Source organism: Thamnophis sirtalis, unplaced genomic scaffold (genome assembly GCF_051295495.1).
Source record: "Thamnophis sirtalis isolate CommonGarterSnake01/CBP01778 unplaced genomic scaffold, rThaSir2_p1.2 scaffold_9, whole genome shotgun sequence".
NCBI classification, from domain to species: domain Eukaryota; kingdom Metazoa; phylum Chordata; class Lepidosauria; order Squamata; family Natricidae; genus Thamnophis; species Thamnophis sirtalis.
Window position 1 is genome coordinate 55,347,104 of NW_028261389.1, and position 144,179 is coordinate 55,491,282.

At 39.0% G+C, this 144,179-nt stretch overlaps 1 protein-coding gene across 2 annotated transcripts; it reads left to right on the top strand.

The window, feature by feature from the left end:
• The first annotated feature begins 31,011 nt into the window (after positions 1–31,011).
• On the top strand, positions 31,012–113,079 carry MDFIC (MyoD family inhibitor domain containing). 2 transcript variants are annotated; one of them, XM_087723632.1, is made up of 5 exons: positions 31,012–31,106; positions 31,368–31,521; positions 59,956–60,087; positions 95,553–95,819; positions 112,263–113,079. In XM_087723632.1, the coding sequence occupies exons 2-5, from the start codon at positions 31,428–31,430 to the stop codon at positions 112,502–112,504; spliced, it is 735 nt and encodes a 244-aa protein (XP_087579758.1). In that variant the 5' UTR covers positions 31,012–31,106; positions 31,368–31,427; the 3' UTR covers positions 112,505–113,079. The 2 variants fall into 2 exon arrangements, 1 of the variants encoding a protein (XP_087579758.1); XR_015697777.1 differs by lacking the exon at positions 31,012–31,106 and adding an exon at positions 98,205–98,340 and having other exon boundaries at positions 31,121–31,521; positions 112,263–112,343.
• Positions 113,080–144,179: the final 31,100 nt, after the last annotated feature.

Here is a 144,179-nt window from a genome sequence, read left to right on the forward strand (position 1 = left end):
TTTAGTAATTGCGTCAAAAATCTATAATTCAGAAGCATCAATCTTTAATCTTTTGATTTGCCTTTCATAGCAGTTTTCATAGCAGAACAATATCGCTGGGGAAAAAATTCCCTTGGTCATACTAATTTTGTTATTTTAAAATATTTTAATTTTTATTACTCTAAATTTGTCAATAAGTTCTTTCATGGGGTTAATTTCTTTATATCTTTAGCATGCTGCCTATTTTTATTTCTTCTTCCATCAAAAGCAACAAAATTATCTACTGCCAGGTTGTCAAATTCACGTTGTCACGTCATCATCACATGATGTATCGTGACTTTTTCCCCTTTGCTAAACCAGACGTGGGTGTGTGTAGCGTGTGACACATCCAGCCCAAGGGCTATGAATTTGATGTCCCTGATCTACTGCCTTCATTTCTTCGTTGTCAACTACATCTTCAATAGGTTTGGTAACTGATATTTTTTAAAGAATTTTTATTGTTTTTATTAAAGAAAAACACACAAAAATATCATCTTTCATTACATCTTGTAGAAAGCAAATCCATTGGTTACAGGTACATTTCGTGCGTTTCTTCCACAATCAAATATATTTTTCAGTTTAAATTGTACATTTTAGAATTTATATATTTTACTATCACTATACCACCATTTTCATTTAATTAGGGTTTTAAGGACACAGCCACCTACTGGCATTTTTTTTCCAGTCTCAATGAATCTGTCATGACTTTACATCTTTATAACATATTCTAAAAGAAAGTTGGTTAAAAGAATATCTAACATTCCCTCTCCCTTCCCCCCCCCCCCAACTCACAAATTGATTGATTGATTGATTGCTTTTATTTATAGGCCGCCCTTTTCCCTGAGGGGACTCAGGGCGGCTTACAACCTATAGGGAGGGGATACACGTAATGACATATACAGACAATACACAATTAAAAATAGAAGCAACATTCATTCATCATTCGGGTGGGGACGGATCCCAATCTTTAACCCCAGGCCTGGCGGGATAGCCAGATCTTAAGGGCTGTGCGGAAGGTCTGGAGGGTGGTGAGGGTACGAATCTCCACGGGGAGGTCGTTCCAAAGGGTTGGAGCTACTACTGAAAAGGCTCTCCTCCGCGTAGTTGCCAGTCGGCACTGGCTGGCAGATGGAACTCGGAGGAGGCCTAATCTGTGTGATCTAATCGGTCGCGAGGAGGTAATTGGCAGGAGGCGGTCTCTCAAGTACCCAGATCCACTACCATGAAGGGCTTTATGGGTGGTAAGTAGCACCTTGAAGCGCACCCGGAGATCAACAGGTAGCCAGCGCAGCTCGCGGAGGATAGGTGTTATGTGGGCGAACCGAGGAGCACCCACAATCACTCGCGCGGCCGCATTATGGACTAGCTGAAGTCACCGGATGCTCTTCAAGGGCAGCCCCATGTAGAGCACGTTGCAGTATTCCAGCCTAGAGGTCACAAGGGCACGAGTGACTGTTGTGAGAGCCTCCCGGTTCAGGTAGGGTCGCAACTGGCGCACCAGGCGAACCTGGGCAAATGCCCCCCTGGTCACAGCTGACAGATGGTGATCGAAGGTCAGCTGTGGGTCCAGGAGGACTCCCAAGTTGCGAACCCTGTCTGAGGGGTATAATATTTGGCCCCCCAGCCTGAGTGATGGAACACTAGCCAAATTATTGGGAGGGAAACACAACAGCCACTCGGTCTTCTCCGGGTTGAGTACAAGCTTGTTAGTCCTCATCCAGTCCCTAACGGCTTCAAGACCCCAGTTCATCACGTCCACCGCTTCACTGAGTTGGCACAGGGTGGACAAATACAACTGCGTATCATCCGCGTATTGGTGGTATCTTATCCCGTGCCTCCGAATGATCTCGCCCAACGGTTTCATGTAGATGTTAAATAGTAGGGGGGACAGGACCGACCCCTGCAGCACCCCATATGTTAGGGGCCTAGGGGTCGATCTCTGCCCCCCAATCAACACCGACTGCGACCTGTCCGAGAGGTAGGAGGAGAACCACTGCAAAACAATGCCTCCCACCCCCACCTCCCGCAGTCGTCACAGAAGGATACCATGGTCGATGGTATCGAAAGTCGCTGAGAGGTCAAGGAGAACCAAGATGGAGGCATGGCCTCTATCCCTGGCTCTTCAGAGATCATCGGTCAATGCGACCAAAGCGGTTTCTGTGCTGTAACCAGGCCTGAAGCCGGACTGGAATGGGTCAAGGTAACTTGCTTCCTCCAAGGACCGCTGAAGCTGGGAGGCCACCACCTTCTCAACAACCTTCCCAACAAAGGGGAGGTTGGAGACTGGATGATAATTGTTAAGAACGGCTGGATCCAAAGATGGTTTCTTCAGGAGGGGTCTCACCACTGCCGCTTTAAGTGCGGAGGGGAAGAGCCCCTCCCGAAGGGAGGCGGTGACAACCGCCCGGATCCAGCCCCGTGTCACCTCTCCGCTGTTGGCAACCAGCCAGGAGGGACACGGGTCCAGTACACAGGTGGAGGCACTCACAGCTCTCATGGCCTTGTCCACGTCCCCGGGGTGGGACGCTTCCGTCCGTTTTACTTTTACTAGTACAACCCACCTGCTTGTATCATTAAATATTATACATTAACTTTTCTTTGTTATTATTGTGGTTAGCTAAAAAATTTTTATTTTTCTCACCTCTCCTCTCCACAGGCCCAAAGGAGATTTACCTTTATAACCATCTCTAAACAGAAATTTATTAATAAGTGTTAACAAAATAACCATTTAAAATCTAAGACAATCTAAAAGATGTTGACATTTCTAGTTAATAATAACCAAAAGTATGCATTAACATTTCCTTCTTGTTATTATAGTTAAAAGAAGCAAAAAAAACCCAATTGTTTGCTATTTATATCGCGTCTCCACTCTTCTGATCCAAATTATTTATACCTTCATAACAAGATCTAAACAAAAATTTATAAGGTTTATAAGTCTTTTCGCCAGATCTCAATTTAGAATTTGTGGCCCAGTTATTTATCCTAATTAAGGTTGTCATTTCATTATTAATATCATAGTAAATTATATGTTAATGAATAAACATTCAATGATGATCTAAAACAGTCTATAAAATACTAAAATCCCTACTCATTAATCATCAAAAGTTAGCTAATTTTTATCATCGACTAGCATTATCAACCAGTGTCTTTCCAGTAGCAAAATGGTCCTTTCTCTCTCGCCAGCAGTTGTGTCAATTCTCTTTTTAACACCTTTTCAGAGTTTAGAACTTATCTCCGCACTTTGTAGCTTGAAAGATCTCTCATGTAGTTTCGTTGCCCTTGAATTGTTATTAACGTAAGCTTAACTTTGGTTATCAAACTTATTTCTGGATGGATTTGTCTTCTTAATTCCATCCTTTTAGCTCTTTTTTTTCTCCTGCATCTTGGAATTTGGGAAAAAGCTCCAAGTTGTCAAAGTCATTTTTCCAGCTTCCCTTCTTTTCGCTTTCACTCACATTTACTCCATTAATGGGTTCATCTAGCATCTTGTCTTTGTTTTCTGTATTTTCATTCTCTTCTTTAATCTCTGGGACTCCAACTCCCTCCTCTTTTACTGTGGTACCCCATAGTCTGTCCCATTTCTTGTCAAATCTCTCAAGTCCTTCTGAAATGTTTTGGAGTCCAGCCAGGATGTTTTGGATTACTAAATTTTCTTCAGTTGAATATTGATCCATTTTTCAAAATGTAAAGGAATATAAAGAAAAAAAAGGAATCTGCCACTCTAGCCTATCAAAATTTTTTGGGGGGGATATATGTATATTTGTTCTAAATCTTAAGCACAAGTTTTTTTGTGGTTTTCAAAGTAGAAGGGTTCTTGTCTCTTTCTTTCCTTTTCCTTCTCTTGCCAAAATATTTTCCAAGAGCACCTGCAAAGCACTGTTCATGCCCTTGAGTCTTTATCAGGTTTTATAAACAAGTTCCAAACCCTTCCATTGCAAAGTCAGTGAAGCCAAATAGCAAAAAACAAAGGATACATTGTTTCAAGAAAGAAAAAAAAACTTCAGGCTTAGGCTTCTAAATGGCAGATTCAATTATTATCTTTTTATGCTTTTTCCTTAAGTATCTTTAGTATGTTTTTATAACAAATAGGAGAAATTTGTTAAAGTAAGAAAACATTTTAGTTTAAGCCAAAGAAAAAGTTAAGGTAGTAGGAAAAAAATAGAGGAAAAAAGATCAGTCCATAGACTTCAAGCGGAGAAACAGGAAACGTTGCAATCACTTCAATCCACAAAACATCATTACAAGCAAGAGAGAAAACTTTCTAAGGCAGTCCAATAAGGATTAAATTCACGGCTTTGTTCTTACTTAGAGGACTGATTATTATTATTTTTTTAAAAAAAGGTTTCTTAGGACAATTTTCTGAAAATAAAAAAAACCCTCACCAGATGGAACACTTTCACTTCTTCTTTTCCTTCGGGAGCCATCTCCGACTATGTCAGCCTGGGGGCTGCCTGTTTGTCGCCGGTTGGAAGCACTACTCTTGGGTTGATCAGGGACTTTGCGGTGTCCCTGTGACCAGCAAAGTTTTGTCTTCTCAGTTACCATCTCTTCGGGATGGTTTAGGTCCTGCCAGACCGACAAGGGCAAAAGTGTCATCGGCGGACTTGGACTGTTGAGTCTGCACAATGTACTGTCGAAATGTTGGCTCCTCCTTCCGGTAACTGATATTTTTAACATTAATGATTTTTTAACTTTATTTAACTTCTAGACAAACTGTTTACATATTATTGATATATTTATTTTATATTATTAATATCTTCTTCTCTTTTACCACTTCAGGTGTTGACAAGCATACAAAGCTCTGGTTCTTGCTCTTCTGGCAGCCTAAACTACTGTTAATTGATTTATAGGGATTGGAATGTACAGTGATCTTGCCAATTAGTAATTTATTATCATTATTTGTTACATTTATTTGCTAGCTATCTTGCCATGGGACTACCCTAGGTGGCTGTGTGGTTATGATTGTGATGTGATTTGATTGGATGGTCAATGAGTGCAGTAAATTAAATTACATTAAGTTTATATTACATAGACTATCTATTGTCAGCTACAAAAGGGATGTCATATAAATATATTAATATTTCAGCCAACAACTTTGATTCGACCTATAATTTCTTCCAATTCTAAGGTTTCTTCCAACTCTGTTATTCTGTTATGTGGACATTATATACCTGGTGTCACTATTTTTCCTATTTTGAATTACTGTTTCCCCAAATGTTTTTTACAGTAGCTTTTTGTTCATTGTAAAAGTTCTCTGAAGAACAATAAGGGTTTCTGGCAAGCTTGTTAACCTTAATATAGTCCATACAGTCTGGCATGATCTACACAAAGGTCTTACTATACTCAGTAAAACAAAGGCCTAATATCCTTCTGAAATTATCTGGCTGTCTTTCCATTGTTTGCTTTATGTTAGTTATCTGATCTCTTATCCTTTTGCCTTTTCTGAAATTTGCCTTTTGATGTAACATTTCTCTTTCCATGTATGGCTTTATTCTTTCCTTAAGCCAAACTTTGCTTGAGTAATGCAAATGGTGTGTAATTTGTACAATCCCTAGCATCTCCCTTCTTTGCTACAGATATACTCCCTGTTCTGTCCCAATCCCTAGGACATACAGTCTTGATCCATATTTATTGACATAGGACTCTTAGCAGTGAATCTCTTCTTTATACACTTTAAACAGTTTAGTATTTTATCTGCAAATGGTGCTTTTTTTGGTCAGTTGGACTATTGTACCTTATGTTCTACATATGCTTTAAGGAATATTTATGTTATTCTATAATCCGATTTAATTATAGACAATATAAATAATAATATAAATATAAACAATATATTGATGTTTATTGTAATATTTCTATTCTCTTCTAACCTTATTTCCCTCTAATTATCTCCTCCAAGATTAGCTTTGTCCTACTTTAGCTATAATTTCCCCCCCAATTTTCCTGTCTTAAAATTATTTCTTATTTTCCTTTTCTTGTTTCCAAATTGTTGACACAGTTGACATAGTGAGCCATCTTTCATTGTTCTTTTTGCTTGAGGTTGAAAGTTGTTGTACACCCTTCTTGTTGCCCAAGGTTTTCATTCTCTAGCTTTCTCTAGGTATCATATTGTATTAACTTTTTTTTCCTCACAAATTTTTTATTTTCATTTTCATACACTCACATGTATACTGTACATAGCCAACACCATACAGCATTAAACAATAATTGCATCAATTCCTCTTGTCAACAAGGCCCCAGAAAATAGAAACCCAATATAACTCTTCCGCTCTCCATACACCTCTTTCTTCCACCACCCACCAACTTTCTATCTTCCCTCCATCATCCCCCTCTACCCTACTTCCCCTCCCCTCTACCACTCCTCTCTCCACATCCACTCCCCCCCCTTCCTTCTCACCTTTCCCTCCCACCCTCTCTCCCATCCCTCTCTGCCCATCTTTCTTCTTTCTTAAAAAGTATTAACTTTTTACGGTCACAAAATCTAACATGGTAACAGCCCAGATTCAGTGGAACCGGTAGAGGAAATGGCAATTGGATCTCCAAACTTATAGGGATGGCATGCTCACCACACCTCCGAACCGGTTCCCCAGCTGCCACAACATCTTTTTTTGACCTTTTTAAATGGTCTATGCCAGGGGTGTCCAACCTTGGCAACTTTAAGACTTATGGACTTCAACACTACAACTCTGGGAGTTGTAGTCCACAAGTCTTAAAGTTGCCAAGGTTGGAGACCCCTGGTCTATGCATTTGCAGACCTATTTATAGGCCAGCAAAGTGAGCTTGCACAAAATTACACACACACCAAACCGGCAGTAATGCTGGCAGAAACTCATCCCTGTAACAGCCAGTAAAACAAAATGCAGTTTATTTTGTTGTAGTTTAGTTTGTATGTATAGTTTATGGCATATATTTAACACCAATAATTCACATACATAAGTCACAACCTATACTTGTAACTTTGCCCTGGTTACCTGGCTTGGTTGGTCTTCTCCATTTTTTGTTTTCTATCATGTATTATTAAATAGCGGTTACAACTTGCCATAGAATAGTCCCAGTACATTCAATACTGGCATTATCAGAGATTACATGTCTGTTGTGGCCCAGCAGGAGCCATTGGAGCTGCCACCAGACTCCAACAGCGAGGGGCCCTATGAGTCAGCTCTGGAGGATGTGGAGGGCCCTGGACAGGGTACCGACTCCGAGCAGGGTGCAGAGAGGCTGGTTGGCCACCAGGAGGCACCTGAGCCTTGGACCAGTGGGGAGGAGACAAGGGAGAGTGATCTGAATGCCAGCAGTGATTTGTTCCTGGATGCCCGGCACTGAAGAGCTAATAGGTGTCAGGAACAGTTGCGCAGTTACAGGAGGTAATTGCACTCAGCTGGTGGTCTTTAGGCTCCTCTCCAGACTATAAAAGGACTGCTTGTCACACGCCCCTCTTGCAAAAGTCAATGCAGGAACTAATGTCGGAGAACATTATTGTGAGCTTGGCAGGCTGGATTGCTGCCACGGTTTATCTGTGCTGGATTGCTGCCCAAGCTTGTCTGTGCCGGTTTCCTTCCAAGGACCTGTCTGTCTGTTAATTAAATGCCGTAACTTATCTTTGGCTCGGAGTGTGTTGGTGTGGGACAAGGGGGGTCAGAACAGATGTCCTTGTATTTTAGCCCCTGGTATTGAACACATTTGTCTTGCCAAATTGTGAAAGTTCAACATTCTTCCTATAATAACAATAGCACTGTATTCTGACCTGGGATTTCATTATGAGATTTTGGGGATGGTATTTTAATTGTTTTTGCAAAAGTTATTATATACAGAGAAAATGTCTCTTTTAGAAGCAATTCCATCAATTTAATAGAGGCATGGGGTTTTTCATTGCATGCATATTCTTCTATATAAATTTAAGGACCTTCACACTTGGCAAAGTTAAATTATTTTCACTGTAGAAATGAATTTATTGTATCTACTATATGTGTGAAGGATTGTGTTTGACTCATATAAGGGAAGGGATGCAAGATGCTGCTACAGATTTCTGAGTCATGGAAAATAGGAAGCATAAAAAGGGAATTCAACACAACTCTACCTTGATTGTTTTAGATATAATTGAAATGAAGAGAGTCTATGAGAGACTTTCAAGTTTGTTTGCAACTTTTATCTAGGCTAGAAAAGAAACAAAGTCACTCAGAGTCTAGGAATGTACTTTAATGTGATTAAGATATTTAACCAAATCTTGAAAGGACACAGGATAAAATGGTCTTAAGTGCTAATTTTGTAGTGTGCCCAAAGGGCAAAACTGATATTGCATGCATTATTCATAATGCCTAATTCAGCTCATCTTCCATTATATCTTTTTTTAATTTGTGAAATGTCCAGTAGTAACTGAACCTACTTTATCCAGGTTCTCTTCAGGTTATTATCAAAAGAAATCAAGCAGTTTTCATTTCATGCCTAAGCTTGAATCCATATCAAAAGTGATTTAGATAATCTGATGGGGTCCTTCATAATTGCAATTACCATCTTCTCTGGAAAGGGAATTTTGGATGTGGGCATAAATTGTCCAAAACAGCTGGATTGAAAGATACCTTGAGGAGAGGACATAGCAATACCTCATTCAAAGTGACATCATCTCATTTTTCAGAGGCATTCTCAAAACCCAGAAGTTCATCCAATCCCAGAAGCTCATATGATCTAGTTCAGAGTTCATCCTACAAAGAATATATCCACTTGTTTGCAGTCTCAGTGGCTCAAATTAACATGATATAACTGTCCAATATGTCACTCTATCTTATAAAAATATTCTAGGATTGAAAAATTATAAACAGACTTAAAATAAATTCTGCATTTCCTCTCAGCGCTTATGATGGTTTACATATGATCTCCCTTAATTTTACCTGCTGAACAACAACTCAGTGAAGTAGGATGGATTAAAATTACCAATAAGCTCTGTAATCATGGAAGGATCCAAATGCAAATGAAATAAATGATTTTTTAAAGGTGAAATGAAGATGAGAACGCCTTCTTAATTATTAGATTATGTAAAATAAACGTTCGTCTAAATGTAACATGGATTAATTTTGCACATATAAATGCTCATTTTGCTATATTATTTTGCAGATTTGAGAGATGAAAATACAATGTTTTCAATTAGCCACCTGATTTACAACCTGAGGTGGAAGAACTGGTAGGCTAATTACTGTACAAAGGTATTGGAGAAAGCAGACCTAGTTCTAAAGAGCTTAGTTTTGAAATGGAAAAAGCAAACATTAAGTGGGAGAAAAGATTATTTTCCATATTATCATAAAAGAAATTATGTGCTTTGCCCTGATGATCTTAAGATACTTGGCAAATATTTTACAGGACCTGCATAATACAAAAACTCAAAACGGAACCTGACTGGTCTGAGCCACAGATAAGGGCTGTTACTATGATACAATTCTTCCCCCTTGATCTACCAGCTTGCCTTGACTAATGAGGACTGCATCATGGATGCATCTCTCCTTTCACAAACTGTCAAGGCTCTGCTACTTGAGAACCTTGGTCTCCCTAACAACAGCACTAACAATTTAGGATTTCTTTCCTCAAAGGTGCATGAATTATTTTTATAATTATATAATGTTCTCCGCTGTACACACAGAGAGCAAAAGAGAGAACAAGACAAGAAAGCACTAGCAAAGAGAAAGCTGAAATGTTTAAGGGGTTTTAAATGACATTTACACAGCATAGTCTGAACTATTTGCAATTCATCTGTAATCCTGTTAAAGGAGTAATAGCAGTAGACGCTGGCTGCAGATGCTACAGGTAATAGGAGCAAGGATCAGGCATTCGTAGTGTGCTGTTGTAGGTCTGTCTGGGATCCTTCAGAGTCTAAGCCAAATGTTAAACACACTTTTAAATGTGTGACACCCTCATAATAGTCAACTACTCTTCTGGCAGCCTTTGTTAATGGTAAAGAGCTTGAAGCTTTTATATTTCATCCAGATGTCTTCTTCTCAGCTTGAATGTGTTCCTTGGTGTATTTCTCTTTGCAGTTCTACAGCTGTATGCATCAGAAGGTGTGTGTATGTGTGTTAGCAGCCTGATCCTATCCTCAGTTACAATTGTTGTGGTAGACTAACAGAGAAGAGGCTCGGCAGCTTTTCCCAATCTGATTCTAAAAACAGAGCAGATGGTTTTGATTATAGCTCTGAACATGTATTAGCTTTTGAACAATGAACTGACAGTTTTGAGATTAGTGCCAATATATGGCTCCATATCCTATCTCTGAATCTCAGCACATATCATTTCTGTTCTGAAGATGTCTTTCATTTGCTAAGTAAGTATTTAGAGTGTTGGCCTAGTTCAGTGCAGTGACACACCTAATGTATTTTCAATCATGGCTCCTTCATCACCTAATAATAGCAAATTCAGCATTTTCTCCAGGTGATAGCAGCAGTATGAATACAAATGTGAATCACTGAAAAAGTTACTGATTATGAAGTTGTTCTCCTTCCTTCAAAGCAGAGTAGAGAATTTTCATTAAGGGCAAATCTATTTTTTTTAATGGCAAAGACAGTAAGCTGTGGTGGCTGTGGTTCAAACCAAACCAAACCCCACATTATGACTACCGGTAGTACGATTTGTTAAACTTAACAAAGTAATGTTTGGTTTTTGACTTATCAGGTTATATGAAACCAGCCATTGTGGTTTATTCAACTAGTGAGATTTTATTTGGTCTAATGTAATTTTGGGCAGTGTTTAGACACTACCTGAGATATAGGACAGAGCTGATTCTGATTTCCTTTAAGAATAGAGGATCATATCAGTGGTGGGTCCTGGACCCTGTTGCAACTGGTACGGTGCAATGGGGCCGGGCGTCCACCACATGCCCGTGTGCAGCATGCGCGCAGCACGCATGCCGCACATGCATGCACTCAGCACGCATGCAGCACACACATGCGTGCAGCACGCATGCAGCACACACATGCGTGCAGCACGCATGCAGCACACACATGCGTGCAGCACGCGTGCAGCGCACACATGTGCGCAGCACGCGTGCAGCGCACACATGCGTACTTACCACTGCGATGCTCCAGATGCTCAGCGGAGCATCCCGCAGACACCGTACACTCCGTGCGTGTGCGCAGAATCCCTGATCAGCTCAAATACAGGTAAGGAGGGCAGGCGGGTGGGTGGGCCCTCCAGAGCACTGTACCGGAACGGTACCTGGTGCTCCCAGCAGGCCCTGGTACTCCCATAATGGGGCATACCAGTTGTATCCCACCACTGGATCATATAGTCATTCATGATCTCCAAATGTATTGAAGTTCTTTTAGAATTCTCAATGAATAAAGCCATACTTCTTGGAGATTGGGTTGTCTGTACTATCAACATTGGAACTATTGAAAACATAGTTCCATAGAGAAAGTCTTTTTAGGTTTCAATAGGTGGTTGAGGAAACTACCTTCCAGACTCTATGGTATTAGCAACTTTTTGCCAAATCCCCAATGTTCCTTTTGTGGGGAATATTTTAGAGAAGGTGATTCATTTTCAATAGCTAATATCTTGCATAAAGCCAATTATTTGGATCCCATTCAGTCAGGATTCATACTCATGTGAGGGACAAAAATGGAATTGGCTATTGTTATGAATGACCTCTATTGGAACTTCAGTGATGGCCTACCTAGAAGTATAAATTGGGGATACTATTTTATAGGAACTCTGTTGCATTATGAATGGGTAACACCAGAGGGTCCTTAACATTTGACTGTAATGGACCCTGCACACTATGGTCTAAGTCATAATAGTCAAAAAGCAGGTCTTCATATGACTGGACCTGTTTTTACAACCTTTTTTGTAGCAGTCATAAAGCAACCACCATAGTTGTAAAGTGAACCCATTATTACCCATTGAACCCAATGGGTAAAGTGAACCGACTGGCAAAACTGAAGTAAATTCCAGGTGTTGGCAAAAACATAAAATGCAATCACTTGTCTACAGAATGCTGCAAATGGCTATAAATGCAGGCGGGAGGCCAAGCACTAACATACAATGATGTGACTGCTGGGAAGGCATCATAACTTTGAACTGTTGTTGAGATAACAATTACTGTAATAGAGAGAAATGAGCAGTGAAGTCTATGCTTCTTTCATATGGGGTGGAGCAAGGCTGAATCATTTCCCTCACATTCTTTAACATCTACATGAAATCAACTGGAGATGCCTTACATCAGTTTAGGATGAAGTAACATTGTTATTGTACTGATATCCAGGTATGTACAGAATCTCCTCATAGAACTGAAGAATAAAAATTATAGAGGTCTTTACATGATGTCTGAAGGCTCAAAGACAGGACAAAACAATTTGAGGTATAATTGTAGTGATATATTAATCTTGGAAATACACACACACACATACACACACATGCATGTATATATCAAGATCATCTAGGTCCACTAAGATGTGTTTTACACATATAACATGGCTCAAGATTGCAAGGACATGTCCTCAAGATTTCATCTGTTTGTGATGAAAGTAGCAAGCAGACTAAAATAAATGCTTATTAACTGGTGAATTTAGAACCCATTTCAATTCTAGTGACTAAATATAGTTAATACATGCAATTCTGCAATAGAAACTGCTTCCTCTGGGTGGGCCAATACAAGCAAAATTTACCTGTCTGAGGACTATTAACATCACAAAGGTAATGACTGGGTTTTAATTAATCTCTGCCATATATTCAAGCTGAATAAACTCCCTTCGTGTTTTCCACATCTATCTAATTCATACTGCCAGAAAGCCCCTGCAAATATATCAAAAGGAATAAATATACTTTAAGGCAATGACAAAAATACTATCTAATTTTTGGATTAAGTAATGAAGCATGACTACAAAACCATATTGGCTGATTTTAACTTCAAACATGACTTGTGTTCTCTATGTCCTGTATAATGATAAACATAATTATAAACAAAATACTTATTATTTGAAAGATAATAATCTGCTAAATAAGTTTTAATTGATAAATACTAATGAAGTGAAATAGTTTTTTTTACCAAACTGAACAATCTTTCATTAAAAAAGAAAAAATCATGAAAGACCCTGCAACATTACTCCTCTAAATATTACTGAGGTTATTGTTTTGCTATTTTTGTTTAATGTTTATCAAGCATTTACAATTTTGTAAGCATTGAACTGATGTCAAAAGTTTGACCTATTTCTCTCCTCCAAACAACAACTACTACTACTAGGGCCAAAGGAGACAGGAACTAGGAGTGAAGAAGAAACATTGAATTGCTCTTTCATTGGCAGAGGAAAAAGCCAAAGTAGTTTTTCACTTCAGTGTCATGTCTGAGCAAGTAATTACTTCCCACGATCCTAGATCTCCTGGTGGATGGCAGAAATTATAGCATGTCTCTTTTATTTCACAAATATTGCAGCTTCATTGGTTGCACATAAACACTTATAGAGGCACATTTTTTTGGACAGAGTTCCATTTTAAATCACTTGACACAAGTGATTTGAACTCTTCTAAGAATTAACAGGGTGGAATGACCAGTTGTCAGATTTTTCCTTTAGCCCCTCCTGGTCACGCAACTCTCTCTCTCACACACACTCTCTCTCTCATATGTGTGTGTGTGTGTGTGTGTGTGTATGTATATGTGTATGTATATGTATATGTACACACACACACACACACACACACACACACACACACACACACACGTTCTTCCCAACTTGTTTGATTAGATATGGATCAAGCACTCTGTATATACAACTTCCATGGTTGAACTATTTTAAAATATCCTGGGTTTGTATCTAGGTGCTTCCAAATACAAACTATCATGAACAAATGGGCATTTTCTTGTACTCTTCAATCTCTTTTCTTCAGATATGTCGGGATAAGACAGTAGCTTTCTAATTGAGTATCCTTCTTGGATCTTCTTAGGCTTTGGCATCAACAAGGTTCACCTCTTTAAACACACAGACTGGATACAAAATCGCTAGTAGAAGAAGCCTACAACCTTGTATTTATCTTTATTGCTTCAAAAGGTATTCGGAAGATTCAGCAGTATTGTTACATGTTTATATGGAACACATCAACATGAAACGAGTTGTCGTCCTCATGCATCAATAAAATAACACTTCTGTCTCTGAAATGAAAGAAAATGATTTGCTATAGGGACAGGTAACATCTGACTTCCAAATAACACGATGGCTGATCTAATATGCTTTTAGAGACAGCGAGCCATAACATGGCTCATTTCTGCACTGCATGTTTTGCCCATTTTGAGAAGGGAGCATTCAGAATTTATCATCAGTACATAGGGCAAGAAAATATTGATAGAATATAAACATAACTTGAAAGAATTCCTTGTGGATCTATGAAGGAGTGATTTTCCATCCCTTCAAATGAATGAAATTGATTCCAATTGTTGTTAATAGATAAAAACAGCAGATTGACCTTCCAGTTAATATTCCCTTAATTTGGATGTTGTTTATTCTTGCTAAATAATACATGACAGCATGTTAGTCAAATGGTTTTATCTTATGTCTAGATGCTAGATAAAGCTCATTTGCTTTTATGTATGAATATGTGAGCGAAAAAGGTAGGAAAATTCAGTAAATAGCTGCAGAACAATTTAGTTTTTCAAAGTATCTGAATAGTTTATAAAACTCCTACTTTGTTTGTTCAGAGACATTAATGTTCAGAGGGCTGGAATATTTGAGTACAGTATTAAACAGCTTTTACAATTATCAAATGCCTGAGCAGCATTTAATCACTTTCCAATGCCATAAATTGCCTCATATATTTTCCTCCACCATGAGCATTACCCTTTAATCAGACTAGATTAAAAGGTTTTAGAGATATTACATATTTATATATGAACTCTCCTAGATAGTAAAAGGAATGAACCAGATGCAATCGTAATGTAAATAATAACATGGGTTATTTATTTAAATAGCTGCCTCAACCAACCAGCTGACTTAAAAAAAAAAGAGTTTGCCAAATTTCATTAACATAGCTAGCCTGTTTCAAATCTCCTTTTTCTACAAGGTCTGGAAACATGATAAATTATACAATCTAAAGGATCCTGTTCAGGTATGATACTACAGCATCCAGAAGTGGTCATCCTCTTTAAACATAGCACTGTTTAACAGCAGTCCACCACTTATTAAGGCAATCAATTCCAATATACAACAGTTCTTCTTTAATGAACTTTCCTGGTTTCCAACTAAAAACTAATCTGCTTGTGATTTAAAGTTGTTGGGGTATTTTTTTCCTTTTTTCTGTAATAACTATGAACAATTCTTCTGCCCCATCCCCGTGTTATACGCACAGTCCTTCAAAAATTTGGAAATAGTTACTGCATCTCCTTGTTATTTTTTCTTCTCCAAGTTACTCTCCAAGTGTTTCTTACAAGTTTTTATTTCTGGTCCCTTTATCAGTTTGGTGACTTTTTCTGTTCATGTTCCATTTTGTTAATATCCTTGCTAAAATGTGAACATTGGATGCTATCTAACAAAATGAAATTCAATGGTGAAAAAAGCAAGGTTCTACATTTAGGCAAGAAAAACAAAATGAACAGATACAGTATATGTAGTACCTTGCTCAACAGTAGTAACAAGGGTGGGTTGCTTCCGGTTCGCACCGGTATACCAGAAGGAGTTCATCAAATTTACCGTACTTTTTAGAACCCCTTCATCTGGTAGGACAGTACCGGAACGCTTCCTCCCCCCTGTCCTCCCTCACTTGCTCTGCCCGCCCGCTGGTCGCTACTCACTCACTCACTGTGAGTCTTAAAAACATCTGTGAGTCTTAAAAACATCTGAGTGAATCCAGGAAGAGGCAAACAGCAGAGTGGCTGAAAGTGTGTGTGTGTGCACAGGCTGTGAGTCTTTTTCGTGTTAAAATGTTTTTATTTTCCATTTTTCATTTTCATACAGTCACTTATATACTGTGCATAACCGGGGCCATACATCATTAACCAATAATCACAACAGTTCCTCTTGTCAACAATACCCCCAGAAATATAAATAAAATAAAACTCAAACTCAAACTCAAATAGAAACCCAATATACCTCTTCCGCTCTCCATACACCTCTTTCTTCCGCCCCCCTCCAACTTACTATCTTCCCTCCATCATTCCCCTCTACCCTACTTCCCCTCCCCCTCTACCACTCCTCTCTCCCAGTCCACTCCCTCCCTTCCTTCTCACCCTCCCTCCCATCCTCTCTCCCGCCCTCTCTATCCCTCTTCCTTCTACCCCACTGTGAGGCTGTGAGTCTTAAAAACGTCTGAGTGAATCCAGGAAGAGGGAAAAAGCAGAGCGGCTAGAAGTGTGTGTGTGTGCACAGGCTGTGAGTCTTAAAAACATCTGAGTGAATCCAGAAAGAGGGAAGAGGCAGAGGGGCTGGAAATGTGTATGCTATACACAGGCTATGGGTTTCAAAAATGTCTTGTGTGCGCACAAGCTGTGAGTTATCAAAACATCTGAGTGAATCCAGGAAGACGGAAGAGGCAGAGGGGCTGGAAGTGTGTTTGTAAGGTGGTCAGTAATGTTAAAAACTGGCAAGGACAACCATATTTCCTCTGTAAGTAGCTGTTTTATTGTTTTGTGTACTTATTTTATTCTTATTTAAGTAGTAAATGCACAAACTAATACATTTCCTTTTTTATATCTTCTTTTTGTAGATCATTCTTTGGGGCAAAGAATTCAGTGACATTAACTTGGTCACTTCCACCTGGTCACATAACTACCAAGCCGCTCCCACTCAGTCACATGACCACCAAGCCACTCCCACAAAACAGGCCACACCTACAGAATAGATTCTAAAAAGATTTGAAACCCACCACTGAGTAGTAACTGTGAGAGGGATCTTGGAATCCTAGTGGACAATCATTTAAATATGAGCCAGCCATGTGCAGCAGCTTGCAAAATAGCCAACACAGTTCTAGGCTGCATAAACAGAGGGATAGGGTCAAGATCACGTTAAGTGTTAATACCACTTTATAAGGCCTTGGGAAGGCCACACTTGGAATACTGCATTCAGTTTTGATTACCACGATCTAAAAAAGATGCTGAGACTTTAGAAAGAGCAACAAAGATTATTAGGGCTCTGGAGGCTAAAACATATGAAGAACGGTTGCAGGAACTGGGTATGTATAGTTTAAAGAAAAGAAGGATTAGAGGAGACATGATAGCAGTGTCTCAGGAGTTGGGACAAAGAAGAAGGAGGCAAACTATTCTCCAAAGCATCTGAGGGTAGAACAAGAAACAATGGGTGGAAACTAATCAAGGAGAGAAGCAACTTACAACTGAGGAAAAATTTCCTGACAGTTACAACAATTAATCAGTGGAACAACCTGCCTCCAGATGTTGTGATTGCTTCAATACTGGAAGTTTTAAAGAAGATTTTGGATAACCATTGGTCTGAAGTGGTGTAGGGTTTCCTGCCTCACCAGGGGGTTGGGCTTGAAGACCTCTAAGGTCCCTTCCAACTCTTATTATGCTATTCTAAACATCAAGATCATTTCGTGACTGTTGTGGAAGGTGTTTGTCACCAATTACATAGACACATGACTCATTAAAGCTAAAACTGAATATAACTTTTGGTACAACAAACCTTATCTTTCTTTTTTAAATGCTATAAAAACCTTTAACACACTATTTAATGTATTTATATCCCATTTTATTATTTTTATAAACAAGTCAAGTCAACTAACATTTCTAATGCTCTTTCCTCCTTCTTTTTCCCCACAACAACATCCAGGAAAATGAGTTGGCCTGAGAAAGGAGAGAGAGTAAATGGCCCAAAGACCCTCAGCTGGTTATCAAGCCTAAGATGGAACTGGATCCCACAGTTTCCTGGTTTATCATACATAGCCTCAATCAAAACAGAACAAATCAACATCCTTTTTTTTCTTTCTGATCATTTTTTTACTATAATAACATAATAAATAATATATAATAATAATAAAATAAACAATTATAGAACAGCCATTTCATTACCATCAAATATTTTACTGAATAATTAAAGGGAAGAAGCCCTAAACTCCATTCAAATGTTTATCCTATCTTGAATTCAAAGTGAACGAAAGAATAGAATGGGACACAGTCTGGCCCTTAACCTGGCCTTTCAACAACCTCAATATGTTGAGGCAGGAAGTCTGGAGAAGAACATGCGTTGTGAGAAGCAGGGACGTGCAGTCAGGGGAGGCAGGGGAGGCAGGGCCTCATCACTGTCATCATGAAAAGAAAAAAATGTAAAAGGAAAAAGGCTGAGCTAGTTGCTGCCAGAGTCACAGTGGATGACTCTGCTTAGTGCTTAACTGTTTAAAAAAGCCTCTAAAAAAGTGCCCTATGTAGGAGGAAGCGAGAGAACCACGTGCCTCATTTAGTCTATCTTTATGATCACTTGAGCAGAGTTAAGCAAGGGTTAAAAGGCGAAAAATTCTTTATGTAGATGAGGCACGTTGTTCTCTCGCCTCCTCCTGCAGAGGGCACTTTTTTTAGAGGCTTTTTTTAAACAGTTAAGCAGAGTCATCCATTGGAGGCTCTGGCAGCAGCTAACCCAGCCTTACTTCAGCAGCTCTTGCCTTTTTCTTTTTACATTTTTTACATTTTCATCATGGCAGATAAGAGGATTGAAAGATACCTACTTTTCATTAGGAGGAGAGTTTGTTATAATCATAAAACAAGAGGTAAATTTATAATTATACCGTATTTTCACGACCATAAGCCGCACCGGGTTATAAGCCGCAGTATCAGTTAACGTTAATTTTTCAAACTTTTTTCATATATAAAGCGCACCGGGTTATAAGCTGCACGTGTTTTTTGGAACATTCACGCTAAAGTGTCGGCATGACTTTGAAGGGCTGGCTTGCCACGTTTCCCCAGAGCGCTCGGGCTCCTTCTCTGGGCAGAGTTGGAGCCTTTCCTCCTCCTCCTCCCAACGGAGGGGCGCCCTAAAAAAAAAAAGAAAGGAGCCAAGCTGTTCCAGAGATGTGAAGGGAAGCTCCGGGCGAGAAAGCGGCTTTCAAAACTCCGTCGAGCCCCGCGTGTGGATTTATTTATTATTTGCTCGGGGATCCAGATCCGGGCCACCTGTTACTCCGGGGGCAGCCCAAGCCTTTGAGCGGGGAGCGGAGCTTTCTCCCAAAACGGCGCTTCTGCTCCCCTTTGGCACTTAGCTCTGGGAGAAAAATGGAGCGTGACGGACTTTCCAGCGCGTATCAGAAGCTGATCCGGGAGAGCTGGCAGAAAGTGAGCAACAGCCCCCTGGAGCACAGCATCGTCCGCGCGGAAGGCAATCCAGTCTTTATAAAGGAGCTGATCTCTTCTCTTCTCTCTCTCTCTTTCTTTCTCTCCCCCCCATCCTCTCTCTCCGGCTCTCCTTTCGTTCTGCTCCCCCCCCACACCGTTTTGCTTACAAAGCAAGAACGATCAAGCGGCGGGGCGTAGAAGCTTGAGTGGGGGGAGAGAGAGAGAGAGAGACCACGGCCAATGTCGGCTGGCACAGCAACCGAATTTCTGGCTCCGAAGATGCTCTTACGGGCTGCCTCGTTCGCCGCTCCACCCTGAGAGCTTGGTAAAAAAATAATAAGGGGGGGGGCACCGTTCGTCCCTTCTGCAATACAGAGGCGGGGGGGGCACGGCAGGGGGGGGAATCCTGCCGCTCCTAATCAACTAAGGTCTGGTGGCTTCCAAGCTTGCGTCCCCCCCTTCTATCTCTTTTCAGGCAGGTACCACCGGATCCATCAGCCCCTCCCAGCCCTCCCCCCCCCCACCAGCAGACCCGGTCCGGGAAAGACGGCAGAGAGGAAAAGAGAGAAAGAGAAAGAGGGAGGGAGAAAGAGGAAGAATAGAGAAAGCAGGAGGCTTCCCGCATCCGCGCGATGCTTTGAACCCGAATTGGAGGGGGGCATCCCGAGAGACGCGTTCGCACGACGCCTCTAACCCGGATTGGGTGGGGTGCAGGGAGAAAACAGGGCGAGGGTCTGTCTGGTGGGTGGGCTCCGCTGGCAAATAAAACCCGGGGGGAAAATGGGTCGGTTGAACGACGCGTCAATGCAGGGGTGGAGGGAAAGCCTGGGCTGGGGCTAATGGGGCTTGTATTCCTCTATCCCAACTGGCCGGGGGCTGCTGCTGGGGCTGGTAGTCCGGCCAGCCAGCCAGCCAGCCAGCCAGCTGCAGGCTTGGCTTTCGATCTGGACTTCCTACCAAGCGGGGGGGGGGGGCTCGGAAACGGGCGCTCAGCCCAGCCGTCCTCGTGCTTCAAGTTTGAGCGTCAAATCGGGAGGGAGAGATTTTCTATCTTTTTCCATATATAAAGCGCACCGGGTTATAAGCCGCACTGCTGGTTTTTTATCAAATTTTAGGATTTTCAGTGCGGCTTATAGTCGTGAAAATATGGTACTTATAAATGCTATAAAGACAGATCAAAACAACTTTGCATTTTTTCCTTTCTTGTCTATGTTTCCTTTACTTTTTTCCTTTCTCACACCTATGCGCCCTAGAGAATATTTATTTTTCTTGTCCGTTCACAGGTAGTCCTCAATTTATGACCAGAATTGTGGCCAATGTTTCTGGTGCTAAGCGGGACATTGGTTAAGTGAGTCTTGCTCTGTTTTACGACTTTTCTTGCCACAGTTGGGAAGTCGATCGCTGACGTTCTTGAGTTAGTAACATGGTGGTCAAGTCCATCTGGCTTCCCCATCGATTTTGCTTGTCAGAAGGTTGCCGAGTGTCCTGAATTTGATCATATGACCACAAGGATGCTACAACGGTTATTGATTTCTTCCTTTTTCTTATTTTATATTAGTTACATCTATCATTTTGAAAATCTTTAATTACATGTATATTACAACTGCCGTGGCAAGACAAGACCATGCATAATAATCAAAGCAGCACAACAGCAGGCATTAAGCACCAGATCCATAGAGCAGGGCTCTACTACACTTAGACTGGACCCAAGGCATACACTATGCAGGGAGGTCTCAGAGACAATCCAACACATAGTAGCAGGGTGAACGTTGAAGGCAGGAACAGCATACACTGAATGGCACAGTCAAATAGCTAGCATTGTGTACAGGAACATCTGCAAGTATACTGTATGTGCTAGACCTTTCAAACCCAGATGGAAGGTTCCACTGAAAGATGTGGAGAATAACAGAGATAATAGATCCTGTGGGACTTCCAGTCCAAATGGATACACAGATATTGGCCAATCAACCAGACATCATGGTAGTAGATAAGGACCAAAGGCAACAGTGGTGATAGATATTTTGGTGCCAAGTGATAGCAACAGCAAGATGGAGTCAAAGAAGGTGGACAAGTACCAGGGCTTAAAGGAAGAATTAGAGAGGATAGCAATAGCAATAGCAGTTAGACTTATATACCGCTTCATAGGGCTTTCAGCCCTCTCTAAGTGGTTTACAGAGTCAGCATATTGCCCCCAACAACAATCCGGATTCCCATTTTATCCACCTCGGAAGGATGGAAGGCTGAGTCAACCCTGAGCCGGTGAGATTTGAACAGCCGAACTGCAGAACTGCAGTCAGCTGAAGTAGTCTGCAGTGCTGCATTTAACCACTGCGCCACCTTGGCTCTGTTTGGGATGTTTGGGATGTTAAAGGCCAAAGAGCTCCCAGTGGTAGGAGCTCTTGGGGTTGTGACTTCTAAGCTGGGAGAATGGCTCCAACAGATCCAAAAACAAAAAACCCCAAAACATCAGAATTCTCTGTCCAGAAGACTGCTAGGAACAGCTAAGATACTGTGAAGAATCCTCAAACTCCCATACCTCTGATTGAAGACCCAAGATTGAGGAAGACACATACCACCCATAGGCCTGAGAAGAGAATTTCTATCATTCTATCTATCTATCATCTATCTATCTATCGATCGATCTATCTATCTGTCTGTCTGTCTGTCTGTCTGTCTGTCTGTCTGTCTGTCTGTCTGTCTGTCTGTCTGCCTGCCTGCCTGCCTGCCTGCCTGCCTGCCTGCCTACCTACCTACCTATCTGTGGGAAGATACCATCCAGCCCTCTCCCAGAAAAATGAAATATCCTAGGAAATATTGAAAAGGCAGAATATTTCTCTGGATATCGAAAGAAAGAAACATGTTTTAAAAGACAGAATAGTTGCCTGTAGCTTCCTGCCCATCCCCACTATTAATGGGCCATTAAGAAGGCCAAGCTAGTCCCTTTTACATAATAAAGATTTCTCCACTGCAGCCCCAGGGGGGATGGGAGTAAAGGCATGATAATATTGGCCCTTTACTCAACTGACCACATGGTATCTGAGAACTCAACTAAACCTGGATTCAAAACACAGCCCAGAGAGTTGCCCCTGCATGGCCCTATGGGAGTCTGACAACCAATCAGAATACACTTCTTACACAGGAACAGGAAACCGAGAGGTGGGACTGAACAGGTTATAAAAAGCCTAGCAAGCCCCTTGCTCAGCCCTTCTCTTCTTCTTCACCAACATTGAAGCATGTGATCACCTTTTCTGTTCAGGGCTCAAGCCATGTGGCCCTGTCCAACAATAAACCTTCTTTCCAAGCAGCCTCCATGTCTCCAGTGTCTTTTTCCCCACTTGGAGCCGTACCCAGAAGGACATTTCTTTCATCATATCTATCCATCCATCCATCCATCCATCCATCCATCCATCCATCCATCCATCCATCCATCTATCATCTATCTATCTATCTATCTATCTATCTATCTATCTATCTATCTATCTATCTATCTATCTATCTATCTATCTATCTATCTATTCTATCTCCATCTCATTAGGTGTCTTCCTGAGTCTAGTTACTATATTACACACCATTAATTATTTAGACAGCAAAACATATTTACTTATAGGTTTATAAATGTTAGACTGTTGACTTTGGCACATTGCCATTAATAAGAGTTCATTTAAGAATTCAGTTAATTTTGATTTTATGAAGTGAATACTAAATGCTTTCAAATGCTGGTTTTAAGAAGTGACAGTTTCAATTTACTCCTTCACTAGTTTTAGAGTCTAGAAGATTTTGGTTCTTATGTAATTTTGAATCTGTAAATAACTGCATATAAGTTGTAAGCATTCATTCAGACCTATAGAAAGAAACAGTGTTTAAGTTGTTGTTTTGCAGAGGTACTGTCAGTCTGCTTAATCAAAGATTCATTAAAATGCTCTGTACAATTTCATCCAGTGTGTTCAAAGTTTTACTTTGACCCCTATTTATATTGAGCATGGTTTAATGCAAGACTTCTTTCACTACTGCTACTATAATAATTGTGCAGTTATGCAAGGTAGACAAGAAAGGGAGTCCAACCAGACTTTATTGTAAGGTTACATAAACAAAATTTGGCAAGTCTGAAAACAGATTTTTCCCATCGCATCTTCTTTAAAACCAAAAAATTAGGGAACGTCCCCTCTGAGCCACTTGTCCCACCCACACTGCATTTTGGAATAAGTTATCCTTTATTGACCTTTCCTTTGGCTACATCTATAGCAATAGCAATAGCAGTTAGACTTATATACCGCTTCATAGGGCTTTCAGCCCTCTCTAAGCGGTTTACAGAGTCAGCATATTGCCCCCACAGTCTGGGTCCTCATTTCACCCACCTTGGAAGGATGGAAGGCTGAGTCAACCTTGAGCCGGTGAGATTAGACCCGCTGAACTGCAGATAACAGTCAGCTGAAGTGGCCTGCAGTACTACACCCTAACCACTGCGCCACCTCGGCTCTTGTCTCTATCTCCCAAAGACATCCCCTCATCCCATTGTATCTACTCATGAAGGACTGGTATGCTAAAACCCGTCTATTACTCTCCGTTATTTGCTTGTATTAAAAAAAACAAAACATTCTTGGAACTTCTTCAGATTAAGCTCTGGTTCTAATAATTTTTGATACCAGAAACTATAATTCCAAGTCCTGTATTTTATGAAAATAAATGAATTAGAAGATGTTTTCGAGAGGAAATGTGGTTCTCTTAATTTTCTTAAAAATCTATAGCTGTTTTAGTCTTTTTTTATTTGCTTAGATGGTGTAAACTGAATTTCACTAGGTTGTAGAAGCATGCACTTCTGTGCATGGATAGGAAATTCTTTTTATACTGTTAAAGATTTAACTATGGGTTCAACATAGTGGACTTGTAATATGCAAACACATTCTCCTTTTAATTTGTATTCACAGCATGCACACTCAAACTTTTCATGAGCTGTTACAAGATATGCACTGAATATAGATTAAGAACAGTACATAATACGTAACTAAAAGCATGATGTATAATGAATCTATCATGTAGAAAATAATAATATGCTATATTAGTTCAGGATGAACTTTATTATAGATGACTGGATTAAGAGAATATAATCCACATATTGCCTGAATCTTTATGGGTTTCTTTTTCTGATAAGAATAATTTTTTTCCTCTCGAATAATTCATGGTCAGTCATTGTAGAATCTATGGCTTAATATGTATTTGGGAGGGAATAAATGGTCAATTGTTGAATCTGTTGTATGATGCTAAATGTACATGCAGAGATCATAGCTCAACTAATTTGTTTTGCATTTGCTTCTTTGTGTGTGGTATGTGTGTTTGTGTGTAATGTTTGTAAAGCTTGTCCTTGTACTTGAGCTAAATGATAAATTCTGGAGTGCTTAAAAATTTTGCAAAATATTTATTGATACTAATGAAAGTATTGAGGCAGCATATGAGATAGAAGTCATTTTAGCATACCATGTTATTTGCACAACAGAAATATTTACTATTTTAGAAAGCAGTAGAAAATAGGCTTTTATATTGAAATCATTTTTTGTGAAAACATGATGAAAAACCTCTGATAACTCCATCTGTCAACAGATTTATACTTTAATACTGTTGAGCAAATGCAGTGATTGCTTACAACCCTCTACAAATATATATAAAATATAGGTTTCAAATAATACTAGGCTGAAATGTCACTTGCTTACAAAGCGGAATGAAATACTGTAATCTAGAAAAATCTCATTTTTCTTCTCAGTTGTATATTTCCTATTATATGTACAAATAACTCCTGAAATTACAGTAATTGAAATACACTAATGTGATAAAATTGTTTCCATTTATTCAGTTTGTTTACTCTGTATATCTCATAACACGTTTTGTTCAGCTGATACTACTATTTGCTGATGGTGATTGGTACTTTCCTCATGTGATTCCTCTTCCACCAGCAATTTCATGCTGTTGCCATTCAATCTACTTTGCTGGAAATATACTTATAAATAAAGGTTGGTCAAAAGCTCTCTAAACCTATTTCTTTTTCATATATGTATGTGTATAATCTAAGACAGTATTTATATAGGTGAGCATTATAATTAGGATTTAGTCTATAATGGTCTTAATTGAAAAAAAATTAAGCTGATTTTTTAATACAATGTTGTAATACTTATTAGTAATTGCTAAAAGGTTATATATCAGACTCTTGAGTTACAATGTGATTTTCAGCAGAACTGACTCCTTTCATCCTTGATACTTAATTTGATCCTCGAATCTTTAGCTATTACTGTAATATTTGGAGATCGTGAGTATTATTTAGGTGGAATGTGAGTACAAGTTATTTTATATGCTGCTTTATATGCCATTTGGTCCAAATACTCTACTTCTACTTCTATGCCTAATTTTATACAGGTAGTACTTTTTGCAAAGTTTCTAAAATTGTGGTATTGTTTGTCTATGTCTTTTTTCCCCTATTTGTATCCCCTATCCCCCCCCCCCCGACTTGGGTTGTGAGCCGCCCTGAGTCCCTTCTGGGAAAAGTGCAGCATAGAAATATAATAAATTCAATTCAATTCAATTCAAAGTATTCCGGCTGTTAAATTAACTGGGACAAATATTGTCTGCTTCCCTTAGGCTCTAACATATAAACATAGTTATACAAAGAGTTGAATATTGTGATTTTCACTGAGCATATAACATACTTGGGATGTTATATTGTCCAAAGTTTTTACAAACACTTCAATAAATATATCGAAACTTTTAGAAAATTATGAATTGGATGCAAATAGATGAATTAAGATCCAACTATGTCCCTGGGATAAAATGTTAATATAATGAATATTATCCTCTGTTTGATTTTTGTCCTTCAAAGTATCCCAGTGTAAATATCAAATAAATATTTTCATCAAATTGATAGTTTATGTAGGGAATTTACTTGGGGTAGCCCACCAAGGTCTTCATATCAGGGCTATCTCTGATCAATCCCAAGGAAAGAAAACTCTTGACTTCCTAGATTCAGAGAAAAGGTACTTTTACTAGGAAATAACTCATTGTAGCAAAAGTCAGGCAAGATCTGAAACAAAATGCAGACAAAGAGACAAATTGAAACTAACCCCGAGCCCAACCCACAGTAGCCAGGCAACCAGAGTTCAATCATCAGTCAGGAAGATGTTTTGGGAACATTTCTGGTCCAGGTACATCACTCCTCCTTCATGCATGCCGTTCCAGGACGATTGGCCTTGAAGATGTTAAACAAACCAAACTGGCCTCTCTGCATCCAGGCCTCCCCATCGCTTCTCAGAAATTCCAGTTTCACCTCCTGCATGCTTCCCCTCCCAAATACTCATTGGTTATTCCCCCACTGTTTCCATAGCAATTGGCAACGAGCTTGAAGGAAAGTGAGAATGTCCAGACTGACACTTCATTAGCTAAATTGAGACTAGCACTTGAGGTGTCTCTTTGATTCTGCTTTTTTGCAAAGGAATCATTCGGCTTATATTTTATCAGCCATGAGTATTAGAATGAAAAGTTAGTGTAACTTCATCCTTTATGGACTATTTTGCAAAGTCCTATTTATTGTTTTGTAATCATGGCAAGTTCTACCACCACAACATGTAGTAGAAAAGGTATTTTATTTCTTGGAGTTCTGGTGATGAGGAATCTTTAGGGCATATTAGAATCTAGGTTGGGTTTTGATAATAATAATCATGAATATTTAAGTATTGGGAAAATTCAAAAAATCCCAAATGGCAATGTATTCCTAAGTTGAAGAGAGAAGATCCTTTATTTGATATTAACAAATATGCAAGTTATGATGGGTGAATATGTTCTTTCATATAATGTTATTTCAAATGGTTTAAAGCTTCAAAAATAAGTATCAGCAGTTTGAAGTGGACTAAAAATGTACTGCAGAGAAAACTGCATATTGGTGATATTTTTAACCTAAACTTCAGAAGACTTCCATCAATGGTTTTATGTAGATGCTGAAAAAATACATGATATAGGTTATAGGAAGAATAATGTAGGATTTTGTTGGCTAGTAAAGTCAACATATGGCCTCGTGTTTGGAACTCTGAGGCATCCTAGATGTATGTTTAAACATTGAATGAAATATTCAAGAACATATCAAAAAGCAAAGTTGTTTACTTATGCTGTAGGCCCATGGCCATAGGGTAGAACTTCCTGAACAGATACTATCATCAAACACTGCAAGTACTCTGCCTTCTAAACCCAACACAGCCAAGTGGTCCAGAAAGGAATGTTGGTACTGAAAGACACTGACAGATCTCTCACCATTTCTTTTCAACCACTTGGAAAGTTAGGGTCGATTCTTCCTTTTCTTCCTTTTCTCTTCAGTTTCAGGTTCCTTCCTCTTTTATATGACCGTTTCTTTAGGCAGCATCTCTTCCCTTTGTTTGGCAAGGTCATTTCCACAATCAAATATGTCTACCAAATCTAACTAATACTAATATCCTTAGTTATTTTGTTTGAGAGGCTAGGTCAACGTTTTCACAATGATGTGAAGTACAAGATTTGATTAGTTTAGCTGTAAAAATACTGAATATTCTCCCCTTTTTCATTTTGTCTTTACTCTGTATATTCAGCAAATAAATAAAAACAGAGACACAGAAAATAGTTATTGATTTAATAAATTGTAAGATTTATATGGAAATGACAAAGTAGCTCTTTATTTTGTCTCATATTTATTTTTCTGTAATTCTGTGATGAAGGAATGAGTTTAAATAGGCACTTAATTAAGTTACTTTTCCTTCAAGAATTCAACTTATAGAAGGCAGTAAATGAGTAATGCATACTCCCTTAGGATATCAAAGCAGAATACAGTTTGTAGCACAAGATCAATAGATCACTTAAGAGGTAAATGGCAGAAAGTAGCTTAGTGGGTAATATGTTAGCAGTATTCCTATCCTCAAAACAAATATATTTTCTAACCCTTCCTGCTTTTCTTATTGAAGATTTCTTACTAATTGTACACAATAAGGAAAACAGAATAAATATTAAAAGGCCAAATCAATATTTGGGTCAATGTAATTTTTAACATTTTGATACAATATCTAACATTCCAGTACAAGTAAAACCTCAATTTTTGAGGACAGAGAGACTTAAATAATCCAAATGATTTTTAGATTTAAAGGATGTTCCCTGTTTCTCTTTCTTCCCTGTTACTACAGTCAACTACTAAGACTGTATCATTAAGGGTATCATTTTCAGTACTTGTCTTAGGGATAGTTGAAGAGACCCCCCCCCTTTTTTGCATTGCTTTGTCAACAAGTGTTGGTCAGAGAAAAAGTCACAGTGGGGTTAAACCCAAATTTTAAGGAAGAGCAGCAAGTAGTGTCTGGAATGCTTCACCAAATTCCCAGTGGTGCCTGTTCTGTCCACAAATATATTGCAGTTCAATTTGTGTGGATGATGCACTCCCCCACCCTTTAAACTTTAGAACTCCATGTGGCACTTGCAATCAGATTTACTCCTGGCTGAAATTATCATATCGGGACCTTTCCAACCACCATATGGCTGTTGGATTCTCCGTGACCCGTCAAAACCGCGTTCCACAAAAGCGCGGTCGACGAAATCGCGTATGTGACGTCATCACAGCGCGATGAAAAAGATAGAAAAATTGAAATAAAAATTAAATTACAGCAAGCCGATTCACATAAAGGTAAGGGTTAGGTTTAGGGTTAGGGTTAGGGTTAGGTTAAGGGTTAGGGTTAGGTTTAGAGCGTTAGCGTTACGTTTAGCGTTAGGTTAAGGGTTAGCGTTAGGTTTTTCGTTAGGTTAAGGGTTAGGTTTAGGGTTAGGTTTAGGGTTAGGTTTGGGGGGGTTAGGGTAAGGTTTTCGCTTTATTTTTACATTTTTCGATCTTTTTCGTCGCGCTGTGATGACGTCACATACGCGCTTTCGTCGACCGCGCTTTTGTCTACCGCGCTTTTGTGGTGGAACCAGATTCTCAAATCTTTCATTCCAAAATAGAATTTAGATTCTGTATTTGGCTCAGTTCCCAACATAACAGATTCAGACTGTAATGGAAATGCTACATACTGCATTGTGGATTAGACAAACTTTTCTTTTCTTTTATATGGAACCAAACCCTGATACTGCCAAAGAACCCACTTCCTTAGACTGTCATAGTACCCAGGGCACACAATATCTATCCTGAATGTGATTGGGCACTCGGATTGGAGAAGGTTAGCCATCACTGCTTTAGAACTACAAACTGTTTTATAAATTTCCACTGAATTGAATGATAAGTGTGATACCATGGTTTTGCAACCAGGTTCTTCTCCCAACAGCTGCAGCCAAAGTTCTGTATAAATGTTTTTATTTATGTATGAGAGAGAGAAGAAAAAGGATGCGAGATGGGGAGAAGCAAAAATGTTGTGATATTGCTATGGAGTATGAGGGTTTGCCAGAACTAGATCATAATCTTTTGGGGAAGTTGTAATTTGGAATAGTTGCTATGTGACTGGTTGTTAAGTGAGAATTATCTGTACAATGACTTGACATCTAATAGAGAAAAAATATGTTTCTACTCTGGAGCACATGGATCCATGATGGTTGCCCTGTGAGCTATATGTAAGGGAAGTGTAGTTTCGCACACATGTGCTGTAGAAGTGGAAGATGAGCTCTTCCCATGATATATGAGGTAATTGTATAGATTAGTCTTTGGTTTTTTTTTGGCCTCTCTAATGAAGTAGGAATTTGTTCACCAGAGAACAGCCTCGATCAGCATCACATTCTTTAGGAAGTGATGAAAGAAATGTCCTTCTGGGTTCGGCTCCAAATGGGGGAAAAGACACTGGAGACATGGAGGCTGCTTGGAAAGATGGTTTATTGTTGGACAGGGCCACATGGCTTGAGCCCTGAACAGGAAAGGTGATCACATGCTTCAATGTTGGTGGAGAAGAAGAGAAGGGCTGAGCAAAGGGCTTGCTAGGCTTTTTATAACCTGTTCAGTCCCACCTCTCTGTTTCCTGTTCCTGTGTAAGAAATGTATTCTGATTGGTTGTCAGATTCCCATGGGGCCATGCAGGGGCAACTCTCTAGGCTGTGTTTTGAATCCAGGTTTGGTTGAGTTCTCAGGTGCCATGTGGGGAGTTGAGTAAAGGGCCAATATTATTATGCTTTTAATCCCACCCCCCCTGGAGCTGAAGTGGAGAAGCCTTTATTATGTAAAGGGACTAGCTTGGCCTTCTTAATGGCCCATTGACAAAGTGGGGATGGGCAGGAAGCTACAGGCAGCTAGTCTGACTTTTAAAACATGTTTTTTTCTTTTCACATCCAGAGAAATATTCTGCCTTTTCAATATTTCCTAGGATATTTCATTTTTCTGGAAGAGGGCTGGGTGATAACTTCCTACAGAAGAAAAGATAGTTTAGTTGCTTCCTCTCTGCATCCTGGAGTGAAGAGGACCAGCAAGAAGGACAGAATCAGTGGGCCATGGTCATCTTCTAGGCAGGACAGTGAATATAATTCACCGGAGCCCCACAGAAGAAACAGGCTGTTGTATGGAAATTACAAGGGAAGAAGGCAGGAAAGAAACAAAAAAGAGTCCTTCCGGATTTCACTTAAGTTATTTTGGGATGAAGTTAGAGAAATACCAAACTTGAGCAAAAACTGTAGCGAGGACTTTCCATTCTGTGAGGTTGCGTTTGGGCCCACCCGGTTCACCCAAGAGATTGCCAGCAGGAGCAGGAGGAGGAGGCAGGTTGCTGCAGTCGAAGAGTAGCAAAAGGGAGGCGCGCGCGGTCAGAGAAAGCGAAGAACCGCTTCCGCAAAGTTTTCCTTCCCAAGGGGGGGGGGGTGAAAAGAGAGAGTGGGGAGGGAGAAGACCAGACGTCCCAAAGTTAATACCACAGTAAAGATGCTTTTGGGGGGGAGGCAATGATTATATTCACCGTCTATTTTAGCTCCTTGGGTCTGCGCGTTGGCTCTGCGCGTTTGGGTTCCCTAGCAGTCGGTGACCAACGCGCGCCTGCCTTTCAGTTGCCGGGGGCGGAGGGATCTTTTTTAGCAACAAATATTTTGCCTCCTACGGATAAAACGTGGGTGGAGGGTCGGGCTACTTGGCACTCATTTGAGACCCTCCATTTCTTTATGATCTCAGGGTTGCGCGCTAGCTTTGCGGGAAGGATCTTTCGCAGGACTCGGTGGAAAGGACTGACGCATGTCCCAAGCGAGAAAACCTCTTCCTTCGGAGCCCGATGGGCCAGAGCGCGCCACTTCAGCGGAAAGCAGCTGCCGGACTTCCCTCCCTTGCGGTGAGTTGCTGGGAAAATGATTTCTTAGAAGTGCGGCGATCAAAGCGTAACTGCGAGACCGTGTTTGGATTTGGGGTTTTCTGCCCTCCGAGGCTGGCCTCTGCCCGCCCCGCAGAAACTTGTAGGACGCTTCAAAGCACGAGACAGATTCGTGTTCTACGTTTCGCTTCTTCGCGTGCCTTTTCACTTGCACTTCCAAACACCATATGTACTTCCAGAAAACTCGAGTTCCTCTTTCGGTGCTGTTTTCCTTTATTTATTTATTGCGACGCCTCCCACATTCCTAGGCGGGCCGAGGAATGCAGAAATACGTGAAACTTCACTCATCTAATTCCTGAACAGGCTGGCCTTCTTCCTGCAAGTATTTGCTTATAGAGCTGGAATGCAGTATTGGTGCCTTGAAATAAATGTTAAGTGATTGGTTTTCTTTCATTGGGTTAGCTATGTTTGTCTGAAAAATAAATAGTTGAAGCAAGAAGGATTAGAAAAGATTCCTAGGATAACATTACCCTGATGGTAACCTACAAGTTAAGCTAGACTCTTCTGTTCATGAAATCAATAAATCAATCAGAATAGAGCCGGAAGGGACCTCCTGCTCATGCAGGAGACCCAATACCATTTCACACAAGTGACTGTCCAGTCTCTTCTTAAAAACCTTCAGTGATGAATCACTCAGAACATCTGATGGCAACTTGTATTCCACTGGTTAATTGTCCTCACTATTTAGGAAGTTTCTCCTTAATTCTAGGTTGCTTCTCTCCTTCATTAGTTTCCATCCATTGTTTTTCGTCCTTCTCTCTGATGCTTTGGAAAACAAGTTGATTACCTCCTCTTGGTGGCAGCCTCTCAAACACTGGAATATTGCTCTCATGGTCCTTCTTTTCTCTAGACTAGCCAATTCCAAATCCTCTAACCATGTTTATTCTCCAGTTCTTTAATTGTCTTAGTTGCTCTTCTCTGCACTTTTTCCAAAGTCTCAACATCTTTTCTTGTAATGTAGTGACCAAAACTAGATGCGGTATTCCAGGTGTGGCCTTACTAAGGCTTTATAAAGCAGTACTAATATTTCATACGATAAGGATTATACTAGCATTTTTGGCTGCTGCTGTACACTGCTGACTCAAATTTAAGTCATTTTCCCTCTCACAATTACTATTTTTGAGCCATGTTCCATCTAGTCTATATTTGTACCTTCAGTTTTTCCTGCCTAAGTATAAAACCTTGCTTTTCTCCACATTAAATTTCATTTTATTGGATAGGGCCCATTGTTCAAGTTTGTCAAGATCTTTTTGGATTCTGAGCTTGTCTTCTGGAGTGTTGGTTATTCCTGCCAGCTTAGGCTGTCTTCTTTTTTGAGTCTGATTTTTATATTGATTTTCATTATTTTATATATGGCTTGGGTTTAAAAGAGACTAAATGATGCAACTTGCATTTGAAGAGAAAAGAAATACAGTGCTCTACAACTGTTTAGTGAAAATCTCCTTGGGTGATGTAGCAGCAAGATAGTAATGGAGAAGAATTAATTAAACTTGAAATGTTTGATGATAATATATTTTCTTCTATTGTGTTTAACTGGATTATCTTTGCCATCTTGATTTCTGAAGAGCTATTTTGTAAGACCTACTATATAACATGGGTCATCCATACACATTAAGTAAGCATAAAATTAAAGCCTCTTCTTTAGTTGGCTTTAAGTTCTATTGAATACAGTTGGACTTATTTCCATGTAAATCATGCATAGGATCCCATGATTGGTATAGTGAGTGCCACTATGTATGTGTGGTTTTAACACACATACATAGTAGCAGTGGTTAAGGGTTATTTTAAAAATTAATTAATTAATCCAAAGTGCAAGGTTGCATTTTCATCCTGATGAAAATGGCTTCTCTTCCATATTTCAATTAATAGTACAAAAAAGTTCCTTTCGTCTTGACAAAAACTCTGTGTCTTTCATAATGGACTTACATTTTAGTTCAGATCATAATTGGGGAAGGAAAGGTATTTAAAATTATGTCTGGAAAGATCATCTAGTGAAAAATGTTTCATTCTTAGGTATTGAATGTTCCCCATTACTCTGTTTTTTAAAATTGGTGTCACAAGCACCACAATTAAAGTAAGACGTATTATATGATATAAAATTTAAAACATAAAATGCAAGATTAAAATATGTACAAATTAAACAGATCTTGCCCAGAAACTAGCAACATTAATTGTGTTCTATTGTTCTGCCATGAGGTCCTCAAGTGTACACTGATAGGGGCACAAAGGGCAGGTATACATATTTGTTGTTGTCTGCATGTCACCATAATCACAAAGAGCAGAAGCAACAGAGAGCCCATTGTTAAGAGTGTCTCTGGATCTTGTTGTACCTTTGTACAGTCTATTCAATAATTTCCATAATTCCCAGCTTTGATCAGACCCAGGTGCCAGGTGGTTCTATCCAGTGTTCGGTCTTTGTAGATTTCCATAAATCTACTCTGCTTTCAAAATTTTCAAAGTCTTCCATTGATCTAAAGAATTTTTTCCTGAATTTTAGTCTCTGCTGAGCTGGTTGTTGGCCATAGAAAGATTGTTGTCTATATATTGATGATTTGAGTCTCTTTCTGTATGCTTCTTCTTCTTCTCTGTGAACAGCAGGCGGGGTAATGCCAGCTAGATGATAGATCTCATCTGGAGGGGTAGGTTCAAGGCATTTGGTGAGAAGTGAAACATTTTCAAGGAAAAAGGGCGTTGGTACTTACCTGATACACCTCTTCTCATAGTGGGGGGAGGAGTATCCAGAGTGGGTTGACCTTGTCCTCTCATGATTGGATGAGTCAGATAAGCTCTTTGGGCAACGCCCCCTGGCCAGCAGGACTTCCCCATTATTTGACGAAGAGCTCCATCTGACTCGTTGCACCATTCACTCCAGACTCTTAATTCAGTTCTTAGCTTTATCGTCTTCGACATCAATATTTATATAATTTCATAAAACAATGAACATAACACTTAGTCGTACAAATATAGTCAGGGAGGGACTGGATACTCCTCCCCCCACTATGAGAAGAGGCGTATCAGGTAAGTACCAATGCCCTTTCTCCATAGTGAGGGGGGAGGAGTATCCAGAGTGGGACGTACCAGAGCCTGCACGTCCCTAGGGAGGGAGACCCCTGAGGCCCCATGTCCCCCCTCATGCCAGTTGAGGCGTGGGCCTCGCCCTGAGAACCGCCTGCAACGCCCTGCGCCAAAGAGGCTTCTGCCGAGGCAAAAGAGTCCAGTTTATAGTTCCTAGCAAAGGGAGAGGGGAAGGCCCACATGGCTGCCCTGCAGATTTCGGCCAGGGATGTCTGCGTGGCCCAGGCCGTGGATGTGGCTGCGCTCCACATGAAGTGGGCTGTGATATGATTGGTGTCTGTAAGCCCTGCGATTGGTATGCAGTGGCAATGCAGGTTTGCAACCACCTGCCTATTGTGGTGGAAGTCACCTCGTTACCCAGGACCTGGTTGGAAGGAGACAAACAAAGCTTCAGATTTCCTGTTTGGCCTGGTTCTCCTGCGGTAATTCACAGGGCCCTCCTTACGCCCAGAGTGTGCCACTTCTCCAACGGGTGAGAAGGGTCTGGACAGAGTCTGGGCAAATCAGTTCCTGGGCTCGATGGAAGCAGGGGTCCACCCTGGGGATGAAGGACGGATCCAGTCGTAACCCCACCATGTCTTGGTGGAAGACGCAGAGATCCTCCCTGGTGGACAGGGCTTGCAGTTCATATATCCGCCTGGCGGAGGAGATGGCCACCAGAAAGGCCACCATAAGAGTCAGGAACTTAAGGGAAACTGTTCGTAAAGGCTCAAATGGAGCACCTGATGGAGTGTTCCCTACCCTGTGTAAGTCCCAGGAAGGGTACCTGAACACTGTGTGCGGTTTGGGGTTGGAAGCCCCCCTTGAGGAATTGCCTGACCATAGGATGGTGAGTCAAGCCCTGGCTCCTGCCACGCGGGAGAACTGATGAGATGGCTGAAACCTGTCTCCTAATCGTGTTAGGAGCTAACCCTCTGTCCCGGCCTGCCTGGAGGAAGCCCAGAATCTGAGGCATTGAGGCCTGGATAGGGTTGTATCCCAGGAAGTTACACCATGAGGCAAAGGGCCGCCACATGGAGCCATAGATACGCTCTGTGGAGGGTGTGCGGGCAGTCTGGATAGTCTGCATCACCCTGGGGGGGAAGAGGTCTTTCCCCAGGATGATCCGCTCAAGAGCCGAGCAGTCAGCTGGAGCCATTGAGGGTTTGGGTGCTCCAGCGGCCTCTGGTTGAGGGATATCCTCTCCTGGGGGATTCCCCAGGGCCTCTCCACTGAAAGCGACTGGAGATCTGAAAATCACAGCCTCCCGGGCCAGGGAGGCGCCAACAGAACCCCTTCCGCCCCCTCCCGAAGGATTTTCCATATGACCCTGGGGATCAGGGTAAGGGCGGAAAGGCATACCGACGACCCCTGGGCCAGGGGCTTCGCCGAGCATCCACCCCTTCTGCCCCCCATGTCTGGTACCTGGAGAAGAAACTCGGGAGTTGAGCGTTGAGGGGCATGGCAAATAAGTTGACCTCCGGGCATCCGAAGCACTCCGCCAGCTCCTTGAAGATTGCTGGCTGCAGCTTCCGCTCCAAATTGTCCACCTTGGTCCGGCTGAGCCAGTCGGCTCTGATGTTCTCCACCCCTGCTATATGTCCTGCCCTCAGCGAATGCTGTCTAAGATCACAGGCTATCTGAGGTGCTTCTGCGATTTCTCATAGTCGGACATTCCATTCTGAGTTTGTGGTGGGTTCTGGCCTGTGGATTGGCCTGTCTGACCCTTTTCCCCCCGGCCATAAGGGTGCTATGATTCTATGGCTAGGATTAGCGCAAAGATATTCTGAATGTAAACACAGGCGGAGTTCAATGGTCAGCCACTAGAGTGCGTGTAACGATGAAGTGAGGGAAGCTAAGGCTCACAATAAAGAAAGGCCTGCTGCAAAGGTAAAATAATAATAATAATGATAACAACAACAACAACAATAATAAAATAAAATACAAAAGGGGGCATCTTCCCACATGTTAAAAACAAGAAATATTAAGGAAACAATTGGTTCCTTGCTGGGAGAAAGTGGCCAGAAGGTGACAAGCAGCAGGGGTAAGGCAGAACTATTTAACTCATGTATGGCATCTGTCTTTACCCAAAGGGATAAAACAGTCCAACCTATCAAGGACAGCACCCCAAAGATCGGATTAGGAACCCAAGATGAGATAGGGAAGAAATGGTAAGTGAGCACCTGTCTACCTTAGCCAAAGTCCAATTCCCAGGACCGGATGGATTACACCCCAGGGATCTGAAGGAACTGGCAGACGAGATCTCCAAACAACTGAACTATCTCTATCAGAGATTCTGGAGCACCGGAGAACTCCTATAGGATTGCTTATGTGGTTCCCATCTTCAGAAAGGGAGAAAAACAGATCAAGGGTCCAAAGCCAACCTGGGTTTGTCAAAGCAGATCATGCCAGACTAGCCACATTGCCTTCTTAGATACAGTGACAACACTAGTGGACTATAGGAATGCCATCGATATAGTTAACTTGGACTTCAGCAAGTCCTGATAAGTTAGACCATAACCTACTACTAGATAAAGTAGAAGAATGTGGGTTAGACATTGTCACACCAGATGGCTTTGTAACTGGTTGACCAACCGCACACACCTATATTCCTCGATGGAACTGCCTCTTCATGGAGGGAAGAATGCAGTGGAGTACCCCAAGGCTCTGTGTTGGGCCCAGTACTCTTCAACATCTTCATCAGTGATTTGAATGAGGGTGTTAGGTGTGTAAGCTAACAGTTGGGTTAGCAATATATATGCTCTGATAGTAGTACTGTTTCTTTAAGTACTGCTGTTATCTCAAGCGGTCATAAGAAGGAGCCAGATGACTGTTAGATCTCTGTTTGATAAATGCTGATCGGTGGGGGGACTCCTCAGATTTGTAGATGACCCCAAACTGGCAGGAATAGCCAACACTCCAGAATACAGGCTAAAGATACAGAAGGATCTTGATAACTTGAACATTGGGCACTGCCTAAGAAATGAGATTCAATGAAGTAAGGTTCTACCTTTAGGCAACGAAAATGAAGTGCACAGGTACAGAATACCTTGCTCCACAGTAGTAACTGTGAAGGGGATCTTGGAGTCCTAGTGGACAACCCTTTAATATGAGCCAGAAGTTTGCAACAGCTGCCAGAAAGACCAACACAGTTTTTGGCTGCATAAACAGAGGAATAGAATCAAGCTCCCGTGAAGTGTTAATCCTACTTTATAAGGCCTTGGTAAGGCCACACTTGGAATTCTGCATTCAGTTTGGTCACCATGATGTAGAAAGGATGTGGAGACTCTAGGGAGAGTGCAGAGAAGAGCAACAGAGGGGATCGGGGGACTGGAGGCTAGAGCCTATGAAGAACGGTTGCAAGAACTGGGTAAGTCTAGTTTACTGAAAGGAAGGACTAGGGGAGACGTGATAGCAGTGTTCCAATATCTCGGGTTGCCACAGAGAAGAGACAGCCCAACTATCCTCCAAGGCACTTGAGTGCAGAACAAGAAGTAATGGGTGGAAACTAATCAAAGAGAGAAGCAACTTAGAACTGAGGAGAAATTTCCTGACAGTTAGAACAATTAATCAGTGGAACAACCTGCCTCCAGACATTGTGAATGCCCCAACAGTGGAAGTTTTTAAGAAGCTGTTGGATAGCCATTTGTCTGAAATGGTATAGGATATCCTGCCTAGGCAGGGGGTTGGGCTAGAAGACCTGCAAGGTCCCTTCCCACTCTGCTATTGTATTGCATAGTATTGTATTGCATTGCATTTGCTCTTTGCCTAGTCACCCCCACCCTTGGAAGGCCTTCAGGGGTAATCTCTAACCTGATTGGCTCTTCTGTCCCTCCATTGGGAACTGCAGCCTTAGCAGCCGGGCTGATTACTCCTCCCCCCTCTGCTTGTGTTTTTCCAGGCTGCAGGGGGCTGCCGTCTTGGGCCACGTGGGGCCTCCCCCTTCTTCCCAAATGGCTCTGCGGGGCAAATACCATAGCCCCGCCCTCAAGAATTAGCCACAAAAAACACAGCTTTTGCTACTGAGAAGCTGGTCCTTCTGAGGGCCTTCTCGCCCCCCTCTCTTTCTCCTACTTAAAGGAGAGTGTTATTAAGGGGGAAGCAAGCATTAGCCACAAAAAACACAGCTCTTGCTATTGAGAGGCTGGTCCTTCTGAGGGCCTTCTCGCCCCCTCCCTTTCTCCTACTTAAAAGGAGAGTGTTATTAAGGGGGAAGCCTTCTCCTGTTACTTGGCAGTCAGAAAAGGGACAGAAATGGGCTTGCATACATCGTTAGGCAAGATTTCTGAAACACCGGAGGACCAGCCGAAGGGGATCCTCCCCTGGGGGGAGGAGTTCTCAGGTTGGGGGGGGTTCTTCCTGCAGTCTTGTGGCAGCTGCCTCTGTGATTCATCGTTAGGCAAGATTTCTGAAACACCGGAGGACCAGCTGAAGGGGATCCTCCCCTGGGGGGAGGAGTTCTCAAGTTGGGGGGGGGTTCTTCCTGCAGTCTTGTGGCAGCTGCCTCTGTGATTCATCTAGGAGGTAGGCTTGGGGGGGATTGATCCACCGCCTGCCTCTTTAACCTCCTTGATAAGCCTCCTTTTGGCCCTTTGCTGCCTTCCCCACCCTTGGCTAATGCCTCTGCGATGGTTTCTCACCTTTTTAAGGGCTCCTCAGAGCCTCCGGTGGTGGTGTTGCTGGAGGGCTGAGAGCTGGGCTCCTGCTGGCCTCCTGAGCTGCTGGGGGCCGCCATCTTGGACCACGTGGTTTCAAGATGGCCCCCGGCTCCAAATTCAAAAGGCTCCTCTTTGCTGGAGCACATGGAAATGGCTTTTGCCTTTGCAGGCTTGCCATGCGGCTGCCGCTGCCGCTCTCGCCTCCCCCTGCCTCCCGCAGCTCTTTCTGAGCCTTTCCGGCTCTCACCTTGTCCACTGGTGATAGCTGCCAGCGCAGGCTTTCCAGGGCGTTTTAACAACCCTCGTGGCTCAACCCCTGAGGGGAGCGGAGGAGCGCTTCTGCTCCTGAGAAGCCTCTGTGGCAAGGGCTGCCTCTAGGAAGCATGTGCCCTCTCCCCCTGCTTGCCTGGCAAAGGTCCTCACTGAGTGACTCTGTCTCACTCCGTGGCCAGGGCAACGTGCCGCCCCAGGGGGCTTGTGGCAGTCCAGTCCTTGCAGGAGGAGGCTTTGTGCGATGTAGGGAGGCAGGATTCGCCGGGTCCAAGTTTATTTTCCTTAATCCTTTGTAAATTACTGGAGGTCCAGAGTGGTGCAACCTTTCCTTGAGTGGATGAGTCGAATAATGAGGAAGTCCTGCTGGCCAGGGGGCGTTGCCCAAAGAGCTTATCTGACTCATCCAATCATGAGAGGACAAGGTCAACCCACTCTGGATACTCCTCCCCCCTCACTATGGAGAAAGTCCAATTGCCTTTTGAAAAACCATTTTTGGGACAACCATAACCTGGATGACTGAGAATCTCTGCTACCTTCATTCAGAGCAGCATCTACTTTCTCAGCATGTGCTGATTTATACCAGACTGGGCAGGTGTATTCGCCTGCTGAGTAGCAAAGAGCTGGAGATGTGGTCTTAAATACTCCTAGTTTGGCATCCCAGGTAGAGCACATTAAATTCCTGAAGATGTTATTTTGTCCACTGACCTTCAGTTTAATATTGGTGCAGTGCTGCTTATATGTTAGGGCCCTGTCTAAAGTGACCCCCTAAATATTTAGGGCTGTGGCAGTGCTCCAATAACATATCTTTCCATATAATATGCAGCTTCCTAGCAGCCTGTTTATTGCGAAGATGGAAGGCACATAGCTGAGTTTTTGCTGGGTTGGTCTTATCACAAAAATATCAATCCAGTTCTACCGAGGCTTCAGTTAAACACTCTGTGCGCATGCCCAAGATGGTGTCCTATCGTGTTTGAGGAGAGCTTCGGGGAGATGATTGTCCTTCTCGGGAGCTTGCAGGGGTACCCTATTCCATCATTGGTTCCAGATCTAGCTATGAGAACTTCCTGGGACCTAGGGGATACCCTTGAGCTGCGATTTACTGCTTCGTAGCCAGAACATCGTGAGTGAAAGGGGGCGGCTGGCGGTGAGAGGAGAAATGAAGAGCGTCAGCGGCTGCCGATGTGGGTGCGGTCAGCGATGGCGGTGGGTCGCCCGGTTTGGGATCTCTGCAGCCGGCGTGGATGGGCTCAGCACCAGCTTCCTGCTGCCCCCCCTTGAACACAGCTGGCATGGGTGTGGTCATCAGAACGCCCAGCCTGGGGTCTCTGAAGCCGGCGTGGGTATGCTCAGTGGCAGCGGCGGCTGGTCACCCGGTTTGGGATCTCTGCAGCCGGCGTGGGTGTGCCCAGCAGCAGCTTCCTGCTACCCCCTTGAACACAGCTGGCATGGGTGTGGTCATCAGAACGCCCAGCCTGGGGTCACTGAAGCCAGCGTGGGTGTGCTCAGTGGCAGCGGTGGCGGGTCGCCCGGCTTGGGATCCCTGCAGCTGGCGTGGGTGTGCCCAGCAGCAGCTTCCCGCTACCCCCCTGAACACTGTCAGCTCCCCCCCCCCGTGGACATGTCATCTCGTTCCATCTCCCTGTGATGTCATCCCATTTGGTTGATGCCACACTCTCCTCTATGCTATACTGCGACAGAACTTTATTCCCTTCGGGAGCTCCCCCTTTCCTGGGGATGGCCTTCTTGCCTATCAAGATGCTTCCTTAATGATGGATTTTTGGATCCCGAGAGGTGGCATGCCAAGAAGAGACTTCTTAGGGGTTTGTTACAGGGGTTTTTAAATCAAATTTTAAGGGGAGGGCGGGGGGGGGGTGTTGATACGGATTGCTCAGACAGGCTTGGTGGGGAATGTGCCAGGGCACAGGCCAGAGCTAACTAATGGGTGCAGGTCGGGAGTGCTGGGAAGGGTTGGGATTCCAGGGGAGACATTAAGACATTCCATTGGGGGGTTCATCATCTCTACTGTTTGTGGGAGAGGCAGATATGGTGGGGGCCGAGGGCCAAATTATGTTCAGGGGACGTGGGTCCGCTGTTTAAGAGCGATCGCGCGTTCCGACCCTCGTCACCCTTCTCACACCCCTGGGTGCTCGGCATTATAGGACCCTGGTCTCCGGCTGGTGTCACTTAACGCCAGGTCCAGGGTACATAAGGCTCCCCTCATTTATGACCTCATACAAGAGGGTAGAGCGGACCTGGCATGCATTACGGAGACCTGGTTGAGCCAAGAGGGGGGTGTTCCCCTTAGCCCACCAGGCTTCCAGGCATTTCACCAGCCGAGAGCCCAGGGCAGGGGTGGCGGGGTGGTGGTGGTTATTAGGGAAAGTCTCAGACCTCAGGAGGTCACTGTGCGTCAGATAGGCGGGTGTGAGTCCCTTTTTGTGAAATGGGACCTTGGAGTTCATGTGGGCCTTTTTGTTACGTACCTGTCTCCCTGCTACGTTTCATCGGCCCTGCCGGAGCTGCTGGATATGTTAACTGGATTGGCCCTTGATTTCCCCAGGCTTATGATCCTGGGGGATTTCAATCTGCCTTCCATTGGCGAGACATCTGAGTCAGCTTGGGAGTTCATGGCTTCCATGACGGCTATGGACCTAATTCAGTTAATTCAAGATCCCACCCATAATGGGGGACACACGGTCGACCTGATTTTTGTCTCTGGGCAGTGGATGAATGATCTAGATTTAGGGGATATTTCTATCCAACCCTTGTCATGGTCAGATCATTTCCTCATCAGGCTTGACTTCCATATTGCTACCCCTCACTGCAGGGAGGCGGAACCGACTAGATGGTTCCACCCCAGGCGCCTGATGGACCCTAAAAGGTTCCTGATGGAGCTTGGGATTTTTCCTGAATCCCTTGCTCACAACTCGACCAAAGCCCTAGTGGAAGCCTGGGATAGGGCATCACTGGGGCTTTGGATTGTGTTGTGCCTTTGCGGCCTTTGACCCAGTGTCACAGCAGTCTTATCTTTCGAAGATCTAGTGAGTTGTCTCCTCTCCAGCCTCTCTGTTTCTTTCCCTGCTCCTGGTGAGAGCAGAGGGAGAGCAGGACGAGTGTGCCCTGCTTGGCTTCTCTGACTCAGACTGCCTGCCATATCTGGAGTGGCAGGCAGACTCGGTGGATCTCATCAAAAGGCTTCCAGACTCGGCCCAGAAGAGCATTTTCACACCAAAATGAGGCTTTGGGGCAGTGAACTCGCATTGCTTCAAGCCTCTTGTTGACGTGCAACTACTTTTCCCCTGGAGACTGGATGCTTCAGGGTGTTTCCAAGAAAGCAAAAGTATAGTATTTCTGTGTCACCCTATTATGAAACTATAGCCAGACCTTTTCATTGCAGATTTGTATCTTATATACTAGTGTCTACCTCCCATTATTATAATTCTAGTAAATATTTAAACAATATTGTAATGATGGAAAATACTCAGTGATACATAGCATAAGTGATTTCAGGTTATTTACATATAGGTAAATACTACAGGTAGTAAAATGTTTTCTCTGATAGACAGGTGATTTGATTGAAGTCATGTTTTAACTTTGTGTCCCAGTCCACTAATAATCTCACTGCCTTAGTCTAAACTGGGTCTTAACAATTACCAGAGCAATTATCCATCAGCATGCCATTTATCATTAGGTTCTGCAATTCTTTGATACAGTAAGAAGCCACACAACAGTCACCAGATTGAACTGTAGCCAAGTTATTTGTCAGATTTAAAATTCTGTTCTTGAGAGGATAGTTTCTAATTTCAGTTCTGCATTATGAAACCATCTGGATATTTGGAAGAAAGCTCTTAAAAAGTTTTGTACTTTTTCATAGGTAGCAAAATTGTTCTTGAAAAAGAAGTCGAGCATTTGTCTTTATGGCAAATTGCATGACTGCATCAGAAGTATAGTTCATTCCTTATTTTCTACGAAATCTTGTAACTGCTGTTCTCTTTTGGGCTGAGCTTAATTCAAGCACCAAATTAACTGTTCAATTAAGCAGTTTTCCTACCGGAAGATTGAAAGACTTCTTCTAAGTATTTGAAACATGCAACCAGATCAACTCATGGATTTGCAATGTATCAATTATGAGTCTTATGGCTGGTAGAAAAGACGAAAAAATTTAAAATTACTGCTAGTCACTTTGTTGTTCTTGCAGTGTTTACAAGGGCCTTAAGCACTCTCCTTAATGACTTTGAATCAGAGACATAATGGTGGCATTATCTACATAAAACAAAATCAGCAGATGCTTTTTTGCCAATTTGATGCATATTTGATCACTTTTTTTTGTAAGCATGTTAACAATGAATTTACATTGCTACTAAACAGAAATGGAGCTACCACACCTTACTTTATTCAATTTACTATTGAGATCAAGTTGGAAAGCTGCCCAACATCTTAATTCAGGGTCTACTTTTGCAATACAGTTTATAACTTAACAGTAATAACTTTTTGTTGGTCCTAGTCTATAGTGAATTTGCATTCTCCAAACCAGACTAGTCAATTTCAATGATGTTTTTCTCCTTAAAACAATTGCACTATTTCCTTCCTACATGTCTTGCATGGAATGGCTAATTATATTTAATATGCAGATGATGTGTAATTAGTAGGATCATTTTTGTTATCAATTTTTCTGTTATAGCCAATTTAGAATTTACTCCAGGGAGCACGTCAGCTACATAAGGCAACTTAATGTTTGTTAACAACAACTTTATACCATGTTTGATTCAGAATTCTAATCTACTTGCACCTTAACTACACTTCTCAATTCTGGTGCAAATTGCTTCAAGGTATTCACAGGTGACTAATACTGGTTTCTCATTATGGGAACAAGGAGATATCTGTTTCTTAACTGATTCTACTAGAAACATGGTCTGCATCACGGGTATCAAACTCAATCATGTCACGTGATGTATTGCAGCATATCACATTTTTTTTGCCTTTGTGGAGCCAGGGTGAGCGTGGTCTGTGTGTAACTCATCCAGCCCTTGAGCCACAAGTTTGACACCCCTGCTCTACATACTTTTCCAATTCTAGGGAGCTTGCCTGTTAAAGTTAGTGTAGTTTCTATAGGAGAAGGTGAGCTCAGAAAGCCCCCTTTGAACACCAGATGGAATACAACTGTTTAATTTTCATTCTTCAGTTAATCTGGTTCCATTCATGCCCACTTTCCCTCCATCTAATGTTCTTATGCTTCAGTCACGCTAGTAAGCCATTGCTTACAGTATTTACTTTTGTTTTCTGAACAACTGTTCACTTACAAGTTACACATATAAAAATAGACTTGTATCAACCTAAGGTAACAATTTGTTGGGCTGAGACAACAATTTTCACTTAGTCCAGATCTGCACATTATAATAATTTTAACTCCCTTTTTGGAAGGAGGATGTTGGGATTACAATGTTCTGACCTCTATCTTCACATACTAGTGTTCTGCTACACTTTAATTATCAGTAGCAATTTGGCTGTTGTTTGCTGAACCTCATTTTTTAAGTCTTTCCAGCTGTTCATTTTGATTCAGCAAAAGAACTGCTGATCATAGTTTGGAATATCTTCAACTAGGTGGTTCAATCTGGCATTGCATTTTTAATCGTCTTGTTTGCAAATAAATGGGTTGAATTAAACTAATATTGTATCTTTAATAAACAGAAACTGAATGTTTTGTATTTTGTCTTTTAATAGTTGCAATACTCTCCTTACTGGATTTAAACTCCATTTGACTTCTACACATACCGATTGTTTACGTGACTGTACAATGATGCCAAGACCAATCAGCATTTATTTATTTATCAACAAGTGCAAGGAAACAAGTATCAGTATAGCCATAGACATGGACACATGAAAAAATGGCACAAATAAATGGATATAAATAAGCAAAACATAGCCATAACTACCTAAAATGAGTACATATCAATGGGGAAAGTAGGACAGGGACAGTAGGCACGCTGGTGCACTTATGCACTTCCCAGCATAATATTATTTATCTTTAATTGCTCAGTGAAATAAAATCATTATAAGAAACTTTACTTGGCTTTACCTGATTAAGTAAGCTATTTGATCTTGCTTACAGAAACTATGAACCAACCTTTTAATTGGCCGTACTTTAAAAAAGAAATGCATTTTTATTTTACTAGGTATGAATGTGTGAATTCTGCATCCTTTGTAGCATTTATTTGGGTGTCCTGATGAAGATACTGAAAGAATGAGTCATTTTTGTAGATTCAGTGAGGCATTGCCACATTAATATACATTACTTCTTTTGTTCCCCATTGTATTTTTGCATTTTCTTTTGTTTTAGTTGGTAAATGAACTGATTTACCAATTAAATGAATTTATTTATTACATTTATATGCTTCCCATCTCACAGTTAAGTGTCTCTGGGCAGCTTATAACATAATAAAACAAACATTAAAGATTTAAAGGTTTTCCTTCTCCAGTTGTGACCAACTCAAAAGGATGGGGCTCATCTCTGAATCTCAGCCAAGGAGCCTGTGTTTCTGAGAGATGCTTCCATCATCATATGGCCAGCATGAAAATACGGAATGCAGTAACCTCCCACTGAAGCTGTACCTATTTACCTACTCACATTTGCATGCTTCCAAACTGCTACGTTGGCAGGAGCTAGCATACAAAGCATTAATTGTTAAAAATGAAAACTAAAAAAGTTAAAAAACAGAATGCAATGGGGTGGGATGGGTATGAGAGATTTTCTTCCTGTTCCACTAAACACCTCTAGCACAGAACACCAGGCCTTAATAATTACCAAAGGGACATGAGATAACAAATATGGGATTATACCTTTAGGAGCAAGAGGTTTTCACAGGGCAGGAGCCACCCCAGAAAAAGCCTCTCTCTTGATCTCTCCAAGCCAAAATTCCTTGACTGATAGGGTCCACAGCATGTTCCTTTTTTGCAGAACAAATTAAGTGGGCCCATTGGGGTGAGATGATTCCTGAGGTAATCTGGATTCATGCTATAAAGAGCTTTAAAGGTCTTAACCACATGTTGAATTGGACTAGGAAGCAAAATGGCAAACAGTGTAGCTTGTGCAACAGTCGTGTTATTTAGGCCATCCTAGGGGCCTCTAAGTCTGTTGTTCACATGACTGCAATCTACACCAGCTGTAATTTCTGAATATTTTTCAAGGGTGGCCGCATGTAGAGCAGATTGCAGTAATACAAACACAAGATGATAAAGGAAAGGATACAACTGGTACCCTTTGCACATTATGCAAAGGCCATCCTAGCTACCACTGTTACTTGCTCTTCAATCAGGAGTCATGAGTCTAGGAGAACTTCAAGTTTCACATCAGGTTTAACCCCCACACCCATAGCCATTTGGTCTTATCGAGGATTCTTTTGCAACAATTAATGATGTCAGGAATTTTTTTTTTACAACCATCCATCATAATAAAATCTGCTTCTCTCAGGTGGTCATTCCATTTGACCCTCTTGGACCTTGCTCAACTGGTGTTTTATATTTCTTTTGGCTACAATATGGGTAACAGTGTAAGGATTGCCTGTCAGTGTTTAGTTTCAGTGTATATAACGTTATATGGCACAATAGCAGAAAATAATATATGCTTGAGAATTGAGTCTTGACCAATAGGTGAATTGATATGAGTTATTACTTCGGATTACTCCCATCGAGGATGGAGAGGAGCCAGGGTGCGGCCTGAATCTCAGCAACAGGACGTGTTCTCCGGGTGGCTCTCTGGAGAACTGTGAGATTCCCTCCTGTGTTGAGGGGCTGATTAACCATAGCAGCCTTTGGGGGGGCAGTGAAGAGGGGGAGCACAAGTGGGTGTGGTCGGACAATTTCCCTAAATGCTTGCAAATTGCTTGCAATTGCTTCTGGACCCAAAGTAGGGAAAACAGCCATTATGAGCTACCACGGCTGAGCACTTTGGAAAATCAGCGAAGTGTTCATCTGGGTGAAATAACAAGATTGTTTAAAAGAACAACATTCTTGTAATTAACCTTAATTTCTGGTTGGAAATTTTTTTAAAAGAAAGAGTGGCAAGAGACAGGCGGGGGTGGGGACGGGCATTAGAAAGCTCTCCCACTCTCGGACCAGCGGCAAACAGACAGACGAAGCAATTGGCAAGGCAAAAGGAATGATAGATCTTGAGAACTGTTTAACTGTTTTAAGGGCTAGAAAGCAAATTGGAATTTTGACTTTTACTTTACTCTTTACAGACTTTTACTCTGTGCTTTTGTTTTTCTATTAACTTTTGATAATATCTTTGCTTTCAAAGCTATGAAAGCATAAATATGATGAATTATTTGTTTGCAATTCCATCTAGTGGTAAATAAAAGTTGGATGAACAAAATGGGCTGGGGAAAAAAAGAAGAAAGTTGGCTAAGAAGAAATGGCCTTGAACTATGGCTGATAAAATACTGAACTGATGATAAAGTCTCTCTAGAAGAAAGAAATTAAGACCAGCTGTGTAAACATGGTGTTGCACTCTCTTGTTACATTATAATGGGCTGCTGAGAATACTTTTCTGACATTACACTTTTTTTCTTTTTACTGGAAGACAAAACTTGGATAAACCAGACAACTTAGACTAAAGGTTTTCTTTTTTTCCCTACTTGTCTACTTTGGTCCTTTTTTTCTATGCAAATTTTTATCTTTCTCCTTCATTTTTTTCCCCACCTCTCTTTTTTTTTCTTTTTCTTTTGCCTTTTTGCAATGAAGTGTGAATTACCATTGTTGAATTAATTTTCAGGCTTTTTTCTTTCTTTTTGTTGGGGTGAGTGCTTTTTCTCCAATCCCTTTTTTCTTGTTTCCTTGCTTCTTTTTTTTTTTTTAACCACACGTTGGCATTATAAAGTGAATGGGTTAAGATAGCAAGAACCTGAAGACTGGGTCCAAGAACAGGGGTTGGTTTATTGGAGGCTGGTATTTGAGCTGCTGTGGGCAACTTCAGGATTATAATCAATCTACTAATTTACTTTTTGGATTATAAAATTTGATTATAACTCAAACACAACAATGTCAGAATCAAATACCAAGATGAAGTAAATAACATCATATGCATCTGCAACAGCTACACCACCCAGTCCAGTGACACAGAAAGTAACAAGCATACCAACGCAACAAGATAAAGCTACCCTGGAGTTAAAAAGTGTGTTGCAAGCCATACGTGCAGATCTTAAAGATCTCAAGGAGCAAATGAAGAAAGTAAACGAGAAAGTGGGCAAGGTGGAAGATGAATTGAAAGAAGTCAAGCAAATGATGGGGAAAAATGAGCAGAGACTGCAGAAGGTAGAAGAAAGAGCAGAAATAACAGAGAAAAAAGTGGAGGAGATGGATTATAGATTGATAACAATTGATAAAAAGCAAGATGAATGTACCATATTCTGGGAAATGGAACGATCTGAATTCTACCTAAGATTTCAGAACATTGAAGAGGAGAAAGGAGAGAATTTAGCAGAGAAGATTGCAGAAATCCTCTCAGCGGTCACAGAAATGAGTAAGGAACACATTTTAGGTGGAATAGATGAGACATTTAGAGTACATACAAGATATGCAATGAGAAATAACCTGCCCAGAAAGGTACATGTAAGTTTCATTTAAAAAACTCTAAAAAATATTACAAGCAACAAGAAGTACTAGAATCAAATACAAGTCTAGAGAGATGGTGATATTGAAGCAAATTCCAAGAAAGGTTGGAAAAATAAGAAAAGAATACCACTTCCTGACTAAGAGTATGATTAAGAAAGGGGTGAGTTTTAGATGGCTGGTTCCAGAAGGGATTTTGGTAAACTGGCAAGAACAAAGGAACAGATTAGATACACTAGATAAAGTAGAATTATTTCATGAACAACATATAGTAGCACAGGAGGGAATGTTGGTAAGAGAAGAGGGAGGAGCCAAAGTCAATTGACATCAAGGTGTGTAACACTAAAGGAGGATAACTATTATAAGGTGAGAAAAGAAATAGAAATACATCTGGAAAGATGGAAAAACCTACAATTATCATTGATAGGAAGAATAGCTGTAGTAAAGATGAATATACTACCAAGATTGCTATACCTATTCCAAACAATACTGATAATTTTTTTAAAAAAATACTTTGAAAGTATGAATAAAATAGTGGAGAAATATATATGGCAGGGTGGGAAAGCAAGAATTAATATAAAAATGTTGCAAGATGCAAGAGTTTGAGGTGGATTTGGATTACCAAACTGGGAATTGTATTATCAAGCAGTGAAATTAGTTTGGATGAAAGAATGGATCCTACTGAGTAATACAAGATTATTGACATTGGAAGGTCATGACTTGCCACTAGGTTGGTATGCTTTTTTGTGATATGGTAAGGCACATGGCTATTTTCAAAGACATTGTGTAAGGAATGGATTCTTAACAATATGAAAAAGTGAAAGAGAAACACTATTTAGAAATACCAATGTGGCTTTCAACAATGGAAGCATTGACACATCCAAATATCAGTAGTATGAAAAATATCATTAGATACAAAGATATATTAACAGAAAGCGGAGAATTAAAACAAAAACAAGAATTAGAAAAACAAGGGATTGATATAGGATGGTTTTCACAATTTCAAATACAATCAAGATATGAAAAAGATAAAAGGGAATACAGTTTTAACTTAGAAAGTTCGGAGTTGGATAAAGAAAAATAATTAAGAAACTGTATAGCTACCTACTAAGAACTAGCTTAGAAGAAGAAGTGGTTAATGATACAATGTTAACTTGGGCAAAGAATTTTGGCCACATGATCGAGCTAGAAAAGTGGCAACAACTATGGAAAAGGAACTATAAATTAATCGTGCCAACAGCTTACAAAGAAAACTTATACAAAATGTTTATAGATGGCACATGTCACCAGAAAAATTAGCAAAGATGTTTAAAGACAAATCAGCAAAATGTTGGAAGTGTCAACAAGCAATAGGCTCCTATTATCATACGTGGTGGATATGTGCAGAAGCAAGGGAATATTGGACTAAGATAAGAATATGGTTAAAGAAAATGTTACAACAAGAAATAGAATTTAGACCAGAGATATTTTTACTAGGTATTTGCCCCAAATTGGAAATTAAATAAGTTACCAACAGATGAAGAGATAATAAAAAAATATATTAGATTGTGCAGAGATGAATAGGTTAACAATGAAAATAAAGTATAAAGAGGAATTGGAGTACTTCAAGACATGGGGAAGACTTTATGATTGGCTAGAGAAAGGAAACTAGAAAAGAAAATAGGGAGAAGATATAGAGCCCAGATGATGCACTGTTAAATGGAAAAGGGGGGGCACAAGGGGAAAACCGAAAAAAAATATTAAATATATAAGTATATATCCAAAAGCGAGATATAAAGGGGGGGAATATAGTTAGGATAGTTTAGCGAAGGTACGGGAATAAGAAACGATATCAAATTATATTTGAGTTTGCGGAAATACCATCCCAAGGAAACATAAACTTAGATCTGAAAGAGAGACCTACAATAATAGAAAAGAAAGAGAGAGAGGAGGGGAGAATGAAAGGAAAATGGGGGAAAGAAGAAAGAGGTGAGGAGGATAGAAGGGAGAGGAAGAGAAGGAGAGAGGGTAGGAAGGGGAAGTGGAAGAGTAGGAGTAGGAGAAAGGGAAGGGAAGAAGGAAGGGGAAGGAGATTAGGAAGGAAGTAGAGAAGGGAGGGAGGGAGAAAAGAAAGGGAAAATAAGGTGGTATTACAACAGGAGGAAGGGATAGCAAATAAAGCAACCCAAACTGTATATTATAACCTATTAAATGAAATAAAAATGTATAAGAATGATAAATGTAAAGAATAATAATTATGTGAATGTATACTTAAAATGCTATGTAAGAGAACAAAAAATAAAAAAAATGGGCAAAAAAAAAGGATGGAGAGGGGCCATTTGTTCCTCAGGCTAAGACGAGAGTCTTATTTCTGTTCTGTTCTAGTAATTTGTTACTAGAATATTATTGTTCTTTTGCTCCAAGATGCTGATTTAGGCCATTCATCAGGACACTTCCCTTGATATGGTCTTTATGTTGCCTCACTATTATTTTTCACTTCAATATCCTGCTTAACTTTTTTCTTATCCAAGATTGAAATATAGTACCTTTGAATATTCTGGAGATCCAGATTCAATAAATTTCAAATTGTTTATAGACACAGGTGGGTTTGTAATTATTCAGTTCTACTAATAGGCAATTGCAAGTATTTTATGTAAGTTTGCATCAGGGAGCTAGACCAATTATATTCAGTCTACCGAAAACAAGTGACTCAGGGACTATAAAATTGCTGTTATCTATTATTAGTTTAAACGTGTCCCCAGTAAATAATGGTTTTTAGTTATTTTATAATTGTGGAGTTTTTGTGACTTTTGTATGCCAGGGTCTTGACATTATCTTTTCTGCTTAGTTATAGTGTTGTCCCCCTCACTTTCTTGGCATTCTCTCTCTCTTATTTATAGTGGGGTAGCTCTTGGCTAAATCTTATATAAAAAGTTCACTTATTCTTACCTTCAACTTTTCTATCAGTTGATGAAATTTTTCAAAAAGAAAAATATCAGTGTCTCAGTTATGAGAAAGTTTTCTTCGTTAATATTTTCATAGTGTTTGTTATATTTCCTATGGATTTTATTTTCTGTTATGTCTGAGAAGTCTTGGAAGCATTTCCATTGTCACAACTGAGAACCTGTTTCATATTTAAACTGTTGGACAATTATTCTAAAAGAGAGAATCAGCTTCTAGAAAACATCACTACTAAACTCAAAAACTTTATTTGGGAAAATTGTATCTACTTTTACAAAGTTCATTGGTGTTTTTTAATGCCTACGTGAAAGAGATTTAAATTCTAAAAACAACTTTCATTTTTTAATGTCAGGTAGCCTTGTAGCTTATGGGTCTGATGTTTTGTCTTTTATTAAAAGCAAAATTTGTTATGGAGCTTTCTGATCAATATTACTACAACAACTTTCTTCCCAAATTCTGAGGGGAATTTGCTAATCGTAATACATTATTATTTGTATGAACTGTCCTGGGGGTCAATTTCCAAGCTTAATTAAAGATGCTTGTCCTTATCTATAAAACTTACAACCTTTTTATAGGTTGATTGAGGAACTGTTGCTTCCCTTATGAATTTGCTTAAAATTTAAGATTTGCGTTAAAGCTATTTTAAAGCTAGATTCATCATTAAAAAAATAAATAAATTGTGGGGAACAATAGATCAGGACTTCTTCATGTCAGTGCTAAATGTCAACTCTCTATAGCCATTTTCTTAGTTTACTTTTTAGTGGATTGTTTAAAATATTGCATTCTGCTTAACTAACTCAGCTATACTTTCAAGATTTTCTCCTGCTTTTTATTTTGGTGGTTGACATATCTGAAGTTTGTTAGATTAGATCTATGGAGATCCATGTTCAGCCTCACTCTCCGCTCACTTATTTTGGAGATAAAATAAAGGAAAATCTAAGTCATCTTGAGCTCTTGGGATAATTGTGAGATATAAATCTAATAATAGTTTTAATTGAGCTGCTTGCTTGGGCTTTACCAAAGTTATTGTGTAAATAGGTCTGGAAAGTTTGACATGAAAAACAGCTCTTTGCTTTTATAGCTGAGTGAGTCAAAGGAGAGAATTATCTGCTTTCTTGAGAGAGAGAGAAGGTGAGCTATATTGCATAATTTTCACTTCAGAGTCTGAAAATTAGTCTGTAGAACTGGAACAAGAAGTGCACAATGTTTAAATTTTTATTTCTGTTTTTTACCTCTTCTTCCTCTCATTAGAAGGTGTTCCTGTCTCCTTTTGAAAATAATAGTGTTTCAGATATCAGACACTTACCTTGGAATGTGTAATCTGTTGTCACCTAAAGTATTCTGAATGATAAATTACTCATTTCTCCCAGTTGTGGGGGAATTCATATGAAAGTAGATATAATCTTTTTAAAAGGAAATTTTATTGCATAGCAACTAATAGCAACTAGAGTAAACAATAAGATAACTTGCACATGTGTTTGACTTCAAAACTAATCCCATTTTATACTGCTACAGCATGAAAGGAAATGCAAATGTAACATCCTAATTTAAAATAATGATTCTCATTTAACTTATGGGGACAGAACACCTTTGTAAAAAAAACACACAGACCTATTTCTCTGAAAATAAGACCTATACTGAAAATAACCCCCTAGTATGTTTTTATGTGTGTACCCTACCCCCCAAATAAGCCCTACATAAGAGCCTGTGAAGCCAGCCCATTCTGTCTGGTTGCTTGTGGTTCTGTGGCCACGAGGCGAGGTGGGGTGTTGGTGGAGCTGCCCCTTGCACTGGTTACCTTGGGGCCCCTGCAGCCATTTATGCTCTGACATCTGCCCTGCAATGGCAGCAGTTACAGTAGCCATGTGCAACAGGAGCCCACATGTGCTGGGCCACTTCTTCTGCTTGCTTGAGGCCACAACGGAGCAATAGGCCAAGTGGTGTGTTGGTGTCATGGCCGCAAGGTGAGGCAGGTGTTGGGGCATGAATGGCCTGACTGCAGGAGCTTCTGAGATAAGCTGGTCCAGGATGTGTGGGGCAGGTTCACCCCCCCCCCGCCTCACCTCATGGCCATGGCACCAGCATGTCACTTGGCTTCCTACTCCGTTGTGACAATGAGGAAGCAGAAGTGAGCTGGCGGTCACACAAGGTTCTGTTGGGCAGGGCTGCTGGGGTCACTGCTGCTACAAGGTGCTTGGCCTGGCTGTGCGGACCCTGAGGCAAGCCAGTGCAGAGCGTGTGTGGGGCAGCTCCACCGTCTCTACCAAGGGTAGTCAACCCTTTTATACCTACCGCCCACTTTTGTATCTCTGTTAGTAGTAAAATTTTCTAACCGCCCACCGGTTCCACAGTAATGGTGATTTATAAAGTAGGGAAGTAACTTTACTTTATAAAATTTATAAAGCAGAGTTACAGCAAGCCCCTACCGCCCACCATGAAAGCTGGAACGCCCACTAGTGGGCGGTAGGGACCAGGTTGACTACCACTGCTCTATACCTTGCAGTGGCAGCACTAGCACTCTGCGCAGCCTCCTGCCCCACTGAAGAAGTGGGCCTCCTATACATGGAAAAAAAGGCACCCCCTGAAAATAAGGCCCCTGCTTAGTTTGGGCCCAAAATAAAATAAAATCCAGTCTTACACAAATATAAAGGTTTTTTTTAATACTATGGTATCAATATAAGTATCCTGATAGTATTAAAGCTCAAGTTTCTTATTACTCTTATTTTCTCTATTATAATATTCTCTATTATACTGCATTGGCAATTAGTTTTAGTGTTAAGTTAATAAAACTTCCCACATTTCTCAAGAAAATTACTGAGATTAGTCAGATGCATTAACTGTTTTGGGTTCGTAGTACTACCCTCTGAAAATCCTCATTATATGGTACTATTTGCTTTTGTTCAAATACTCTTTTGAATTGGAAGACATATTGTTAATAAACTTAACTTGCTTCATTTTAAATCATAGAATCATAGGAATGGAAGAAACTGTGGAGGTCTTCTTCCTATCCAAAGCAGGAGACCTTATTTCATCCAATCTTGTCAGGTCTTTACTTGAAAGCCTCCAGCCACTTCAGGAGGCAAACTACTCCATTGATTAATTGTTCTCACTGTCAGGAAACTTCTCCTTAGTTCCAAGTTGAATCTCTCCTTAACAAACTTCCATCCATTTCTTCTTGTCCTGCCTTCAGCTGCTTTGGAGAATGTCAACCCCCTCTTCTCTGTGATAGTACTGGAAGACAATTATGTCATCCCTAATCCTTCTCTTCATTGGCTAGACATACCTAGTTCCCTTAACTGCTCATCATTAACTTTATCCTCCAGACCCCTTCTTTATTATTCTTTTCTGCATGCTTTCAAGGATCTCAATATCATTTTTGTATTGTAGTGATCAGAATGGATGTAGTATTCCAGGTGTGGCCTCACTAGTGCAGTATAAAACTGTACTACCATTTCTTGTGAACTTTATACTATGCCTCTGTTGATGCAGCCTAGGACTGCATTGGCTTTTTTGGCAGCTGCTGTCTCATATTTAGGTGGTGGTCCACTAGGACACCTGTTCTGATCCCCTCCTCCATCCAGTAATGAAAGCCGAGACAAGCTTAACAGGAATGTACTTTTATAGCAAGAAACCAAAACCTCGGTGGCTGAAAGCCAAGCATAACAAACAGATAAGGACCTTGGCAGCAACTCAGACAAACCTTGGCAGCAATCCAGCCTGCCAAGTTAGTTACAAAAGTTCACTTTAGTTGAAGTGTTGACTTCTGCACGAGGGGCCTGTGCACAAGTCTTTTTATAGTCTGGAGAGGAGCCTAATGACCACCAGCAGAGTGGAATTACTCCTGTACTTGCGTAACTGTTCCTGACGCCTATTAGCTCTTAGATTCCCGGCATCCAGGAACAACTCACTGATGGCTTCTGGATCACTCTCCCTTGTGTCCTCCCCACTGGTCCAAGGCTCAGGCGCCACCTGGTGGCCAACTAGTCTCTCTGCACCCTGCTTGGAGTCGGAACCCTGTCCAGGGTCCTCCACATCCTCCAAAGCCGATTCATAGGGCCCCTCGCTGTCGGAGTCTGGTGGCAGCTCCAACGGCTCCTGCTGGGCCACAACAGACACCTATATCCCTCTCATAGGATTACAGTTGAGGCAGGTACCATCTATTCTATAATTGTGTATGTGGTTTTTCTTGCTTAAGTGAAGGATCTACTTTTCTCACCACTGAATTATTGATGTTGATGTTGTTGATGTTTATTCAATTTGTATGCCGCCCTATTCTCGAGAGACTTTTGTTGGACAGAGCCCAGTGTCCAAATCTGTAAGATCTTTCTGAATCATGAGTTTGTCTTCGAAAGTGTTGGCAATTCTCTGCTTTATTTAAACAGTTTCTATAATCAATTCCTATTCACACTCATTCCATTGCCTTTAGTGCACCTTCTCTTGGCAGGCTGATGAGGTACTTGATGGGAAGATGCTACATGCAGCAGAGGGACAGATTTAATGGTTAAGGCACCAGATTAGAAATCAGGAGACTGTGAGGAGAGGCGGAGCTGACTTCATAGCAAAATGGTGTGGATTCACAGGGCTCTGTGAAATCCTGCCAAAATCTGCCTGCCAGGAGATCCTTCAGGGCCATGATGAAGACAGAGGGGACACTCTGTCAATCACAAGGAGACCGCAACAGCCTTGTTTGATTGGGAGAAACTTCTAAACACCAGCACGAGAAAAAGATGGTCATTATGTGCCAGACCGAGACTGTGACAGCCCGAATGAAGAAGCAACAAGGAAATGATTTGATAACAGTGTGGCTGATCTGGGTGAGAGCTTTCAAACTTCTGTTGAGGAATTTTCTCCTATAATATTCTTCTATTGAAAGTGGGACTCAAAGAGGAGGAGATGGAGTCTTCTCCCACTCCTCAAGAACAGCAGCAATTAAGACCATGAGCTGCTGACAGATCTGGAAAAGGGAGAAGATAATTTTTTGAGAGAAATAAATTTTAAAGCTAGGAAAACTGGACTGGTTGTTTTAGCAATTCTAATTGAGCTAAAAAGTATTAGAATATATGTAAATTGAAACTTTGGACATTTCAGAGACCCAGAAGCAAAAGTAGAGAAACATAGTAAGGGCAACACTTACTGGCGGGGAAGGATGTTAAGAAAGTGAAAGGACCTTGATTGTCTATGGCTGGTAAGATTGTGTTTGTTACAAGTAATACCTGCAAATTGTTTATACTGGACATTTGGAAACAGTGAAAATATTGAACATGGTAACTTTCTGAACCTTTGTGGATTATAAATATGCTGAGCAGTTTGAAGTTGGGAAACAGTATGGATTTAACTTGAGACTAAGTGGAAGGTTTTTTAATCTAAAGACACTGGTTTATAAAATATTAAGGATTTGGTGGGCCCTTGTGGATTACAAATATTATTTGCTAAAAGAAGAAGAAATAACAGTTCTTTTTAAAGAAGCTTTCTGGACTAACTTATAGACTGACATTGTGGATTACAAAAGACACCCTCATTGGTGTCTGGGGGTGGGTGGTGGGTGGAAGGACCCTTTGGTGAAAGCATCTTGGTAATATTCTAAAAGTGGGAAGTAACTAAAAGTGACTGGGGATTTTGGATTATTTTGGTATTATCGTGAATCATTGCTGTTTATTCTTTTTAAATTTACTAATACAGTTTGTGGGCAAAAATCAAAGAAAAACACTAGTTGAAAATACCAGACTGGCTCTTCATGATGGAGGCACTGATACATCTGAATGTTGTTAATACTGAAAACATTACAAGATATAAGGACATTTTGAATGAAAAAGGGGAACTTAAAACAAAGCAAGAACTGAATAGTCAAGGGATTGATTTGGCATGGTGACTACATATGCAAATACAATCAAAGATATGAGAATGATGCTAAAATGTATGGTTTTTATAAAGAACCAACAGAACTGGATCAGATATTAACAAGGACAAATGAAAAACTAATTTTAAAATGTATAAATACCTACTGAGCATTAAACTGGAAGAATAGTAAATAAAGGAAATGATATTAGAGGGCAAAATTTTTGGGTATATACTATAGAGTTAGATAAGTGGCAGAAATTGTGAGAGAGGAATTATAAACTAATGTCAACTGCATACAAAGAAAATTTATATAAAATGTTTTATAGATGGCATTTTTCACCTACAAGATTGGCAAAGATGTTTAAGAATATGTCTGCTAAGTGTTGAAAATGTAATCAGATACTGGATTCGTACTATTACATGTGGTAGACATGTCCAAAGGCAAAAAATATTGGCAAAATATTGGACAAAAATACATAAATGGTTGGGAAAAAAATAATAAAGCAACACAGTAACACAGAAATATTTTTGTTGAATATTCTGCCAGAAAAATGTAATAAAAGGAATATTTAATTTTACATGTATTAACTACAGCTAGAATTGTGTTTGCACAACAATGGAAAAATGAAGAGATCCCTACACAAGAAAATGATATAAAAAAAAGAATGTGCAGAAATAGATAGACTAACATTCGAAATTAAGGAGAAGGAAGAAATTAAATACTTTTTAACATGGGATTTTTTTTATCAATAGCTAACTGGCAGAAACAGAAGTTAGAAACTTAAAAGCATAAGGAAATGATTGACTTCATTGAAGACTTACCAAAATAGATAAACAAATAAACAAATATTACTATGTGATTATTATTAATGTTATGAATATTGTTGCTATTATTACTATTTGTCAAAAGCAACTGTATACTCAGACAACACACTGTTTATATAGACATTGAATTTTTATGTTTAATAAAAATTATTATAATTATAATTATTATTATTATTAACAACAACAACAACAACAACAATAATAATAATAATAATAATAATAATAATAAAAAAGAAATAGGAGACTGTGAGTTATAGTCTTATTGGAGGCATGAAAATTGGCTGGGTTGATTTTGGGCCAGTCTTTCGCTTCACAGGGTTGTTGTGGGGTAAATAGGAGGAAAGTGTATTGAGTTATTTATAAAAATAACAAAGGCAGGATTAAAAATTTAAATAAAAAAATAAAATCAGATCAAAAGTTTCCCACTAAATCTTGTAAATCCATTCTTCTTTTATAGATTGTGTATACAACTTTTCCTGTGAATAAATTTTCCCTCCTCTGTTGGAATATACTATTAAACAGTTTGTCTTTTAGTGCAGATTCCTTTTTCTAATGGAATGTGATGCTAAACTGTTTCCACTTACTCATTTAGAATGCTTCTAATTTCTCTTCTATTGACTCCTGTCTTTCCATAGTCAAACATAGTATATCAATTCATTTATAGTATTTCAAATTTCTTTTGCATTGCTTATGGGAAAAAGATTGTGTGTAGGATGTGATTGTGGATAGACTATAGATCTGTTGAGTTTCTCAACAACTGTAGTAGATTGAATTTTGGTGAAAAACTATTCTTTGTAGAATATATCAATTATAAATTACTAAAGGTCTATCTGTCAACTAATGGTGAAACTCATTTATCACAATAAATGTTTATCTGGATTCATTTTTGTTAGACTAAAATCTGAATTTTTATATAAAGGACTAATACTAATGCATGGACTCTGATTTGTATTGCCATTTAGTATATTACACAATGTGGCAAAGTTTTGTATCCTTTGTGTCACATGGATTATAAGATGTGCTTTACATTGGAATTTCTTAGAGTTTGAAACACAAATGGTAATTGCAAACATGTTAAAACATGACTTTAAAGTTAAACCATCATTTTTAAAAAAATGTTGATCCTGTTGGAAATTCTTGAAGTAAATTTGAAATGGAAAAAGAAAATGTTAACTATACTTGAATGTTTTGTGGTTCTTAGAAAACAAGGATGAAGACAAAACAGCTATAGGAGTGATAAGAGGACCAGAACATGTGCTTAATCAAAACATAAAAGCAGATACACAAGGCCAGCCCATCTGGAGAAATGGCAGTGGTTATAATATCATCAGAAGTAAGTATGTACAAAACAGCAAAGCTACTGTTCCTTTTTTTTTTTTGAGGGAGGGGGAGGAAGCAGTTTTCAATGTAAACTGCCTATAGACTGTTATTGTACAACAATATGTTACCAAGGATATCAAATTTCTCCTCAAGAATTGTTTCTGTAAATCTTATGTATCAAAGAGGAGAAACTGTGACACAAATACATTATATTGGTGATTTTGCTTAGCTTCATATGTTGTGTTGAATTATAAATAGTTTTATAAAATATAATAGTATAAAGTATAAATATTATAAAATAGTATAAAGTATAAACATTATAAAATAGTATAAAGTATAAATATTATAAAATAGTATAAAGTATAAATATTATAAAGTATTCACATAGTGTTCTACCCTAACCAAACAAGCCACATTGTAATTTAGATTGGTAGATAGATCCATCCAATATCTCAATTGCTCTTTTTTATAATTATAGCAATATGTGTTACATAGTTCTGGTTATTTTCTGACATGACATATTTTGTTAAACTGCAACAGGATCTGTTTGTTTGTGGTTTAGAACAATGTGCGAGCCCAACATTATTGTTTATAAACCAGGATCATTATTTTTGCATTCTGGATGATCCAGTTGTATTTCTCCATAAAAAAACGATAGTTAAAATAAACTACGGCTTAGCATGAATTATAGCCTTATTGGTTGGTGTATGAGTGTGCAGGAGCACATTACTTTTGAATAATTGCTATGGAATTTCATTAAAGGATTGTGACATCTAACACGACATCTTTTGATATGTAGGCTCTACAGTAGATAGAATAGAATAGAATAAAAACTTTATTGTCACTTTAAATGTATACTAATCAGCATATGTTAAAATGAAATTTTGTTGTATTCAACTCTCAAAAGATAACCATTATGCATATTCCCATATACACACACTTATATGGCACAGAGAAACATCACAATCTAATTGGAATGTATACACACACTTGGCAAAAAAAAACCTGTGAGTTTACAAGACAGATGGCATAAGGAACAAAGCTGTTACAGAATTTAGTAATCCTACTGTAGATAATTTGAAACCTCCTCCCAGAGGGGAGTAACAGAAACAGACCATGAAGTTTGTGTGTGAGGTATCTAACAATACTTTGAGCTCTAGCACATAGCCTTTATAAGCAGTATCCTGAATATCGGGAAGTGAGCTGCCTATAATCTTCTCAGCTGTCCTTACCACTCTCTATATGGACCTTCTATCTGAGGCACTGCTGCCACCAAACCAAAAAGTGGTGCAGTTTGTTAAAACACCCTCAATCTGTAAAAAGTGACCAGGACAGAAGGAGAAAGATGTGCTCTCCTCATCTGATGCAGAAAATGCAAACACTGGTTTGCATGCTTCACTGAAGAGACCAAATCAGACTGTTAGTTATCTGCACTCCCAGATACTTAACACTATTGACTACCTCCACAGCTGCAGACTTGATACAAAGTGGTGTATGACTGTGCCAGTTCTTTCAAAAATAAACAGTGATCTCCTTTGTTTTGTTAACATTCAAAACCAGGTTATTTTTATTGCACCGATCCACCAAAGCCTTCACCTCCTCCCTATAAGAATGTTCATTGTCATCCCTGATAAGACCCACCACTGCTGTGTCATCCACATACTTTACAATATGATTCATAACAGACTTGGCACAGCAGTCAAGGAGAACAATAATGGACTCAAGAAACAGTCCCATGGGGAATGTGTACTCAAGGAGATAGAATTGGAAATGTTTCTTCCACCTCCCACAAACTGGGGCCTATCAATAAGGAAATCAAGTACTCAGTTACATAAAGAACTATTAAAACCCAATAGACACAGTTTGTTCATCAAATGCTGAGGAATAATTGTGTTGAACACTGAACTAAAATCAAAAAACAGCATTTGCACATGAGTGTTATTTTCCTCCAGGTGCGTCAAACTAAAATAAAGCAGACAAAAAGTGTTTTGATATGTAGGCTCTATAGATCATATGTATAAACAACATGAGAAGAATTTATTTGTTCCAAGAATCTGCGCTAATATGACACTTCAATTCTGATTAGGGATTCATTAATGTACAAAGCAATCTTTTTATTTCTTGTAACAAGTGCAGAAGTATTTCACCAAGATAGGGCTTTTGTTCTTGTGAAATGCTAAAAACAAATCAAAATTCACAGAATATATTAATCAAGATACATATGTATTATAATTCATGTTAGTTAGGTTTATAGAATAATGTAAATGTTTATCATGTTATTATTTCAAATATCACATAATTTCATGTATAAATCCAGCTTGGATGCAAGTTGAATACTATCAAGTAAGTATTGCTCTTGAAAAAGTCAAGAAAAGATGGTCTTGATTAATATGTGAATTGGAAATTATGAGGAAATCTCAGGAGTATAGCTTTTTCCAGAATGGGAGGAGGGAATGGTCACACGTGGGTTTTATCACAGCCTGATTGGTCCAAGGCTGAGAGGAAATCTATAAATACCGGTGCCTGTCCATTGCTAGCCCAGATTCTCTCTCAGCCTGGTCCAAGCTGTAGAGTAGTTGGATAGGTTCTGTTTGTTTTCTCCTTTTGGGTGAGTTCTATTCAATCTGATTCCTATTTGGCTAATTGGGCACTTTAAATTTAAATTCTAAATTGATCTGCTGCGGCCCCAAGGGACAGATCTCTGCCTCGGGCGGCTGGGGGAGAGCCCAGTGGGGCACTAGTCTCCCCCCCCGCAGGCCAGGAACCTTTGCCCGTCCCCGGGTGCGGGGGTGCGGTTCCATTCAAACTGCTTCGTTCAAACTACTTGAAGGGGTTGTTTTTTTGCAGCATTCAAACTGCTTCGTTCAAACTACTTGAGGCTGTTTTTTTGCAGCATTCAAACTGCTTCGTTCAAACTACTTGAAGAGGCTGTGTTTTTGCAGCAGGAAAGTGAAAGAGAAACTTTAAGCCTCGAGGCTCCAGCGTGCAGATCGCTCCGGAGGGGGCCCCTCGCTGCAGGCTTCCTTTGTTTGTGTTGCCGGGGAGACAGAGCAGGGGGGGAGAGCGGCTCTCCCTGCTCAATTTAAAGTGAAGCCGGCTAGAAGCCTGGCTGGGCTGCTGGTGATTATTTCCAGCCCTTTTCTCCCGCGCACGGAGTTCCGGTGGCCATTTTGGAGGCTGCCACGTGCGTGAGGCCTTGCCTTTATTGACGGGCCTAGTGCGGCCTAGTGAGAGGCCTTGAGCCTAGGTCTCCCCACAGGCTTCAGGCCCTGGTCTCAGGTGGGACTTTGGAGGCCGATTCCTGCTCCTTTCGTCAGACACGTGAGTGGGGCATGGACGAGGGAGCGGAGATTCCCCAGGGGCAAGGGGCAGGCCCTACTGGGAGTGAGGAGGCCTTGGATCAGGAGGTGGGGAGGGGGGCTCCCCCTCAGAGATCCCTTTCTTCAAGGCGCCCCTCCAGTTCTGTCTCTAGGGATGAGGCAGCTCGCCATAGGGCGCTGGAAAGGACCTTTGCCAGGGCAGAAAGGCAGGCCCAGTCCTCCAAGCCTTTATCTAGGGACAGATCCAGGCCCCCTGTTAGGCCCATTTCAGAAAGGTCTCTACTTAGAGGTTTTAGCCCGGCTTCTTCATGCAGCTCCCCTGGTAGGTCGCAGGCCTTCTCCAGGAGGGGGCGTTCTCCATCCCCCATAGATGATCCTCTGGAGGGCACGTCCAGAGGCCCCTGTTCCCCCCAAAGGTTGGCCCCTCAGGGCCCTGCTTCTACTTTTGGGGATGTGGAGGATCTGGATAATCTCCCTGAAGGGATTAAGAGGCTTATTTCGGCAGCCATCACTCGGGGCATTGCCCAGCGGGACAAAGGCTCCCTTTACTCTAGGCATGGGGGGCTGAACAGGGCTCAGTTTCGGGCTTCCTCCCCTTCCATGATCAGTGAGGCTTCCTTCCTGGGTGGGGGGGAGTTACCCCAGGAGATGGGATTCTCAGATGATGAGAATACCACTGTTTCGGAGGAGCCTTCTTCTAAGGTCCTATTTATGCCCGCCTTGTTTAAAGTTCTCTTGGATAAGGCGAGGCACACCACCAAGGTCGGAACTGGGGATCCCTCTGTGCCCCCCCCAAGGGATCCCGACATGGTCATGTTCTCTGCCACGGCCACCAACAAGGAAGAGATCCCTGCCCCTCCCTTGTTCCTAGAGGTTCTGACCGACCAGTGGGCTAAACCTTCCACTTTCTCTTCTCCAGGTAGTACCGACCGTCGGCATTATAACATGGAGCAAACCTTTGCTCAGGCCATTCAGCTCCCGACGGTTGACACCCCTGTGGCCGCATTGGTGTCCTCCTCCCCGGTGGTGTCGGGCGATGCGGCAGATAAGATGAAGCCGGAGGATAAGCGCACAGAGCTTACGTTGCGGAAGAACTTCAACGCCACAGCGTGGGCCATTAAGGCGGCGGCCTCGGCTTCCTACTTTAATCGTGCCACGGTCATGTGGCTCAAGAAGCTGCAGGCACGCATTCCCATACAGGAGGACCGGATCCATCAGGATCTGGTCAAGATTCTGGCGGCGTGTCAGTTTTCAGCTGACGCGACCTTGGACACGGTCAAGTTTGCTTCTAGCGCCCTGGCCACCTCGGTCACCTCCCGTAGGCTCCTGTGGTTGCGCCATTGGCAAATGGACAACAAAGCGAAATGGGATTTGGCGGCTGCCCCCTTCAAGGGGCCCGATCTCTTCGGGGAGGCTCTTACTCGCATCCTCGTGGAGGATAAGGACAAGAAGAAGGTCCTACCCTCCACGGCTAAGAAGGCCGAGAACAAGTCACGTCCCTTCCGTAGGCAACGGTATAGGGCCCCTAACTTCGGCTATAACCAGCGCTTCTCTTCTTTCTCTTCTGACAGGCATTTCTTGGGGCAGCCCTTCCAGGACAGGAGCCGTTTCCAGGGCCAGGCTCGGCGGCCCTTTCGGGGGGGAGGCGGCCGTCCCTTCCGCAGGGGGAAGTGACTCGAACCCGAGTCATCCCATCGGCGGCCGCCTCGCTCTTTATGCGGACCAGTGGGACGACATCACGTCGGACGCCTGGGTTTGAGCCACGGTTCGTTACGGGCTCAGGTTAGAATTTCTCTCCACTCCTCCAAATCTCTTTCGGTCGTTCCCTCCATCCCGGAGTCGAGAGCGCCGCCGCCTGATGAGTCAGGCGATCGCCCACCTCCTCGAACTCCATGCGGTGGAGGCGGTTCCCGCAGGGGAACGGGGCCGGGGCCACTACTCAAATCTCTTCGTGGTCCCGAAGAGCACGGGGGGTTGGAGAGCAATTCTAGACCTCAAGCGCCTGCACAGGTTTCTGGTCTACAGGCGGTTCAAAATGTCATCGCTCAAGTCCATCCTTCAGGGCATCAGGAAAGGCGATTTCCTGGCCTCCGTGGATCTCACGGAGGCCTATCTTCATATTCCCATCCTGCCCGTTCATCGCCGGTTCTTGAGGTTCTCCCACGGGCCCCACCATTACCAGTACAGGGCTCTTCCCTTCGGCCTGGCCTCGGCCCCGAGGACCTTCACAAAGGTCCTGGCGGCTCTGGCGGCCCATCTGAGATCGGTCCCGGTCCGCCTCCAATGTTATTTAGACGATGTCTTGCTTCAGGCGGGCTCCCTGTCTCAGGCCGTTTCAGATCTTCAGATTACCATTCGAAGCCTCCAGGCCCTGGGGTTCTCGGTAAACTTCGAAAAGAGCCATCTCACTCCCTCCACTCGCATTCTGCATCTGGGGACAGTCATAGATTCCAAGTTGGGGGAGGTGCGTCTGTCTCAGGAGAGGCAGGTCAGCCTTCGTCGGCTGGCAGAGAGCGTTCGCACAAAGCGCTCCGTTTCCATCCTCTCTCTGTCGCAGTTATTGGGCAAGATGGTCTCTTGCATAGGGATTGTCCCGTGGGCCAGACTCCATCTTCGGCCCCTTCAATGGGAGCTTATCCCCTATCAGAGGGGACGAATGAGCAATTCCCTTCGGACTCTCCGCATCTCGACGGGAGTCCGTGCATCCCTGGTGTGGTGGCTCTCCCCGGCCATCCAGCGGGGGTGTCTGTTCTGGGAGCCGAACAGGGTGACCGTCACCACGGACGCGAGTCTGTTCGGGTGGGGGGCCCTGGTGGGCTCTCGGATGGGTCAGGGCAGATGGACGGCCTCGGACCTCCGTCACAACATCAATTGGCTGGAACTGAAGGCCGCGCGTCTGGCTCTGAGTCACTTTCGCTCCTCGGTGGAAGGGAGCCACGTTCTCCTCCTGACGGACAATGTGGCCACCAAGGCGCACATCAATCGTCAGGGCGGGACCCACTCGGGAGCCCTCTGGCTGGAGGCTCTGCGATTGGGGTCGTGGGCGGAGAAACACTTACAGTCCCTGGTGGCGGAGCACATCTCGGGACTCTCCAACGTCCAGGCGGACTGGCTCAGTCGAGCAACTCTGGACAACGGCGAGTGGCAACTCCACCCGTCGCTGTTCCGGGAGATCTGTCGTCGGTTCGGGTCCCCCCGGGTGGACCTGTTTGCGTCTCCCGAGAACACACAACTCCCGCGTTTCTTCACCCGTTTCCAATCCAGCTCGGCAGAGGGCACGGATGCCCTCAGGAGCCGGTGGCCCCCGGGCCTTCTCTATGCCTTTCCCCCCATTCCACTCATCCCGGGGACCGTCAGGAAGGTGGTGACGGAAAGGGCCCTGGTCATTCTGGTGGCCCCGTTTTGGCCCAGGAGACCCTGGTTTGCGGACCTGGTTCAGCTGTCAGTGACTTCCCCGTGGAGGATTCCGCAGGGGGAGGTGGTCTTACGGCAGGGGGCCCTGATTCACCCAGAGCCTCAGTGGCTTCAGCTGACCGTTTGGCTCTTGAACGGCGGCTTCTAAGGGGGGCTCATCTGTCTTCCGGGGTCATTCGCACCATCGAGGCGGCCCGTCGTCCCTCAACGACCCGCATTTATAACTCCACCTGGGCAGCGTTCGTCCGCTGGTGCTCCCCCAAGGGCATCTCTCCCGTCAGAGCCACCATCCCCAACGTCTTGGATTTCCTTCAGAAGGGCCTGGAGGACGGGCTCTCGCAAAACACCTTGCGTCGCCAAGTGGCGGCTCTGTCCTCGGTCTTGGGGGGGGCGGGATCTTCTTCTCTTTCCCAGTCTCCTCTGGTCAAGCTGTTCCTCAAGGGGGCGGCAAATCTCAGGCCTCCCCCCGTTCATAGATTCCCCACGTGGGATCTTCCGCTTGTCCTCAAGGCATTAACAGGAGCCCCGTTTGAACCTCTCCGCTCGGTGCACTTGCGCTTCTTATCACTGAAGGTGGTCTTCCTGGTGGCCATCACTTCCGCCCGACGTATATCCGAGCTGGGCGCCCTGTCTTGTAAGGACGACCTCTGTCATTTTCACCAGGACAGAGTGGTCCTTCGCCTTGACCCGGCATTCGTCCCCAAGGTAAATACCCCCTTTCACAGGGCTCAGGAGATCGTCCTGCCTGACTTCTGCCCGAGTCCGTCCACTGACAGGGAGCGTCTTTGGCATCGTCTGGATGTCCGCCGTGCCTTGTGGATCTACCTCCGGCGGACCAAGGATTTCCGCAAGTCGGAGGCCTTGTTTGTCTCCTTCCTACCTGGAGCTCTGGGTTCGAGGGTGTCCTCGGCTACCATCGGCCGTTGGCTGCGTCAGGCCATCTCGGAGGCATACGTGGCCTCAGGGCGGCCGGTTCCGTCAGGCGTCACGGCGCACTCTACAAGGAGCGCGGCAACCTCGGCAGCGTGGGCCACGAGGGCCCCGTTTGAAGACATCTGCCGGGCGGCTACCTGGGCCACTCCAACCTCGTTCATCCGGCATTATCGTCTGGATGCTTTCGCGTCAGCGGACGCGTCTTTCGGTCGTAGGGTCCTACAGGGGGTGGCAGCTGAGGCTCCCCTTGGTTCCTAGAGTTCCTGTTCTCCCTCCCTGGGACTTTAGCTTGGGTATGTCCCACGTGTGACCATTCCCTCCTCCCATTCTGGAAAAAGGACGTTGGTCTTACCTGAACGTCTATTTTCTGATGGGAGGAGGGAATGGTCACAACCCGCCCTGAGTTCTGTCTGTTGGGGCCAAGGGGAGGGCCCGGGGGGTGTTTCCCGGGGTTTGTTGTGTTGTTTCTTGTTTTTCAGTTGTACCGTTCATGTTCGAGAATCTGGGCTAGCAATGGACAGGCACCGGTATTTATAGATTTCCTCTCAGCCTTGGACCAATCAGGCTGTGATAAAACCCATGTGTGACCATTCCCTCCTCCCATCAGAAAATAGACGTTCAGGTAAGACCAACGTCCTTTCTGTAGCTAAACCAGAAAGTCCAAAACCGAAACAAAACCATCCTCGTAGAAGATAATAGCATACTATTTTTAGTTTGTTGCTAAAAACAGTATATGCAAGAAGTGATGAAAACAGCATTAAAGAAAAATGTCAGTGCTTTAGATTTTTGATCTGTTAACAAAGCATGGGTAGGAATAGAACAGTTCTTTTAATCTTGCTTTTGCTTATTGATACATTCATGACTGAATATTACTTTCCCCTGAATGGATTGTTTTTCCACCTACATAGTTTTAATTATTGCTTTTTTGTTATAAGATCTTTTAAATTTTATGCTGTAATTATTTCCAAATGTTTCTTTTTTATTTTATAATATGCAGTAAAAGAATAAACCATGGACCAATCTTACTGGCAGATATCCATGAATGTTATTATCATAGTATCCAAGGATGTAATTTTATTTATTAAAATTGAAGTGCTTGTGGGGGGGAGGGTTTGTTGGAGGTAAACTTCTGTCATTTCCTCAGTATCTGAAGAATATTGCAAGGCCTGTCTAGGCTGCTGTTTTTATAAATTTCTTTCTGAGTCAACTCTTTGTTTTCTGAAAATTCTTCATTTAGTATTCTTTGATTGAGATAGTCTTAGTTTTGATTCTAATGACCTTTCATACTTTGATTTGCTCAGGAACCATGTATGAATGGCTTATAAATGATTTTATTTATTTGTTTATTAAAGATAAATGTTGCCCATCTCACTGTTGCACAACTCTGGAATTAAGATTCTGATGCAGAGTCCTTGGTTTTTTTGTGTCTCTTAGTACAAGAAAAGCAATGTTTTCTGTTAGATGTTTAATTGACTTGATGAAAATATTTATACAGGTGCCATTAGTGAGAAACATTTATACTCACGTAGATTGTCATAAAGTTTAATTTTTATTAATACAGTACTATTACAATACTTAGTTACTATCAGGAATTTGTTACTGTTTCATTTAAAATACTTTTCCATTTAGAAAATTGAAATTGTAGAACAAAATCTGAATGCAATTGTAAGCATACTCTTGAAAAATACTAACTTGTGGTGATGAAGAAAATCTCACAATGTAGTCCCTAAGAGCCAACAATATTTATAGCAGATTAAACAACACTTTTGAAATGGTTGTCATCAATTTATATTTACTTAATTGCAGTGGTAAAGTGAAGATGGACTTGACAATTTTAAGTATGAAATTAAAAACAAGGTGTTGCAGTGTTCATTCCAAAACACATATTTTCTTCCAAAATGTTAGGTTTACTGTTAAAGCAAATTACATATTCCCTGCTCATATTATTATTCTTGTAATAAAAATTATTGCAAATATAGGACTGTATTCTACAATTCTGCTTGCTCTGTAACTTTAAGAAAGGTATAAAAGATGTTATGTTTGTTGTAAAGAAAACAGTTTAAGACATTTCTCCCAGAAAGGAATATTGCATACTACTCTCTTCCCTCTTCTGCTTTCATTACCATGCTTCAGTACCTTATGACTATAACTCATAACAATAATTAATTTGGGAACTAATCTAAGTCTTCCTTTCAGGTAAATACTCTAAGTTGAAATAGCAGTAGACATTGAAGATTGTAGTATCTTGTACATTTACTCAGATTTAATCTTTCTGTTGCTCAAACAGGACTTCTGCTTTGTGATATTTAACAAAACAAGAAGCATCTCCCATATATTCAAACTGTCATGAATAATTGATTAATAATAATCCAGTTCTCAAGATTAAATAGCCTATTATATGCTGATGTTTTACAGATAGAAAGGTCACTGCCATCCATCACTTCTGCTTCAAATTTATCCTCTTCTTCATTAAACATATACCTTTTTCTTTCTGAAAAGGCATGTTTTCATCCATATGGGAAGAAGAAAAGCTTATGATGGACATGTTTTACTATCTTATAAGTCTACTCTTCAGTAAGAGGATAAATTTAAACTATCTGGATATGTCTAAAATGAATGCCTTTTAAGGTAAAACATGACATTTTAAAAATTCAAATTCTCTATGGTACTTGAGAAATTGAAGTGGCTATTTTTGCAGTCCCCATTTGCAATAATTAGTGAATTCTCTTTTGAGAGGTAATCATTTAAGGTTGCTTCACATGATCATCTTTTATCATATGATGATTACAAATATGCTAGTTTGCTTTTGTGAAATCTCTATTGCAAATCAGCTCTTACTATTAGAGATTCCTTATTGGGACAGTTGACAGAGGCCTCACTAAAAGCTAATTTGTGCTGAAGTTTTTCCAATCAGACAGTTAGCAGGAAGTGATTTTAATCATGCATAGGATTTTCATTCATAGACAATGTGATTTTTTGAAAGTGACTTTAATTTAGAAATCAATACATGAATGAGAAAGCACTATTAGCATATTTCAGTGATGTACTTTTATATCAGTCATTATTTCAATAAGGTCTTCCATGTACAAGCTAATCTTAAATCTGAGAAGAGGCAAAGATTCCAAAGAGATTCCTCCAAAAGTAGTGATTATAAAGTAGATTAAACTTTATTACAGAGAATCTATTCCATAAGCAAAATAACTTTTGTTTTCTTGGATAAGTTTTGATGTTCTTATCTTGTTTTTATGTTTTACTTTACTAAAATTTGCAATACTGACTTGGAATAAGACCCAGCAAACAAACTGAAATTTTCTTTAGAAAAGCATACATAAAAGTATGCTATGTGTGTGGTAATTGGTCATTATTTATTTTTTAATAGCATGGCACATTTACATCACATTTGGATAAAAACAAGAGATAAAAATACAAAATAGGAAATTTAAAATACCCAGGAAATCAGCAAAGCTCCATTATAGGCTCCATTTTAGCACTCTGTAACTATATGTTGGATAGTTTATTTTTTGGCCGTGCTGTCAGGAGACCCAGACTGCGAGATCAAGAAAAGCTTTATTTGGTCAAATAGTTCAGATAGAGATAGCAATTTCTAACATCTGAACAGCGTTCTAATCGAAACACGCATTCTTATAGTGTGTTCAAAGCATAAAAAACACGGAAATATGTTAAAACATTTCTATTGGCTGAGTTCCTTATTGCTGAGCAGAGAAGCAGATGATAGCATGATGCCCTTTCATGTCTAGGCTACAGTTGGCATGCAGGAAGCACTAATTTGACACTGACTTGTGTGGTTAAGCCAGTGATGGGATTCAAATAATTCAACAACCAGTTCTCTACCTTAAAGACCAGCTGGGTAGGTGTGGCTCAGTGGTCATGTGACCATGTGGGCGTGGCCAACTCAATATCACTCACATCGATGGGCGCTTTGCTTTAGCTGTTACAATGTAATAAGGGTTAACCAGAGAGGCAGTTTCTGTAAGCAGGTCAATAAAGATTAGGCTAGAAACAACACTAGAATGTTTCCTTCCTGCCTTACAGGATTAGCCCTGCAAAGTGGAAAAAAAACAAAATGAGATTTCTTCCAACAACCGTTTCTTCAAACTACTTAGAAAGTTACCAACCGGTTCTCCCGAATAGGTGCGAACGGGCTGAATCCCACCACTGGGTTAAGCTCTATGTCTGACTCGCAAGGGAGACCTCCAACTGACTCGGCCGACTTACAGCAGGTGTTGTGGTTTGAATTTTCTGAGTTCAAGTTTCCTGTTCTTCTTCAAGACTAGAAAATGTATAACAAGATAGAAGGGATAGATGCCCCCCCCAGGAGATCCTCTATCTGACCCCATTTCATGTTCACTCTTATGTCCAAATCTCGCTTTATGTCCTGCCTTAGTGCGGTGCATCAGAATTGGCTCCCCCACCTCTGCCCAGCTTCTGGGCCTGTTGCACCTGCTCCTGCTGACCTCATTGCCGTCCTGGCTTCACTGGTCTCAGCAGCCCTGCTGGGTTGCTCCTGCCTGGTGTGGGGCCATTGGCCATTGCATGGCAACTACAGATTGGAAGATGTCAGCCAGCTAATGGCTTGCTTAATTGATTTTTTATCACTTTAGCACCATCCATCATCCCTGAATTTTATATATTTCCTAAGCTCACTATTGAGAGTGTATTTGAAGTAAATGCTGCCTAAAGCAATATACTGTATATACTCGAGTATAAGCCTAGTTTTTCAGCCCACTTTTTGGGCTGAAAAAAGCCGCCTCGGCTTATACTCGAGTCAGTGAAAAATTTGCCCGAAATGGAGGAGAAAAAGGGGCGGGGCCATGCCGCTGGGTGACACTCGTGAATGGCCCAGTGCCCCTGTGAGTTTCCCCTCCCTCTGTGTCAGTTTGCTGCGCAGCGCGCACCGCAACATCCCCCCTCCTCACGTTCTAATGTAATGCAGGGCTGTCTTACGATTCCCCTTCCTCCCCCTCCTGCCGCTCTGCAACGATGTCCCACCTCCTCCTTGTTATGGCAAGCAGCCACATAGCAATGTCCCACCTCCTCTGGTACAGTGATCCAATGATAGGAATCACTGTGCCGTGTGTCATAGGAGGCGGGACATCGCTCCCGCGGCTGCACGGGACATCATCATCACAGCGGGACATCAGCATCATGAGGTGAGTGAAGTATTTCATTGAATACACCGCTAGTTTACTGTTTTTCTTTGAAATAAATATTCAAAAACATTATTGGTATCTATTTTTATTTTTGAAATTTACCGGTAGCTGCTGCATTTCCCACCCTAGGCTTATACTCGAGTCAATAACTTTTCCAGTTTTTTGTGGTAAAATTAGGTGCCTCGGCTTATATTCGGGTCGGCCTATACTCGAGTATATACGGTATTTCTGTTGGGCATTTTAAAAATCTTGTGAAAAATACTGCTAAAGTCCCTGTTTAATTGGAATTTCAATGCTTTTGTTGTGTTGTTAGTTGGATAATATATAAGAAGTTAGAAACTGCCCACACTGTACTTTAAATAATGAGTGAACTGACATTGTAGTAGTCTGCAATTTTCTATGATAATGATATATTCAATTATCCATATTTAGCATTTGAAATATAAAAGTAGATGTTTTGTAAAAACTGTGAGCCACAGGATATACCCCTACTACATCCTGGTTAAGAAAAGATTATCCATCTCTAGAATAAGGAGAAGATTCACACAAAATATTCAAACAAAAAAAGTGTGGTAATATTTTTAAATGCTTCCAGACTTACAGTTCTTATATTCAGATGTAAATATGGGATATACATTGTATGAAATAAATTTCATAGAGGCTAATACAGGAAGTTTGCAAATTGATTTCTTTTACAGTAGTTATGGAAGAGATAGCAGTTACTAGAAAATCTGTATTCCAATACCAAGTAATAACTACTGCTGATGAATGCTAGAATTGTTGGATAGTTGTTCTTGTTTCTTATGCTAATAAGAGATACTCAAGATATTGCAGTCCAAAGTTAAACAATACATTCAACAAAACTACCACAGGAACAAGTTGGTTTCAGGAGAATCAGAGGCACCTAGAATCACCCTGTACAATTACTAACAGAAAAGGCAAAGTTCCCAAAATATTTTTGCTTTATCAATTATTTAAAACTATTTTTTTTGTTTGTGTAGACTTCTACAAATAATGGATAGTCCTTAAAAGCCATCTCCATCTTGAAGAATTTGAATGCTGGTCAGGAAGCAACAATTTAGAATAGAATAGGAATTACCTAAGAAAGTAGTTCTTTGGCTCAAAAATCCACAGGCATGTCGGTTACACTCCTGAAATAAAGTAATATTTGTTTCTTAAGAAAAATGTGAGAAATCTAGACATTGTGCCATAGTGTGCAGATACTACAGTGGCAGCTAAAATATGCACTGTTTTGTTTATTTTATCTTTAATAAGGTAAGTTCTGGTGCTAGTAAATGCTTCAACAACTCATTCAACTATTAGTAAAAATAAGGAGACAAGTACAGAAGATTTATTATTAAACACTTTCCATTAATATATATAAAAGGGTAATATAGTTGCTTTTGGAAATATGCAACAAAGAAACTGGAACAAGACTATACTAATTTTTCTTGATATTTCTGGAAAAAGCAGTGTTCAACTTTTAACTGAAGAAACTTGTCATCTCTAAATTGTTGCATACATATCACAGACTGCCTTAGTTCTTCAAAAATATTGAAGATCAAAGAAAATGGTCTAAATATATTGGTTCCCATTCAGTTAATTCCATAAGATAAGGACTTTTGAGTACCCCTGCCCTCAGCTATATTGAAACTATGTGAGCAGAATAGAGATTTATATCTTGTCTGAACTGAAAGGAGGAACAGAATTTTAACTTGGAAAAAATTGCATGGATAATTTCCTCCCTAATGGGGAACAGTCTTTACCATCTCTTCTTTGAATGTTCTATTACAAATGTTCAAGATGAATATGAAAAAGTTTGTCTTGTTCACTTTCCTTTTAACACTCCCTATTAGTTATTTGACTGTTAGGGAGTTGGAAACTAAAATGATAACATATTATGGAATTGTTGTAAAATGAAAAATGTGATGGCATAACTTTTCAGCAATCCATGACCATGTATGTATTTATGTGTGTCTGTCTGTCTGTCTGTCTGTCTGTCTGTCTGTCTATTTGAACTCTCTAACACCTTTTGATTTGACTTTTTTGTTTTCCCCCTACTAAATAGCCCCTCAAGGTGGGTTGTATGGAGTATGAGCAGTGGTGGGATTCAAATAATTTAACAACCGGTTCTCTGTTCTAATGACCAGATGGGTAGGTGGGGCTTAGTGGTCATGTGACCGTATGGGCATGGCCAACTCAACATTACTCAGGTTGATGGGCACTTTGCCTTAGCTTTTAAATGTAATAAGGGTTAAACGGAGAGGCAGTTTCTGTAAGCAAGGCAATCAAGATGAGGCTAAAAACAACACCAGAATGTTTCCTTCCTGCCTTCCTTAAAGGATTAGCCCTCTAAAGCGGAAAAAAACCAAAAGAAGATTTCTTCCAACAATCGGTTCTCTAAATCTCTTAGAAAGTTAAGAACCGGTTCTCCCGAATAGGTGCAAACTGGCTGAATCCCACCACTGAGTATGTGTGAGTGGTGCAGTCACCCAATGAGTTTCTAAAACTAAGAAAAACAAAAGATTCATGTTTCTCAATGCCCACCTAACACAATAATTACATTGCATGGGCTTCTTCATGCTTTATTGTAGTAGAATATTCATATGAGACGCAGATGCGAGTTACATTAGTAATGTAGCTAAAATATCATTGCCATGTCATGAATATTATGTGTTGAGACTTGTTTGTATTTAAGGCGTACCTGAATTCTCATGTCTTTCCCACTATGTAATGAATTTGAAAGACTTTCTTCTAAAAAATAAATCTAAAGTTAATATTTTCTAGTTATGAAGACTGAATGCATATTTCATTGATGTCATCATTATGTTACTTTTTTGTGTAAAATGTCTTAATGTGAGGACATAAGTTGTTTGTAAAAGATTTAGACTCTTGGAACTTGTGCAAGTTCAGCATCTTTTGGTTATTCTTTAGGAAGCCATTATTTCTTGAACTGTGGCAGAAGCCTGGGGTGGGAAACTTTCTTACCTTAAGGAATGGATTTATAATACAATTCCTAAAGAACCACAACTATGGGAGCATAAGATAGCATTTTTAAAATACATGAAATAACGTGAAAACATATTCTGTTATTCCAGAATGCAAGACATGAAATAATTGATTTAAGCTACAAGAAACAAATTCTGATTGAATGTTAAGAAAAGGCATTAAAAATCATTACCCAAAGTCATGGACTTCCAGAGCAGTTCAGTGCATGGACTGCCAAGCAGTTGCCAGAGAACCATCAGTTTGGGAAATTTTAATTTGATTCTAATTTTATGGTCAGGTATGTATGTAACTGCCAAGTGGGTACAAGAATGATAGATGTCCTAATCCCACTCAGCTGGGATCTTCTGCCCTCAGCTGCAGGAAATTATATTACATATTTGCCTACATATTTCATACAGTGTATGAAAATCATATTTAACTCCAATATTCAGGTGGGTAGTTAAAAACTTTATAAGAATAACATACACATGTTTTCAACAGTAAGTCAGGGCTCTCCCTTCCTTGGATGTGACTGCCAACAAATAATTTTAGAGTTCTTTTTTCTGCCAGAGTTTTCAAGAGATTGACCTTTGAGTTGATTGACCTTCTGCATCTTTAGAAAACTTTATTATTGTCTTACTATCTTTAATCTTCTCTTCACTCTTTATTAAATTTCTGAAAGTTTTTTGCCAAAATAATTTGTCTTCCTATCTGAAAGAGGGAATTTTCTTTTTTTCATTTCTCCTTTCATGCGCTTGTTGCCTTCAGCCTTATGGCATAAAGTCTCTTTTATTATAGGATAAATTATAGGATGATTACTCTGCTGAATGTATGGGGGAATATATGATAAAAATAAGTACAGGTGGTCCTCAGTTATGACCACAATTGAGCCCAAAATTTTTGTTGCTAAGTGAGACTGTTGTTAAGTGAATTTTGCCCATTTTATGACTCTTCTAGCCACAGTTGTTAAGTAAATGACTGCAGTTATTAAATTAATAAATAATTTGTTAAGTGAATCTGACTTCCCCATTGTTAGAAAATCGAAAAAGGCAATCACATGACTTGGGACACTGCAACCATCATAAATATGAGATAGTTGCCAAGCATCCGAATTTTGATCACATTGATTTATGGTAAGCTTGAGAAAATATGTGTCAATACAAGTTGAGAAGTTCTGAATATGGGTCAAAATTTTATATGCTAATGCCAATATCACATTATTAGGGGGGAAACAAATTTGGAAGAAAGATAAAAATTAAAATGAGAATGAAAGATTGATTGCAGGAAGAGAAAGTAGAAATTTCACATGTAAAGTATAAGGTGATAAGTTAACCTTTCAGTGGAATGAATGAAAATTGGACATGTGGAAAGATGATAATGGCTGGTTGGAATGAGGGGTGGGTTGCTGCTGGTTTTACTACCGGTTTGCAACCTCCGCACATGCATGTGCACTGTTCAATGTAAATTGTTATTTGTGCATGCGCAGAACAATTTACAATGAATTACACACACACAGTCACCAAAAACCCAAATGGCGGTGGCCCAGTGGCGGTGAGGGAACCGGATTGGGGGCATGGCAGCCCTGGGTCACTGCCATTTCTGCAACCCAGGCCTGAATTCTACCACCGGTTTGCCAAACCGGGAACAACCTACCTCTGGTTGGAACATAACAAATGTTCCCTGGGTTGAATGATACTAATAGGAATACAGTAAAAATACTTTTCCTGCCTTGTCTTCCATTTCCTCTTCCTCCTCTTCTTCCCCCCCCTTTTGGGGAATATATCAAACAATTAACATTAAAAAAACAGCTAGGAGAGTTGAGATGAAGGGAAGAGTAAGTTTAATACTTAGGTGGAACTGATACTATCTTCAGAAAGAGAAAAGAGATAAGATTAAGATTAAAAGATAATGGCAATGGATGTTTGTAGTGAATGCAAGAATGTTTTACAAGGATAAACACATTTGGAAAGATGTAGGGAATGGTATTACTTTAAACAAGATTTGATTCTGTTTTTATTTTCTGTTTTCTCTTTAACTTTGTTTTGTCTTTAACTTCTTTGGTCAAGTACTTGTTTTGCTTTTTCTATGCATAGCTACCCCAAGAAGCAATAACATAATGGTTAGGTACATATGTTTAAAAGAAGATTCCTTCTTCACAGTTACAACTCTTCCTTTCATTGTTACTTTCATCTCAGTCTCTTAAATTAAAGAGATATTTTTGAAAGTAAACAATCTTAAGTCATTATGAAGAATGTTTCCATTTAACTCCATTTCCAATTGTCTATTCTTTCTTTTTAATACTACTAGGCAACTAGATGATATTAAAGCTGTATTCGATGACCTAGATTTTGAAACTATTGGCTTCATCACTTATAATTCTTACAGTATTGCTTCTTTTGATTTTTATGATTGCTTGTGTGCATTTGCCGTATAGGCAAATAAAATAAGATAACATGATCAGTTCATGTTGATCATACTGATATATAAAGGGAGTTTATGTGTAAAGTTTATGCATGTTTTTTGTATCATAGAACTACTGTATACATTCTTTTCTCCATGTCTGTTTAATTTCCATGAAGAGAATATAGGTAACATGCATCCCTAATCAGAAAGCTTCCCCCAAAAATGGTAAACATTTAAGGTCACAGTACCCTTTCAATAATTACCTTTGAAACTAGTATAATTTGCAGCATTTATATAAATTGTTAGTGTATTTTAGCTTACATTTAGCTTGGTTAAAGTACTGCTATAAAACAAATTAAAATAAGCTCCAACTTATTTTAACATATTAAAAAGAAAGAAAATAAGAACAGTAATTCTTAGAATAATAACTAACTGCCTTATCTTGAGACTTTAAAAAAAATATGACAAAAACAAAACATCCTTGATAATGTGATTAATATAACATGCTGATCAAGAATACTAATATATAAAATATTAGATTATAAATTAGTTGATCACTATTGTAAATGGTCATAAAATCAGTAATACATTGCATATGTTTAAAACTAGAGACATCTAAGATCTGGTAAAGCAACTTCAATATTCATTTGCTAGAATTCATAGCTTGCATTCATTGTGACAAGAGTTATTTGAAGCTGAATGAGATATATTTGTTTTGTTTGATCTGATTTTTTATATCTTAAATGCCAACTTTGCATTTTTCTCTGTTGGATATCATTTTAATAGTTTGCCCCAGTTTTTTGTTTTCTATCAAGTTCAGTTTCAATGTTAGTTTTATCTTCTGAAGGATTTACTATGTCATAAAGTTTTGTGTGGTCTGGAAATTTAATAAGAGATATATTATTTCATAATCATTGATAAACACAGTGAAGAATAGTGGCTGTAAGTCATAACTTTATAGCAACTTGAATCTTCATTCTTGTCTTGTGAACTGCTATTGGTATTTGAGTAGAAATGTTCAATTTTGACTCAGCCTGGTGATAATATAATCAAGTCTAATGAAGGAGAATCTTTGTAGCTCAGGACCCTTCATAATCAAGTCTCTTCTAAACAGTGGTGGGATCCTGTCAGTTTAACAATTGGTTTGGTGATTGTATGCTGATCACTTTGCGCATGTGCGCAGTTTTAACAAAACTTACCTTCCATGTTACTTCTGGGGAGTAACACAGCTGAGGTGCGGCAATCTGCTCTGCTGAGTGATTCAGTTGAGAGGATATAGGTAGGGGCAGGCGGGTGGACCCACCTGATCAATGGAGCGAACCGGTTTGTTCCCCAGCTGATCATCAGAGCTACCAGTTCACCAGAACCGGTTCGAACCAGCTGAATGCCACCCCTGCTTCTAAACCAGGTTGCCAATTAAAATATGTGATCTATTGTTGTAGTTAAAATAACACAATATATTCCACATATTTCTATCAGCAGTCTAAAAGTGAAATATGTAACCTTCCACATATTCCTGAACTACAATTTAGAATTGTGCGAACCACTTGAAGGGACTTTTTAAAAAACTGGGAAGGAACCTCAGAGAGACTCCTTCCCAGGCTATAACCTTATTTGAGTCACCTTGTCACATTCATGAAGGTTTGTATACCCCCACTAATTACTAGAAATTCCAGCTACAATCAGAGGTGGGTTTCTGCCAGTTCGCCCTGAATTGGGTGAACTGGTAGTGGCGACAGCGTTCATACACGCATGAGCAAACCGGTAGTAAAATAAATTGAAACCGACCACTGTCTACAATGGTAAATTAAGATGGAAGCAAGAAGTAATGATTCAATGGTACCTGAAGTCTAACCAGTATTATAAAATGTCATGTTATTATATATTCTTGATCTAATGTAACTTGATGGTGACAGAGGTGTGAACCAATTACTACAGCTAAGCCATAAATTATGGACTTTAAACATAGTGCCTATGTTTACAGAAACCAAGAACCAATAGATCCACAGTTTTGGCTAAGCACACCATATGAATCAGGATGAAAAAAAGGTTAGATGACACTGTGATCTCTAATTTGATGCTCCAATTATTTTAGAAATGATCTTAATAAGAATGACTGACAACTAACACAGCAATAATCTAATGTGTGATGTATATTACCAGGAGTTTTTGTGAATTTAGCAAGATTTAGAACTGGTTGATATAAATAATTTAAATGGTTTCCAAGAGTTGTCCAGTGAATTTCATGATTAGCTATGTGGATATGGGTGCAGAATTTGTAAGTCCTCTCGATCTGGAGAATTCCAGGAGCTTACCTCTATACATTATAAAATTGTCCACTGGATTAAATGATATAGAATGGACCATAATGCTATGAGCCAATTTCACACAGCCTTCCCAAAATAAAAGAGGACTGAACTTAATCTCCCATAACATTTAAGTGACATAATAAAAGGAAAACTGAATGGAGAGAAAGCTGATATAATAGCTCCTATGCCCTTACGAACTAGAGCTAATTTTCAAAAACTCCAATACATCCATCAATTACTTTCACTTTTCTTGAGTTTTGGTTTGTCATTATAGTTTGCATAGTTGCTTGGTAAGGATGCTTGGTAAATATGGTGCTGATTACAGTTTTGTTAGAAAATACAGTAATGATTTTTCTTTTTATAAAATATATACTGTATATAGACTAAATTTTATGCCTGTATTTTTACAGCTACTAAGAAAACTGTATAGATGTGGTAATCAGGAGTCTAATCCATCTTTATATTTTTTTTATTTATTTGTGTTATTTGTGATAGTTTGCTTCTTCAAAAACTTTATATGTATAAGATCAATCAATCAGAAAACAATTCATCCAAATAAAGAGCATGATTGATAGATTTATTTATTTTTTCTTTAATAGGATACATTTTGTGTGGTATGGGTAGTATTCTCCTACATTGAAAATGGAATACAGCTAAGCGTGCATTTCATAATCATTGTTGTCATTTCTCATAGATTTAAAAATTATTTGAAAGTTTCATATTTAATTTGCAGTGGAAGAGAATATATAAGCATACATAACAAAATGTAAACAGGCAGATGTTTTTGACAGCTGGATATGAATTTCAAATCTAAATGGGGACACTCAGTTTTTTGTTTCATGTCTATGAAATCTTGGTAATAAAGACATACTAAATACTCAGAAATATTTTATGCTACCTAGTAACCACCCAAGTAAATTACAATATAATGTTGGATAAGTAACACACAAAATACTATATTAAGGTGTGCTTATGAAGAGGCCAATAAGAGTGCTTCATTGAAACATGCTAATAGGTTATATGCTATAGCAATATATTGTATTTGCAATATTATTTACTGTTTTTCTGTCAGAAATGATTCTATTTAATCATTAATCCAATTCTGATAAATTTTTACTAATAGTAACTGTAAAATATTGAACAAAATCCACTAGTTTTGTAGTATCATGAGAACAATTTAACAACGGAAGCAAAGTTTCTTTTTAAATATATGTAAAATAATATTTTAGCATTCTACATTGTTTTTGGGTTTTTTTAAAAAAATGTTTGTCCAGTGCTATCCTGAATTTAAGGTGCTGAATGTTCCTAAATCTAATATTGGAATTCTGATAGACATTGCATTAGTTATTGAATGGGAAGAATAACATTTTGCTCATGTATAATGGAAAATTGAGTCTTTTGTAGCAGCACATGGTGTGTTTGGAATGATATAACAGACACTGCATGTTCACATATCAAACAAAATGCCATCTTACTATAGAAAAGAGGTGTCAAAAAGTTTCTTTGTACCTTTAACGCATGCGATTATGTAGTACAAAATGCAGAGTTTGTAAAAAAAAATTCAATATACAGGCAAAAAATGAATAATTCAAAACAACTCATAAGTTCTACATTCTACTGTATCTTTTATAACACAGGCAGAAGATAGCATTGTGCTCCCAGTAGGGCTGAATTTGCACAAGTTACACCTCTGAAAATGCCAGATGGTCTATGGTCTACTTTTGAGAGCTGTCATATATGTAAAGATTTTTAAAAAAAGAAAGACAGCTGAATGAGAGTAGTGGATCATTAAAGAGAGAGTGGGAGTCCCTTGGTATCACTGTGTTTTAAGAAAGCATTGTGTCGTTTCCTCATATTAAGCTTTTTATTATTTTTTTCCTTTTTTAGCTGTATATAGTTAAAAATAAGGAAAAACATTTCTATTTTAATTTGAATTATAGTGGCTTAATCATAAAAACTTTCAAATGTTTTTGGTTCTGTATATTCAAATTCAGGCATATAGATTCTAATTGGTTTCAAGTGCATTTTAAGCATACGATTCAAGTATCTTTAATGAAAAATGATTGATAAAGTTAAAATAAATTTAAATCGCTATAATTAATACCATGGGGGGGGGGTGTTATTCATTTTTTATTTGACCTGTATATCATTTCTGAATACCGGTACTCCAAAATCATTTAGCTAAAAAGTTATACGCTAATGTTGAAAAAAATAAGTCTACTTGGGAACAGAATTTATCTCTTTATCCTAATAGAAATCATGAAATTAAACTAAAACAATTGCACAGGGTTTGCTTTTCGTGGAAATTTCATAGTGCACATTAATTGTAATATGAAACTAGTGAACGTATGTCATACATTATAATATGATATTGAAAAATAAATAGTTGCAAACAACCACTTCCAATCTTGCAATAGTCTAAAGCAGGAGGGTCAAACTGGCAACTCTTGGGTGAAATGCATCACACACAGGCCACGCCCACCCCAGCTCCGCAAAGGGAAAAATGTCACGATACATCATATGACAGCAATGTGATGCTGCGAGTTTTACCCTGGTCTAAAGCATCACAGTCAATTCTAATAACTCTGTCATTTAGTTTTATAGACTTTTTCCTATGTTCTTGCCATTTACTTATTGACAAAGGATTAGAGTTTTTCCAACAGCTGCCCAGAATCACTTTGAAGTGAGATTGACAGCAAATAAATGTAAAAACAAACAAACAAACAAACAAACAAACAAAATAAACACTGAAGTGCTGAATGTTGAAAGCATATGATTTTATAGCCAGAATTCTAGAAAGTATACCTCTCTGACTACTAAATGTCAAGATGCTTACACATTCAGGAAATATTTACACTTTTATCAATACTGATTTAGGATGAAAATGGAAGTAGATCAAGTTACTCTTCCATAGGAAAATAAATGTTGAGTTCTAATCTGAATTTGTGATTGATTACGTTGTGTCTGCTTACCCATGGAAATGGAGTTTTCTGGGGGGAAAAAGGGATCATATTTTAATATCTTTGGAGATTTTGTTTTGTTGTTGAATTGCCAGCATATTTCTATTCACTGAAGATGCTTGATGGGAATTTATCATTTTTGTGAATGAGTGTGGCTTTCCTGTTCTGTCTTTAGAATTTGAATTAAATTATTAGTTATCAGTTTTGCAAATAAGACCACAAAAGAACAGCCTCCCCCCTTTAAATAGCCTGCCTGCCCATACATATACAAAATTTGCCATGAGACTTAAATTAACACAAGGAACCAAGTTTTTTTTTTTTTTTTTTGCAGAACTACTATTTCTCTGCCTAGAGGCATTTCATGCTCCTGGGAAGACCTTCAGACATGTCTGACTGTTTTGACAAATATTTTTCTTTATTTTATACAAAGATATTTTAGAAAAGCTGCTTTTACAAATGCGAATTATGTTTTTAGTGAATGAATGATTTTGAATTGTCTGCACACATTAGAACTGAAGGTGATTGGTGTTTTTTCACTTTATGAGAGTTAGGATAATGTTTTAATGTATGAGTCTTCTATAGAAAGTAGATTTCAATATCTAAAGTTTCCTCCTGTCCACAGTTAAATTTATATTCAAAAATAGTATTAATATATAATCTCCTGCCAATAAATTTTCAATGCATTTCAGCTTTATATTTGCGATGAACTTGCATTATTATACTTTAAGGGGCACTTAGATAATTTTTTGCTGATGTCTGGTTTGCAAGCAGGGTTGGCGTAATGAGCTGACCATGACATGCTGACCCTGAAGAAAGAAGATTAATCCTACAAGAAAACAAATAAACACACATCATTACATAACAGTCTCCTGGTGCTGCTTGGCCTTATCATGGTCAGTTTGGGCACTGGCATGGAATCTGTGAATAAGTCTAGTGGCACGAACATTCACTGCTTTTACCCAGTCTACCTTTGCCAGGGAAAACTCCTTCCAGAAAACTAAGCACTGTAACTTCCCCTTGTGGAATTGGAAGTTGAGGATCTCATTGACTTAAAAATGTCTCTCTCATACTCATATAGGGGAGAGAGGTGGCTTAGTAGCTGGTTTCATTGGTGAGCTATGGAAGGGCTTTAATAAACTACAGTGAAACACCGGGGGGACGTGCCTGAAATCTTTTGACAATTTCACTTCCACTGTCACCAGATTCACAATCCAGGTGAAAGGGAAAGGACCTATATTTCTAGGGTCTAGCTTCTTGCAAGGCTGTCTCAGCTGCAAGAACTTTGTGGAGAGATACATCTTATCCCCTATCTTAAACTCCTTCTGAGGTGTTCTTTTCTTGTCAACCTGTCTTCTGTTTCCCTTCCTGCTTCTAGCACTTTGCGGACCACAGGCCAAATGGCTTTCAAAGTATTGATCCATTCAGCCAATGATGTCATTGAAAAGTTACCTTGAGGGAGTTCTGGTATAGACACGAACTCAGTGCCAGTGGCTACTTGAAAGCAGATGAATCCAATACAACTGTGTATGAATTATTGTATGCCACTATCAGACCTGTCCTAGTCTGATCCCTTAGCAAAGAAGAACCCTTGACTCCATTTGGTTGAAGTAAAGGTACTTTTACTAAGAGATGCTGTCTGCAGTAAAGCCAGGCAGAATTTAAGTTCTTGTGCAAAAAGACAAAAGAATATTCCACTCAGTTCCATCCCATGACTAGTCCAGACGCAGCCAGTGTGGTGCCGCCTGGATGTTTTGAGAACTCTGAAAGGTTTTGACTGGTAGCTTCCACACTCAGGACAAATGGCCTTGAAGACCCCTTAGCACAAGCCAGTCCTGTGGTGCTCTGATTTTCTTCAGCTGGCATACCCTCTCCCAAATTCTCACACAATGGGCCCTATCTAACAACATGAATTTTACTATAGAGAAAAGCAAGGTTTTACACCTAGGCAGGAAAAATCAAAGGTACAAGTACAGATTAGGTGAAACCCGGCTCAAAAACAGTAACTGTGAGAGGGACCTTGGAGTCCTAGTGGATGATCACTTAAACATGAGCCAGCAGTGCGTAGCAGCGCCAAAAAAAGCAAATACAATCTTTTGATTCTATGCCTGTATAAAGACAGGCAGAGAATCAAAATCATGTGAAGTATTCATACCTATTTATAAATTCTTAGTAAGATCACTCCTTGAATACTGCATCCAGTTTTCATCACATTACAAAAAGTTAGGATAAATAACTGGGCCATAGAAATGCTAATGTACACTTTTGGTGATTGTTAAGTAGAACTGTTAACATTTCTTAGATTGTCTTAGATGTCTAATGTTTATCTTCTTAGCACGTAATTAATTAATTTGGGATTGATGGAAAAGTCTTATAAATCTTATTGGTTTGATTTGGTTTATTAGATTTATATGCCGCCCTTCTCCCAAGGATTCAGGGCAGTGTACAGCATTAAAAGAAACACATAATACAAAAGTGTAAAAAAATTAAATAGAATATCCCAAACAAACCCAATTAGAATTGACAATAACATTTTTTTTAAAAAATTCGAATTAAAATTAACAATGCTCAATAATTTATTTTGTTTTGTTCAAGCCAGGCTGGCTTGCTGGAAAAGCCAACTTTTTAGGGCGTGTCCGAAGGACCGGAGGTCGGGGATTATACGAAACTCCGGGGGCAGCTCATTCCAGAGGGAAGGCACTCCCACAGAGAAGGGTCTCTCCCTGGGGGTCGCTAGCCGACACTGTCTGGCCGATGGCACCCTGAGGAGGCCAACTCTGTGGGATCGCACTGGACAGTGGGAGGCTACCGGTGGCAGTAGGTGGTCTCGCAGATACCCTGGGCCTAAGCCATGGAGCGCTTTAAAGGTCATAATTAGTACCTGAATCATGCCCAGAAGACAACCGGCAACCAGTGCAGGCCTCCTAAAAGGGGTGTAACATGGGAGCACCTAGGTGCTCCCATGATAACCCGCGTAGCGGCATTCTGGACCAGTTGAAGCCTCCGGGTGCTCTTCAAGGGCAGCCCCATGTAGAGAGCATTACAGTAGTCCAAGCGAGAAAGGACGAGGGCATGAGTGACTGTGCACAGAGCATCCCAATCCAGGAAGGGGCACAACTGACGTACCAGGCGAACCTGGTAAAAGGTCCCCCTGGTCACGGCCGTTAGGTGTTCTTCTAAACTAAGCCGCATATCCAGGAGGATGCCCAGATTGTGGGCCCTCTTTGAGGGGGCTAAAATTTCTCCCCCGCCATCAAAGATGGAACAAGAGCACAAATCGACATGACGGAAACCACAGCAACTCAGTCTTGGAGGGATTGATCTTGAGCCTGTTCCCATCCAGATCCGCACAGCCTCCAGGCATCGGGACATCATGTCGAGGGCATCGTTTATTAATAAATCATTGTTTAAAGACAGCTATAAAGGTATAATATTGTGAGGGCCTGTGGAGAGGAGAGGTGAGATAAACAGTAAATAAATTTTAGTCAACTACAATAATAACAATAAAATGTTAATGGATAATATTTAATGATACATACAGGTGTGTTATGGGGGGGAATGCTTAGATATCTTACTTAACTGAATTTGTTTTAGAATATGTCATAAAGGTGTAATGTTATTGGAGATCTATTGAAACTGCAAATGAACGCCAGTAGGTGGTTGTGTCCTTAAATATAAATGATTCTAGATAAAAATATGTTTAAATAATGGTAACCAAATGAGAATTGTGGTACAGGGATAGTAAAATACATAATTTTTCTTTCTTGACTTAAAATGTACAACTCGTTTTGAATGAAGTATATGTAAGGATTCTGGAAGAAATGCACGGAATATACTTGTAACCAATTGATACGCTTTCTACAAGATGTAACGAAAGATTATTCTTTTTTTGTGTGTTTTTGTTTAACTAAAACAATAAAAAAAATTCTCAAAAAAAAGATATTGAGACTTTGGAAAAAATATAAAGAAGAGCAACTATGATGATTAAGGGCCTGGAGACAAAAACATATGAAGAACAGTTGGGAATGGCCAGTCTAGAGAAAAGAAGGACTAAGGTGACATGATAGCAGTATTCCAGTATTTGAGGACTGCCACAAAGAAGAGGGAGTCAACTTATTTTCCAAAGCAACAAAAAGAAAGTCAAGAAACAATGGATGGAAACTAATCAAGAAGAAAAGCAACTTGGAATTAAGGAGAAACTTCCCAACTATGAGGGCAATTAACCAGTGGAACAGCTTGCCTTCTCTCAAAAAGAGAGACTGGAAGCGCCACCACGGGAACAGTTGGGAAATAGCAGAGCTCTGATGGGCTTCGTGAAAATCCCAGCTGGACGCTCACTGTCAGGGACTCTCGGGTTGGAGCCTGTTATGGAGGAAGAGGTACAAAATATCTTGCAAACCAAAGAGCAAGTTCCTCGAAAGGTCCAAGGTAAAGCTCTTCAAACTGGCAGCGGAAGCGGCAGCAGCTTTAATGGGCGCTTTAACATCGGGGCCTCCGGACCAAGCTATCTGAGCAGGAGAGGTGTTGGAACAAAGTGCTGGACCTGGGAGAAACAGTGATCAACCCAAGATAAAGAAACTTTAAATTTGGATTAAAAAGAGACCCAGAGCGGAATTTAGTGGCTATTTGACAGATGGGGGATTTAACAGAGAGCGAGAGAGCGAGAGTCCTAGAAAATTTTTATTCCCAAAAAGTGGACCTGGAAACATTAAAAACAATAAAATCACTTGGGGAGTATTTTCCTTTCTTTCTTTTGCTACCTTTTCATATATATCTTTTTGGAATAAAACGGATTTTGACAGCTTTTGGCAGCTAGAACACATTTGCCTTAAGCGGAGAGGGAGACATCTAGTGGTGAAAAGAAGATACTACAAGAACTAACAAAATTTGTCTGAAGACACATCTGCACAACCTTTGAATGTAACAAAAAAAGAGTGACTTTGAAGCTGTTAGAACTAGCAAGGAGGATTTATTTTTGTAACAGTGTTTGGACTGGACTTACTGTTTTGGTGGAAGATAAAATGCAAATAAAAAGTGGAAGTCGATTCAGAAATTGAAAATAATTGCAAATAAGAAAAGGGAAATAAGAACTCTGTGATATAATAGAGAAAGCTTAAAAATTTGGATGTATAATGAAATACTTGATATGTTAAAAATGCACATGAAACACTACATGGGAAAAAATAGTGGAAACTCAGAGGGAACATTTAGAACAAGAAGAAAGAGAAAAGGAGAAAGAAAAGGGATTATATGAAGATCAGGAAGATATCATAGAAGAAAAAGAGATTGAAAAAGAAAATAATTTAGATGATTATACTGGGATTTACAGTTATATACCCAAAGGAGACAAGGGAGAAGTGGCCCCCCAAAAGGAAAATAGCGAAGGTGGAATCAACGGGGAAAGAAGGGGAGGAAATTGGTGAGAGATACTGAAATAACACAATTAAAAGGAGAAAAAAGATTGGAAAGGGAAAATACAGGAATTTTAAGATCAAGAAAAAGAAAAAAAACTAGGCAAATGGCTGGAGAGAAGAAAATATGAGAGAAATGAAGTTCCTGAGAGAGTAAGAGAAAATGGTTGAAAGAAGGAATGAAAGAAAAGGATTTACTAATAGAATAGAATGAAACTTAGTAAATATAGCCAAAGGTATATATTCAATAAAATGTGTGGAATATAGATTAAAATTACTACTTGTGGATAACTAATTAATTGAAATGTTTACTATATCAAATTAAACTTGAGAATATGTATTATTAGTAAAACAGAATAATAGATGGAATTGGTATGTTAAATTTGATTAATTTTGAGAGGCAAAAGGATATTGTTTATATATTAAGAAAAAAATAAATGAAGTGGGAGAATATGGAATAAAAATAAGATGACTAAAATATAAAATGGAAATGTGATGTAAAATATAATATGCATAATAGAAGATGTAAAGGGGGGGAGCAGGACAACACTTGTTCATAAAATAAATTAAAATATGTAACAAAAAATAAATAAAAAACTTTGTTAAAAAGTTGTAGGTGCTTTATCACAGAAGATTTTAAAGAAAAGACTGGACAGCCATATAACTGAAATGGTATAGAGTTTCCTGCTTGAGCAGGAGGTTAAACTAAAAGACCTCCAAGTTCCTTCCTGCTCAATTATTACATTGGCTTGCAGGGATGTACAATTTAGCTCCTACCCAGTCTAAACTGTTTTGCATCGTGCATTCATTTCTATGATTTTGGAACCATTTGTCACTTTCTAGTGCTGCCTTTAGGGTTGTTTCTACATCCTTCCCTATTTGAGGCTTCATTTTGTCTTGTGCACAGGTGGTGACTGGTACAGCAAGTTGGTGGGATGGAATAACTGGTCAGATTACCTCCAGTTTGGTGCTGTTGTATTATGGTATCCTAGACAGGACATCTGCCAAGAATTTTTTTTCTTCCCAGGATGTAGGGCAAAGTAAAATTAAAACAGTTAAAGTATTGAACCCAACGGACTTATTTGGGTGACAAAGTTGTTTTGCCTCCTCCTAGGAAATTTGAGAGACCGCCTCCTGCCAATTACCTCCCTGCGTCCCATCAGATCGCACAGAGTAGGCCTCCTCCGAATTCCATCCGCCAGTCAGTGCCGACTGGCGACTACGCGGAGGAGAGCCTTCTCAGTTGCAGCTCCGACATTATGGAACAACCTCCCCGTGGAGATCCGTACCCTCACCACAGTCCAGGCCTTCCGCACAGCCCTCAAGAACTGGCTATCCCGTCAGGCCTGGGGATAGGATTACTCTCACCCCGCCCGAATGTTGAGTGAATGTTGTGTTTTTATGACCAATTTCCTTTAATCACGATTTTTTTTCTTCTTAAGTTTTGTCTTGCACCCCCTTCCCTTTATTGTTGTAAGCCGCCCTGAGTCCCCTCAGGGAAAAGGGCGGCATATAAATTTGCAATAAAACATAAAAAACATAAACAGAAATGCCAACAAGTTAGGAGCATGCAGCACATTGTGTAAGCCTCCTTTTCCCAGGCCTCCCACTACTGCTCAGTTTTGGTGAGTTTTCTGGAAATATTTGCACACGGTTGTGAGGCGCTTGCTTATTTTTCTGTAAGAGGTACTGCCCTTACAGCTACATCATTGGCATCTGCCTGAATGAGGAATGGAGTTGTCAGGTCCCATTTATCTGTACAAATGTTCAATCTGTTGGAAGGGGGGGTTGGGTTACGCTTGCATGGGGTTTTCTTTGTTCTTTTTCTCGACTTTGATGTATCAACGTTATCATCCCAAAGGTACAGGAGGGAACTAGAAGAAAAGCTATACTGGACCTAATTCTTACTAATAGAGAAAAAGTGATAGAGGGAGTTGAAGTTGCTGGAACTTTGGGCAAGAATGACTATGTCATATTGGAATTCAATATAATGCAACATAAGCAATAGAATATAATCTAACCAGCATCTTAAAATGTTGTGGCCCAGCAGGAGCCATTGGAGCTGCCACCAGACTCCGACAGTGAGGGGCCCTATGAGTCGGCTCTGGAGGATGTGGAGGACACTGGACAGGGTGCCGTCTCTGAGCAGGGCGCAGAGAGGCTGGTTGGCCACTAGGAGTCTCCTGAGCCTTGGACCAGTGGGGAGGAGAAAGGGAGTCTGATCCCGATGTCATACATTGGAGCAGTGGGGAGGAGCCAAGGGAGTTGTTCCTGGATGCCCGGCAATGCCGGGCAGATCGACGTAGAAAGCAGCTACACAGTTACCAAAGATAATTGGACCCAGGTGATTGTAATTAGGCTTCTCTCAAACTAGTATTTAAAGAGAGACTGGGAGGAGCCTGGTTTTGCAGGATTCAATGTCATTCCTAACGCTGGAGAAGCTGTTATCTGTCAAAGTCTGAGTTGCTGCCAAGGTTCTTATCTGTTTGTTATGCTTGGCTTTCAGCCCCTGAGGTTTTGGTTTCTTGCTAATAAAGTGCTGTGACATTCTAGTTAAGCTTGTCTCGGCATTCGTTACTGGATGGAGGAGGGGGTCAGAACATTAAACTAAAAGAGCTGATTTTAACAAACTCAGAGACAGCCTAAGAAAAATTCCATGGATGGCAATCCTAAAGGGAAAACAACTCAAGAAGCACGGAAAACTCTGAAAAACATCATCATAAAATAAAGTAAGCACAAGGTTCTTCCTTTAGGCCCACTGTCACACCTGGAAGCCATCTTTTACAGCCAGTACTCTTCAATATCTTCATAAATGATTTAGATGAGGGAATAGAAGGGGAACTCATCACATTTGCAGATGACACTGTTGGAAGGCATAGCCAAACCTCAGAAGACAAGCTCAGGATCCAATAAAATCTTGACGGACTTGAACAATGGGCCCTATACAACAAAATGAAATTTAATGTGGGAAAAAGCAAGCAGTTAGGCAGGAAAAACCAAAGGTACAAATACAGATTGGGTGAAACCTCGCTAAAAAAATTAACTCTGAGAGGGATCTTGGAATCCAAGTGGACAATGACTTACATATAAGTCAGTAGTGTGCAGCAGCAGGCAAAAAAGATAATACAATTCTTAGTTGTATAAACAGAGGCATAGAATCAAAATCACATGAAGTATTACTGCCGATATATAAAGTCTTAGTAAGAACATGGAATACTGCAACCAGTTTTGGTCACCACATTACAAAAATGTATTGAGACTTTGGAAAAAGTGCAAAGCAGAGCAACTAAGAAGATTAAAGGCCTGGAGACAAAAACATGAACAGTTGCAGGATTTGGGTTTGGCTAGTTTGGAGGGGGGAGAGGGGGGACATGATAGTAGTATTCCAGTATTTGAGAGGTTGCCGCAAAGAGGAAGGGGTCAGCTTATTTTGGATAAGAGGGCATCAGAGGGCAGGACAAGAAACCATGGATGGAAACTAATGAAGGAAAGAAGCAACCAATGGAATTAAGTAGAAACTTCCTAACAGTGAGGACAATTAATCAGTGGAATTGCTTGTCATCAGATGTTGTGGCTGCTTCACCACTAGAAATTTTTGAGAAGAAACTGGATAGTCATTTGTCTGAAATGATATAGGCAGCGAACCTATGGCACGCATGCCACAGGTGGCACATGGATGCATTTGTCAGGGGAAGCGAGGCGCTGCCCTGTCAGCTGGCCAGTGCGCATGTGCACACTGGCCAACTGAGTTCACCCTTTTTTAAAGCCATTTTTCACCCTCCCCAGGCTCCTATAAAGCCTCTGGAGCCTGAGGAGGATGAAAAAAAGCATGCAAAAAATGGGGTGTGTGAGTACCTATAGTGCATGCATACGCACTGGGGGGTGTTCGTGTGTTGCATTATGAGTGTGGCACACCTGCACACAACACCCCCCTGCACTCCCCCCGCTTACGGCACGCGACCCAAAAAAGGTTTGCCATCGCTGGTATAGGGTCTCCTGCTTAAGCAGAAAACCTTGAAGGTCCCTTCCATCTCTATTCTGATTGATTGAGATTCTTGCCTACCTTTGTCCCTAGATGTTATCAGAGGTTCATTCAGGTCCTACTGAGATAAAAAGAGTCTCAGTGAAGAGACCATATTTTGGTGCTTGTTTAATTTATTTAATAAAGTTAATCAATGTTAATATACCAGTGTGTAAAATTTCATTTAGTTCAAAAGACTGATTGTAGGGGTACTTTAAAAAAAACCAGGGATGACTTGAGCCAGCCCAACCCAACCTCTCAATATTTTTGCCTTTCTTCTCCACAATGAAGTTCTTACTATTCAGTTCTAGACATGCCTCACTTAAATACATTTCTGAATAACTCCATAGAAAGAATATTAAACCCTCAAAAAGAATGCAAAACTCTCCCCCCCAGCAATTAATAGAAAGAGGTTTCTAATCTTGTCCTGTCATTTACTTTTTAGTAACTTGGAGGTACATCTGTAATATATGCAAGGATTACTTTGTGTATAATCCAGAAATTAGTGAATATATTCCACTACTATATGAAATATTTTAAAATATTTTCATCAGAACCTGTTTGCTTATTGAAAGCCCAAAGGATTTCTATCCTAGTTGTTTTAGGACGTGTATTTTATGAGGTCCACATGCATAAACCAATATAAAAACATTCCTAACGTAGATTTTCTATAATAACAAATAGGTATGGTGGTTTCAAAGTTCTGCCTTGGTATTTTTTTCAAAGGCAACCAAAATATATTTTTTCTGGATTACCAGTATTTTTGGAGTATAAGACGCTCCGAAGTATAAGTGCCTAGCTTTTGGGGAGAAAAACAAGGGAAAAATATCTTCCTCTGCCTCCCAGCAATTTGCCTCCCTGCAACAAACAGCAAACAGTATAGACAATATACATTGTTTGTAGTGTTATGTTTCAGACTATAGTTGTACAGATGCTGTTAAAATTGATGTGCTTTCTGGAAGTATAGTTATTTTCTGCTATTTAAAAGAATAGCACTTTTTAAAACAATAGTACTGGGCCTCTTCAGATCAAGCATTTATTTTAAAAAGCTTATTCATTTTGTTAAGTTGTCTAGAATAATAAAGCAGTCTTTAAAAAATAAGTGTAATGATTTGAACATTCTATAGGCATTTATAGCAATTGACTTACCTCCTTGCAGCAACAGCCTGATTAGCTGAGGAAAAAAAAATCTGCCTCTGCCTCCCAGCAATTTGCCTGGTGGAGCAAACAGCAAGTTTCACTTTCAATTTTTCCTGATTGTCAGCTGTTTCAAGCTGCAGGGATTGCTATAGCCTATTGAAGCTCCCATTTGCTGCAAAGAGGTAAATTGCTGGGAGGCAGAGGCCAAAAGGTTCGGGCCGGTGGGTGGGTGGGGTTACATTCGGTGTATAAGGTGCACCCAAATTTTCACCCTCTTTTAGGGGAAAAAAAGGTGTGTCTTATACTCCCAGGAACTTCTGGAAATGTATATAATTACGTATGGTGTATTATATAAAGAGGGGGAGGGAGAGAGTCTCATTTATTTTGTTTTAGTTTTTATATTCTGCCTTTATAAACTCTTTTTTTGCACTTTTAGCAATATTGTCTTAATGGTTTTTTAAAATTCTAATTTTAGTTTAACAGTCATGGGAACTTGTTGCCTACAGATAAGTTAATTTTTAATCTATGCTAAGAGAAACTTGGTTTGACTCAGAATATTTAACAATCTCTGAGGTTTTAAATCCTTAAAGTATTAATTTCTTACAGTAAATAAGTAAATCTCTTACCATGGTTTCACTTGGAGACCAAAATTAAATCCATAGTTACTGTTTAAAGCAGTGTTTCTCAAACATGGTAACTTAAGATGTGTGGAATGAATTACCCTGCGGATTTGGGGGCATTGAAGTCCATACAACTGAAAACTGGAATATCATCACTGATATATAGTAGCAATTGACCTCAAACTCCAGCTAGTATTATACCTAAATATATTTGTGTAATATGGCAGACCATTTGCTCCAATATCAAATGAAAAATAAAAAAGATTTGAGGAACTTCCTGGATGAGTCCTGGACACTCCTTATAGAAGAAAATTCCATTTGTAGTAAGTCCAACAGAAGGTATATTAGACATACTGATCCAATTAAAGTAGGAGAAAAACATATTTATAGAAAGCTTGATCCAGAAATTTTCACTGCACTGTATAAAATATTTTTCTCTGCATTCAGTGACACTGCTACAGTGATCTCAAGTTTTTTAAATATATATTCAGATCATTCATTTGTAATCAAATATGAGCAGACACTTGATGACTTTATCAGTCCTGAATAATGTGATTTTATAATCAAAGATAATATAACTTATAATAAAAACCCCAAATGTATTAGTTGAAGCAATTTATAATCTAATATATTGCAATCAGTATTTTTAATCTGATGAACTTTCATAGTCAGCAAGGTCTTTACTAGTGTTCTAGGTCATAGTTATGTAAACGTGGCTGAATGTTGGAAAACTTTGTTTAAACAGGTATCATTACAGCAGTTAACTGCCCTAATTCTTTCTTTTTTTAAAGCACAACCTCAGCGTTTGCCTCAGCCAAATGCTTTGCCGCTTGACAAGTATAAGGAAGGAACCAGCAAAAAACAAAATAGCCCAAGAAGTCTGAATAGTGAAAGTGGATTTTGCAGTGGAGTCAAAGTTGATGCACCAGATAACCGAATATTTTCTGCACCTGTTTCCCAAAAGATACACAGAAAAATTCAGTCCAGCCTGTCAGTCAACATTGATAGCAGTAAGAAAAGCCCTGCTTGTTCTCATAAACCAGGTCCTTCTCCTGAAGGTAAGTTGATAACAAAGCCCTGATAATAATTAAGCAATCGTCTAAAAATAATTGAAGAGTCTTGAGTCATGTTTCAGAAGGAAGTAGAAATCATTACTGTAAAACAACTTATTTTACCAAAGGAAAATGTTTGGTGGGAAATTGCAGCAAGTATTTGAAAGAAATGAAAAGTATTTCCTGCTTTCAGATATTTGTTCATCTCACTACTGATCTTGGAGTTTTCTTTAAATTGCTAACTGGCAGTATCTTTACAGAGACAAGAAATGCTTTGTATTTAGGAGATAGGCAAATATTTTAAAATGTGTAATAACTTGTATTTTTGTTATTGACAAGGGCTTAGTACATCCCCAAAAGTCCATATGCTGTATAGAAACCTAATCCTGGGTATGTATGTATTGTGTGTGTGTGTGTGTTTGTATTATATATATATTATATATTATAGTATATATAAAAAATCACACACACACACACACACACACAGATGGAGAGAGAGACAGTTGTAAGTACAGACCAGTTGTAAATGACTTTTTTCAGCATCATTGTAATTGTGAACTGTCACTAAATGAATAGTTCTTAGTGGAGGACCATACAGTTCACAGTTACAATGGTGCTGAAAAAAGTCATTTACAACTGGTTGGTACTTACAACTGTTTCAGCCTGCCTATGCCACATGATTAACATTTGGGTGCTTGGCAACTGGCATGTATTTATGATGGTTGCAGTGTTTCAGGGTCATATGATTGTGATTTGTGACTTTTCTAGCTGGTTTCTAAGAACCAAAGTCAATAGGGGAAGTTGGATTCACTTAACAACCATATCATTTGCTTAACTGCCTCACCAAAAATTTGGTCAAGACTTACTTAGCAATTTAACGATGAACGTTCCAGACTCAGTTGTGATTGTAAATCAAGGATTACCTGTAAATGCTTATTTATTTCCATACCCTCAATATATAAATACATTTTATTCTTGCTTCTTTGGAACCTGTGAATAAACCATTGATCCAACTACAGTAGAAAGAACATCAGAAGTTAAAAAAGAAAAGGAGAACAAGACAAAATATCATTTTATCCCCTTTCATAATCTTCTCTCAACATTATTGTAAATATGCCAGAAACAATTGTTCTGGAAGATTGATCATCTTGGCAATTTCCTCTATTCCCTCCATTTCAAATGTACATTGCTTAACTTTATAAACCTCCTTTTATAGATTACTAGTTGAAGCAGTTTTTATTAATTGACTTGAGCACAGAAGCCACACAATTTTCATTATAATGAGAGAAAAAACAGTTCTCTCTCTCTCTCTCTCTCTCTCTCTCTCTCTCTCTCTCTCTCTCTCTCTCTCTCTCTCTCTCACACACACACACACACACACACACACACACACACCTCTCTATGTATTGAGAACCAATTTAGTGTACTGGTTAAGGCATCAAGCTACAAAACAGAAGCCATGAATTCTACTTCTTCCTTAGGCACAAAGCTGAGCTGGATAAATTACCCAGTTTAAGTAATTTTGACTAATCTCTCTCAGCCCTAGGAAGCAGGCAATGGCAAACCATTCCTGGAAATTGCAGGGACTAATCTAGGCAGTTGCTAGGAGCCAACACTGACCTGAAGGCACAAAATAAATAAATAAAAAGCTGTACTGTATACTATAGAATCATGTTATATAAATACCTTTAAATTGGCTTCCTAACAATTAGTTGGTTAAATCTTGATATATGGAACAATATTTTATGGAATTATTCAATACTGTAGTGAGAGAAGGGCTTGTCCTTTAAAATATTAGGAAAAACTAACCTAAGAAAGAGTAGAATAAATATTATGCAAATTATAAATGTAATGCAAGTGATTTTCAAAACATTATCAATAAACAGTAATAAATCACAGGGAATGTTTCAAGGAATTAAAAAACAAACATGCATATACAATTGCATAGGCATGATCACCAAATGTATGTAGCATCTTGTTTGTTTAGAAATGCATGTTTTCAGCTCTTGACATCGTGTCAAGAGGAGCTCTTGTTTGCTTGTGAGAATTATGTCACCTCACATCTCCTGTCTCCTTTTTCTGATCCTTCAGGTTCTGTATGTAGCTTTTATGATATGCCAATGTCTGAACCACTTGCTTTCAGCCTCTGCAAATTTGTACTTTCCTTCTTTCTTTTAGATACTCTGGTGCTTCCCACCATTCACTGAAGTAATTTAAATGTCACTTTTCTGCTTCTCTCACAGTATTCTCACAGTCTCACTTCAGGTTTGTATCACTGCACCTCCTGCTGCTATAGTGCAATAATCATGTCTGATTTAAATTGAAAAATATAGGGTACAATGCATTTTCTAAAACAAAAAGAACATGTTGTTGACTTCTTGTATTCCTTAGGAATGGCAATTCCTGTATTCCCAATTGTCATCGTTAACTGAATCCCACTGTTGTTAGGCAAAGCAAGTTCTTGTGGCTTTCCACAACCAAAGTTAATGAGGAATCTGGCAGGAAGTTGCAAGTCCCAGGCCTCTAGGTAAGGGAGTGACTACTGCTGATGGGGGAGGGCGTGAAGGGGTATGGAGGAAGTCAGGGAGGGAGCACAAGAATTTCTACACAAATCGAGGAGTGAGTGGGAGAGTATAAGGAAGTATGTATTAGGAGGATCATTGTGGGTTGAGCAAGTCGTGGTGCAGATGTTGGGGAGGATGCACAAGAGGCACATTGTGAGTCAGGGAGGGGTCACAAGTAACATGAGTCATAGAGGGTGCATAAGGGAGTGAGGATTTACAATTGAAGTGTCGAGAAAGCTCCTCCCCTCTCAGAGCAGGTTCTTTTTTCTTGCGGGGAGGCTTCTCAGGTTTTTTCTCCCTCCGGGGGGGGCAGAGCACAGTGGGTCAGCTTGACTTGGCAATTCACAGCACTGTGCCCCTCCTTCCCACAGCGGAAGCAAGCGGAGAGTTTGGGCTTGCCTGTGAAACCTCCCCTTCCCCCTTTCTGCACTTTTGAGAGGGGAGATTTAGTGGGGGGAGGGGAATCCTCAACTTCTCCCTCTTCCTTGTAATGGAGTCTAGCCAAATCAAGCTCAATATCTGCAGCGTGTTCGTACCAAGGCTCTAAACAGCGTGGAATTCGTCTGTTTACGCACTGCTGGTAAACATCTCTGTTGAAGCCATCTGCGAATCGATCTAACAAGGGTTCTTCAGACCATCCCCTCATATAAGCCGATAATTCTTGGAATTCCTGTACATATTTAGGCACAGTCTTTTTCCCCTGTCTGAGGGTCGTAAATTTCAGCCTAGCTCGGCGCTCAGTGAGAGAGTCGTCAAAACACCTCCTCATTGCTGCCATAAAGTCATCAAAATTCCTCAGGAGAGGGGAGTCACTATTATGTAATCCGACCATCCAGTAAGCTGCTTTCTTCTCTAGGGCCATTAACACTATTCTTACTTTAGATTCATCAGAGTCCAGATCAGGCCCATATATTTGCATATAATTCCAGACCTGAATTATAAACAACCCCAAACTGCTAGGTTCTCCATCATAGTTTACGCTTAAGGGTGGGACCTTAGCCATCCGGCGTTGCCTGCCCCCCCTGCTCTCGGAATGTCTCTAGCTGCAGGGGGAGAGGTCGGTGCTGGGTTTTCTTGTGCACATCCCCCTTTGCCCCCCCAGTCTCCCTTAATCTAAGCAATGGGTACCTTCTCTCTAGTTCCTTCGCCCCTTTCCACGGCACTCTCTCGAGCCCAGCGTTCGCCCCATGCCTCTTCGAGGAGTTCATGGCTTGGGACATCTTGTAGTCTTCATCCTTAGAGCCACACCAGTCAGCAGCTGGTTTCCTGGGCCTCCTCGTGACTCCAGTTAGGGCTCATCAGGTTCCTCTTTCTGTCCCACTCCCCAAGTCCACCTGGGTCGAACAGTAGGTTCCTCCACTCTCAGATCAGCCAGCATTTCTGTTAATGATGGTGCTGCCATTGCACCCATTTCTTCTTCCTGGTCGCTGTCGTGTAAAGACATCTTTTTTTTTTTCTTCTGAGAGGGCACCCTCCTCGGAAGGAGTTCGCTCCGGGTTGGGTGCGAGGTGAGACTCAGCTTATTGTCAGGTGCTGCTTCATTTAATAATCAGGAAAGAAACCACTCAACTCCATTCTTGAAATTAAGTGTACTTTTACTAATTACAAATGATAAGTAGCAGAGCAAAGCTGAGTCTGGGTAAATTGGCGCGAAAGCAATAGATATCACGTATAGTTCACTCCCCTTCCCTTGGCACCCCATTCCATAATCCAATAATAATTCACCCAACTGTCAGGTGGGAGATATCTTCAAAAAGCATCATCAGGGTGGAATGCTGGACAATTAGCCTTGGCGGGAAACTCCCTTTCTCCACATGCGCAAAGAGATGGTCAGGACAGCTTCTAGAACACTCCACCAGCACACAATGATTCCCCTCCCAAATACCATCCCCCCCTGCCAGTTTCAATGGCAGCCGAAGCAGCAGCAAAGCAGAGGCTGAAAGCATTGATTACTAGTCGGGCCCCACGCAGGGGCCTAGGACATCATAATGTATTTTCGTAATATGCGTGCAGATCCAAGCAGTGCAGCTTTTTGCATTTGACTGATGGTGATTTTGTCAATTTTTAACTGTTTTAATGTAATTCCAGTGCTTTTGGAATAGGACCCAGTGTGCCAATTACCACTGGAATTACCACTGCTGGTTTGTGCCATAATCGTTGAATTTCGATTTTTAAGTCCTGGCATTTCGCAATTTTTTCATATTCCTTCTCATCAACCCTGCTATCACCTGGTATTGCGATGTCTATGATTGTAACCTTATTTTTCTCAATCAGTGTGATGTCTGGTGTATTATGCGCCAGTATTTTGTCTGTTTGTATGTGAAAATCCCACAAGATCTTGACCATCTGAGTTTCGGTGACTTTTTCAGGCTTATGTTCCCACCAGTTTTTTGCTGTTTTAATATTATAAATTTTGCACAAATTCCAATGGATCATTTGTGCTACTGAATTGTGCCGCAATTTATAATCAGTCTGCGCAATTTTTTTTACAGCAGCTGAGTATGTGATCAACAGTTTCATCAGCTTCTTTGCAAAGTCTGCATTTGGCATCATCAGAGGATTTTTCGATTTTGGCCTTAATGGCATTTGTGCAGATAGCTTGTTCTTGCGTAGCCAGGATTAGTGACTCTGTTTCTTTCTTTAATGTACCTGTTGTTAACCATAACCAAGTTTATCTTTTATTTTTTTCAGAAATTGGCCATGCAATGCTTTGTTCTGCCAGCTCTCCATTCTTGATTTTATCACATCTTTTCTGTATTCTTGTCTGTTGGACCTTCAATAGATTTTTGTTCTTTACTTCGATTAATAGATGTTCTTGACTTTCTTTTAAATAATCAGCCAGTGCATGTTTTTCTTCTTCAACTATTTGCTTCACTTGTAATAATCCTCTGCCACCTGATTTTCGGGGCAGGTACAGTCTATCAGTATCACCACGTGGATGTAAACTGTAGTGCATTGTCATTAGTTTCCTGGTTTTTCGGTCCAAAAGGTCCAAATCAGCTTGTGTCCAGTTAACTATACCAGCTGTGTATCTTATAACTGGTATTGCCCAGGTATTTATGGCCTTGATTGTATTTCCACCATTCAATTTAGATTTCAAAATTTTCCTAACTCTGTTGGTGTACTCTCGCCTGACAATAGTTTTTACTTCTCCATGCTTGATGTTATCCAACTGCAGAATGCCTAAATATTTGTAGGCTTCATTTTCGTTGCATTTAATTAGTTGGCCATTGGGCATTTCAATTCCCTCACATGTAGTGATTTTGCCCCTTTTTATGGATTTTTGGCGCATTTTTCCATGCCAAACTGCATTGAAATATCGGTGCTGAATACTTGGACTGGGTTTGTTAGTGATTGGGTTTCTATTTCTGACTTTCCATAGAGTTTCAAATCATCCATAAATAATAAATGAGAAATTTTTTCAGCTTCTTTGGCTGTTTGGTGGCCTAATTTCATTTTTTTTAAGATTACTGATAGTGGGATCATCGCGATGATGAAGAGGTGAAAGTGAATCACCCTGGAAAATTCCTCGCTTGATATTAACCATTCCGTAGTTCTCATTCCCTACTGCCAACTCAGTTCTCCACTGTTTCATTGCCTTTTCAGTAAAGGATGTAATATTTTTGCTAATGCCAGTTGTTTCTAAGCATTTTATGATCCAACTATGTGGCAATGAGTCGAATACCTTTTTGTAATCAATCCAGACCATATTCAAGTTCGTTTTTCTGTTCTTACAATTTTCTAATATCATTTTATCAATTAGCAGCTGATCTTTTGTGCCCCTGCTTCTTCTTTTCTTGCCTTTTTGCTCTACTGGCAAGATGTTATTTGTTTCCAAATAATCCATAATGTTATCTGCAATAATGCCTGTGAGTAATTTGAAGGTTGTTGGCAAGCATGTTATTGGTCTGTAGTTTTCAGGTATTGTTCCTTTAGTTGCATCCTTCTGAATCAAGTATGTTTTTCCAGTTGTCAACCATTCATCAATTTGACCATTTTGTAAAATTTCATTCAGTTGCCTGGCCAATATTGCATGTAAACCGATCAGATATTCGAGCCAGAAACCTTGCAATTGGTCATTTCCAGGTGATGTCCAATTCTTTACTTTTTTTACTCGATTTTTGACCATCTCAGTTGTTATTTCTAACACTTGCATTTGTTTGTTGCCAATGCTTTTCTCAAAGTCATGTATCCACTTTGCTTCCTTATTGTAGTCCTTTGCATTTTCCCAGTTCTTTCCAGAATTCAACTATGGCCTGCTTTTCTGGTTTTTCACTTTTGGTGTCACCATTCACATTAAGACTTTGATAAAAACACTGTTGGTCTGATCGAAATTGTTGATTTCGTTTATATTGGATGATTCGTGCCTCATAACTTTCAATTTTTCTAACTGTTGCTGTTATCTGCTGTTTTACAATCTCTACAGCTTCATTGATGTTTCTTGTATCCAATCTATATCTTCTGATTAGCTGATCTATGATTTTGCTGTTTTTAAGCCGTTGCACATGCATGTTCTTTAAGTTGCTAGCATCTGCCCTTAATTTTTTGACTTTTTGTTCTAATCGGATTTTCCTTTGGCTTTTCCGTTGTGTGACTAGGTGCTTTGATTTTAATGCCTAGTTCTTTAGTGACTATTACAGCTGCACTGTACATTAACTGATTTATTTCCAAGATGGATCCTGATTTGATTGATGAAAGCACTGCATTAACCATTTTCATAATAGGGACCAAAATTTTCTTAGGCACAGTTTTTAATGATGGTAAACATTGCCTTTCCTCATTAGACAGAAAATGCTCCATGATCTTGTCCTTCAATTCTTTTTGTTTTTGAGTTAATTCATCAGTTGGTTCAATGATATCTGGTTCTGGTGGTAGTGTTGTTATTTCCTCCCCAACATTTTCTTCTGGGAGTTCTACTACAATGTCTTTAGTTGTGTCTTGAGTATTGGTTGTTTCCGCTTGTGATGTTGTTGTTTTTATTTTTGCAATTTGCCTGAATTTCCTCAAGTTCAACTTCACTAAACACTTTATTCCATATAATAAATCGCCTTTGATCTGCTAGTCGTTGTTCACTAACATTTGAATCTGGATATTGTTGTTTCCATAATTCATACATTCGTTTTAAATAACCTCTTTTTTCTGGCTCTGAGTTGTAGTAACAGGCCATTATGGCACGGTTTTCATCTGCACTATATTTTTGTCGTTTTGTTGGCTGGTCCACTTGTAGCCCACTTGTCGACGGATGCCCAGGGACCTCAACATCCGCCGTGGCCCTTGTTAACCGATGCGGTATAGAATTTTTATTCGTTTCTTTCACCATGTTATATGGGTTGGCGGGTTTTTTTTTATGGGGTCAGGTTGCCAACCTGATCCCAACCCTCCTCCTTTCTCATCTGGGCTTGGGACCGGCAACGGCGGAGTTGTTGTTATTGTTGTTGTTGTTATTATTATTATTACTGCATAATCCATAGGGATTGCCAATCTTCCTTACATTGGTACCATTAGATATTCATATCCAATTATACTCATCATAACACTACACATTGTGTACATTAGTAACATTATCAGTTATTTATTTAAGCTATATCTATTGTCAATAAACTTCACTAAGTTTAACTAGTTTTAAATTATATTCTTTCATCTATCAACCTGCATCTTTCCAATAGCAAAACAGTCTAATATCTTCTGCCATTTGTGGTGCCACAAATCATCTTCTTGGTCAGCTTTGTATAGACTCCTCTTAGCAACTCCTTGCTTATAAGATCTCTCATATAATCTTGATGCCCTCTTTCTGTTTCCTTATTCAGCTTATCTTTGATTGTCAGCAGTTTTATCAATGCTTTTGCTAATAGAATTTATCTCTTTAAATCCATCGATTCTTTCGTTTTTTTCTTCTTCTGTATCTTGCCCTCTGGAATAAATTTCCTCTCCATTTAATTCCTCTTTCAGTATTCCATTCTTTCCATTTTCAGAGACAAATCAATCACCATAAATATCAGCAGGTTTAATCTCTTTTTTTTACCACCCTGTTTTGCAATTGATAGACATCCTCAATTTCTTCATCATATTTTGTTGTTATATGCTCTAAATCTTCCAGTTTTTTCTCTATTCTTTCATATGTATTTGATAATTTCTGTATTTCTGAAAGTATCTTTTGCAAACTTGAGATTTCTATTTTCTTTTGAAATTGTGCCATTCTAACAATCACAGCTGCTCTAGCTTGGAAGGTTGATAAAATTAAAGCATAGATTCACAAAGAACATTTGTTTTCACTTTTCTGTGATTAAAAATATACTTCAAAGGGACATCTGTGTGCTTCCCTTCTTATCACTTTCTGTAGCCAAGCAGTGAAACCTTGTAGTGGCAAGTCAAAACAATCAGTGGCGAAAAAAAAGTGTTCCATTTTCAGTACACAAACTCCAATCAACAAACCCTCCCAGCCTCTGAACAGCAGTAATACTGTTGAAAATCGAATTTCCTTTTGTATCTTTTTTGTATTTCAAGTTAAAAAAAAGAGTCCAATCTTTAAATGAATTAGAAAAATACCCACAGCAATGAAAGAGGAAAACTTTAGTCCATTCGTTTCAAAAGGCTTGCATAAATTCCATTAATGAAGACAGCATTTAAAAAGTAAGATAACCCCTGTCCAAAACCATTCCAAATTTAATTCCGCCGCTTGATTCTTCTGTTCTCCAATTTAGATTAATTTTAAGTTTTTATGGGCAGTCTCTTTTTAAAACAGTAAAAGTTCCTCACCAGCTGGAAACACTTTCTCTTTCCGTATCCTTCCGTTTTGGAGCCGCCCCGCCTTCGTCAGCCTTGGCTGGATTTTTTGTCGCAGGCTTGAAGAACTTCTATTGCTTCTTTCAGGGATTTTGCGAAAACCCTGAGGTCAGCAAGACGTATTCTTCCTGTTCACTGTCTCTTCGAAACAGTTTAGGTCCGATTGGACCACCCAGCAGCAAAAGTATTGGCTGCGGTATCAGAGCATCGAGACCGCATGTCCATGTCATCACAACATTGGCTCCTCCTCTTCTCTGTGTATATAATTTCTTGATATGAAGATTGGAGACCAAGCATCTCCTTCAGAAAGCTTCAATTCCTGCATCCCAATTTCATTGTATTTATTTTGTGCAATGACAATAAAGACTATACTATGCTATATTGTATCACCTTCAAAGCCTATGAGGCAAAGTTTACCAACATCATCAGAATTTCAGTCCTTACATACATTCTTCCAGTCATCCTCAAACACAGAAAAACTGCTGGGCTAAACAATGTGTCACCAACTATTTACCACTTGGTGAAAAAAAATGTAAAGAAGAACAGTTTTTTTTAATACCCACCACCTAAGTCTATTGTAGTGAAGGCATGTCAATTACATGGAGCCATGTTACCTGCGAAACCATCTTCCCTCATTACATCAGCCCATCCCACACAGTCAGGTAGAGAAGAGGCTGAGACACTGTCAGTTAAAATATTTTGTTGTGGCATCTAGGAAGAGAGCCTTCTGAAATTGGCCTCGCCTTTGGAATATTTTCTCCCCAGAGGAGAGGTGTGCCACCACTTTCTTGACCTTTTGGAAGAGTTTGAAGACAACTCACTTGGGGCTTACAGAGAAATATGCAACCTTGGTGTTGGTTAGTGTTTTGAAGGACTCCCTCCCTGCCTTTTTTCTAAACTTTAATCATCCTTTTTTAATTGCCTCTTTTTACTGAGATACTTTAGAAGGCCAGATCCTGAAGATGAAACTCAAATATTTTGACCACCTAATGAGAAGGAAGGACTCACTGGAGAAGAGCCTCATGCTGGGAAAGATTGAGGACAAAAGAAGAACAGGATGACAGAGAATGAGGTGGCTGGATGGAGTCACCAAAGCAGTCAGCATGAGCTTAAATGGACTCCAGAGGATGGTAGAGGACAGGAAGGCCTGGAGGAATGTGGTCCATGGGGTTATGATTGGTCGGGCACGGCTTCGCAACTAACAACAACAATTAAGATACAATATTCTACAAAACACGTATGTCAGTAAAAACACACAGCTTTTAATGTTTATATTTTTAATTGTACACAGTCTAGAGTCATTCTGTGACATGGAAATTTGATTAATAAAATAAAATAAAAATCCATCAATAATAGTAGGAAGTTATTTTATATTATTGGATTATAATTGGATTCCAAATTCGACTTCATTTTTCACAGGAAGTTTGGCTCCATGTTATTAGCTGTCAGAAATTCTGTCAAACTATACTACTTTTCAGGTGGATGAAAGAAGTTGTTTCTGTTTTTGCCTTATTGAGCATGTAAGGTTTCCCCAGGTTTTCCAAGTACAGACATGAGCTAATCACAGTTTATCGGACAATTAATTCAAAAGTTACTGTATCTTGTTTCCTACCTTCCAATGAATGCTGAATCCCTCTTTTCTTATCACTCACAACACATTTAACGAACGTGTTTATCTTTATCTTAATCCACCACCTGCATGATGTCATTCCCTGCTTATCCTCATAGTAAATAAGTGAATAAGAATAAATAAATGAGTAAATAAATAAGAACCTTTATAAATAATGGCTATCACTATTTCCCTTTATCTCTTCCCACTCTGTGTGTCTGTTTGTGTGTATGTGTATACATACCTACCTACCTACATACATAATCTATATATTCTACTTATATTTATTGAATAATGTTATTATGACTTTATACAGTTTACTTTAAAAATAACTTTAAAATTTTTTAACATTTATTTTTAAAAGAACTTTAAAAATAAAACTACCTAATACAAAAGGAATACCTAGAAAAAATATCACCTCTCAAATATCATCCCCTCCCCCCACTTCCCATCCAATCCAGCCAAAAGCTTAGGAAAAGTGCCAGGTCTTAAGGACTCTCTTAAATAAAATCACAGTGGGAACAGAACAGAATAGAATAAGAATTATTACAATTAGAACATAGAACTAGAACAGAACAGAACTCTTTATTGGACATGTATGATTGGAATTTGTCACAAGGAATTTGTCTCCAGTGTATAAGCTCTCTGTGTACAAACAACAATAAAGTGATAGGTCATAAATCATAGAACTATATGATATATGACATTATATATCATATAGATCTATGTTATGAACAAAGTGATAGTCATATATCATTAAGAAGATGATAATAATTAATGCTGAATCTGACTGACCAATTATGTACACTAGGCAATAACTAGGTAAGATGTGTGTATCCTGAAGTAACCAGGCCAGATGCTATGGAAGAGTTTAGTTGTGAAATGAGCATCTTAAAATTCCATCTGGAATGTTCTTAATAATTGGCAGGCTCAAGAGAGGAAAGCATGGATATTGCTTTGTCATATTTCTTTTCTCTTTAGAAACAAAATAATCCTTCACCCAGGTGCCTCCTCTCTTCAAAGCTCATTTCTGCATTACATTTAGGACAACACATAATTTTTCTTCCCTTTTTAAGAAACATCTCAGTTCTGATCAAGGGGTCACTAAATTTCCTTGACTCTCAAAGAGGGTTTTCTTTCTATTTGTGCTCTGAATAGTAGAGTTTCAGAGAGGCTTATGTCTGTTTTTGACCTTTCAAGGTCATCCAAAGGGTTATTGTACCTTCTTGAGCTTTCCCATGACACTTATTTATTGAGAAAAGATTTGTATTCATGGATATCTGTAAATAGACATGAACAAAAAATGGACAAATGGATAAACTAGAATTATTTTTTAAATGACGCTGATAGATAATAGGATTGTGCTAACAAAATGATACAAAATGTTATGGCATACACTGCCATCTGTTTAAATTATTTTTAATGCATTTTTGCAAAAGTAAATGAGGAATGTACAGGTACCAGTAGTTCCTACTCAATGTTGGTAATCAGGATCATCAACTTTGTTGCTAAATTATTTTGGTGAATTCCTCTCCTTTTTTTTCTAAGTAGGTTTTTAGAAAAATAAAAACTACAAGTGGTCCTCAACTTACGACCACAGTTGAGCCGAAAATTTGTATTGCTAAGCAATATAATTTTAAGTGAATTTTGCCCCATTTTATTTCCTTTCTTGCCATAGTTGTTAAGTGAATCACTGCAGTTGTTAAATTAGTAACACAGTTGTTAAGTGAATCTAGCTTCTCCATTGAATTTGCTTGTCAAAAAAAAAATCACAATGATTTGGGACATTGCAACTACCATAAATACATCCTAGTTACCAAGAAGCCAAATTTTGATCACGGTCATGATTTAATCATGATCAAATTTTTACCCCGGGGATGCTGCAGCGGTCATAAGTGTGAAAAAGAGTCATAAGTCACTTTTTTTCAGTGCCATTGTAACTCTGAATGATCATTAAACAAAGAAAGGGCCCGCAATCTGGGCGTCCTCCTGGATACGTGGCTTAGTTTAGAAGAACACCTGACGGATGTGACCAGGGGGACCTTTTACCAGGTTTGCCTGGTACGTCAGTTGCGCCCCTTCCTGGATCAGGATGCTCTGTGCACAGTCATTCATGCCCTCATCCTTTCTCACCTGGACTACTGTACCGCTCTCTACATGGGGCTGCCCTTGAAGAGCACCCGGAAGCTTCAACTGGTCCAGAATGTGGCTGCATGGGTTATCATGGGGGCACCTAGGTGCTCCCATGTTACACCCCTTTTAGGCGGCCTACACTGGTTGCCGGTTGTCTTCCAGGTGCGATTCAAGGTACTAATTATGACCTTTAAAGCGCTCCATGGCTTAGGCCCAGGGTACCTGCGAGACCACCTACTGCCACCGGTAGCCTCCCACCGTCCAGTGCGAACACACAGAGTTGGCCTCCTCAGGGTGCCGTCGGCCAGACAGTGTCGGCTAGTGACCCCCAGAGGGAGAGCCTTCTCTGTGGGAGCGCCTTCCCTCTGGAATGAGCTGCCCCCAGAGCTTCGTATAATCCCCGACCTCCCGTCCTTCCGATGCGCCCTAAAAAGTTGCCTTTTCCAGCAAGCCAGCCTGGCCTGAACAAAACAAAATACAGTATTGATCATGTTAATTTTAATTCGAATTTTTTTTTTAAAAAAAATGTATTGTCAATTTTAATTGGGTTTGGGATATTCCATTTAATTTTTTTTTTTAACTTTTATATCATGTCTTTTTTTTAATTGTTGTATGCCACCCTGAGTCCTTGGGAGAAGGGCAGCATATAAATCTAATAAATCTAATCTAATCTAAATGGTTGTAAGTCAAGGACTACCCATGTTTTGGTATTATTTTTGTCCACAATAATTGTCTTACATCTAATGTGTTAGTGGGTCCCTGCTGTGCATGCATCTTATTGTAATGGCTGTTTTTGTTGTTATGTTTATGTTCTTTTCTGTTACTAATTTTTAAATTTTATTCTGGATGTTATATACTACAGAATTTTGGAATGTATTGGCTTTAACAAATTAAAATATTAAGATGATGACAATGATGATATAATTATTTGTTGTTTTATTTTCACAATCATTGCTCTGCATGTAGTGTCATTGCCATTAATTTCATGGCCGTTTCATTTTCTTTAGTGGTAGTTATAATTTGTCGTAATTTCTTTCTTTCTTTTCTACCTTTATTTGGCGTTCATTGTCAAGATAGAGAAAAAAAGTTAAGCTAATCTTGAATTATCAATACTGAGACACCTATTTCTTCTTACCTATTCCTCGTTTACATTATTTTAAAAAAAAACATAAGAGGAAATTGTTAGTTTTATTCTATGACAGTCTCCATGACAACAGTCTAATTAATCCCCATCAATCTGGCTTTGGTTCTCTTCATTGAACTTGTACTCCCCAGCTTCATTTCATGTGTCATATCTGCTAAGCCCTGGATGAAGGTCACTTATAGGTATGGTTATTCTTCATGAAAAACATCATTTAATATACGTAAGCATTCTTCTTACTAGCTGGTTCTTCTTTCCCTTTTTTTGTTGTTGTTACCAATGAACATTTTCTATTCATCATATTTATATATTATTGTCCAATATTTTTAGAAATGAGCTAACAATTAAACTAACAATTTAAACAAAAATGCTTATGTAACACTAAAATTAACCAGTGGCTAATTTCTTTTGATTGTGGATGAATCAAACATGCATCTCTCCCAACATTTTTTACATTACAGGTAGTCTTCGACTTACGAACACAATTGAGGCCAACATTTCTGTTGCTAAGAAAGACAGTTGTTAAGCAAACTTTAGCCCATTTTATGACCTTTCTTGCCACAGTTGTTAAGTGAATCACTACAGTTGTTAAGTTAGTAACCTGGTCGTTAAGTGAATTTGGCTTTCCCATTGACTTTGTTTTTCTGAAGGTCGCAAAAGGGAATCACGTAACCCCAGGATATTGCAACTGTCATAAATATAAGTTGGTTCCCAAGTGTCTGAATTTTGGTCATATGACCATGGAGATGCTGCAATGGTCTTAAGTGTGAAAAATGGTCATAAATCATTTTTTCAGTGCTGTTATAACTTTGAAGGGTCACTAAATGAAATATTGTAAGCAACGACTATCTGTACTCAGTTCATTTATAAGTGACAAACTGAATAATCTCTTTGGAAGATTTTGTTTTCATTTTTCAACCCAACTTGTTTTTATATTTTATAGCTAGCATTTCTTTATTAGCATAAGAGAAGATTGGCTTTTTATTTTGGGTTTGGTTTTGCAGATGGATTAAGGCCATGCATAATATAGGGTAGTCTTGAAGCAAGAGGGATAAGTGCATTGGTAAACATAAAAAGGATAGGAAATAGGAAAAGATTATTTAAAATAATAACTATCATTGTTCCTGTTATGGAGAACGAATAATTGGCATGCCAATAATAATAAAATGATATGAATTTGGTGATACATTCTTTAGGAGCTTAATAGCAATAGCACTTAGACTTCTATATCGTGTCACAGTGCTTTAAACTTCTCTAAGCAGTTTACAGAGTCAGCATATTCCCCCAACAATTTGGGTCCTCATTTTATCCACCTCAGAAGAATGGAAGGCTGAGTTAACCTTGAGCCTGCTGAGATTCGAAGTGCCAAATTGCAGTCAGCCGGCAGTCAGCAGAAGTAGTCTGCAGTACTGCATTCTAACTATTGCGCCACCCCATTCTACTGATTTCTCCAAAGTCAGTAGAAAAAATCAATACAAAATTACAAAATCTTCCAAAGAGGTTATTCAGTCAGTCACGTAATCTTATGTCTGCTGCGCCTCTGAACTTTACTGCTGTGCTTCTCAAATCTTTTTGTAACATTTATTTATTGATTCATTTTTATTTATTTGCTTCATGAATTACTTTGCTCCAGAGGTTTTAGGCGCATATAAATCTAACCCAATATAAAACATAATATAATCAATCTATCAAACTAATCAATATAGACCAGTGGTGGGATTCAAATTTTTTTACTACCAGTTCTGTGGGCATGGCTTGGTGGGCATGGCAGGGGAAGGTTACTGCAAAATCCCCATTCTCTCCCGATCAGCTGGGACTCGGGGGGGGGGTAGAAAATAGATGGGGGATGGCCAGTCAGAGGTGGTATTTACCAGTTCTCTGAACTACTCAAAATTTCTGCTACTGGTTCTCAGAACTGGTCAAAACCTGCTGAATACCACCTCTGATATAGACATATCTTAATCAGCAAAAGCAATCCCAAAAAGGTTTTAACTAAGAGTGGGTGCATTCTTCTTCATGAGTAGATTGTTGAAAGGAAGGTGAGCTAGCATGCAAAAGTGCTCCTCATATTATGCATGCATATGATGTAATGTGGGGGGGAAAATGGTTTTGTTTAAGGCTCTTAAGGTGTTTTGTTTTATCCAGAATGGTCATTCAGAATATAGTTTGAAATTTCTGTTCTTCTCTTTATTCCTTCCCTCCCTGTCTACTTTCTCAAGATTGCTGTGTACACTGTATTTTGGCCTGCTTGTTCTGTGAATTCGTCACCCTCTGTGGCCTCGTCCTGGAACAAACCTCTTGTGGAATCTGCCCAGGAGTGGCCGGCTGCTGTGGGGAAGAAACAGGAGATGACTGCAACTGCCCTTGTGACATGGATTGTGGCATTATGGATGCCTGTTGTGAATCAGCAGACTGTTTAGAAATCTGTATGGAATGTTGTGGGATTTGTTTCCCATCATAGCTTTCTATTTATTCTGGTTTTTGCTGTTGTTGAGCTTTGAAAAACTAGAGAGGGCTGTTCTCTGCATCTCTCTATTTCTAAGAAATTCTTTCAAAGGACACTATTAAATGTGCTCACAGCAACCTGCTACACACTATTAATCTCAGTGAAAAATTGAAGAGAATTTTTGAATAGTAGGCCATAAAGAATACATGCAGGACAAATCATTCACACAAATGAAACAACAATTTGGTGACTATCTGGAAAAAGAAAGAAGGAGAACTTCTTTGAATTTTTGTTGTTATTTGATCTTCCTTTTTATAGCTGGATAATGAAGAAATTTTTTTTAATGATTCTTGCGTAGAGAAATTTGAAATTGTTGTCAAGCAAATACCATTTGTTATGTCTTACATATATTTTATGTTAACTGTAATGCAAATTAATTTATCTGATCTAGTCATATTATTAAGGTCTGAAGAATAATCTTGTTCATATTTTATAGTACAGTGTTGTACATGTCTATTCTAAGTAATGACTGCAGCTTTAAAGTGCTATTCTATAATTTTTGCATACCATATGTAATAATATAAAGAGAGCAGAGCCAAGGTGGCGCAGTGGTTAAATGCAGCACTGCAGGCTACTGCTAGATCAGCAGTTCAGCGGTTCAAATCTCACCGGCTCAGGGTTGACTCAGCCTTCCATCCTTCCGAGGTGGGTAAAATGAGGACCCAGATTGTTGGGGGCAATATGCTGACTCTCTGTAAACCGCTTAGAGAGGGCTGAAAGCCCTATGAAGCGGTATATAAGTCTACTGCTATTGCTATACTGCTATATCTGCTGCAAACTCCAGCCATTAAACGCTGAACCACATCCAGTCAGTCTGATTCTACCCCAAATTAAGACACTACAGGGTCACAAAAAGGGAGTATGTAATAGTCCCTTTTGTAAGTAAGAGTTAGGTTGGTTCTTCCTTCGTTTCCCTCATCTGGATGATAAACGGTAAAGTCGATACATTTAAGCAAATAATCAAGAATGAGGGAGAACAGATTATATTGAAAAAAAATGAAGCTAGATGTACAAAAAATGCTTTTCCATGCAAAGAAGAAAAAGGTTTAAATAGATTTTTTAGAAAACATACAATAGTTTATGAAACCATTATGCAAGAGATTTAAACACTATATTTAGATTTCATACAGTATTTAAAGTTGTTTAATGGTGAAGGAATGTATTTAGAAAAAGGTAATACATATCTTGATTTAAATATTCCTGAATTCTTCTCATGGAGTAATTAAAATCTAGTCCAATGGTTTTAATAAATAACATAATTTTTGGTATCTTGGAATATTAATGTGTATTCTGTCTCTTGGAATTTTTATTGTAATTAATAGCTTATATATATTATAGAGATCTATTTAGCTGTTCTCATTTATGTCGATATTTTCTTGATCTCAATCAATTATTAATTATTTCCATTTAAAGAATAATCCATTTTATGATCAATAAAAATGAAGTCTGAATTAGAAATAGTGATTTATCAATAATTACTGCTAAGTTTTTAGTAGAAAGAAAATGTACAGTATTCTCAATGTACCTGCTTGCATATGTTGAAAATTAAGTTAACTATTCTTATTTCATATTTATTGATGCTGCAACAATTGTTTCATTCTCAGGAGGGGCTTCTGTTTGATTTTTCATGATCTTCACTTATTTTTTGGTCTTTGATAGATGTGAAATACTTTTGATAAAATTCTTTGATCTTGAATTTTAGTGCATGGGCAAATGAGTTAGGGGAAGAGTAGGAGTAACCTCTGCCCAACCCTTTGATTCTGAAAAATGTGAGTGGATACTGTGTCATTTATACTGATAGAATTTAAAGAACATTGTATAACCAACATTTTAAACAAAGTTTAAACAAAGTTTACACTGAGTAAAGAAGATCAATCTGTATGCTCTTAATTATAATTTTTGAAAGGTTGAAGCACATTTGTAAATGAGAGAGGCATTCTTTTCCTTGGGTTATTGGTTTCTTAAGCATATCTCTCTATTATTATGGCAAGAAAGAGAGATTTGTTACATATTGGAAGATCTTTCCTATTACAAAGCAAACAACTGGACATAATCTTTGGATAAAGGGGAATATACTGTGCCCTGAGTAGTCATGCTTTCAGCCATCTATTTAATACCACACAATTATACCACACAATTATTTAAAATAGATTAGCATTGCCAAACAAACATTACAGATCATTAGATGAAAGGAAGAACAAATGTACTGATTTTGTATTTAAGGTATGCTACTTTAAGCATTGCTTAACTTTGCCTTTTTAGAATGGTATTGTCAGATCCCTAAAAGTGATACTAAAAGCCATTCAATTGGGAGGAGGGGAGCCTTGGAGTTAAATCATTAGCTACATCTGAAACAACTGAGTTTTACAACTTTACAACTGGTTTCCTGTCACCGGGAGACTGAAGGTCCCAACATCTCTGGAGGGATGTTTATGGTAGCCATAATGTCTGATGTCTAATTAGAGATAGCCATGGGAACGTGTGCTTTATTGACTCCCATGGCAGAAGAGTTAAGGAAGCATCTTCACACTTGTGCATTGGTCAGAATCTGCATTCGGACAAAGGGGAGGGGTCATTATCAGCTTAATCCCATTTGCATGGCCTAAAGGTTTTCAGATGCTGCTTTGCTTCTAATGGTTTCCATCCTGCTTGATTAAATAATGGTTTCCATCCTGCTTGAAATAATCCGTTTCAAGTGTCTTTACTTTCTCACGTTAGGAGAGGAGCCATTACAGGTATTGTATATCAACTGTCTGTTAATTCAGACATATAAATAACTTTTGTGGCTAGCCTAGTACTACGTTTATCTGCTAAGACTACATTTTTATCTTCTTGTTGCTGAGGCATTTGCCATTTCCTGCTCCATTGAGTACTTTAAAATTGCATCATACCGTGGACAATTATGTCATTTTGAAATTAAAAATATACTACCATCCCACCATAGAAAGTGATTTTAATTTTTAAAGCAAATGTAAGGAAATGTATATACTTTTCTAAAATGTCAAAGTACTTAAATATAATAATTACATGTGTATTCTTCAAACGGCTATATTTTTATTAGTACCTACTTCATCTGTAAAAGTAGAAGTCTTCAGCTGAAACAGGAATACAGAAGGTTCCATTAAGTTTAATTCTCTCTGGACTTTCAATCTTTACATGAAGTATGCAGATCACTGAAGAAATTATACCAAGTTGAAACAAGCCAAATTATTAGGACAATATTTATCAATCTTTGGGACTTCAATTTCCAGAACTGAGGTTTGCATAGCTTAAAGTAGGCAACATTGTGATACAACCTTGTGGGTTTGAGTGATGTGTGACCTGGATTTTTGTCTGTAATGTCATTCTCAGTTCCTGCTAATCTCCCTCAGCAAATTGCAGTATGACTTTGATCTTTCCATGCTGTGAACTAATATCACTGTTCCACTCTCAAATTTTGGTATACTGTATTTTTGGAGTATAACACACACCTTAGTTTTTGGGGAGGAAAATAGGAAAAAAAAAACAATTCTGCCTACCAGGTATTCATCTGGCTAGCATCCTTAGTCTGGTCAGCTTCAGCACATAAGTTTGCAGGGTTTGAGCATGCACACTTTTTATCCCCTGGACTATGTATTCCAAATGAGGCCACACTGATAAAAAAATCATTTACAATCATTACAAACAATCATTCCTGAGGGCAAGTGAGAAGTCTATTTAGACCAAAAAGGAGTACACTTTCCTATCTAAACTCTATCTGAGATCATCAACCAGCATGATTGATTCTATTTCTATTCTGGAAACTTGGAGCAATAATACTGGCAAATTATCTACTCCACAGAAAAGTTGAAAGGCATACTCAAATGAGAAAATTCAAAGAAGATAACCACAATTTGTACAAGAATGTGTTGCATTGGAGAGAAGTAGATTTTCCATTTCTTGAAAAATTGTTTTTGAAGCACAGACTCCATTTTGTTTTGTCTCTACTTTTCCAAGCTTCACTTAGATGTACCGGTATCCAAAGGGATGAGTATGCTAAAATAAAAATATTCAAAGCTTTTTTCCAGCCCTAATGAGGCGCTAACAGAGGGAGCAGCAATGAGACAAGCAGGCAAGTCATGGAAGTTGGCTTCAATCGATAGCGCCTCATTAGGGCTGAAAAAAAGTTTTGAAAAAACTACGTTTGGAGTATAAGACTCTCTTAAAGGGGAAAAAGTGTGTCTTATACTCCGAAAAATACTGTATTTCTAAAATATTAAGAGTTGTTACACTTCAAGCTTTCTCTAAATGCATGTTATTTTTTTGCACTGAGATGTTTCCACACAAAACTATACAATTAAAAACTAAGCAAGAAGCTATATAATATGCTTAATACTTTACTTCCAGCTTCTGTACCAAGGCCAACCTTTATTTATTTAGAAGTATACATTCTGATAGCATCTAAGGGGTAAAATATAACATGTACTTAGAAGCCTTTAAATGAAATGCAAAATCAGTTTAACATAAAGTGTTTTGGGGTCAGAGGCTTTGTGCCCTGTAATACTTGTTTTCGAATCACTCTGCCAACCTTTTGTTGCTTTGCTTACAACTGAGTCCTTGATTTGAAAAAAGATGAAGTAGGCTTCAGCTGCATTTATGAGAAATCATTGATTACTTCATTAAAAGTGTATTTTTAAATCACTCTAAGGTCAACCATGCACATTCCATTTATAATCCTAAATTGCATACATTTACATCACAAACATCTACCCTCCCTCTATTACCCATGTGTTTTCTTACAGTTTTATATGTTTACTAAGTAGCTGAACTGAATAGTAGTATCTAATATAGGGCAGTAATTAATTTTTTTCATTTGTAACAGTGGGGCGGTGATCCCACTGTCGACACATTCAATTTGAGAAACTCATAGATTAAATTCCAGTGTTTGCTTTTTAACAATTGCATTTTCCCAATGTATACTTCTATAGTATTTTTATTTCTTTATGTTACAATATTGTAATGTTGTATTTATAGAGCTGTTACTGGTTAAGAGTAACTTTTGTCAATCTAGTGCCTTTGAAATATGATTTTAAAAACCTAAATTAGCAACAGCCCTGTCATAACTTTACACTTGATTCTTTTCATGACGGGAATGGGTTATCATCTCATTTATTTATTACATTGATTTATAAATCTAAGATTTAATCTTAGAGATGCCTTGACTGGCCATTCTGCACATAAAATAGGAAGGCATTTGTACAATCTATTTTAAATGGTAAGCATATCATTTAGTAATGATGTACCATATTTTTCGGAGTATAAGACACACCTTTTTTCCTGAAAATCTGGGTGTGTCTTATACACTGAATACAGCATTTTATGCCTCCAGAAGCCCCACCCCTTCACCAAAATGGCCATGCATAGCTTTATGGAGGCTTTCAGACAGCTCCTGGGTGCTGGGAGGGCAGAAATGAGCAAATGAGCCCTACCCACCCACTGCATTTCTCTCTCCCTCTACTTATCTATTGTATTTCTCTCTCTCTATTTTCTCTCTCTATCCCTCTACCCACCAACCTACCTACTGTCTCTCTCCCCCCCTACCAATCTACTGTAATTCTATCTCTCCCTCTATCTATCTACACTCTCTACCTACTTACCTACCTACCTACTATATTTCTATTTCTCTCTTTCTATCCCTTTATCTACCTACTGTATTATCTACTGTATTATCTACCTACTCTCTCTCTCTCTCCCCCTCCCTCCCTACTTTCTCTCCCTCTCTATCCCTCTATCTACCTACCTACTTTCTTTAAAAAAAATGCCTCTTCAAAACCTGGATGCGTCTTATACTCCGGTGCGTCGTATACTCTGAAAAATATAGTACCTTATTTTAACTCTACTTTAACTTTTCCCCCTAGAGAGTTTTTGTTTATTAGTGACTGATATCTCTAATGTGAGACAATTGTTAAACATTGACCTGTCTGATATGATGTGCTGTATTGTTAAACTGTTTTTAAGTTCATCAAGAACAATCCTATTTTAGTAAATCGATGCCATGAGTATCTGTATTTTTCAATTGTTAAAATGCCATGGGAAAATTCAACTGCTGTAGTCCAATCAAACAAATAAAAGTAAAATGGATATAAATTGCAAACAGAGTAGATAAGATGGGGATAAGCCAGGGATGTTTATGAGGGGAACAGGTGGACAAGGCAGAGGTTGAAACCATGTGAATGAAGCCTCATCCCTTTTTGCACATATCATGCATGCAACATAAGAGAAATTTCATAGCCATGATCACTTGTCTGACTTTTCAACCCCTGTCAGTGGAGGATTAGGGAAAGCAATCTAGCTATAATGTTGTTTGTTTATCTCTGGGATGAAAATGGTGGGGCACTCTGCAGATGTTATATAACACCTTGAAAGACAGGATGAGATGCAGCCAAGGTAACAGTTAGATAAAAAGCAACTTAGCCCATAGCAGGAATACAGGTGAGGCAAGAATCTCATAAGGACCCTCCTTAGTTTCTTTGGCTATAAAGAGGATAAGAGGACAAATGTACTTTCAGACTTGCAAGATTTTGTTAATATAACCTTACAATAAAGTAGAAATAAATCATTTCCCTGTGTTCCCTTTCTGGTCTACTTTAGAAGTTGACATCAGGAGAGAGTTTTATATGGGAATCTTTGCCTAATACAGATGTTTCAAAAACCTTAAGCCAAAGGAAAATCTGTATTGAGGCAAGGATTCCCATATAAAAAAAAACTGTTGTTAACCTTGGTATTTCTTGACTTAAAACCGTAATTGAATCCAAAATTTATATTGCTAAATGAGACATTTGTCAAATGAGTTTTGCTCCATTTTATGACTTTTCTTGCCACCGTTGTTAAGTGATTCATTGCAATTGTTAAGTTCATAATCTGGTTGTTAAATAAAACTGGCTCCCCATTGACTTTGTTTGTCAGAAGGTCGCAGAAGGTGTTCACATGATCCAGGGACATTACAACCATCATAAATATGAACCAGTTGCCAAGCACCCAAATTTTGGCCATGTGACCATGAAGGTGCTGCAATGTCATAAGTCACTTTTTTTAGTAATATTGTAACTTTGAACAGTCACTAAATGGACTGTTGTAAGTTGAGGAGTGCTGTAGTATATTATAAAATGAAAAAATATGACAACTACTTTCAGCTCATATTAAAAAAAGACAGTGTGTGGATGGTGTAGATTTCCAATGCGTTGGTTTGTTTGCAGAATCACAGAAGGTCCAGTTTGTTTGATTTTCAGACTTTGAATTATATTTGGATTAAATCAGAGAGGTTCAAAACAATCTTACAATAGCATCAGTGGTGGGTTGCAGGTGGTACACCCCGGTACGGGCGTACTGGAGCCTGCCTGGAGCACCAGGTATCATTCCAGTACGGTGCTCTGGAGGGCCCGCCCGAGATCCTTACCTGTCCTTTAAGCCTTTGGCGCTTCCGCCCATGCACATGGCACGTATGGTGCCTGCGTGACGCTCTGGAGCATCGCGGAGGCTTGCGGAAGCATTGCAGACAAGTACAACGCATGCACGCGTTGCGCGTGTCCATGTGGGTGATGCTGAGGCCATTCCAACCATACCAGTTGGAACAGAATCCAGAACCCACCACTACAATAACATTGACATTGTAGTGGGAAGAAAACGGAAGACTTTTGCAATTATGGGCCAATTCTCATCTTAAGACTGTTTGGATAAAGGAAACAATACTATATCCACAAAAAGTTTCATTTCTAAAAGAGAAAGAGAATTCTTTGATGCAAAGCTTAAGAGTATGCAAATGTTGTCTATGTGGGGGTGCCTTCAAGAGTCTTGACTTGTGGTGACTGCCTAGGCCAGTTTTCTTAGCAGGATTTTAGCCATTGCCTGCTTGCTAGGACTGAGAGAAAGTGGCTGGTCCAATGTCACTCAGCTGGTTTTATGCCTAAGGCAACACTAGGGGGAATAGAACTTCTGGTTTCTAGCCTAATGCTTTAACCCGTAAACGAAAGTAGCTCTCATAAAGAACGTAATATTCCTTTTTATGATCGGTAAACATTGTTTTCATACCATTTCCTGATATAAACTTTAAATAATTTCCAAGTGCAGTGTTTCAGCATGACCCCAGAAATTGGCAAACTTGCTCTTAAGAGAACTAGTGAATTTTTCTTAATGCTGGAAAACATTTTTTTTTAAAAAAAAAGTCCTTTGGAGTGTATTATAATGAAACTATTGAAGTATTGTCTTGCTGTTGCTTTAGAAAACAGCATATTTAGTGTAAAATGAATTATGATTAAACAATATGGTTTTGCCAGTGTACCTATAACACATAGCTTTTAATATACTTGTTTTGTGATGTGAAGGATAAACTCTTTGATTACATAATAGACTGCAAGAGATGGCTCATAATTTGCAATAACCTTCAAGGTCATGATCATCATCTATAGCAGAAGACATTAGTTGGTAACCAAGATACAAGCTTTAGTTGCAAGTAACTTTCTTAACTGGACTCTAAATATAAGTAAAATTAGGAATATTTAAATTGTTCTGAATTTTAAAAGAATGTTTAATAAAACATATTTACATAATTACATTTCGATAAACTATTATGCACTTAACGGTAACACACATTCTTATTAAAATATATATCAAAGTCCCATTCAAAAGCAAATTAGTTGTTGAAAGTCTTTATTTTTAATGTAATTATACTCAAATTAATGAAGAAATTTAAATTCCAATCACTGGGAGAAGAGTTAAGCATTGGTGAAAATCAGAATTACAGATTGCTTAAAGCAAAGCTGTGAATTGCATAATAGAATTAAAACAATCCTTTATTCAAATTCAATGCTTAAAAAAGAACAAGTCCATCATCTGGAAATTTGACTTGTAGCTTGACATTAAAAATAATATGAGTAGAATTTTCAGTGGGGTAAGCACAAAACTAGTTCAAGTAGTGTCACTCTCAATTAATGTACTCAGGTGGTATGCCCATTAAAATTCCCACTTGTGGGTTCTGTTCTGTATGCAAATGGGGTCATTACTCTGAGAATTTAATTGGTTATGACACAGGCAGTAGGAATTTTTCTTTTAAAATGAACCTACTTGCACACATTTTTCACTAAGAATTTTATGGTTATACATCTTTTTATTGTTTGGCTCTACAAATATTTACCAAAAATCTAGATTGTCTTTATTTTTAACAGGTGATTCATAATGCATCAAAATGGTTTTAGATTATTATGGATTCCTGTGCTTGCAAAACTTATTAAAATATACTTGATATGGAGGTGTGTGCTTTGTTTCACATAGTATTTCCCTTTAGTCATTTTTAAGGCTATTCAGTGGTGTTTTCTGTGAAAAGTGCTATAAAAACAAATTTTGAAAGGTAGGAAACCAAAGGCACATACAGAAGGTGTCATATTTGTAGTACTATTTTGTTATGTATTAATTTTTGGCATCAAAACTTGTAAAGTTTATTTTTTTCTTTACAAGCAGATTTTTAAAATACGTTTTGTTTATATAAGCTACCTTAATAAAGGCTGAATTTAACAAAGTATAATAAATTTAAAATATGAGTGCACTTATAACACACTCTCTTTTTATATCCTTATCCAAATCAAAATGTATTTTCTCTTTTGAATTGTGCTATTATTTATTTATATAAATTGGGGACATGTATATGTAAACACTGAGTTAAAAATTTCAGACACAGTTTATAAAACCAGGCATTTTAATTGTCAAAAATGACATGAATTTATTATACATTAAATGATTGCTAATATGCAATTTTTATTCATTTCATTTTTTAATTTTTATGGGTTTTTTCTAATAAGTCTTCAAAATAGGTTATCTTTAGACATAGAATTAAATCAGAGATGGACACTGATTATTTTTAAATCTTACAAAAAGTTTTTATAAATGTTCACAACTGCTCCCATCCCCTAAAAGTGTGGAGTTATGTAAACAGAAAGCAATTAGTTAGTTTCATGTCATAGGTCATCTTTTATTGTATTAACAGCATAAATGCTTTCTAATGAACAGAGAAATTCAGAATTTTACATTTGCATCTTTTAAAGCTATATGACATTTCTTTTTTACATCAGTTGCTAACAGTATAAATTCTCATTCTAATAATCCATATTTTTTCTGTTGAAACTATAGACATAGTTCCTGTTCATAAGAGATATGCTGTACGATAATTGTATTTTAATCAATTCTCTTTTTAAAAATTTCTATAAGTTGTGATTGGGAGACTGTATATCATAACATACCTGTTTGTATTTCAACAAACTTTTCAATATGTTCCTTCTCACAGTTGGGTTTATATCTTTTCCCCTATTTGTTATTTCCTGTTGTTTGACAACAAAACAAATGCTCATTTTGAACTTTTATTTGACAATTCTATAACTGTTTAATGTGTATTTTCTTTGTGTAGTTTTTATTTTGGAAGAGCTGTCGCTGCCATCTTCACAAAACTAACTTAACTTCCTTCCTTCCTTCCTTCCTTCCTTCCTTCCTTCCTTCCTTCCTTCCTTCCTTCCTCCCTCACTCCAACCAAGTCTCTAAGCAATTTACAGAATAATATAAACATTAGAGTAAAAACATGGGTAAAAGAAAACAACAAGATCCCAAGGAACTACCATGAGAAGCCAAACCCATAGCAGGAGAGGCTCTTCATCACAAATCTTTTCCCCTGATTCTGTGGAATACTCAGGTTTTAATGGCTTTCTGAAAGCAGAATAATCCATTGGGTATCAGGCACCTGGAGTTGAGTAATGAAATTAGAACATCCTTCCTGCAAGATCTGATGGCAACACTCATATCTATAGCAAAATGAGAGTAATCTCACTGTGACAAATTCAGCTGTTAATAGCTTTGACTTTCAAATCATGTGTGTGTTCTGAGACACAAAAAAACAGGTCTAATACAAGGATACTCACATGAATCAGGATCAGAATGATGTCATAGCATGCATGAACTTCTAGGCTGCTTCCAAACTCACCCCAGGGATGTTAAATTGAAAGCCATCAAAACTCCAAAATAGTATTGTCAACCAGCTCTCTGCCAAGCATACCTTTATGGCTGGATACATTTTAGGCTGCCTATATGATTTGGAAGAAATTGCTTCAGAATGCATGGAAATGTAAGTGCAGCACATCATTAAAAACAGCAAGGTTTTTTTTCCCAGGCTTTTCTGTGAGCATGAAAAAAGAGGCATCTGCCTTAACGAGTTACTGACATGTCAGCTTTGAAGAAATGCTAGGCTTGTGGTTCCTTATGATCCAAAGAACCTGTTCAAAATCATGTTTGATCCATGCATAACCTACAGAGTACTTTTTCATTTCTTGGTGTATGAACATTTTCTTAAATATTTCAATTACAGTCAGCAACCAACATACTCTGAAGCAGCCTTATTTTTAGATTCTTGTAAAATCTTGTAAAGGACTTGAAAGATTGCAGTTATATTGAAAGGACAGTTTTGCCCATCCCCAAAGGGATAAGGACATTTTATAAGGACTAGGGTAGCAAGTGGGAAACAGAATGGCTTCAAACTGGTAGGATGAACAATCCGGTGGGGCATAATTGTTTGAGTAACACTTAGTTTTTACTGCAGGAGGCTAAAATATGTGTTAGGTTAATTTGAAAGACAAAGCTAAATTGAACTCCCTAAGAAAATAGTTTAAATAGATGAACTTCCTGGAAAAATAAACATCATAAGTAAAAAGTGAATTTGATTAATATAAGAAGTTATTAAAAGGGGAGGGGGTTAAACCTTAACGCTTCGGGTGATGAGAGGGTCCTTTCATAGAGTAATAAAATATTAAAGTTCAAATATCCCACAGGGACTGATTGAAAATTTATGCGCTAAATTCTTCTTCTTTTTTTTGGTATAATAAAGGAACTTCTGGCTTTAGCCCCTGCAACTACTCTGACTTCATGTATTATTTGAAAAGAGGTTAGCATGTTGGAGGCACTCAAGACCAGCTTTTATGATACTTTTTTCTAGGAGCATTTCTTTGGGGGGCTTGGTTTGTACATGCAATGTCAATTGAAATGTAGCAGTAGACTATATCCCACCGTACTTCCCAGAATTACATTGTGGCATTGTATCATGGTTGCTGAATTCATTTGATAGTTCACTCTCCAAAGTACAGATACCTGTACTATATAAAATCCCTTGCTAAAATGTTTCAGCTGAACCAAGGTTTTTCCATATTCTCTCTTTCTAGCTCATAAAGGATCAGCCCTGTGGACATAAGAAACAGTAGGGACATGAAAATGTCACCTTTCAGGCCCACCTGACAACAACGGATCCCGCTCACCGGCATTTTTTTAGTACTGTTGTACTGATGTCTTTAAAGTTAGTCTAGTGACAAATATGATCCAGTCTTTGAAATATTTAGTATTCCTCTCTACATCACACACTGCATAGCTCCAAATTATTCACATCAGTTATCTTAGAATCATCATGTTTAGTCACTCATTGCTGTTGTAAACATGGTGTTGACAGTGTCCAGTCTTCCTTAGTGTTTCTTGCCCTGCAGTATTGCTTTTAAACAGTTAAAGCCGGACCATGCCACAATTGTTCTTTAAAGATTCCAAATGGAAAATGTGCACAATTGGATGTAACCTTTGATGTTTTACATTCGTAAAATAAAATTGTATGATTTTTACTGGAGTTTGTTATATTGATTTTAACATGCTATGAATTGGAGTCATGTTACCAAAGTGCTTCTTCAATGGCAAGTGTTTGGAGGTAAATAAATCTGTGTTCCATTTTGATCAGTGATTCTTACATGGCATGTATATTTTTTAAAGCCTGTCAGTTATTTCCAGTTGTGTTTACCATTCTGATCCTTGTTTAAAATTGAGTGTGCCTGAACTCATTGAACTGTATTTCCAAATAGTTCTTTTTAAAAAAATAGAAATCATTCTGAATACAGTTCTATGAAGTCTAGGGCTGACATCCACCTGCCTCAACCAAGGAGACAAAACAGGAAAAGGGGTCAGAGAGGAAAAGTGCAGTTGTCAAGGTACTATCTCCACACGTTTCCTCCCCGGCTTCGGCTGCAGCTATGAGAATGGGAGGCCAGCGAACCGGAGAGTTTCTTCCCTGTCTTCCCAGGAGTATGAGGCTTCTCCTGACCAGGCCCTGAGCTGCCCTGGAGGATGGGCTGCAGTGCCCCCACTTTGGCCCATGCCAGCTCTCCAAGTCACCCACGCCAGGATTGCTGCAGAGAGTCTCCCCGCTTTGGATTCTTTTTGTGTGGGTGAGAGGGGGCAGAAATTTCGACTCAGAATTGGGGTCTGCTTCAGCCTCCTGGTGCAGGGCTTTGGGCAAAGGCTGGAGAGCACTGCTGGTGGGAAAGAGCCAGAGGACTTCATTCCAGTGGGACTGTGTCATGGCCTGGGATTGGCTGACCATCTCGGCCCGCTGAGCCTCCAGGTGCCAGCACCTGGCCTTGTACTCCCACAAGTCTTCCCTCTGCTTGGAAAGCTTATGCTTGTAGTCCTCACTGAGGTGCTTGTTTTGGCCAGATTCAATTTGAACGGAGACAGCTGTTTTGCCAACTCTTTCTTGTGGCTGTTTAGCTCCAACAACTGTTTCCTGTTGGGGTCCTAAGGAGCCCATGCAGCAAGGTGAAGATTGGCTGGGAGGGGAGGGGTGAGGAGAGACCAGGTGAGGGAAGGGGCCTTGACATGAGTGATGTTGAGTTGGTCGCCTACCCAGCCACACCCATCCAGTTGGTCATTATGGCAGAGAATCGGTTGTTAAATTATTTTAATCCCACCACTGCATCTTTATTATTTTTATAAATAACTCAAGGCGGCAAACATAGCTAATACTGCTTCCTCCTCCTATTTTCCCAACTACAACACTCCTATGAGATGGTTTGGGCTGAGAGAGTATATCTGATCCAAGTTACCTTGCTGGCTTTTATGCTTAAACTGAGACTAGAACAGACAATCTCCTGATTTCTGACTTGGTTCTCTAACCACTACAATGATGTTCTATTTACCTGTATTAATTTCCTCCTACTTGTTTGTGATCTATTTTAAACCACTGCCGTTATGCAAATCATTGAATTGTTATTTGTTTTTGTGGAAAAGTTATTAAATAAAAGTGAAACATGAAATTAAGCAAAACCAATAGTGCTGGTACCCAGTAACCCTATCAACAAAGGAAGGCAATGCCCAGCAATCAAAAGAGAGAGACTGGGCCTCTAATAGTCTAAAGTGGCCAATAAGAGTCAGGCAGATTCTCATTCTTGGCTGCTTTAGCAACTAAATGGTCAGTTATGCAAAATCACACCTGTGTCAGGAGAAAAGGCAAACTCTACTTTAAAAATGGAACAACTGAGCACAATTTTAAGCTGCTAGACGTTTGGGCTGGGGGTAGCTACATAATGAGGATATGGCAGAATAAGTGGTTACACAAAGCATCACTTTTGTGATAGGGGAAAATGAAAAAGAACCATTGATATGGTATTAGATACTGTGGGCAGAAGTCCTTCAAAATATTTCTAGGAATGGTATAAACAAGTTGGCTGTAAAGTCTATAAAGCATTTAGTGATACCTAAAATAAATACTAGGTGTATTGGGTATTCAAAGTTCATATTCATGTCTCATTTAATAATTCTCCCTTGACTGCCCCATAGACAAAGTCAAGATAAGTCATCCTTACTTTCAACAATTGAATTAGAGCTGGTACACATGTTACATACCCTTCAGCCTGACAGGTTAAATCTACTCTAAGTGCACTTTATCCTGTCCAGGAGAATTGAAAAACTAGGGCATCAAGTTGAATTAACAGACAAAGTAGAGTTTGCTCTGTAGACTTTCAGTGTACAGGGATTCTTATTCTGCATTTAAAAAAAACTTGGTGGAAGAAGAGCTAATGCATCCAGAGGAGCTCCAAGTGTGTACAGTATATTGATAGTCAAAGCTTGTGTAGGAAGAAACATCTATCTAGTTCAGTTCCAAGCTGGGAGAAAGTTACTGGAAATATGCAGGCTGATTGGAAATATGGCTTATTGATGAAGCAGAACCACATGTGATTCTGGGCAAAATGGAATTGGGGGGGGGGGGGTTATACCTTTTTGGGGCTTTGTATTTGAGCTTCCTGTTCTTGTGCAAGAACATGTCCTTTAATTTTCTATTGGCTGTTGTCAGATTCCTATGGGGCCATGTAGGGGTTATGTAGGGGTCCTAGCTGGCTCTATAGACAAAAGAGGAAATGCAAATCCTAAGTGTGTTAGGATTCCAAATAGCATCCAAAATTAAATCAGAGTTCAAGGTAAAGTATTGCTCAAAGTTCCAATTTATTATTATTAAGATTTGGAAGAGATGAATATTACAGACCAAAATGAACAAATAAGCAAAAACACTCTTGAATATGCTACATCTATAGCACTGCCGGAAAAACACTTGGTACAGTCAAAAATTTGATTTAGTGAAAAATTGATGGGCAATGAAGGATACTGGAAGTTTCACTAGTAAACTCGAGTACATTGAACTTTGCAAAACCATTAAGAAAATGTATCCAATAAGAAACATGTCAGTTTAACATGAAGTTTGTGAAAAAGGGAGAAATGGGAGAAAACAAACAGATTAATAGAGCAAAATGCAAGCTTATAAATTCAAGAAATAAGGTTTTTGCATTAAAATGTGAAGATGGCTTTGTGTGTAGAACAAGACGGGAAACATTAGAAATAATTGGAAATTCTATTCAGAGCTATACAAAGATCAAGATCACTCAAAAGTAACAACACCACGAAAGAGGAAATGCCAGATGTCCCAGTGGAGGAAGTAACAAGTGCCATAAAATCAATGAAAAATGGCAAAGTTTTAGGAAATGACTGTGTTAAAGTAGGAAAGCTGAAAGCTGGTGGTCACAGTGGACACAGGATACTAGCAAAACTATACTCGAAATGCCTCAGAGAAGAAAAAATAACCAACGCATGGAAAAATGCTGAAGTGATTCTTATACACAAGAAAGGGGCCCAATAGATGATTTAAAGAACTATCTCCCAATAAGCCTTCTTTAAGTCATCTACAAAGTTTTCACCAAGATAATAGCAAAAAGAATAGAGTAACTAAGTGATGGCCAGCCAAAGGAACAGGCAGAAGGGGCTACAGCACAATGGGTCACATCCAGGTGGTTCAGCAAGTCATTGAAACACACAATGGGTACAACATGCTTCTGCATGGCTTTTCTTGACTATGTAAAGTTGTTTGACTCAGTATTCCAGCAAGCAATAATTAATGCATTGCTTAACCAAGGCAACCCTGCTTACATAAACTTACTACAATCAATATATGAAAACACAGTTGCAACAATTTGCCTTAATGATCTTAAAGTGAAAATCAACATAGAATGAAGTTCACGACAAGGCAATACAATATCACCTATCCCCTTCTCAGCCTGCCTTGAAGAAGTGTTTTGCAAATTGGAGTGGGCAAAAGATAGAATAAAAATCAATGGCATCTATTTAAATCACTTAAGATTTGCAGATGATTTTGCTCTCTTCTCACAAGATTCAGAAGAACGACAAAGAAACATACAACAGCTGCACAAAGCAGGAGAATTATTTGGCTTACAAATAAACCTGAAAAAGAGACAGGATGTGTTTAATAAATTCACTAAAGAAAGGAAAATTGTTATCTGGAGAAGAACTAAATGTAGTAGACCACTACATATACCTTGGCTAACGGATCTCATTGGAAGGTGATACAATAAAGTAAATTGAAAGGCATGTTAAATGTGGTTGGCAATCATTTGGCAAGCTAAACGTAATTTTCAAGAATAACTTTCCCCTATGTCTGAAGGACAAAGTTTTAATCAGTGTGTCCTACCTGCTCTAACATGTGCTGGTGAAACATGGACACTAACCTCATAATCAATACAAAAGCTACAAGTGGCACAAAGAGCCATGGGAAGATAAATGCTCAGCATTACAAGACAAGATAGAAATGCCTGCACATGGATTAGAGAACAACTGAAAGTATACAATATCATCAAGAGAGTAAAATATTTGAAATGGAAATGGGCTAGTCACATAGTAAGAAAAACTGATGGCAGGTAAACCAGGGCAGTCATAGAATGGATCCAACTTGATAACAAGCATCCACGAAAGAGACCTAAAACAAGACAGATTGACAACATCAGTAAATAAAGCTTAAGACCATATAGGTTAGAAAGATGCGGAGAGGTCTTCATCCTGTGGTGGATAGACAATAGATAAAATGACAATGATGAAAAATGATACACGCACAAACACACACACAAACACACACACACACACACACACAATTAGTCCTAACTGCTCTTTATCATGGAGGGTAAGGGGAAAATGTATTCATTGTAAGAAAAACAACATGACAACATGACTGCAGATTTGCAATCTTGAATTGTTAATACAAGTTCCCTTTCTCACAAACTGAATACAAAAATGAATGACCCCTATGAAATATGTGCTTTGAAAAGGTTCTATCACACAAGGAAATCAATAAGGATCAAATCATAAAACAAATATATGAAGAAATAGTAATACAGTGTGAAAACAAGAGTGGACCAAAAAAAGGTATGGCTAAAGTTGATGAAATCTTCAAAGGCACAAAGGCAATTTATGAAACAGTGTTGGATAGCATAGAAGAAGGATCATTTTCAACAATAGAAATAGATTTGTGAATGCTGGTAGTTTAAATTACACTACCAGCCTTTCCCCCTCTAATTTACTGTTTTTAATTTCTTCGATTAGTGCTGCTCACACTTCATTGTTTTGCTGATGCTAAAGACAATGGTAATCAGATGTATTGCTAAATATTAGATATACTATCCTTAAATTTATTCTTAAATTCTGTTCAAATAAAGCATGTATCATGGAAAGATCTTACTAAAGGTGCCCCCCCCCCCCCGCATCATTTCTGGCAGCCATGTATATAGCATCTCCACACCATCTTCAGATCTGTAGGCCTTTTCACATTAATAGAAAACATATGGCTGTTAGTGGGCATGTCCCATGAAGTCATTGGTATGAGATTAATATGGAAACCTTTCATAGAGTCTTGCATACATACATGGAAGAGAGTGCCTAAATACTGTACATTTTTCTGTTCTCTACATTTGATCATTTGGGGGATAAATTCTTGGTTAATTCCCATTATTTGATAGTCATTTCCTATTCAATATCTACTTTTCAAGTCATCATTTCTGGGAATTATTTGGAGATGCTACTTCTTTTAGCTTGAAATTAAATTTAAGAACACTCATGTATGCAGGCACACATAGTCAACATATTTTTCTTTGCATTTTTTAATCCCAATAATTATCTTTATTTTCAGTGCCTCTGAGAACCTCATTTCATGTTTATTTTAGGGCTTTTCAATGACATACACCTTGAATCATTGGAATAAATCTCTTTTTATTTAAATCAAAACTTTCCTTTATAATCAATGACCTCCTTATGCAGTGGCAGATTGATTCTGCATATTTAGCTGCTGTGTTCATCATATATGGAGATGGTCTATTATACAAAATCATGATTCAAGGACAGAATTATTTCCTTGGTTGGTCTTGAAATTTATTATTTTTTGGTTTTCTAATATCAAAGTATCTCAGTAAACATTTCTTCATTTTATAACAGTGATTCACAAGTCAATATGTTTTGGGGTCAGTTAGCATAATTAAAAATGACAATTCGTGTCTAACGTTTAATTTCAGGAAGAATTTCTGTAAACCGCCTTTTTCTGCTACAGTTGAACATCTTTAAATGACAGCCTGACCACCTAATATAATCTTCCCTAGGCTGTCAGATTTTCTTATGTTTTCATATTTTTAGTTCAGGGATATCCTACTAAGTTATGCAACAAACCAGCAGAATGGACAAAACCTTGCAATTATGATAACAAAACCAAAATCTATTTGTGTAAGGTCATAGAGAGAAGAATGGCTATGTTTAAAACAGAAAAGATATGTACCTGCTGGCAGAGTTTTATTCTTCTTTATGATTAAGTGAAGAAAGAAAAATAAATGTGGGTTGTTGGGTTTTTTTTGCCCAAATGCCTATGTCCATTATAGCTTCTACTTTTCATTTATTTTTCCTAATATTTGAAACACTTGTCTGTATTGCTAATAAACCCAAGAATTTATATGATTTAAACAAATTTAACATATTTTAAAAAGATTTACCCATTAAATTGTGTCTTCTGAGTTTGGAGCATTTCTAGCAGTTTTTGCTGCTGTTCCTGATATACACTACTAAGATAGATATGGGACAGGCAAAATATGCATCTTTCATGAAAATTCTGTTGTCAATTACATCTTTTAAAATGTTACATAGGAACATCTCCCTCTAGCACTATCTTTAGGGTCTCAACTATGCTCTCTCGTATTTGGGTTTTTTGCTTTTGCCTATGCTCAGGTGGTTCCTGGCAGTGCAAGCTGGCGCGATAGGAGGACCAGCATCCTGGATAATATGTCTGCTAGGAAAATTTCCCCCGGTAGGTATCAGAGAGTGAAATTATAGACATTAAAATACTGAGCTCGCTGGAATTGTTTGGGTGATACTCTATGAGACTTTTAGAGGTTCTAGGTTTTTATGGTCAGCCCACACCTCAAAAGTTATTTTTCTCTCTTCCAATAAGTGCCTCCAAGACTGGTCAGCGCACTGCATAAGCTTCCTTTTCCCACACCGCCCATCACTGACATGTTAAAAAGTCAAGGAAACAATTGGTCCATTGCTAGAAGAAAGTGGCAAGAAGGTGACAAGCAATAGGAAGAAAGCAGAATTACTTAACTCGTTTTTTTGCATCTGTCTTTACACAAAGGGAAAAAACAGTCCAACTTATCAAAAACAGTACCACAAAAACAGATTAGGAACAAATATAAAATAATAAAATAGGGAAAAAATGGTATGTGAACACCTGTCTATCCTAAACAAGTTCAAATCACCAGAACTGGATGGATTACACCCCAAGGTTCTGAAAGAACTGGCAGATGAGATTTCAGAACCATTGAACTATATCTTTCAAAGATCCTGGAGCACCGGAGAACTGCCAGAGGACTGGAAAAGAGCTGATGTGATTCCCATCTTCAAAAAAGGGAAAAAGTAGATACAGGAAACTACAGACCTATCAGCCTGGCCTCAATACCAGGAAAGATTCTGCAAAAGATAACCAAGCAACGAATCAGCGAACACCTAGAAGCAAACAAATTAATAATTATAAACCAACATAGGTTTGTCAAAAACAGATCATGCCAGACTAATCTTATTGCATTCTTTGAAAAAGTGACAAAATTAGTGGACCAGAGGAATACTGTTGATATAATTTACTTGGACTTCAGTAAGGCATTTGATAAAGTAGACCATAACCTACTACTAGATTAAGTAGAAAAATGTGGGTTGGACAGCATCACTACCAGATGGTTTCATAATTGGCTGACCAACCACACTCAACATGTAGTCCTCAATGGAACTACATCTACATGGAGGGAAATATGCGGTGGAGTACCACAAGGCTCAAATACATCTCAAATGCTGGGACTGTTTTTGTTCTAGTACTGTAGTTAAGTATAGATCCCAAACTTCTGCTCCAGAGCATGGGGTAATCTTAACTTTATATACTTTAATTAATGGGACTAAGGACCCTGGGTAACTATGATTGTTTAATTTAAGCAGTACATTTAAATGAGCTTTTGCAAAAGGTGACCCTGGAACACTGCAACCATTATAAATATGAGTCAGTTGCCAAGCATCTGAATTTTGATCACATTACCATGGGGGTGCAGCAATGATCCTAAGTGTGAAAAGCAGTCATAAGTCACTTTTTCAGTGCAGCTGTAACTTTGAATGATCACTAAATGAACTGTTGTAAGTTGAGGACTTAGAGTCCTCAACTTTCAATATTCCTTAGAGTTCTTCTTCATGCTTTCCTGTGATTAGCAGAAGGTTTAAAGCAGAGAGTGGGGAGGGACTTTTACTTCCTATATCATATCCTTGCCCTATACATGCCTGCCCCATGCCATGACCACAATTCCAAATCTTTTGTAAAGAAAATGTATGGGATAATGGGATAAGGTTGCCAATTTTATGAAAAGGAACATGACCAATATACAATATATAGCATTTTCAATTTTAACCCTTGCATATGTTTCTGAATTCATTGTCAACACACGTCACAGGATGCTACTGCTCTTGGGTTATGCTTTTCATGAAGTTTTAAGCTGGCTTAGAGGTTTAGCTCTTGCAGGACAATGTTGAACAGCATTACTCAGAAGCAAATCCTAAATTGTTCGGAACACATATAAACATGAGCAGTATATAATTTTATTTAAGGTTCGTGGTGGGTTTTTTAATTTTAGCTAAGAGTGAAGAAGAGTGAGATACAATTGTTTTAAATAAACGAGTTTCATGAGTCAGCATGGCACCAAACCCATCTAAGTTAGTTGCTGGGGAAAAGCTGAGCTTTTTCCTCTGTTACTATTTATCATCCTCTTAGTATTTTTAGTTTTTCCATCTTTGCTTTCTGATTGTTGCCATTGCATAAGAGCATCACTTTCTATTTGTGCCATAATTTTAATTAACTTGCAACTTGAATTAACTTCGATGCCCTTTCTTTAACTTTCTCTGATTTCTACTTGATGCTCAATGTCCCTGTTCAGTTGTTCAATTTTTAACTGAATAATCTGGATTTCATGTAAGAATTCTGGTAGTTTCTCAAAAGGACATGTCTCTTGTATAAAAGCATACTAATATCATGTTTGCTTCTTCAGATGCTCTTGTGGAAAAAACACTATTATTTCAAGTTCTTATTTGAAAATCCTGCAGGTGTAGCTATCCCCCCCTTCTAGACTTACATTTCAAAGCCAACTGCTTCTTGTTATCATCTTGTCTACTTTCCCATTATAGTTATACATTATGATATTGAAAGAGCCTTTGATCATTTTATAGTTTGCTTAGGTCCTTGTGTAATACTCTCCCTCACTTGTCTGGGAGCACGTTCACATGCTTTGCTAGAAGACTGTGTGTCAGGGAGGAAAAAAGCAATATCAGTCTAAACTTGTCAAATGATTAAAAAATAGACATGTTTTGTCTGGTGTACTCTATCTGCTTTTCTTCTGTGTTTTAAATGAGTCTTGATAATTAATATATCTACACTGGGGACAATAATTAATGCATTTCCTCCATTCCTTTTCCATCTTCATTCTTTGATGCTGCAAAATAAAACCCATTATTATTTTTGATATTCTTTTCTTCCCAACAATACCGTTATCTTTCTGAAGTGAGCCCAAAGCATCAGCAATTCATTTTGATGTAATATAAATTGAAGCAGTTTGGGGATTTTAGCTTACGACGGTGTTTACCTTATATTTCAGTAGTAAAACACTTGGGTATATTTGTTTATGTTTCAGAATATTTGATATTGTTTATGATAGCAATTGTAATGCTAAATTATTTCACTGTACATAACGTATTCAAAGTTAGAACCAATTCTGCTACCCTAAGACACTGACTGGGTTTACATATAATGCTAAACCTTTGTGTAGCTTTAAAAGGTTCTTGCTCCTTTAATGCATCTTCCATTGATTAATCTTCTATAAACCAGTTTCCAATTACAGATAGTCCACATTTAGTGACTTCCCTGTTTAGTGCCTATTCATAGTTGCAACACTGATGAAAAAATAACTTTCTGATCAATTCTAACATTTACAGGCTTTGTAGCTCTCTAAAGTAAAGAAAAACTGAAGTAAGATCATAAGCAGAGTCATAGTTTTACTTAACAACTCCTTTGCTTAACAAGTTGGCAATCTCAATCATATTTTTAATTTATTTATTGATTTTTGTTGTGGCCCAGCAGGAGCTGTTGGAGCTGCCACCAGACTCCGACAGCGAGGGGCCCTATGAGTCGGCTCTGGAGGATGTGGAGGACCCTGGACAGGGTTCCGACTCCGAGCAGGGCGCAGAGAGGCTGGTTGGCCACCAGGAGGCGCCTGAGCCTTGGACCAGTGGGGAGGAGACAAGGGAGAGTGATCCGGATGCCAGCAGTGAGTTGTTCCTGGATGCCCGGCACCGAAGAGCTAATAGGCGTCAGGAACAGTTGCGAAGTTACAGGAGGTAATTGCACTCAGCTGGTGGTCATTAGGCTCCTCTCCAGACTATAAAAGGACTGCTTGTACACACGCCCCTCTTGCAGAAGTCAACACAGGAACTAATGTCGGAGAACATTATTGTGAGCTTGGCAGGCTGGATTGCTGCCAAGCCTTATCTGTGCCAGTTTGCTGCCAAGGACCTGTCTGTCTGTTAATTAAATGGCATAACTTATCTTTGGCTCAGAGTGTGTGTTGGTGTGGGACAAGGGGGGGTCAGAACAGATTTTTATCCTGCCTTTATTACTTTATAAGTAACTCAAGGTGGCCAACATTCCTCTTCCCATTTTCCCCACAAAAATTGGGGGGGGGGTGTTTGAGGGGCCGAGAGAGTTAGCAAGTGGCCCAAAGTCATCCAGCTGGCTTCCAGGGAACTCATCGTCTCTGGGTTTCTAGGCCAGTACCTTAACCGTTACGCCAAACCGGTTGCTGAACAAGACCTACCTGTACATTTGAACCCCAACATTAATTGATCATTATTAAATTGTTTAATTATTAAAGCAGATTAGCTTCATAAACTTAGTATGGGAGTTTATTTAATTTAATTTGTATCCCTTTTTTATTTTTACAAATAACACGGTAAACATATCCAACACACTTTCCTCCTATTTTTCCCACAACAATATCCCTATGAAATGGGTTGGATTGAGAGAGAGTGGCCCAAAGTCATCCAGCTGGCTTTCATGGCTAAGGTGGGCCTTGAACTCATAGTCTCCTGCTTTCTAACCTGGTACCTTAACAACTAGACCAAAGTGGCTCCCAATTTCTTCATTTCTAGTAACATTAGTTAACTTTAACTTAACTACTCCACTCTTTAAATGGACGAAGAATTACAGTTAATAAAAAAATGAAAATAACAGTTCCAGCCATGTCCATCCTAACAAAGGAGAATTCAAGCAGTTCTTCCTCTTAGTGATAAATTATAGTTTAACATTTGGGGCGAACAAGACCACTGAGTAATTGTGTTTTGGGGAGCTAGAAGTGTGGGGGGAGAGAGAAACCCCCAAACAATGCTCCCTAGCTGAATTGGGCTATGATTTGAGGCTTTGAGTGATAACATCCAGCTATTCAAGTAGCAGATGCCAGTCTATTACTGATAAAACCAAATATATTATGGTTTCACAGTTTTCAAATATTTGATATCAGCTGTGAGCATTTATGCAAGCAAATTGAAGTGCATTTTTTCCTCAATTGTTTAAGGTCCAAGAACAATGTGGTCTAATTGATCTATTGAATGCGCTGTTGAGATTGCATGAGTTAGAAATGAATGCAATGCTAATGTTCCGTGGTTGCAACAGTACAAAATATATTAAGATAACTTGCATCTCAAGAGCAATGAACTTTGAAAAATAATTTGAGTTATTTCTATGATGGCTTCCAGATCACCTGCAGGGAATTCTTTATGTGCTGCTCTTTTCTGTTGGAGTATTTACTACAACAAGCATAGCAGGATTCTATTTAGTTTAATATAAAAATCTGAGTTAAAAATTACAAATTATGTCATGCTGTTGCATCTCTTAAATTATTTTAATGAGATGGGTCTCTCTTAAAATTAAGCTATTTATTATTTCCTAGAGAGCAGCTATGGGAGCCATTAATGCATGTAAGTGATGTAATTAGAAACATAGGGTAGCAATAATATTATGCAATTGCATTTTATAAACTACATCGGGAATATTTTCTGCCTTGGTAAATGATTGATACTTCTTCAGTTTGTCTATGAATCATGATATTTTAAGCAGTTAAGTTGCTGGATAATGCTAATTGTTTTATATGCTGCATATTAATAATACTTTTTCAGGTCAATACCTTCCCATTAGAGCATTTTATTTCTTTATTTACAAAGCAGCCTGCAAAACTAAAACTATGGCGTGCAGATATATCCCAATCTGGCATGCAGATATTTATCAGCATGTATATCCCAGTTTGGAAATTTAAAACCAAAACAAATCTATCCATGATCACTTATAATTAAAAAGCCAATATAATTTCCATATAATTAATGGAGTAAGGATGACTGAAATATATGCAACAGTTTTCCTATTGGACTGGTTTTCTCTTTAATTGCCAAGCGTTTTGTTTTTCTAAGTTGTTATTGTTCTAGTTATATATGATTCTTTCCCCTCCCCCCACATAATGATTTCAAACCATTCATTTATGGACATAGAGCTGTCAGCATACAATGCTGTGCCATCCTTTCCCCTTCCTCCTGCCTCTTCATGGAAGTAGGACATTTTTCTGACCAGTAAGGATAGAGCACAGAAAGCTGCTGGAAAAGGGAAGGGTACTTACCTGGGATGCCACACAAAGTGAATACATAGTTTCTCTTCCAAAAATTGATTTTGGCAATTTTTGAAGTGTAAGGTACTACCCTGAAGAGAAAGAATTAGCAAATATCCAATCTCCAAGGCCCCTTTTTGTTTCACACGATCCTATTGATCCATAATTTGACAGTGATTATGCTGTTCTCAATCCTGCTACTATTAATCTTCAAGGCTGAGTAGATGGGCCTTCTCTCATTTGAAGAACTGATAGCAATAGCACTTAGACTTATATACCGCTCCACAATGAACAGAGTCAGCATATTACCCCCTACAATCTGGGTCCTCATTTTACCGATCTCTGAAGAATGGAAGGCTTTGAGCCACTCAGGTTTGAACTCCTGTCAGTGAGCAGAGTTAGCCTGCAATACTGCATTCTAACCACTGTACCAGCACAGCTCCTTGGTGTAGTAAGCCAAGGGCCTTGACTTGTATGCAGGGCTGGACATCCTCATATGCCCTCTAGCAATCTTAAAGCAGATGACAGTTCTAGACACTCACAAGAAGACCAATGTTGAGTGGAACACATATAGACCACAGCTCAACAATGATGGGAAGGAAGGAGATCACTAGACATGCCTTGGATGCTTCATCTTAAAAACAATATAGGAGAAAAGGTGCTAAAAAGAACAGCCATATAATGAAGAACACCTCAATAGAAATCAAGGGTTAGATGAAACTTATAGATCAAACTCCTGCTCAGCCATTACAGAAGTATAGTACCATCTTGTACCAATTATCTGGACATACCTCTAACAATCATTGGACCATTATGTTATTATCCACTTTTAATGTCAATACTTTTTAATTATGTTTTAATGTTAGTATTTTTTAATATAGTGTAAAAACTAATGTGTATTGCTGGTCTTTGACTGTAATAAAGATTTTATTTACTTACTTACTCCTGCTCAGCCAAGTATCCATTATTACATCATCTCAGTATCTACTTAAACATGTTCAACAAAGGAAGATACATAAGTCAGTAGATGCCATTTGTGAGTAGCTCTTGGGTTTAGGAGCTATTTCTAGTGTTCAAATGAAATCTGCTTTCTTGTAATTTAAATCCATTTTATTTGTTTTGTCTTCAGCAACAATTTTCAATGATAGCATTCCCTCTTTTGTATAGAACAGTTCTTCAAATAGTCATTTTCCTTTATGCATTCAAGTATGTTGTTTCTTAGAGGTTTTAAAATAAATAAAGGTGTTCAGAATAATAAGAAGTAAAACATAAAAAATATTCAGACAATCATTGTGTCTTCTTGTATTTCTTTCCTTTTCTCTAGTTTGACTATAACTAACAACTCTAACATTTTCTTGAACCTTTTTTCTTATGGGCACTTTAATACCTTGATAACTCTGCTGTAGACCTGTTTTGTTTGTCAATCTCTTCTCTAAAATGCAATTCCCAGAATTAAATGTAGAGTCCATGTGTGATCTAACCAAAGCAGAATAAGAGGAATAGTTACTGGTTTTATCCTTCCATTGTTGATGCAGACTAGGATTATATTTGCTTGCACTTGTTGGCTCATTCTGATCTACCAAGGTACACATTTTTTTGCATGTATTGCTAGTACCCAAAATACATTTCCTCACCATGCCTTTCACTTTTCCTATCAATATCCTATATCTGTACCTGTTGACACTTATCTTGTTGGTTTTTGCCAGTTCCTCCTGCTTCTCAAATAATTTTTAATCCCAAATAATTCCCTCTTGTCCCCTAAAATTGGAAAACTAGACAGAGTCTTGGAATACAGAGTCACTTTAACAGTGAGATGGATGCCATATAAATTTAATAAATAAAAAATATGAAAATACTTTGCTCCATACATTCTTGGAACCAGTGAAATACACCTGTTGTATTTTGTTCAACCAACTCTGATTCTATCTGATGATAATTCCTGCTGCACTCATCTTCTGATGAGGAAGAGAAAGTAGAAACAAGGGCTTCTAGGGATACTAATATGGGAGAGGAAGTTATGCCAACAATGTTAAAATCAGTACCTCTACTCCTCAGTTTATCATAAATATCAATGTGGAATTATTACACAGAACTTTTTATGAACTTGTAAGTGACATTAATTCTCTGTCTCTCTCAAACAGGAAGAAAAGAATTTCATTTGCAGCGATTGTAGAATAGCTGGAATAGCTGCTAGCACATCTTGCTAGAGAAATCAAGATGGAGCAGATTATTTTTCTAATTACCACTGGGACCTAATTATCATTTATAACCACATAACTCTTTATGAACATGGATGTGCATAACCATGGAATCTGGATCAGAAATTCACAAATACACTCTATTTCTAGAAAAGCTGGAAGTAGGACATTCATACTATTGTTCTTAGATGTGCCAACTACAATCCTGCATACAGACATTATGGCTATAGCTTTTTGAGAAATGCATCCTCCATAAAGATATTTAAGGGACGAGACTTAAAAGATCTGAGCACCGAAGAACAGAAGGGAGCTGGCAGAGAAAACAACAAGAGGCCAGAGCAACGGATGATGGAAATGAAGGCAATAAATTAAGCCTGAGGTTCCCATAGGCAGGGAGGGAAGACTCCGGTAGAGAATAAAAATAAATACTGGACAGAAAATAAAAGAAAAATAAATAGGCAAATAAGGACAAGAGTAGAAAATTAGAAATCAAGGAAGAATCAGATTAATAAATATTAATCAAATAAGGCAAATCTTAAATAATAAAATAGGGTGGAATTGGCGCTCAAACACTTAAAAATATAGGGAAGAAAATGATAAATAAAAGTACCATAATAGTAAGCAAGTAAAATAAATAACAAGGTATAAAAACAAGCACAAAAAAGACAGAAAAAGAATAGAAAAAAATACAAAACTTTTTACCCTTAAAAGAACCAGCAAAAAGAAACTCATGGACCAGGTGGCTGATACTATTGTGGTATGCAATATATGTTCCATGTATGTATTTATGCCCAAAGAACACCCAAATTATACATGTATTAAATGTAAACTATTTGAACTACTAGAAGAAAAGACGCTTAGAGAGTGATTGGAGGACCAGCTGGTCCGAATCCAATCGAACACTAGTAAGAATTCATATTAAATCCTACTTAGTGGCGATAAAAGCAGCAAAGCAACAACATTTTCCCGCTCTTATCGCGTCCACAGATAATTGCCCAGCCGCCCTGTTTAGGGTGACCCGCTCCTTACTTAACCAAGGAACTGGGAATGACCCCTTGCAGGGTAGGGCAGACTTGGCTGTGACAATGTAATAAGGATTAACCAGAGAGGCAGTTTCTGTAAGCAGGACAATAAAGATTAGGCTAGAAACAACACCAGAATGTTTCCTTCCTGCCTTCCTTATAGGATTAGCCATGTAAAGTGAAAAAAAACCAAAAGGAGATTTCTTCCAACAACCGGTTTTCTGAACTGCTTAGAAAGTTACTAACCGGTCCTCCTGAATAGGTGTGAACTGGCTGAATCCCACCACTGAAATATATTGATGGTAACACAAATGTTTAATACACTTCTTTTTTGTCCAGATATTTGTAATGTGGTACAGTTTTCTGACATAAAGATTTATCTATTTAGCCACTGATAGTAGATACAGTATATTCATACAGTAGCTAGCATTACATGAAGGTTTTTACCACATTACAAATATTTCTTATGTTGTTATTGTAGCTTTCAGTTTCATTTCAGTATGTATCTAGGAAGAGCTAATTCTTTATTGGCCTTGTAAATACTGCTCTTTTTGCATTATTCAGGGTAATTCAGAACAGGTTCCTTTGAAGCATGACTTCACATTATTAACAACAATATAAAAATACTGAATGTTCATTTTCTTTGTTTTTGAATGTCTTACTTTTTCCTCTGCTTCCTTATTAATGCCTTTGTTTTAAAAATGGGGCATGGAGACTCATGATCTCAGCAACTATCTTAGTGAATATACTTTTGCTCTGGGGCAAGCAGAATTTAATATTCATGGATCTGGCTCAACTTGAAGGGAATCAATGTGGATTCTCAAGCTTTAGGTACTGGGGCTAAATATCAGCTATGAACAACTTATCAGAGGCTTGGCAACATTATTAAAGCATCATGTTAGAGCAAGATATATCTTAAATTGAAAAAATCCATTGAAACAAGCTACACCATTTCTAGTTGACAGTCCAATAAAATATGGCTAAGAATAAAATACTTTGTTTAAAAAGCAGAGATCTCAGCAGGGAACTGGAGAATAAAACAAGACAAAGGAAGGCAAAACAGTAACATAAAAACAGAATCTCATAACTTACTGTACTCTATTCAATACTGTTAGCAGGTTTAATTTCCAGACAGTACTTAGATCTTTTATTGGACACACTGGTTGACTGCAAAAACCAATCTGCATAAATACATAAGCATAAACAGCTGGTTTTAACCTCTGGAATTGTTTTTTTCTGCCAAAGTTTTACACCTGAAACAGAAGCCTCATAATAAAAAGATAAAGTCTGAGTTCCAAACCAACCCATGACAAGTTTATAAATACTGTATGTCTTTTATTTTTATACCACAATCTTTCCCCAGAAAGTATAGTTAAGAAATAACTTTTTGCTTAATTTTGGCACGTCTTTGGAAAAAGGTTAGCCATCACTGCCTTAAAGTTTTTAAAGCTTTGATTGACCACAATCAAATCAATGTAATCTACTTGATTACATTAGTGGAACATCTTCACATTAGCATTTTAAAACATATAGTAATTCCTTTTCAATGATCAAAATAAACATCTGGAATATTGAATCATTTGCCATCAGTTGGAGCACAAAGCAAGAATGCTTAGAATCTCTCTAGATATTTGTACTTGCTTTTGAAGGTTTTGTATGCTGATTGTGATGTCAATCCATAAGAAGCAGAGCTTGTATTGCAATAACATTATCAACACTTTGATAAGCTCTTCAGATTGATTCCAGTTTTAGGTCCAATTCTCTTTTCATACAGTCAACAACTAATTCAAATATATCACACAGAGATAAGGCTGGTTGGTAAATGTAGCATTTTTCTCATTTGGGGTCAGTGAGAACTACTGCCATGCTTAATTAAATAAAAGTCTGATACAGATGATGATTTGATTTTATCAGAGCCAGAGAGCAAAGCAGTTGTAAGTAGTCTCTGTTCCCAATTATATTCTTCCAAGTTCATGAAATACTTTCTCCACAAGTTAATTTGCATGTGAAATAGAAATAGTAAGGTTTTGCTGTATTTAATGGAATTTTATTTCTATGCTTTCTATGTTACACGTTACTGCTATTCTGTATGACATTTTACACATTGTCTCTTCTGGAAAATATTGATGCAGCATTTCAAGAACAGGACCTGTTGTTATGGTAACTCAAGTTGTAAAATATGTAAATATGTGTTGCATAGATAAAACAGACTACTTTTTTATGGAACACTTATGTGGAGAAAAAAAATCCATATCTTTTAGGTGACTAGTTGCACTCACTTTTAGTTTCCTTTGCAGCACCTTTGTTCAGGCCATATTGTGTTCTACAATCACTCAGTTCATCCGTATCCTAACCAAAGCATTCTGTTTTATTATTTTCTCTTGGGAATATCTGCCAAACTTTTGGAAGCAAATTTATTGCTATGAACAATAAGTAATTGCCACTCAATGAACAAACCAAAGCTTATAAAGTTAGGTTGTTTTGATCTAAAATGGTGTATCCAGGCCTTTTCTGTAGCATAGCTGAATTGGAAACAGTTTTACTATATTTTCAAACACCATTTGAGCGTCTTATGAATACTGAGCTAGTTGATAATCAAAAAAAAATATAAGTGAACATAATGTTGTTTATTGAAAATTCAGATTTAGCACAGGATGTATTAACTGGGGCATTTACAGTTGTATGACAGGATTCTTAAGGGAAGTTTAATCAGGATTTCCCATAAGTTAAGAAAAAATAGGTTTATTTAGACGAGCAGAATAACATAATAAAAGAATTGGAAGGGACCTTGGACATCTTCTAATCCAACTCCCTGTTCAGGCAGAAAACCCTATAGCATTTCAGACTAATGACCGTCCAATCTCTTCTTAAAAATTTCCAGTGTTGGAGCAGCCACAACTTTTCAATTATTCATTATTCTAACTGTCAGGAAATTTTTCTTTAGTTCTAGTTGTTTCTCTCCTTGATTAATTTCCATCCATTGCTTCTTTTTCCTCCTTTCAGC

Coding starts and splice junctions, on each gene's coding strand:
- MDFIC (XM_087723632.1), top strand. CDS start 31,428: ATGTCCCAAGCGAGAAAACCTCTTCCTTCGGAGCCCGATGGGCCAGAG. Junction 31,522..59,955: donor CCGGACTTCCCTCCCTTGCG/GTGAGTTGCTGG, acceptor TGTGGTTCTTAG/AAAACAAGGATGAAGACAAA. Junction 95,820..112,262: donor ACCAGGTCCTTCTCCTGAAG/GTAAGTTGATAA, acceptor TACTTTCTCAAG/ATTGCTGTGTACACTGTATT.